This window comes from Anguilla anguilla, chromosome 4 (assembly GCF_013347855.1).
Source record: "Anguilla anguilla isolate fAngAng1 chromosome 4, fAngAng1.pri, whole genome shotgun sequence".
NCBI classification, from domain to species: Eukaryota; Metazoa; Chordata; class Actinopteri; order Anguilliformes; family Anguillidae; genus Anguilla; species Anguilla anguilla.
Genome location: NC_049204.1, coordinates 30,863,306 through 30,985,201, shown reverse-complemented (window position 1 = coordinate 30,985,201; position 121,896 = coordinate 30,863,306). Strand labels below are relative to the sequence as shown.

At 39.6% G+C, this 121,896-nt stretch overlaps 4 protein-coding genes across 6 annotated transcripts; 2 read left to right on the top strand and 2 right to left on the bottom strand.

Annotated features, from left to right (window-relative positions):
* Positions 1-401: 401 nt before the first annotated feature.
* cnn3a (calponin 3, acidic a) lies at positions 402-23,479 on the bottom strand. The gene is made up of 7 exons (XM_035415532.1): positions 23,063-23,479; positions 6,022-6,143; positions 5,481-5,547; positions 4,527-4,664; positions 3,849-3,965; positions 3,536-3,682; positions 402-2,943 (listed from the first exon to the last, which is right to left on the bottom strand). The coding sequence occupies exons 1-7, from the start codon at positions 23,117-23,119 to the stop codon at positions 2,605-2,607; spliced, it is 987 nt and encodes a 328-aa protein (XP_035271423.1). The 5' UTR covers positions 23,120-23,479; the 3' UTR covers positions 402-2,604.
* Positions 23,480-25,685: 2,206 nt separating this feature from the next.
* alg14 (ALG14 UDP-N-acetylglucosaminyltransferase subunit) lies at positions 25,686-38,549 on the bottom strand. 2 transcript variants are annotated; one of them, XM_035412130.1, is made up of 4 exons: positions 38,342-38,549; positions 37,602-37,774; positions 35,682-35,804; positions 25,686-26,768 (listed from the first exon to the last, which is right to left on the bottom strand). In XM_035412130.1, exons 1-4 carry the CDS (start codon positions 38,487-38,489, stop codon positions 26,538-26,540), a joined length of 675 nt encoding a protein of 224 aa, XP_035268021.1. In that variant the 5' UTR covers positions 38,490-38,549; the 3' UTR covers positions 25,686-26,537. The 2 variants fall into 2 exon arrangements, with proteins under 2 accessions (XP_035268021.1, XP_035268022.1); XM_035412131.1 differs by having other exon boundaries at positions 37,623-37,774; positions 38,342-38,545.
* Positions 38,550-41,491: 2,942 nt separating this feature from the next.
* On the top strand, positions 41,492-64,007 carry tlcd4a (TLC domain containing 4a). Its single transcript, XM_035412146.1, has 7 exons — positions 41,492-41,823; positions 49,035-49,204; positions 50,914-51,003; positions 51,163-51,221; positions 51,461-51,555; positions 58,672-58,745; positions 59,582-64,007. Exons 2-7 carry the CDS (start codon positions 49,050-49,052, stop codon positions 59,895-59,897), a joined length of 789 nt encoding a protein of 262 aa, XP_035268037.1. The 5' UTR covers positions 41,492-41,823; positions 49,035-49,049; the 3' UTR covers positions 59,898-64,007.
* A 658-nt stretch (positions 64,008-64,665) lies between these two features.
* Positions 64,666-69,752, top strand: LOC118224600 (cytochrome c-type heme lyase). Of its 2 annotated transcripts, none has more exons than XM_035412144.1 (7): positions 64,666-64,811; positions 65,329-65,481; positions 65,566-65,747; positions 66,032-66,180; positions 66,591-66,710; positions 67,036-67,122; positions 67,902-69,752. In XM_035412144.1, exons 2-7 carry the CDS (start codon positions 65,367-65,369, stop codon positions 68,101-68,103), a joined length of 855 nt encoding a protein of 284 aa, XP_035268035.1. In that variant the 5' UTR covers positions 64,666-64,811; positions 65,329-65,366; the 3' UTR covers positions 68,104-69,752. The 2 variants fall into 2 exon arrangements, with proteins under 2 accessions (XP_035268035.1, XP_035268036.1); XM_035412145.1 differs by having other exon boundaries at positions 67,879-69,752.
* The last annotated feature ends 52,144 nt before the right edge of the window (positions 69,753-121,896 follow it).

Genomic DNA, 121,896 nt, shown 5'->3' with positions numbered 1-121,896 from the left:
GCTTTCCCTAAAGCAAGTATGGCAGTTGCCATGGCACCCAACCTATTTCTTTTTGGACTCTCTATAATTGAGTCTTGCATTTTTTGCCCAAATTCCTCTACAATACAAAGCCTTGATTATTCCCAGGCAGTGGAGTATGCCCCCACCCCCAAAAAAAAGGCTATTGAATGAATGCCATAGTTCCTTTCTCATGAACTCAATTGGACGCTCAGTCACTGTCCTTGAAACTGCATTCTTTGACTGTACTCTCTATGTAGATTCCCTTTGTTTGCTAATCTCATCCCATGGCCCCTCGTTAATGGCTAACATAACACAAATGTGGCACACGTCCATTACACCACTCCTACCGATACTGTGATATAAATCTTTAGTTTCAATCACAGCCATTACAAAAGAGAACGTTGATTTCAAAGGCATTTATTTGAGTTCTACATTCTCAGAATAAATCAGCAGATCTCAAGGATAAAATGCAGTTTATTTGTTACTTGAACCTGTCATTCCAGAAGTAACCGATAAAATGTATTTTATCTGTTACTTGAACCTGTCATTGCAAAATTAACCATGTTCACACTTAGCAGAACTGAGCCATCATAGCAATTGCGAAAGCTGATACAACAGCCTGTTTGTTTACACTTCCCCCTCACGTACATACATTGAGTGGCCCTTAACAAATGCGGACTCCTTAAAACAACTTCCTTCAGTGACTACAATAACCTTAAAAAACCTCCAGAGCTTGGGACTTGACTTTACACACATTACCTTTACTAAACGAACCGTATCCAGCTTACATCAGTGGCTTCAGTGTTCAACCAATCATCCGTCTCCCACAAAGAGCAAGAATGTTATCCCATTCCCACCCACACATTCATCACCCTGCTCAGCCATCTGCAACGTTACTCCCCTCTCCTCAAATCAGTAAAAAAAAGAAAAAAAGAAAAAACTGAACAAAACAACGGGCTTCATTTAGGTTAATGGTTAATTTTGATGTTCCCGTGTTACATCATGCTTTAGAAGCACAAGGAAACTCTTCACACAGGACTTTTCTACATCAGCTCATTTCTACAATCACACGACTGATGAAATTGGTTTCAGCGGCAACATAAATTCGGAGTGAATCATGTTTTCTTATGGGAGGCTCCTCATTGGTTTTGCAGGGATCTATTTTACATTCTCAGATGTCTGTGGCAGATTACAAAAGGTCTATGGAAGCATGACAAAACGCCTCCTGATCAAAAGGCAAAAACTGCAGAGAGATTGCTGGCCTAATGCTTGCTTCTATAAACGTTTCCAGAGACTATGGGACATGGATGGGTGGGCCGTCATCCAGAAAACCTTCTTCTGAGGTCTTGTGAGGCTAGCTTCGGTCACAAGATTTATGGGCTTTTCTTCTCATATGAACAGATTTAGCGCATATTCACAGTCCTCTTCCAAAGATCCCAGCTCTGCATTTAAAAGAGGGTCGTATGTGCCAGTTTATTAAGCAAGTCATCCTGAAGCCGGCTCACAGCGAAGGCCTGCAGCTATCAGTCAGCGTACAGGAAAGAGGAGAGATATTGCCAGTTGTGGATGTGAATCCCAACGGAAAGAACTCTCCCCGAAAGACACTTTATTTACTGTGCCATAAAAGCCACTCTGACTTTCATAAGACGTCAGTTCAGCTGTCAGGTCCCAGTTTCATCAATTACAAATGGAGTTTCATGTGACCAATGTATTAAAGGCTTTATTTATAACATACACCGTATTCATAAAAAGATCCATACAACAGAGGAACAGTTTATATTGAAAAACATGGCAATAAATACAGGGGGATGGGGCTTTTAATGAATGAGGACATTATGGCACAAGGAAGCAACGGCATAAAAGTTGGAAGATAAAACTCGCATTTGCTCGTAACAAATGCATAAACCACTCGGAATACCCACGCTTCACCACAGCAGAAACACACATTCCAGTGATTTCACGTGAAATGAGACTAGAATGCTGCATAATGGTCTCCCATATGTACCCTTATTACACTACAGATCTCAATGCAACCAATTAAATTTTAACACTTATAAAAATGTCCATTTAAATGTCCATTTAAAAGATGTCTTTTGAAGATCTTCTCTGATAGAGATGGGGTGGTGTTGGGGCGGAGTGGGGTGGGGGAGGGGGGTCTGTTAAAGCAAGGCCAGTGGAAACAGTATCCAGGGACTGGCAAGCTTGAGTTTGCAGTATTTCCTTTAAAAGCGATGAACCGCTTGATAAAAAAATTAAGTTAAAAAAGAAGGAAAAAAAATTGTGTATAAAGCCAATGCTGCATAGTTTTTGAATAGGGACTTGTTACTTCACAGTACTTCATACTTCATAAAAGATTAAAGAAGATAAAAAGGAATGTTCTTTTTTTATACGATAACAGAACTCAGCATCATTACAGTTCTACACAAAACTATGACTGATTAAAGAATACTGCCACTCAAATGGATGACAGGAATGCAAATAAGGCAATATTCATCTCTTATGCATCAATAAAAACAAACAAGGAAGACTAGCAAGGATAGCAAAAGACTTGCTCTGTTGATAGAAGGTACTTGTTAATACTGCTCAGACTACAGCCTAGGGTTCCTAATAGTCGATGCCCTGGTCGTCGTAAGGCCCGCTGTACTCGTCGTGATAGTTTCCCTGGTACTCCTCGGGGTACTCGGCCTGATAGTCCGTGTCGCTGATCTCCGAGCCGTTGGTGCCCGTGCCCTGGCTGCCGTTGGTGTGGATGACGGGCTCCGTGGGCGTGGCGCAGTATTTGGGGTCGTACACCTGCCGCCCCAGCCCGTACACGCTCATGCCTTTCTGGGAGGCCACCTTGTTTGTGCCCATCTGCAGGGAGATGGTGGAGGAGTCCACCGGCTGGATTGCCACCTTCTGGTCAAAGATGTCTCTCCTGGTGCCTGGGGCTGCCATGCCAGCCTGGGGGGAGGAATGGTCAGAGTTATAGAAGAGTTGGAGTTCAGAGTTTATAGGGTTACAGAGGAGGCAGAGAAAGAGAGAAATCAAGATTGAATGACAGAGATACATTTCTTGACATAACAGGATAGTCAGGCTGAGCTCCAGAAGAAAATGGCAAAAGCAAAAAGGGTCCCGCAGTTCCGTGAGTATTTCTAGTGCCTCAATTTAACAAATCAAATAACACCAAAAATGCCTGAAAATCTTCAATATCCTTCACAACAAGCCTGAGAACACATTCTCTGAGGAATTAGTAACTGCTAATTAATGACACACACCAGGGAACATGCTGAAATCTTGTTTGTGAAAGTATTCGAATAAATGGTGCGTTCAAAGCTGACAGCAAAGCACATTTCGTCCTAAGGAATCTGAACCTTGGCCTCACGGTCAAAGCAAAAATGTAGTTTTAATTAAACAAGCTTAATCTCTAGATTGCTCCTTAAAAATATGGATTCTTTTAAAGATGGCACCTACTGTATCAACGTGCTATTTTAAAATTGTGCTAAACTAAAAATTGAGCCACTTAGGAACCCACTGCAATTCCTGGTGGGATTACCTGGCTGGCTCCCTTGTTAGTTCCCATCTGAAGGCTGATGGTGGTCTGATCGTAAGGCTTGTCTGCCTGTGCCTTTGGGTCATAGAGATGCCTCCTGGTCCCATAAGCAGTCATTCCAGCCTGACTGGCACACTTGTTGGTCCCCATCTGCAAATTGAAGCATTAAAGAAATGGCCCACAGTAACCATGGAGACTTGGAAATATTTCGCAGCTCACTTGACCATCTAAACTTGAACCAACTACATTAAATTGTGCAGCAGTATAGCTAGCAAGCTAGAAGTATAGCTTGATCCTCATAGTCTACACGACTCACCTGCAGTCCGATAACACACTGGCCAGCCTTCATCTTCTCGTCATCAAAGTGCCTTGCCTGCTTGTCAGAGTATTTCACACCAATGTCAACCTTGCTGTCCATACCTTTAGTCTTTGCCTGTGAGATCAGAAGGAAAGAATAAAAACTTAACTCAAGTTAGTCTAAGGACCTACTGCATATACTGTAAACCGGGGATTCCAGGCTGTTTTCAATCCCAAACCAACATGATGTAATCTAACTGCCAAGGATGCCAAAACATGACCTTACATAGCCAAAATAGAATGCCCTCAACAACACTGACAATGGGAAAGTAAAAAAAGTTTTTAAAACAATGCAATCTTGCTTCTTACTATGAACTTTTTTTTCGGAGGAAACACAAATACGACTCATTCTACACAAGCAGTGAAAGCATTTTGTCATTTAAGTTCAAATTTCCAAAGTTTTGAGATTAAGAAAAGGCTGTACTTTTTCAAATGTGGAATTTTTTTTCCTCGGTCATGCAACGGCAATATGAAAGCAGCAACAATTCATCCTGTTTGGCTTAAAAACCCAGAGACAGAATTGCTACCATAAAAAATGACAGCCGGGACTGCAGGGCTCCATCTTGATAAATGCACAAACACGAGACGAGGGACACAGGAAATCCTCCCTCACTCTTCATGGAAGCTGAACGCTTACCATGCTAGCCAGGGCGAGGAGGGTGGTCTGGACTTGAGTCAGGTTCCCATTTTCAAAGAGGTCATTGGCTTCGAAGATGTCATTGGGCTTCAAGCCATATGCTAGGATGGCTTTGATAAAATTCCCAAGGTTCTCCAGCTGCAGGAAACAAGAACACAGGGTTTTTCAGCAACTTGGTTGGAGAGTAACCCCGTTCAGTAAAGGCCAGGTTGTTGGTGAAGGAGGAAAACATGTAGGCTACAGTAACAATAGAGCCCACGCACACCCATGAGACGACATGTTGCAACTCTTAATATTGTTATTGCAGGAGATGGGAAGTTTATGTTTTCCTTCCTGTGGTCAGACAAAATGTGACCAATCACAAAAGAGCCGCAGAGCCTACTGGCTTTCGTTGTTACTCAGCTCTTGAATAGCACATCAATCGATCAGTTAAAGCAGTTGATTACACAGTTAACTCAGGTTTTTTGGGTCTGAATCAGTCGCTGATCTTAAGGAAAAAACAAAAACCAGCAGAGTCTGTGGCTCTCCAGGACGAGGATTGAGTATCCCCTGCAGTAAAGCGAAAAATTGAAACAATATAAAACATCTAAAGAGGGCAGGTGTGGAGGCACGTTTTTGTTTTAGCCCAGCATTAAGACACCTGACTCTACTTAAATTCTTAAAAATACTCCTGCATGTCCATGGTAGTAAGTACTTTAACTGAATTTAACATGCGAATGTCATTTGTAAACATTGCCGTGCACAATTAGTGGCAATTACTTTATCAACTTAAATTACTGAAGTGGTGCAAATGGGATAATTGTTTGAGCAGTGGCTTGACAAAGAGGATATCACTACCTCTAGCTGGCAGAGGACTGAAGTACCACACGATAAAACTAGGGCAGAAAAACAGGTGCCCCTATTCATGAGACAGACAGTTTAATTAAAAAAGGGCCAATCCAAACTGAGCCTTACCTTGTGCCAGTTCAGCTGTGAGTGGTTGATTTTCTTTATTGAGCCAGGCTGTAGTTTGTTAATCAACCTGGAAAAGAAGCACGTGATTTCACAAAATTGTGTTTCACACAACCCTCACTGCATCAGCTCTGAAGAATGCAAGCTCTCGGAACCCATCTGACTGGAAATACAAGTAAAGGTGTTGTGAAGGACACAAGGACACAGGCTACATAAAAAAACTGTGAAGATGGTTCACCTAGACAGCAGTAAAACATGGCTGACACAAAGGGAATAATAGGCTGTGCGGCTTTGCAAACAGCAGTATTCTGCAGAGAAACAGGCGCAGACAGGCTCTGGCATTGATTTTCCGTAAATCTTAGCAGGCACGTACACAGCACCATTAGCTATGGAGTACAGCAGTGCTGTGGATGCTGAGTGGCCCCGCCTCCCTGCAAAGTCAGACCCGTGTCACAATGTCAGCCCTACTGCAGTCCCCTGGGACAGGACATAGAGATTGCAGCAATATGAGGACACACACACACACACACACACAAACACTCACTCGGAGAGGATAACGCCGTCCTTCAGGCCCTTCTGAAAGTTGTCCCCGATAGGCATGCCCGTCACGTCCTCGATCCAGTAACGAAGCTCCTCCTCCTTCTGTGGGTCATATTTCTGTGCGATCTGACAAGATTGCAAACATAAAAACATCAGCGCCTGTTTGTCCACCAACACCTCTCGACTAGCATCCCATTCCAATACTGCTCTCTTGTCCTTCCGGAAAATAGCTGTCATCCACACCAAATTTACTGCAATTTACACCACAATCTCTTTAAAATAAAACTTGCACTCAAAGCACACACCAAGCTGATGAGATTCATAATAAAGCTTGATTAAGAAGGTACAACCAAACCCTGTTCTTGGGAATAAAAATACAAATAAATGTATTTAATAATTTACTACATGCTTCCTTAATTGGCCTAATTCATTTCAGTATTGCATTAAAATTCAATGTCCATAAATGATTTTTTACTCCCAAATAAATCCCCTTGGTATTTGTGAAGCTGCAAATAAGCTTTCAAGGCACATTCTGATCATAACAAATACATTTAATAATGCTTTTCATCCAATGCCATTAGCACGTTTGAATACTTAAGCTTATCGTGGACCACAAAGCGTTGCATTACACTAAACTCAATGGCCAATTTCTTTCATAAAATAATAGAATAGTTGAAAATAACCGACAAATTCTAGATGTAGACCAATATTCAGCTCAACAGAATGCCATTCCATACATAGCAATGCACAGACATTTTGCATATCAGCCTAAACTGCATAATATTCATACCATTTAATAAAATTTGAACCAGTTCTAAACAATGTTTAGGCTAGGGTCCAAGAAAAGTTTGTGTTGTCGTTTTGAATACATTTCGGTCCTTCACCACCAAGAAGCTGACAGAGCCTCTGTTTCAAACAATTAATTAAGACAATAGTCTTAATTTTTCAATAACCATTTTTAATTAAGCACATGACCATAATGTCAGTAAAATGTTTACGTTTGATGACAAGTGTGAGACTGACTTTTCTTTGTGGAGGTGGAAAATACTGATTTAAGCAACCTGCTTTATAGTGTTAAAAACAATTAGGCTAACAAGCAGTTTTATTCAATAGCACATGCATCAAATCAGGGCCAGCTTTAAATGTGACATATTAAAGTAAAGCAAAAGGTCCAATGCTCTAAACCATAACCACTGTTGATCTACTGACTCTTCCTTCCTGGACTGATACTGCCCATAAGAAGATACACTTCTCAACAGCAAGCTCATAACAAAAGACAAGTAGCGCTTGGCATTCCGTGTTAGCCTGAATGGGGAACTATTTTTTCTATTATACCCCAGAATTCATCCATGGACATTTGGACATTATCTTAAATGTGTAATTTGTTTGTGAATGTGTCACTCATTTGTATTATGGTGTTTTCACTAGGGGTGGAACAATTTACTTGGGTAAACAAGCCCTTGCCTGCAGATTCTATTGTTTTTTGTTTCGCATTTTTTTTTTTTTTTTTTGAGCGCTTGTCAATTGTAATCTTGTCCAAGTCAAATTAAATCTGGTGGCATGCAATGTACCCGTAGGATATGGTTTTCCTCTGTCATTGGGCTTGACACTGTTCATGCAGCTATGCTTCACAGCATTATTTTATTGTCTTGCACCTCATAATTAGTCCATAATTGTACGATAAGTCACATGAGGTGCTGACAGCCAAATGACTGCTGGACCCTGGAATAACTACAGAGACACCAGGAGTATACTGTAACTGCTGAAAGCCCACATGATCACACACTCAAAGATTTCCCCAAGCCCTAATCCAATCCCATTTCATAGGAGATAAAAAGCTCAGGACAGCTTCAGCAATGTAAAGCAAAGCTAACAGCTGTGAGGGTATAGCCACACCAAAGGCTAAACACCCGGGCAGGAATGTGCAGACCGTGTTGTTTGGCGTGTTTGCGGTTGTTGTGGCGGGCTTGGCTCTTGTGTCATGTGTCTGGGAATCAGAGATAAGGCTAGGTGAAGGGTCAGTCGGGCTGAGTCACAGCATTCCAACTTCCTGGTTCCCAAGCCTGGATTAATTCCCCTTCATAGGCCTGTTGAAGTGGATGTCTCATCTTCTACAGCACACAGTACATTCACTCTACCTGAAACTTCACAGCACTTCTTGTACACCTCACACAAGGGCAGCCATTACCCTTTCATCCACATCCATGGAGGACATTATATGCAATCTGTATATTGAATTTACTACCGAATTTAGAAAGAATTTAAATAGGATGGCTAACAAAACAATTTAAAACTTCCAGTAAGATAAGGTACAGTTTAAGTAAATATCAGGCTACTCGTCAACAAAAAAGGAGTTTTAAAACTGCCTTCTCCAGGAAGCAAACACTGCCAGGCAGGAAATGGAGGCATAGGTGCCGCCTCATGACTGTCTATTGTCCATCTACCAACAACCTCTCACTGCGGTCAAGCGAACAGCCAATGAGATAAAGGAAAAATAAATGCATTTCTGCATGCAAGGCTTAGTAAAAAAAAAAAACAGCAAATACATCATTGACTAGGAGGTCACGCTCAAAGCAGCGGTTAATCATGTGCAGAGCAACGAATGGCAATCAATATGCACATCCTCTCCTCGATTGATTTATTTGTTAAAACTGTTCAATAGTTCCTCCTAATTTACTCCCTAGCTGGTGACCCAATTCATTCCAACACTGAATTCAATTTTAAGACGCTCAATGATAATGCTCCGGTTCTGTTTCCAAAGGTCAAACTGAAAATTATGCAGGCAAATTCCAAAATCTCTGAAAATTAGCGGCCTTACATCTGCAGACACGAAAGGGCCCCGAGTACTTTTTACACTATCTGTTGTCACAACACAGGAAACAAGGCGGATATCTGACAGACAGTGTTACTGGAAACCACCAATTCTGTCACTACAGGTAGGCCCTTTGCCAAATGTCCATTTGCCGAATGTCCACTTCCCACAGACAAATGAGTCAAGAGGAAAAGCACAGCGGGTCTGACGTGAATTAAACTGAAGGGTGTTCATATGTTCGAGTTTGTCTTGGAGCGACGCCAACAGCAGCGAATCGCACAGGAAATTGCATGGACGCGTTCCCTCTCTGTGAAGTCCCAGTCTAGGAAGGCTCCACATCTTTCAGGCTCAGTGGTTTCAGGGCCTGAACTAATGCACACGACCAGAAACAACACTACGCGAGGACAGCGGAATAAGGCATGGACGTCACAGAAAGATAACAATCGGCATGTGTTTTCAGGGGGAACTGCTGTGAAAAATAAGCACGTTAAGCCCAGTAGCGGAGCAGGCTTATTACAGCACAGCCCTCACCTGGAGCTGCTAGCCAAGATTGTCATCTGACAGTATTATGCTGTGACACTAGGGTGGTTCTTCTTTTTTAAGTATTTTCATTCCTGCCATTATCCTATGTTTGATAGGACAGCACATGACCTTCAATGCTCTGCCTGCAGGAGTTTGAATGGTCCACAGGAGTTGGTTGCCAAATTTAAATTAAGCCTTTGTTGCTACCAAGCATGACTTATGATGAGCTTTAAAGAGGCAGTTCACCCAAAAAGGAAAATAAGGTAGGCTATGTTACCACATACCCAGAGTAGTAGGCCTATATGTCCATCCAGATACTTTTTCTGAAATACAACAAGTTTTCTAGATATTTGCTGCAGCTCATCCTGATTATCTTCAGAGTCTTCAGTGGGCTAAAAGTGGCATCTTAAATTTGCATTTAAAAAATTCAGCAACAGCGACGTTTTCCTTGCAGCTACTCTCAAACATCCACGGAGATTTCTGCATGGTCTCATCAAACTACTACTTCTAAGTACACCAACTGTGTAGCCTCCGTGAAAAATCTTGCACAGGTGGACTAGTGAAAAACCTGGTTGGCAGAATGCAACTTTTTTCATTTCAATATAGCTACTAGCAGATAACAGTTTCAATGACATAAATTACACCTGTTAATATCTAAACCATGAACTAGTCCACCTGCACAAGACTTTACTTGGATACAGCCCACACAGTTGGTAGTAGTTTGATGAAACCGTGCAGAAATTAAGCTCTGTGGTGTTTGTGAGTAACGGCAGGATCCTATTTTGAAAGGGATTTGCTTTTGAATTTTTTTAAAAGTGAATTGAAGCCACACAAAGATGGACCTGTGAGGTCCGTTTTATCAGAATAAGTTGCAGCGAATATCTAGAAAACTAGTCACATTTCAGCAAAACTATCCGAATGAACAGATAGCCTACTACTCCGGGTAGGCTAAGTGGAAAACAGCTTAATTTTATTTTTTGGTGAACTGCCCCTTTTAAGCTTCCCAGTAAAGACTGAGAAACCATTCCACGCATCTTTTAGTTACAACAGAACAGTGTTTTAAAAATGTAAAATTTCCAATAACCTCACACCCTTCCATTAGTCCAACTAAAATACTTAACCTGAAGAAACATGGAAGGTGAAAGAGGAGAAAAAATATGAACAGGACATGAATCATTCTACCAAGTCTTATTTTATTAAAACTTGTTTTATCCTTGTGATTCTGCTTTAATCTTGATCCTTTTTGGATTTTTAAGTTGACATAACTAGGTTCTATATTATTATCATAAATAAAATTGCTTTATCAATGACAGTGAGGGTTTAAGTACGTCTGTTCCTTTCGTGAGACTGTTTTCAGATAGGGTTGTGAGTTGCATTTCATTCAGCAGCCTGGGGGGAGCAGGCCACAGATTCCTCAGACATAACATCTGCTATTTGTTCTCTGCAGGCTGCTTGTGGCCTTAAATCTCTACAGTTTCTACACAATAGAATTTCCCCCTGCCCAAAGCAGGTAGACTTCTGTGCACTGTAAAATTCACGAAATGACATCCCTTAAAGCTGCAGTAGGCAACTTTTTCATACGGTCACAATGGTGTGAAAACATCTGGGAATCTTAACACCTGTTGGCCCTGCCCACAACGAAACAAACGCCACCCACCCACCCGCTTCTCCACACATGTTGTCATGAATGCCCATCAACATTTCTAGCTAAGACTCCTCAGCAAGCAGGATTGCAGAGTAGCACAACGTTAGCTACACAAAATGTCAGCTAACTGTCAGTTTCAAATCGGTACTCAGCTGGAAGTCATACAACTGCAAACTGCAAGCAGGGTTCTAGCCGGTTAATGTGACCAATCCTACAGGTAACATTGCCTTACCTAGCTAGCCTAGGTAAACTACCTGACTTAACCTACCCCGCAGATAACATAGGAAACATTACATACTTCCAAGAACTAACGTTTTCATTAGCTACCTAGCTTCTTCAGTGGCTAAATTCATTGAAGGTAACTTACTTAATTGGCCGGCAAGCAGAAAGCCCAGGTAAATTAGTGCTAAAATTTAGATTCTGTTCAGAAAAAAACATTGAGAGCTCCATGCCTGTCTTCAACTTCATCCCCTCCTGAAGTTCTCGGCACTTTCTGAATTAGGCTATGTTCCAATGTTCTTCTAGTTTTAGAATTTGATGATAGAAACACAGAACATGGTGCTGGATTTCCCACAGAGCAGCTTGTTCTATGATTGCCACCAATTAAGCACGACCGTTCCCCGATATCTTTTAAAAAACAAGTAATCAACTGCAGCTCTAACTTTGGACTGAAGTGCTCCACACTTGGAGCCCATGAATCTGTAGACAGTCAGACAACCACTCACTTAATCACCAGCCTACACTCCAGGCTGATAGCTGGAAATATGAGAATGTACAGTAGGCTTGACGCACTGTGAAACACTCTCTGTAACTCCGTATCAGCTCAGAAAAAGCGAATTCACACATAATGTCAGCCAGTCTAGGAAAAAGGCAAAGCTGTAGCCATTTTCCAAAATGGCTTCAATGCCAACACTTAGGCCTACACGCCGCACGCTAAAGACTGCTTGTGGCACATAAGGTCAATAAACAGAACTCTGACTTCAATATCCTCAACAGCTAGCCTCGGAGCACATTCAGCGAATAATTAATGACCGCTAATCAGGGGGGCTGCAACATTTAAAGAGACCCACACCAGAGAATACACTGAAGCCCTTCTAAGCCAGAACTGCACAGATTAGAGGGCAGAGCCTCTTTCTCTCCACTTTTTCCAATAGTCACTCTCCAGGAAGACAGCCAAGTCCATAAAGGAAGAGAGAGGGGAGAGAGAGAGAGAGAGAGAGAGAGAGAGAGAGCGGTTGCGTGTGTGTGATAGTAATAAAGAAAGTGAGAGAGAGAGAGAGAGAGTTGGGAGGGAGAAATGGAGATGGGGGAAGGGACACGCATTTCTCCTCACGACAGCAGAATCGTTAAGCCGAGCCTCGGTGGAAGAATGCTGAAAGCTCTGGGCCGATCCCGCAGGAGCCGAACGGCGGCCGCAGAGCGCAGCCCCCTCAGCCCTCTCTGATGACTGTGCGCAGTGAAAGGAACGCACCAGCAGGGCCAGGAGAGAGCGAGAGAGAGAGAGAGAGAGAGAGAGAGAGAGCCACAGGGGCCTCAACGCGAAACCACACATTCATCACAGCTCAGGCTGCAGCTCCGCGCTCACACAACGCACACGTCCGTGGAATCTTTCACGTAGGCTCGCGCACAAAACTGTCTCAAAGCAGATTTGCTGCACAGGCGTCTACCCAACAATTCCTCCGGGTCTGTAGCTTACCCATTACCTGCCACCTGACCAGCTCATTGTAGGCGTGCAGGGCAGTGGTGGAGCATGAAAGCGTAAAAATTCTGGTGGGGCACTGTCAAATATAATGTCAGCGTGAAATAGCCATATTTCTACACACACAACTCAGACATAGGCTAAATACACCCATCAGACCGTTATTACACCACAGATATTGCCCGATGGCTGCAGCATCTCCATGAGTGATGCACTGCTCATTTGCCATAACATGTTAAAATGGAGGACATTTCTTCATCTAATATAAACAGAATAAAGTGAATTTATATTTTGAAATGCATGTTTTGATTACAATTATTCTTTTTGTTGGCAAGTCGTCTTATAAGCGGGATAATGTCTGAGGGGCTGAGCATTACGCAGGTCGAATGTCCTGTGCTGAAGGAAATTGCCAGAGACAAATTTAGGCTACTACCTCAGTCAATTGTAATGAAAAATGCGTTTCAACATATGCGATCCCATTTCAATGGAAACGTTACTCAAGTATTCCAGCAAATATCGCATACCTTATACCAAGCAGCAACAAATGTGTCTTTCTAGTACCTCAACCAGGTTACCTAATATTAAGATTCTGTTTGGTTTTGAATGAAAAGTCTAGCAGCATGTCTGTTATCACGGACAGCTAGCTAGCCAACTACTAAACATTAATAACAAAGGCTAAACTATAATGTAGTCCAGCTATAACTAGACTGGGCACCAAGCCGACACTGTCCCAAGTATGGTATTGCAACTTTGCTTGCTTGCTCTTAGAAATTTCCCACTATATTCATTGAGTCAGACCAATGCACACTGATTTAGAATGGTGATTGAACTTTTTGTAGGCGCTACTTCATAGCCAGATGTGTATTGAAAAAGAAGCCCCAGCCAATCAGAACTGAGTATTCAGCCAAGCCATTGTATAGGCTATACGTTTTGTGGGCACGCAACATTTGTGAGGCGAGAATAAAATTGTTTATTGACACAATAGACTAAGAACCAAGACTTTATTATGATGGAAAAACTTGGGTACTGATGTGCATTGTTATGGGTGCACTTTCTAAACAATGAGTGGTGCCGCCCGGCCAAGATGTTTTATAAAAATAGATTCATCCCCATGCTAGGAACCAATTTGGAATTGATCACATTACGCGATTCCTCGATCTGTAAAAAAAAAAAAATCACCATCGATGCAAACACACAAAACTTCTTATTTTTAAGCTAAATTATGCCATTCAGCACAACACAGTTAAGTATCCTTAACCAAGCTGATTTGGATATACAGCAGTCTCACTGAATGCATTGTAAAATTGTATTGTGCTATGACCAATGCTCCTCAAGGCATCGCTATCCCATATGCATCTCATTTGATGCATCTCACTCAGGAATAGGAAATAAACTGGCCTCACGCAGCTAATCCAGGATACGCTTATTAATAGTTAACCTTCTGTTAGCTCAGGAAAGGTTCCACTGGTCACTGAGCAGGAGCTCATCCATACAGGGCATGTGTACAGGAACTCTATTCAGGGGGGTTTCTGGTGGAAGTACAGGCCTTAAAGCCCATTCTGGAATGTTTGTGAAAATTATACATTGTCTGCAACAAAGCAAATCTTCGTTTTTGTACATGTAGAAAAAACACCAAACATATTTAAAAAAGCATCCACAATTATTTTTTAATCTTCAGAGATTTCCTCATAGAACGTTAGGATAATAAGTCCTGACAGACACAGGGAAGATAAGTACTAGGTTTGGGAGGATGTTTTGTTAAACTGAAATTAAATCCATTTTCATTTGACAAAGCTTGTCTGGCTTGTTTAAATCCTTCCTGCATAATTACAATAGGCATGAATGACTGACAATTAACTTCCATCAGCCTTCCAAAGTTTAGACCCCAGGAAGCATTTAAATTACAATGTTTTTGTTACATATCACAATGAATTCTATGATGTCTTGTACCGGTAGAAGTCCATAAAATGATTTTAGTCATTGTTACAGGGATCTGTTAGTAATTTGTTACAGGGATTTTGCTTCCCCTGAATGCGAATTATTTAGAGCTTTGCATTAAACGTATTACAGTGGCATTTTCTTCCATCAAAACAGTACACCAAATTACCAAAGTATGCTTTAAAAAATAAATCCTTGAAAGAAAGTCGAGATAAACCTGTATCTTTTTTTATAAACCCTGTGACAAAATCCATAAAGATAATGAAGAGAAATGAGTTTTCCAGCTTTTCTGGACTGGCAGTGCAGGGTTAAATGAATGCGCCGTGCTGAACGCACACTGTAAAAACGCCAGCTGATCCCATCCAGGGAAAAGTCGTTCTCAGCACATTGCAGCTAGCGCAGGAGTCACCCTCCCCCCCACTCCATTACAGCATCTGCACTGCGCACTGGCGCCCGCTCACATGAAGCACTCGGGAGGAATTTAGGAGCACGGTGCCACAGCTCCCCGCCACCTCGTCACCACCTCACAAAGGTGGGGCAGCAGAGCAGACCGACAGTGCAGTGTCCTGGGGTCCCGTTTGAGAAATGCATGTACAGGGTGGGGAGAATATTAGTGGGGGTGGGCGAGTTTTCATACTGTAAGTGGCCTGTCCTCCGAACGCTGCCGTGACCACCGCAACTGGTTTCTGCTTAATGTTTCTGGTTTTGAAGTTACCAAGGGTAACCGAAAGCAAAACAAAAGCGGTTCAGAACTCGGCTCAGTGATCAACACGACTTATTTGCTTAGCTCCAGGGCGACTTACATACTAGCTCACATTTTTTGCATGCTATCAATTTATACAGTTAATTTTACTGAAGAAAAACCAGTAAGGTCGCTTTTAAGAGAGTACACAGCCAACTGGAAAACTAAACGAGCAACCTTCTGGCTACAACATCAATTTCTCCCTGACCACACCACTGCCTGCTAATGCTTACGCATGAAAGCAGCATCTGGCAGCCAGAGGTACCCCTTCCTAATGTAAAGGAAGAGAGGCAGCCATTTCCAAAGCAACCATTTAAGCCAAGCAGCAGGTATGGCAGCGAAGCCAAACGCAGCCTTTACCTCAGAGCTCTGAACCCCGAACGCAGCGTCACGCACTGCCGCAATGCCCAGCGCGACGTCCTTCGAAGGGAGCCTGGCAAAGCAAGCTCCCGAGGACGCACACAGTCCTTTCGCCGAAAGGTCGGGAAGGGTACGAGCGCGCACGCAACGTGTCGTGCAAACGGCGACAAAGCAAACGCCTTTTTCCGCGTTTTTGGCGCTGAGGAATTTACGCTCCGGCTGTTTTCGGTGGCCAGCAGGCTGAGGCTCTGTGAGAGTAGCGTGCGCTCAGGCGAGGCTGCGGAGCTAACGGCTCGGCTGCGCGGTTCTCGCCGCAGCCGTGGCGCTAATGCGGCTCCGAATTGGAACGGAGTCCGGGCGCTCTGTCTGCCGCCCGCGCGCGTTCTCTTTCCCCGCGGTCACGGAATCACAAGCCTCTGCACTGTGCGCTCGTGCCAACAATCTGCCCACCCAAAAGCAAATCCCCAAACACAGGGCAATAACAAAGCCAACATGCAAGACCTTATTACTGCTCGCATTATCAGAGAGGAATATCAAAAATACATTTATGAAAGGTTGTGATAACCACGAAAAACAAAGACGTGACAACATGTCCAGCACAACTTTATTATTTATTTTTCAGTGTTTCTTTTATAGCCTATATATGGGATGTGTTCTAACCACTCATTTTTTTACCTCCTTGCTTCCTTTCCTTGCCTCCTTTCCTAGTATGGGAAAAAAAAAAACATGAACATGAAGTTGAAGTCGGGAATCATGTGTTGTCAACATGGGTGCCTTCCAAGCGCTTATTTTATTCGTCATTTGCCACCGAGGCCCTTGATTCACCCAGAAATCGATCAAGGTGCACCATCTTTCAGGAAATTCCAACCCGTTAAATGCTCCTTCAAGAATCTAGGAGCCAGGAGGCTCCCAAAGAATTCTGGAGCAATGAAAAATGAGTGCGTCCTTTGTGGAAGTACTTTTTCGGAACACGTATAACGATCAAGCCATGAATCCACCTCTTTCCATTTGCCATGTCTGTAACTGACGTGACTTCAACCTCACACTTGAAAGAGCAAGGACGTTCCGATTGCCTTATACACGTTTCCTCGATTCCTCCATCCCTGCATTCTAAGCCGACGTTGACAACGCATGATTCCAGACGTTAATTTCACACCTTTTTGACCCGTTTGACCTTCCATACTACAAAAGGAGAAAAGGAGAAAAAAGCAGTTGGAACTCATTCATACTGTGCTTGGTTTGACTTAATGTATAAAAACATTCTATTGGCTCTGAATTTCATTTAGGTTTGTATATTTTGTATTTTTTAGGATGTTAAAATAAAAATAAAAAGTTTGCCGCACCAAGTACTGAAAACAATGGCTATGGTAAAGAAGCTGAAACTTCAATAGATAGGTGGATGTCAATTATTTAAAAGTTGCTTTCATTTATTCAGCACATGCGAAAAAACGAGGAGATGAGACACAGCCAATGTAGCCAACCATGTGATACTTTAGACCGATTGCAGGCAATCTCCGCCTTGATGTTGGTTGCAAACATTTTGGCTCGTTCGGCCCGGAGGGAAAGTACACACTGCGGTGGCCGAAGTCAATGCAGGGTTTTGTTTTCTCCGAAAACGTGTCATTTTACGTTATTTTGTTTGTACAAACTAACTGAAGTTTGTTTCTGTAGCAAGTATACATCCGATTTGAGTATTTGAAATTTCTTTTAACATCATCCGGGAATATTGACGGCACAATCAAGGGGCTGCCCAAACAGCAAGGGGGTCAGCTGGTAAAGATGTTCACCAGTGTGGGGCCTTACGTATAGTTACAAACTCTACCCTGAGCTGTGCCATTAGCCAATTACATCGAGACTCTGGATCCCACCCCTGACTAGGTGTGGGTTCCCTTTTTCCACAGGCTTCTCTGGATTTGTGGCTACCATGGCTTCCCCAGGGACCAGAAAGCCACTAGTGAGGTTCACCTCTGGTCAGAGAGAGCACTACTAAATCATGCTAATTAACGGACAGATTATTATTGCCCTTTGGAACTACGCACTCTGAACCACATTAGGCTCACTTTTTTACTGTAAAGTTCCAATTCACAAAAAAAAAAAAAAAAACAGTGGAGGTTAGTCATCACATGCACAACCCCATTCATGCCCCAGGTTAAGATACTCCAGTTCACTGGACACATCAACCCCTGTAGTTTTAAAACTGTCATGTGACCAATACAACAAGGAAATTGCACATATGGCTGATGATGTGTAGTGTCAATCCTGACCTAATACGAAAATAACCTATGAAATAACAACCATCATGCTTTGCAGCCTCACTGTAAATATGCAAAAGACAGAGTGATGACAAGAGATTCTAGGGTATTCAGTAGCCAGGGCAAACAGGAATTAGCAAAAAGGAGACTTAATTCCAGAAATGGCAAAAGTCATGAAACTTGAAATTATTAATCTTGCCCTCACCATTTTCTTGAGTAATTGACAATGTAAGCAGAAGCACAGTAATGGTGAGTGAGGTCATTTAAAACAGCACGTGCCTCAAGAGTTAAAAACGTGCACGCAGTTGGTGAGGGCTAATCTGGAGTTCCTTTGCTATTGAGTTTGGAGTTCCTTATCAGCTATTGAAACTCAGCCAGAGATAAGATTTCAGGTAAGTAACAGGTGGCAGAGAAAATTTCTTCACGGTGACATAATAGTGAAATTTACGTCAGTTGCCAGACTGCTGTCTGACTGTTGGCACATTCAAAGCTGATGGATGTGTGAGAGGGAAGCGGAGTACTTTTTATAGAATAAAAGCCCCTTTATACAGAGATCAGACAACAGATCTGTGTCTGTGGTTCCTGGTCTTTAGGCTTTAATGTGAAGAAGAAAAAGAATTGATTTACAGTCAAATCCAATGAACTTTGCTTTCCTGTGAATGGATTACGACAGAGCTGAAACCCATTATTTAGTGAAGGAACAGGTCTTTTCTTGGCAAGATGGAACACAGGGAACACATGAATCATCACACAGGAAATTTACAGAAATATGGGGTCATGCAAATCTTGTGCTATTTTTTCCAAAAGATTTTTTCAAACCGCATAATTATCAAGAAGGTACAATGCAAAAAAAGTAATCTCACTATTTAGCCCACACAGCTCCCTGCAGGATGGCACCCTTGAGTCAACCGGAAAAGCTGGATTAAAGTAGCATTTAGGCAGAATTATGGCATTATACAGCATATTATAATCCACACACAAACATGGTTATTCTGTTATCTTTTCACAGGCAGGATTTGGCATTTAGCTATTCTCTGATGCATTTTTTCAATTATTTTAGACTTTGTCATTGCATTTTAATATATTTTTACAATAATTTTAGTAATGCAATGTATCTAAACAAAGTGCTGTCTAACCATTGTTGTCCGGTAATAAAGAAAAGTTTACAGTACCATTCCAATATTTTTAGCCACAAACCCCAATGCTAAAGAGGCCCTTTTAAGGCATGTAAATTTGCTATTCAATTGACCTCCCATAGATGTCCAGAAGGGGCTAGAATTTCATTTTTTATTTACTGCACAACAACCTGAAATCGTTAAGACACCTATCAAGCACTTTACCGACAAACCTGGCAGTTTAACTGCAAGATTTAAGTAACTTTTTTTTTTTTTTTTTTTTTTTTTTTACAACAGGTGGGGCTACAGTTTTATCTTGGTTACTGTCCCTTCTTTTCCATGTACCTTTTGTATAGCAAAGTAGCACCAGAGCACTTCATGTCTTCAGATCACTGCAGTTAAACTGACAAGCACATCACAATTCACAAAGGTCACAGTCCAAAGCTCTGGCCATGTAGGTAATGATAGACATTGTACAGTTAGGTACAAGCAGCAGAAAAGCTGTACGTGGTTTAAAAAAAAGGGGGGGGGGGGGGAATTTACACTTGGAGATAAAAAGGAAGAGTATGGGGAAATACTCTGACAAATGGAGAGATAGTGAAAAGGAGTTTGGGAGAAAGATACTGCAAGTAGAGCTTCAAACGTCTAAGGTCTAGCTCTCAGATCTCTAGTTACATATGCAGGGCTGCTTTCACTCAGCCAAGATCAACATCTGCTTTCTGCACCAAGAAAAAGCAGCCAGCACTCCATTTCTCTCTGTACATTTCCCATTTCTCTATACTGAACAGAACTGTGTCAGCCTCTCTGTGAATACGAGAAGTCAACACTCAAAATTTTAGAGTTCGCACATCGCAGAGTACCCGAACAGAGCTGGATTATATTCACCGTCTCTCATCCACAGTACATTGCCCACCCATTTCAGGATCAATGAGGGCTTGACCAACACAGGCCTACAGGCCAAATACGATCAACTTTGGGCCCAATACCATCACAGCTTCACACCATGCTGGCCAATAACTGCTCAGCCACCCAGCACTTTTTTTTATTTTTATTGTTTTACAAATTATATGAATAAAAATTGGTAAACCTATGGGTCCTATAATTTTGCTATTTTGAGGAAAAAGAAAAAAAATGTTAAACATGTCAAAAGGGATTTAATCAAGTTGAAATAATGCAGGAATGCAAATGATACGAAACTGTCTCGTGTAATGGATCAGAAATAAGATACAGTAATACATTCAGCAGAAGGTAACAACCTACAATACATAATCAAAAAATCTTGTAACTTGAACAATATTTTACCCTTTAAATTTCACATTTGCTATAAAATATTGTAATATAACAACTGTCATGTAATACAAACATCAGTAAAAAAGTAATAACCTAAACTATTGGGCACTAATCTCAAAAAGCTGTTTATTGGCCAATTTGAACCTTTTTTTTTTGTTGAAAGGATACATTGATGAGGTCAGTGTATCAGCACCAGTGTGAATGAAGTTACTTGTTCAAGTGTCTGCTTTCACAAGGACCACCTCAGAAAGTGGGCAAAACAGTTAATCTACTGACTAGGTGATTTTCATCACTAATAATCAAACCTGATGTATAATTACCAAAATATTTGCTTCATTTTAGCTTAACAAGTTCACTTACACAAACACACACGCCTCTTGCCTCAAAATGCAGCACAGTATAAAAAATAATCTAAAGATCACAAGTAGGCTAAATGCAATTAATTCTTCAGTGAACAAGTCACTACCATAAATTCTTTACATAAGCAGGTACTATGAAGTCATGGTTTTCTCATGAACCAATCATTTCAGCTATGGCCCATACTTCAGGGAGCCACAGAAAGTCCTTTAACAATAATTCTTTAAGAGGGTTTGGTCATTATTAACAGTCAAAGGTAATCCCAGGAGGATGTGAAAGGGTTCATTCACAGTTCCACTAAAATCCAGGCTGCTCTCCCTTTTTCCACAAGCTATCAAAAACTGCTAAGTATATCAGTCAGCACTTGAAGAAATGAGATACTTGGCAGCGAAGATGGAAAATATTTCAAATCACGCTGGCCTGAAAGAAAGCTATTATTTTAATTTCATGTCCCATTGCAGACTTTTTCATCTGACTCGGTTCCATGCAAATGAATCAAACAGGTTTTAAGATTAAAAACAAGTAGAATTCAATTTTTTTTTTTTTTACTAAGCGCTAGCAATGTGGTCCACAGAACTGGGCTCAGATGGGCACACTTGCAGCACTAAAGTACCCACATGCTTCTGTCCCACCTCCAGTACAGCTTGAAGCTGAAGACGTACTGTTCCCAGACCTCTGATTGATGACCTGTCATGTCACAGTGCAACTGTGAACAGACAGACCTAGGTGGACTTATCTATAGCCTTGGCAGATGTTAGCTTCCCCTCACTACAGTAGGGAAAAAGGAAACTCACATAACATTTCCACCAGATGGGAGGGTTCACAAACCATCATATTTCAATAAAGTTCTCTATTAAGAATGCCAGTATAGAGTGCTAACATCCCAAAGGAGCCAATAGCTATCCTTTGAGGGCAATACAAAATAAAGGGTTTGAAGTTTGCTAAACAAGCACTGGAACTTTGATTGGAACCAGGTGTTATGGGAGCTTTTGTGGCAAAATGACAATATTCAAATTAAGAAGAATTCAGGGACTAGCATGTGGAAGCCAGTCGGCTTCCTCTGGCCCACTCGCTTCCCATGGAGAACGGATGATGTCATGCTTTAATAATTCCGAACAGGCCAAGGATTACCATCCTACGTTCTTGAGCTTTGACATTAGTCATGCAGAACAAACGAAAAATGATGATGCATTTTGTAAAATGGATATTACATAGAATTTAACTTTAAAGATAGTTTGATATTCGTTTCTATAAAAATAAAATAAATTAAAAAAACAATAAAAATGATTAGTTTTCTTTTTACAGCTGTTGTTGAATACATCACAGTTCTGGATATGTAGGCTACTAAAACTCGATTTAAAAAAACGAACACAGCGAATGTATGTCGCATTGCTTCATTGCTTCGAATAAAATGCCCTGAAAGCACTTATTTAATACAAGTGCCTAGCTGAATACCGCCCCGTTCGAGACTCCGCCCAGCAACTCGAACAATGAATCAGGCATGGATTTCATTCATATGGCATAGCCTACGCGCTGGAAAAAACTGGTAGCCTACCTCTGAAAACTAGGCTATGGAACCAAATTAGCTATTAAAACTTAAATAAGGAAGAAAAGTTTCAAAAAAGTTGCGCGTTAATATGCTATTTGCTATTTTGCTCTGCGAGTGGAGTAAATCTCCACTTCTGATTAGCCTAATCTCTGTTAATTGATCATATAATCAAACAGAAATATAAAACCTATTATAAAATAATAATAAAAACGGTCTAGCTACAGCCTGAACTACTCAATAGGGCATGTGCAGGACATTTCATGGAAACACACCAGGATGAGTTAAATTAAAATCTATCACAATTTCAGAAATAACCTCGAAATAATAAGCATATTCTACATTTCCCAGTTGTTTTGGGAATGTTGTGGGTTCCCGGGGCAGTTTCGTAGCCAGACCACGTAGGCTAACTCATATTGCTGTTGTTTCTGCTATAGTCTACCCTTCAAACGAAGAACATAGTAATAGTAACTTGACTATAAAATTCATGCTCTAACATATAGCCTACACTCACTAAAATCTGCAATGTTCATATCAGCTAAATTCAAAATTGTTACTGCAAATAAATCTTTTAACAGCGTAATTTAGATCGAGCTGCATGTGCAGCTAGCAAGACGTCCCAGAGTCTGTTTTCATCAAATCAAAAACCTTGCGGAATCACACCATATGCGAGACAGCTACCTTTTTCATGAATACAGCGGGGCGAACCGCAAAAATACTAACAACATAAAAGGCTGAACATTAAAGGAGACTGTTCATTTTCTTACCTTGCTTTTGACTTCTGCGGATAACCCGTACGCAGGTCCCTTGTTGAACTGAGTCATTTTTGAAAGTTTTTTAAATGCTGTCAATGTCTACCGTAAAAAATATTTTTGAAGTCCTTTCCAGTCCCTTATTTCGATCAACGAGTTGAATATTTGCTTCGGTACAGATCCAAAGCGATAAATCCCGTGCACTCTCCGAGGACTAGGGAAGTTTTGAAGAGGTTGCCTACCGTAGCCACAGAAAGTTCTCGTTTCACAATAGCTCAGTTTTGTGCTGGAAAAAAATGTCGAACGACGATTGACGGACGCATTCGAACCAATCAGAAGCGTAATTTTTACAGACGGTCTTTCTTTTGTTACATTCTGGACTACAGCCTAGCAAATTACCATTACTACACTTATGACATATCCTATACTAGGCTAGTACAAATGAAAACTGATTGAAGTATGCAATGTGCAAAATGACGCTTGCTTAGTACGTTGTATCATCTGGAGATATCCTACTGTATATATTATATCGAGAAATAATATGTCCAAAGCGCCTACGCGCAGAATCAACCGCTGCCTTGCAGTATCCAGTTTAGAAGCACGCAGTTGCTAATTTGGAATACATTGCATAGGCTACACAACGCTGTCCATTCGTATATTTCCAATAAAGCGGGATACTGTTTGAGTCAGAAGTACAGTCATCAATAATCAAAGAACAGTTACGTAATAACGCCATGGCCCATCGATAGTTATTCTTGGAATTTTACCCACTTTTTCCTGAACATCTGCAGACCATAGGGTTTACAAAAATAATAAATAAATAAATATATAAATGAAAAGGGAGACCAGAAAATCTTTGATACCATCGCTGTGATTTCGCAGGGACATCGTGATATATTTAAAAATGCATATAGATAAATAATCCCATATTTACCGCACACCTGGCAAACACTATGTATTATGTTATGTATTAAATTACACACCCTCTTCTAGCCAGGGTATGTGCATGTACATGACATTTCAGCGGCTACTTGCCAACACATTGAAGGTGATGAGTCTACAGTGGCACTAAGATATGAGTATAATCTTCCTTCAAGGTTGAAGAGAGGACAAGGGCACAAAAACACAATACCACAGGGAATTTCTGTTTGTTCCTTACTTGAAGCCTCAAAGAGGACAGCGTATAGCCTCACAATACTTATTTAATTTCCAAGAAAAAAAGAATTGGCATGGATATTTTATATAAATAAAATGCTGTCCTGTCTACCAGAGATTACAGAACGTATTATTACGACTCATAGACAAGGTCAATTTAGTGGTGCTGAGCATCGTAAATTCTGCATAGTCAAATGGTGGCAGACGTACATACATTCACTGGATTCTGGCATGTACACACCATTTCTTTAAGGTCAATACTCCTTTCAGAGGCCTAGTTGCAGAGAATCTTATCTTTCACACTTAATTTTCAAGTACTTTTGACACATCACCGGAGATCTGTCCACCTTCACAGATTGTCTTCTGGAATGGAAGCATTGTCCATCTTGCCTGTTCAAGATGTGGATATCAGGCTAAAAGTTTTAGGTTGACCGCTTTTGTTTCAAAAAGACGCAGTGATTGTGACAAGCTAGAAACAAAGCCCATGTCCAAACAGGACATTTGGAGTGAGCAACCAAGTTTTGTTAAGTCACGACAGATGAACAAATGCTCTGCGCCTCATTCTGCACTGCCATGTTAATAACATAACCGATTTAAGCACTTGCATAAACTTTAAAATTTTTTAAAGTATGTCTTCAGAACTGCACATGCAGTAAAATTCATGTCTGCCCCACCTCATATATCCCTTGTATATCATTTTACCTTCCCCTTGAAACAATGCCACTGTGAGCTCCATCTCGCTCCTCTTGACTCGATGACTCAAACAAGCTGCCAACACCAATGTTTCATTGGGAGGCTGAACTTGAATTGCTGCCAGTTTCTTCACAACATCCATTTGATTTTACAGTATTCTTGTTAATTGGCAAGATTACATACATTGTACCTCCCCCTGTGTATTGAAGCAGTGGAAGAGATTTATGAAACTTGGTGTAGTTTGAAGACCTCAGATGAAGTCTTCTGTAGTCTGCATTGGAGAATGAGGAAGATCCTGTGAAGTCTTGGACAGTGGGACCCCAGATAAATACAAATAATGTGCTGTTATTTCTCATATTTTCAATTCATCTTCACATTTGGAATCACGGGACTGTTTAAATAAGACTTGACAGGGTCCTGTTTTCCACCATGGTACATATTTTGTTGAATTCAAAAAGGTCATTGTTCAAATTTCAGGAGGAAAAATCCCATTGCTATAACAGAAACAGCAATGCCATACACTACTACGCAGAACCATTTTCTTAGTCTCTCTTGGCTTTACACTTTATTTCAAAGGCAAGCTAAAAATAGTGGGATGCTGAGCTGATCTCATAACGTATTTCCCCCTATTTTTTGTATTGTGCGGAAAATCAAACAACTCAATTATTCTGTTTCCTCTCCTAAGCAGTGCTATCAAGGGACTGTAGTGTTCATAGACATGGACAGGAAACCTTTGACAATGGAAATCTACTGGCAGAAAATACCCATCCTTCAAGGACACAAACAAAATAACTTTCAAAAAATGCTGTAATCTGCACAATAACAGCCTTTGTTTTTTAAATACATAATGTATCTTGCCTTCCATAGCAAAAAAGCTTGAATGCAATCCAAATTTATAAGATAATTTCAATCACCAACAGCAACATCTGATGCCACCCCACAAATATGCCTTAATTTGTATATACGGTTTCTGATGTGTGAAAGAGATGTTTGAAAGAGCCCCCAAGTAAAATCTGTCAAAACTACAGTGCTACAATAAAAAGGGAAATCCCCCTTTCCTTTTACAGGGATCCTTTATAAAAAATCAAACTGTAGAAGAAATTTACAGATTTCTGAATGTCTGAAACAGACAGCAAATTCTCTGTGAAATGACACAGTTTACCACCACTGCTTACAATATTCATGTGGAGTCTTGTCTGCAACATTACGGCATTCTTTCAGAACAAGCTTTCAAAACAGTCACACCTGCAATAGTGCAATACAGGACCACTTTCTCCACTGGTCTGCTTATACAAGGAGCGCAGTCATTTGGACATTTTTGTGCACTCATATAATCAGAAAACCTAGATGACCTCATAACCATATACATTCAATCAGTTAGCATGACTTACTTTTTAATCCATTTTCTTCCTTCTGTGTACAATAATGTCTGGAATATGTAACATTAGTGACACATGTAACAGACTGTACAGTATTCAACTGAAGATTTAACCAAGGTTAAAATGCCTCCTTACACAGGAGTACTGTGTGCTGTAATAACATCATCATTACACAGCTAAGCAGGCAACCCCCAGGAAGCAGATATATAGGGCTTCAGCAGTGAATCGGTAAAAGCCACTGTGGTTTTTTTCCCCCTGGTAGTTCAGACTATTCTTCCAATGTAAACTGATCTGGGATATTTGTCTTTTAGGGTTGACCACTGCACAAAGAAGTAATCTGAGAGATGGTAGAGGATCTTTCCAGAGAGGGAGAGGGTCTCCACTCGGCAAATGCTCTCCACGTAGACGATGAGCACCTTCTTCACTCCCAGAGCCCCCAGGAGCAGTCCCGCCACACAGAGGGGGACACATGTCCCTGGACCGTTGCACAGCACCTGAAACAACACACAGGACCGGGAATAAAAGTGTGTTTGGACAGCATGGAGGTCACTGGGCTCACACATCGCAGAGAGGAGGAGACATGCAGGGCCTCTGCATTGAGAAATGACACACACAGTGCTCTGGCAGGCCCTGGATATTAAAAGAGAAACTCAGTGACTTGAGAAGTGTCGGTCATAAATTATGCTCTCTTTCTGTCTCCCTTTCTCTTGTACTCTATCGCCTCACAAGTGTTAGAGAAATACAGGGCACACAGGAAAACCGGCTATGGCAACAGGCCACGGAGTCTGTTGAATTAATCACGGAAAACTTTTGCCGAAGCCCATCCTTGGCAAGCAATAATAAAAAAATAAAAAAAAATTGTAGGATTGTCTTGACAACTGAGAATCACAATGAGTCTGAAGACTTCCACTGCAGATTAAATGAGTGAGCACTAACATTTTTTGGTGGTGTGTTTTGGACTCAAAAAGTTTTTTTGTGTGCAGTGACTACACAACCAACTAACCAAAAAAATAAAGAAATAAAAATAAAAAGCTGTTTGTTATGAAAAATTAAAAAAAAAAAATTAATACTTTTAAAAATTTTGCTTCAGTGATAATACCAATTATAACTGAACTATTTTATGAACTAGGAAAACCTGCCACATAATAATACATAAAAATAATATAAATATACAACCATTTAAAAAAAGAAAGCATAATTTGAGAAAAAACATGCTTAAAACAGCGAAATTATCTGTTAAGAAAAATGTACTAAGCAAGACATATTTAAACAATGAGGAATATCAAGTTAAGCAAATTAAATGCTAGAAAATTTTTTTAAAGACAAGTGTTATTGCCTGAATTTATGTTTATAATGACCATTAAGATTTTATTTTTGCAGTGTACACTGCAAAAATAAATATTTCTGTACACAGAAATATCTTCTTTTTAAAATCACTTTATCCATTTTGTTTGATTTTATTTCAGCGTCAACACTAGCAGTAACTAATCAAAGCAAGCAGGCAAATATCTATCTGCTGAATTTTGTTGATTGTTCAACAAAACTTTACACTAGCTCACAAATGTCTTTTCAGTTTGATGTTTAAAGTCAAACAGAGCCTTATACCTGCTGTGATCTCTTGATTTTGGGAAGAAAAAACTGCTTTTCCCACCTACTACTTCAAGAATAAAACAACCACATTTCTTTTCGCATAATTTACATTGAGAAAGCCAGTGAACTGATGTAGTAGGAATTTATGACGCACAGGTTATGGGTGGTAAAACGCTGCTATTCCACACCCATTTGTGAAGGTCTACTTTCGGGAAGGGGGTCATATATTGACCAACAGTGAGGTGCTGACTTCATAACAAAAGGTTGTGACTCTGAGCAGATTTAGACAGGACAGCTGCTACATTTGTTCTGACAGAAACCACAAGCAGACTATTGCAAGCCGTCTTCAAGACTGTGCTAATTAGAATCAACACTTTGTGAACCAATCCAAATGAGTCACGCACAAGGGTTGATTATTGCAGGCTTGGTACAGTCTTTCATGTCCTTTACTGAATATTAGAAAATGAAGAGCTATAAAGCTAACACCTTCATGAAATGAGAACCCTTTTCTAGAACTTTACATTATCAACACTATACTTTGCTACACTGTTCCTTAGAAACAGAGGCTTAACTTAATAGAACCATTATTTTTCTTTTTTTTTGGTTTTTCTTCTAAACTGGCAAACAAACAGTTTGGATAGCTTTTGATTGAATTCTGTTAAAGTGTCCTAAATTCTGTCACTCATTGACAAGGAAACACAATGGAAAGTAAACAGATTACCCAATATCTAAACCTGTTACTGTGCTACATATTTTAGGGAAAATGCAATGTCTGAGTTGAAGGATAACTTCCAAAACTCACAGTGGAGAAGGTTACTGCACTGAAATCACAATGCTCCAGCCTCCTGTAAGAATGCTCTTTGTGAGGAAAACCGTATTTTCGTTGAGATATATTGCTAAACCTGACAAGAACATTCTTAGCATACTTTCCCTTTAGTGCCAAGGACCCTGACTATCAGTGCTGGCTGACATTCACACTCCGCTCTGAGTTTGTATAAGCCATGATAACACAGTGATTCAGCTGCAATATACTTATAAGCATTTTACTACCAGACATGCAGATGTCTATAATGAGCAGCTACATGCATACATACTAACACACAAGCACACATGAAAGCACACACAGTCACACAAACACACAGACACACGCAGATGCATGAGTGCGCGTGCACACCCCGCCCCCCCCCCCCCCCCACACACACACACAAAGTTTTCAGCACAGATTCCAACATACACAGTTAAAAGCCACACATGCTCCTCGTCGTCAGAGGGTGATAAGAATGTGCGACTGCATATTTTAGTTTCCGACTCCAAACTCAGAAATACAGCAGACTTCCTTCTGCCTTGTATCACCTCCTGAGTAAAAGGCTTCTCTTACAGGGGGAAAGGATCCAAGCTCATCTCCGGCACTGGTCACCTCTCATTAAGTGGAAAACAGACATACAACAGAGACCAGATGAGGGGAACGGAAATTATAAAGAGAGTAAAAACTGTAGCATGACGCATTATCTTTGCTCCGGGGCTGGTTAGGCAGGCCTTTAGTTTTTCCTCACCGATACGGCGGGGTTAGATGACAAATTGCATAGGTTTTGTGTTGACACGAAAGCCATGTTAGTGCCTGAATGAACCCATATCCCAGTCTTCCATGCCTGAAGCAGCCTGAGGATCAACACCTCCTTACTTTTACTATGTCAGTGAAGACACAGCATGTTCAGAAACCAATAGCATGTCACAGCAAAGCAAGTGTGTGTCAGAGTTTCGAATAGTGATCAAACACTGTCACGTCTGCACCGAGCAGACACACTAACCAAGATGTCATCAACAAGAAGGATCGGCTCTATTCAACAATACAGAGCACGGTGCATTTCATCATATTTAAGACACGACAGGTGACTCATTGTCGTCAGCTTGTGTCACTTCCTGAATTGCTCAGGAACATATTGCAGACGTGTTGAGTCACAGCGAAGGTGTTCAACACTTAACAGTTTCAGCGCAACGCACATTTTTACACGTGGCTTGAATGGCAGTATGATAATAAGGCAACAAAAAATTTGCCAACCGTGTGTCTGATTCTGCCTTTTATTGGGATTTTGTTTCTGGGATTCACAGACAGAATGTCTCCCTCGACGAAAGGCAGCTGGTAATATTATACAAGACGAATGGGCAAGCTTCTAGCTCACTGAACCCGACAAGGGGCCTGGATGAACAGACCTTCTTTCTGCACAGCACGCTCATTCCAAGGGTCAGCGCGATTAAACGTAAGCACAACAGCACTGAGACTATGACCTTATATTCATTACAACTCAAAGAAATAAAGATTAATCAAGCAAACGATTCATAGCCCGGGTCTTCGTGTGCCTGTCTGCCAGACCAAACTCATTATGCGCTCATCACTTTGACATACTGCCGGTTTGTACAGCTGTTTTACGTAGATGTCTGTGAATGCAACTTTTCTATTATTACTTTTTGACAACTGGAGACATTTGGATCCAGAAACCAGAGGAAATATTACCGTGGCACCGTTTAAACAGATGGTGATTAACTGACATCATTAAACCAGTCTGAGAGATTGTTACTATTACAGTATGCCATTAGCTGGTGATAAAATCTCACTGAATTTCACACATGGAGAAAGACACAGACAAGAGGTAGTCAGGACCTTGATATGTTGACATTCTCGCACACTGATCAAGCAGTCTATAAGATTCTTAAGAAATTACAGAGAGGGGAAAAGGCCACAGATGGCAAGGAAAGATCTTTCAGCAATCCATTCCAGTTTGAAACAATTCCCTCAAAAGCTTATACTTATGTACTTTTACTGAAAAACACATGTGCTCATACTGAAAAATGCATACGATAAAGCCTAAAGTCTAGAGGGCTGCAGGCTACAGAAGTTTACTTTGAGTGAAAAACTACATGTCGATGCATGTTGATGCCAAAAACTGGTAAGTCCATTATGTGACTTTAAAGCCATTATAATTTGTTCTGTTCATCACAGGAATGAAGAGTCTACGCACATACGCACAACTTTCCAGACCAGGAAAATTCAAGCCTTTCTGGCATTGCCCAGAACTAGACAAAGCCAAAAAAGAAAAAGAAAAAAGAAATCCCTGGAAATAGATCGTTCTTTGACTATACTTCAGAGTCTACAGCCGGTCCTGGAATTCAATCCGTGACCTGCCAAACGGACAAGAGCAGACATTTTATTAGAAATGCCTAACTAACGATTTGCACGGAGCAAAGCTCTACCGTAGAAGTCTGCTGTCCCTCCCTGCTTCTTCCATCTTCAAGAAAAACATGAATCACATGAATTCTCACCATCTCTCATTTGGACACCACCATTATAGTAAATCTCTAAAAATATTAAATGGAAAAAAAAATGGCTTTATATATTTTTTTTGGAAGATCGGCAAAAAGATACAGAAGGTAAGTATAGAAGGTAATATAATATCATGTAAATGTAAGCATGTGGTACTTTATTTAATTTTAAAAATGATAGAATTTACATAAAATTTAAATTGTGGACAATACTGGCATCATATAAATTTTTCATATAAACCACACCAGATAAATAAAAATTAGCAAATTTTTTTGTCAGTTTTCTCAAAATATATTAGAACCCTGGGACTGTAGATTCATTCTTCTGGGAGAACCATAGTTTTAAAATTGTTATATAACAAGTAATAGTGCACTAAATTCCACTACAGGCCTGTAAAACAAATCCATATGATACCATATCCCTCGATTTTTTCTGCTTCAGAGATGGAAAAGCTTTTAACACTGGCTCCCACTGTGGAGGTACTGTTGGGCTGGCTGGATCACGCTGACGCAAACAATCTGATTCTGAAGGCCAGGGGGCAAGTTCAGGCTCACAGATGTCCTTTTATGGAAAAACACATGTTCGAGACTGTCCAGTTTTCCTCTATTCTCCGCCTGACCTTCATTTTACACTCAAAAACATCCCACATCCCCAGCACATTCGGGCAGAGGCTTGACCATTGCGCACAATTTTGCTAAAACAAATAACTTTTATAAGCTTACGTACGAGCACTCAAACCAAATCAATCATTGACGTAACACTCAAGGCCAAGAGCACACTTAAACCATATTAGGAATAGCACGAGCCTTTCATTAGGCTATACATTTAACAAAACAAATCTAAAGTTCTTTTAAACTAGTCTTAATAGTGTATCTAGGCTTTAAGGGTAAAATGAGACAATTTAGTCCAACTAGAAGCTGATATTATAGTAAGGGGAAGTTAAATCCCTCAAGTAAAACAGGCCTTACGATGTTTGTCCAGATAAAAAAGCAATCTCCCACAGCAAAAATGAAGAATCCCAGTAAACTGTTAACCTGAAAAGAGTCTGGTTTTAATAATTGAGTATAAAATGCCCTTTCATCTTCGCCATGGGAGGAAACAAAAACAAAAGCATTCCTAAAATGAGCACAGCACATAGAGTGCAGGGAGGCAGGGATTTTTTTTTTTTTTTTTGCACCTCAGGAAAAAAGCCATGGGCTTTGCTTCCTCGTTCTCTACTGCTCTGGGTCATGAGCAAAAGCAGCCAATACGGGAAGGACAACACTGGTGAAAATGAAAGGACTGCAGGTGAAGAAAGAGTCACTCGAAGTGTGACCATGACAAAAGCACCATGCTGCTTCCCGTCTCTCTTCTTCTTCTCTCCGAGTGGGAGGACCGGTGCTGCGGAGGGGCTGCTTAGTCATGCTCCGCCCCCGACCGTCTCTCAGGCACTCGTCCCGGGAGACAAAGAAACCTGATGCTGGGTTCTTTTTTTTGCCCCTTAACTCCAAAGCCGAGCCTCACAGCTGGCTGGAGAACCAGTCCGATCCTGCCATATCCTGTGAACAAGGCCTTTCTCTGCTGCCTCTGCTATTATTCCACAGAAACAGAGAAGGAGAAGGAGAGACAGAGGCTCTGTTTGTCTGTTCATTCCTGTAGGAATACTATGAACAATTTTCACTCTCTCTCATTCTCACTCTCTCCTCAGCTAAAGAGGCAAGACTAGTCATTAATGAAGGAGACAACATTTACAATGCCAAAACAATTAAAGGTTATTCTGTCTTGGACTTCAAAATAATCTCTGACTGTGATTCAAATAATAATTTATTTATTTATTCCATAGTGAGTAGTAGAATAATATATACTTGCCAATTGGGATGGCAGGTATGCCATATCGCCAAGTTATGGCTTGGTGGGGCGGCATGCCCCATACCTATACAGCACAGAGAGTTTGGCACTTCTCAGGGTTTCCTGAGAAATAACATTGACCACAGACTCTCAGCCCTTAAAAACTTTAACTTCTGTACCTTCTGGCCTCATGTCAACAGACAGAATTCACAAACAACTTCACACTTTCATACAATAAAGCCCCAAACCTAAAGGATTTTGCATTTTTTCCTCCTCCTTCTGCTTTTTCCTGACGATTACATCATCACAAATGCTCAAGGCCCACAAAAAATACATCTTCCCACTGGACAGCTACATCAGCCAATAAAAACATCAGATACACACACACAAAGTGGCCATATACATAAGTGCACACGTTTGTACAAAAAAAAAAAAAATACATTGCAGGGGTGTTGCTTGTTTGCTCACTGTTAAAGCGTTTGTCTATGGGACCTTCGGATGAGTGAGAGGCTTGGGTTCAAATCACACCTTGAACTCAGGCAAATCTCTAACTCTGGCTTGCTTGATAACTAAACTAGTTTTTTTAATTATTGCTTTTTGAAATTGTATAATCTTTGAGGGAAACACATTTATATTTCTGAAATACATTCTCTATCATATCACATGCAAAACCCACATTTAAGATCAACTAGCTTGCTAACAGTTCAAGCAAGAGCAAGTGTATCACAGTACAACAGACGGCACCAAATTAAGCACCAAAATCTGCGTTGCTATTCGGTCCAGTAGGCAAAGTTGCCGGTCATATGGGAACTGGAGCAAGACGATGACAGCCAATTTCACTGGTCATAGCCATTAGTAAGTGTTTATAACTTTATTCCCTTATGCAGTGATGAGATTAAAATTATATCGCAATGTCCAATTCATATGTTTAGGAAAAGTCACAAAGGGGAAGCCATAGACTATGGTTTTCTTCATGGCAGGGACAGTATATTGATTTTCTTAAAGTGAGAACGGTCAAATTGACCACTGTGCCATTTCTACTGTTAACTACTTTTTAACAAGGCTACTGTAGCTACCCTGCAAATGCCATGTTTCTAAATTGATGTTAGCTAGCCCTATAGGTCCTCTACCGACATGCAAACAATTAGAAGGTCTGTCATGTACACAATGCCCCATTAAAAACACTTACATTTAAAAATATAACAAACACTTTCATTTATTTGTAATTCATGATAAAGGAAAAATGGCTGAATCCATGCCTATGTTTCTTGTATTTGCATTGAATAACCACATTCTCTTCAGATGGTAAGATGAAAAAAACACAGGGCCAAGTTACTTGTAATAATGTAGGAAACACTGGGCAGCACTGCTTTGGAATTTACAGCTTGTTTAATTTGTGTGACCTAAAATTCTTTCTTGTAACTTGGCGTAATTTTGATTTCAGTATTTTAATGGCAGGAATATATTTAGCAAGTTAGAATTAATGAATTATAGACAGTACTGCTTTGTATGTGTGCGTAACTTGGTGTTTTTGTATGAGTTTTTCTTCAAATTAAACAATATAAAATATAGTTTCTGCAATGCAAACATTACTTTATTGATTTACTAATTCCACAGTGAGTAGTGATTCTACAACACCTTTTAAATAATGAACAAAATACTTTTAAAAACAAGTGTGTAAGTACTGCTTAGGTCTAAGAACACGTCATAAGAATGAATAGAAGAGTTTTATCAAATTGACAAATTTTGTTTCTTGACGAAGCAACCTTGCTCAATTAAATTCTATGGTCTTCACCAAATACAATAGTGCTCAGAATATAATTTGAAGAGCAGAAAATTACAGCATCATAAATTGCTGAGAGGATAAAGTTAATTTAAACAAATGCACTTTTTGGGGCAATTTGACAGGAATGTGAAGGCCATTTCCACTAATTACTGATTACTAAATGCCTAGGTTGTGTTAATTAGAGGCAAAAGAAAGTTTTTAAAGGGTTTTCACAAAGTCACAAAAGTCTAGGTAATAGGTCACATAATACCAACCCACAATTATGCAAGGGTAAGACCTAAAGAGACATTGAATAATTCCATGTTTGAAAGAGCACAAGCTTCCGGTTAGTATTAAGCAAAAGTTTCCAGAATATGTATCTGCTGCTAGGACATTTTCTCATTTAAATGACCACATACAGCAGTCTAGTCTATAGTTAACCAAATGCAGCCAGTTAGAGACACTAGACATGGTTGGTTTATAGTATGGGCCATTTCTGCCACTTCGAAAGAATCAAATATGAAATCATGTTCACAGTTAAGACATCTCTCTTGATGTCTGAATGTGTGGCGGTGGCCATAATCGTGTTTACTCATTGGAATGCTGTTTCAAATTTAGTGCAGAACAGGGGGAGAAAACAGGCAGAGAGCAATAACGTTCAGCTGAATGAACTTTTTTTCTTCCAAAAATAGATCAAAACAACTTAAAAGCATACTAATTAATCATATACATTGTCCATAATAATGTATTATGGAAATTCATTTTTATCCAGTCCGCAGAGGATTTATTGACTGCTTTTTGCATTAAAGCCAACAATAAAATATTTAAGAGAATTTGGGGGAAGACATAAAGAGAATGAACTAAACCTTGCAAGTGGCAACAGAAGGCGAAGGCCCCTCAACCTACCATATCGGGCCTGAGCTTGAAGACCAGTGGAACTGAGTACAGGAGAGCATTCAGTGTGGTGAGAACAGAAGAGCTCCAGGACTGACGCACTTCACGACTGCGAGGGATGTGATGAATGGTAAACTGCAGTCAAGAGGATGACAGGGTGGCGGGAGAGCAGTTTCAGATGAGCACACATAGCTTTCAATCACTTTTGGTATCAACCAACTATAAAACATGATCATAACTCAATATTAACTGTGAATAAGTACAGCCCTATTTGCATAGAGTAAGTTTTACCCGAGAAGGTCCTGTAAAGTAAGATCATTTTTACTCATTATATGGGTAATTGCAGCAAAGCTTTCGTACGGGATAAAATAATCCCTGCTTTTTCACCCCAGTCACTGACCTTGTCACAAATGTTAAGGTTGACAACAAATAACACCAAAATTCAAGTGAAAAAATTACATTCATGGAGATTAGAGATTATATATTCATACAGGATTAGAATGTTCTATGGAGCTCCGAGTTCGACTGAAACACAGAAGGTAATTCAGGTGAGAATTTTTACTTTCCTGATTCCCAATAAAAGACATGGACAATTCATATAGAATTAATATCACAGGAGTAACAGGTGATAAATATAATTACAGGACGTCCTGGATTAAAATGAGCCCTGTGTGAACAGGGCTCATGTCAATTATTTATTGCTCATTTCAGAAGTGATTTGTCAATTAGAAATATTACACCTTGAATGTTTCTATCCATTCAGCACGTGAATATGCTTTATTCTGAATGAGCCATAAAGTAGCCTACGATATTTGTATTCTAGAAAAATAAAAGAGAACTACAGAGGAGAACTGCGTGAAAAGAAGAACAGCTCCCCACCTGCTGGTGAATATTAAACTTGCAACTGAGCTCACAGTTCCTATTTATGAATGGGAAATTTCCTGGGTCAACAAGCAGAGTTGTCTATCTAAAATTTGTAGTTTTACAGTTGATATCACAACAATGTATTCATCAAAATGAAAAAAGCAAATATATCACTGGGCAATAACAGAACTTCATTGTTTTCCAAAAATGCTATGCTATGCAAAGCAGCAAGCGATTATTTTTTATTACAAAATGTAGGTTGGTGTACAAGGTTAGTGTTCATAACAACACTACATGGCCAAAAGTATGTTGACACCCAAATATCACACATGGGCATTAATATAGAGTTGATCCCACCTTTGCTGCTATAACAGACTCTACTCTTCTGAGAAGGCTTTCCACTAGATTTTGGAACATGGGATTTGCTTCCATTCAGCTACAAGAGCATTTGTGAGGTCGGACACTGATGTTGGGCGAAAAAGGTCTGGCTCACGGTCGGCATGCCAGTACAGTTGAGTTTGTTGAAGCCTAGTGAAGCATGATTCATCACTCCAGAGAATGTGTTGATAAACAGTTTTTTGTGCTGAGGTTGTTTCCAGAGGTAGTCTGGGACTCTGTAGTGAGTGTTGCAACCAAGGACAGGTGATTTTTACATGCTACAAGCTTCAGCACTCAGAGTGGACCCACTCTGTGAGCTTGTGCGGCCTTCCACTTCGCAGCTGAGGTGTTGTTGTTCCTATATGTTTCCACTTCACAATAACAGCACTTACAGTTGACTGGAGCTGCTCTAGCAGGGCAGAAATTTGACGAACTGACTTGTTGGAAAGGTGGCATCCTATGGCAGTGCCATGCTGAAAGTTACTGACCCACTCTACTGCCAATGTTTGTGTATGGAGTTTGCATGGCTGAACACTTGATTTTATGCACCCGTTAGCACTGGGTGAGACTGAAGTAGCTGAACCCACTAATTAGAAGGGGTGTCCACATACTTTTGTCCATGTAGTGTATGTTTGTCATTGTCAACAAAGGAACCGTTCAGAATGAACGAAGAAAGATCAACGCACATAAATTTGCATTACCGCCATCTACCTTTGGTTGTACATCCATCCCATTTTTCGAAGTTTCCAGCGTTCGGATCTTGTCTTCACTCATTTTATCTGTGTCAGCGATGACGTAATGCCGGGGGCTATATGCAAGAGAGAGACTCTCCACCAAGCGCAGGACTTCTGTCGTGTGACCTCCTGCAATGTATAGGTGCAACAAGGATTGCTGAAAAATATTATCAACTTTGTCGAAACCTCCTGTTAGGCTTATCAACCTTTACAACTAACGACTCGGGTTGTTAAAGAATTAGTTACGCCTTCTAATTCTGGTTCACCAATAATCAATGTCCTCAGAAAAAACCACTTAAATGTAGTCCTTTTTTTATTTCAACAGGCAATGTAGCTACTACTGTGTAGCTAACAATCTTCTGAATCTCCGTTTTTTGAAGTGCTATCATGCGTATCTGTCCGTATAACCCTTTCTGTGCACTGCCTGATCAGGTAACCTTCGTAAAATCGAATGCACTTGCTGTGGTTATGTTTTAAGATTTCTGAAACGGTATATTTAGCAATTCTGTTAGCTAGCTAGCAATTTATTTCACAGATATATATTTCATAATCGTTAACACGATGTTTTCAGTCTGTGCTTTATTTGTAGTGCAATTAGCTACCTTAGATAACTAATGCTAGCTAACTCTAGTTAGTGCTTAGAATCTAACGTTACATAGCTAGCAAGGCTAAGAGGAAGTCACTTGGCTACCTTACCCGATCCTGCGACGACGAGCAAACTGATAGAGCCATTCTTTCCTGGTTTGCATTCAGATCCATTCCTCACAACACTCAATAACCGAATAGCAAAAATGAACACTACAAAAAAAATCCCAGCGATAACTCCCCAAAAAATTCCCATCATAACAAAACCTCAATTACACGAAAGCATGGCGATGTTTGTAACTACGGAAACTACTTGTGGTCAAACATAACGGACAACGCCCTTGTAAAAATTAAAATAGAAAATCTTTTCCCCAATGATCTGGAAACACTCATTTCAACCCCAGCCTGGCCTAAATCCTAAATTTAGGCGCAATTATAATCACAAATTTCCAAGGTTGTCTCAATATTCGTACATATTTAATCTAGAAATTGTTTACAAGTTCAACTGTATTGGGTTTACCTGAGTTACATTAGTCACCGCAGTATTGCTATTTCATGATAACACCTTCCAGCTGAAAATAATAATAATAATCATAATAATAATCATAATAATAAATTTTATTATTTTTTCTACATGTGCAACCATAAAATCTTGAATTTAAGATCACATTGGGGTGGTTGCCAGGTAATACTTCTAAGTTCTACTACTTACAAATAGAATTAATAAATTAATTTATAGAATGAATCAATAGACTTTTCCTGTTGTTGTGATCTCCCACGATGCTGGACTACACTACTGATTGTCCTACCTAACCTAACCATCATTTTTCTCCTCACCTGCGTTGGATACCTATTGTATGGAACTGAAAGCATGTCACCAAGAAGGTCAACTTCATCTTATCCCACACTTCCTTGTTCTCCCACAGTTTCAAGTTCTCAGTGAGACGTGGACAACATTTCTACTTCTGCAACTCTGCTGTTCTATATGCTATACCCCCCCCCCCTCTTTTTTCTTTTGTATTTCAAGCTGTTACTGTCACAAAAGCTACAACAAGCTATGTTAACTGAACTTTCCTGGCACACTTCCCTAAGACAGCCCTCCATGCTATCTTGGTAGATTATTTCCCTTTTCACAAAAATATTAATATCCCATTTATAGTTGTGGGCCCTATAACAATCTCCACCTACACACAAGGTTGGTAGGTAACATCACTGTGGTGTTTTTAACCTATCAGTGAGCTCTTGTAATCTACATTACTGAACTGCTTCAGGCTTTTTCTCTGTGGTCTTGTTTTCTCTCAACTTCAATGGCTCCTCTTCCAATTTCTCTTAGAACTCTGCACCAACTGTCATGTTCACAATGTTGTTTACCCTGACACTCTCTGACCTGTCTCTTCTGGTTCAGCACCAACATCCCCCATTAACCCATGGATGGCTGTGATATTGTGCACTAACAGTGCCGAGCTGTAATCAGCAAAAAGAAGTTGCCAGGAATCCAAAAATATTACTAACCCGACTACCACCTAATCCACAATCACACCGGCTGTAGCATCTTTTATCAGGAAAAAATGCAAGCTGCAACCAGTAATCCACACAAACTCTGGCCTCACTCCTCCTCCCTTCTCATTACAGATGACTTTGCAGTGTTCTTAGAGGACAAAGATGCTGACATCTGTAGGCTTTCAAGTTCCCAGCTGCATAGCCCTCCACCCTCACTGCACCTCAACATCTTTCACTTATTTTCCATCTTCTCTCCCAAAACTGTCTGCAGTGTCTTGCAGCTTCAGCAACGCAGCAAATATACTACCCGCCCTCTGCGGATCCTATTCTTTCACTGCTCTCAAGCAATCTCCCTTGATTGGCTTTCTTTTATACCATCCCTCTTCAATAACTTTTCTTTTAGTTGTTTTCCTACTGTCAAAGTTTAACCAGGCATACACACTTCATTGAAAAACCCACTTTCAGCCCTTCTGTTAACTATCACCTTGTACATTTTATACCCTTCCTCTTCACAACATATAAATGCCCTACAATTAAAACTCCTCAGCATCTCCACAGCTGGATTGCTGTACAATGGTTCTCAGTCAGGCTTGCAAGCATCTCAGTCTGACTCAGTGACAAACAACATTTACAGAAGGCATCCCATTAGTGTCCCTGTATGGCAGATTCCTCCTCAACAACATACACACACTTAATCTGTTGTACACAACCTAGCCTGGGCAGTTCCCCATCCAAGCCATTGTACTATCCCATATGGACTATTAACTGTTAGCTGCTCTCTTTGCCACAGCCACCAGATTGCTCCAGCTTATTTAGTGTATGGCTTCTTGGTTGATGTTCATCCTCACTATATATTGATGTGTCTTTCCTCTCAATGTTTTACATTCCAACTTTCCTCTGGTAATATAGTAGGTAACCTTGGGTGTGTAGTGTAGGGGTAGGGTAGGACACTGCCGTTGTACAAGGTACTTAACGTGCATTGCTTTAGTATCCAGCTATATAAATGGATACAATGTAAATGCTATCCATTTATACAGCTGAATGTAACTCATTGGCAATATATGGCAATACTATGCAAATGAGATAAGAGCGTCTGCTAATTGTAATGTTACCACCCAGTGGTGTGTACCATCCAAATGGTGTGTACTCTACAATTCTAAAAACTGTAGACATTACAAACGTCCAATGTATTCCATGTCCCACTTAAAAAGGAAAGTCCTTCTTAGATCATTGTTACACATTATGTTTTGAAAGATGAGCATTTAACCCCATGCCTACATTGAAGTATACTATTGAATGCTTCCTATGGGGTGTTCTATGCTTCATAATCATATAATGATTCGTCTTAGATGGCACTTTGGATAAGACAAATGAACAAATATATAATTTTGTCTGACAATTACTGAAACAACACTTGCTGAGCCATGCATATAGTACATCTATAAAGTATTGTAGGATTTATAAGAGATGCTGTATTGTGTACTGCACCTATGCAATTAATGAACCAGCTGTTTGGCTGTACCCAATGAAGGTAAATGCAGCTGGTTTGACATTGGCACATATTCCAACCCAAATCATGTCGGACCTTTCACAAATTAATTGGCTCTTGGAGGTTCCCACTTCGTCAGTGGAAACTGCTAGCATAATACATATTCAAAACGAATTTCGCAACCAAAAAACACCGGTTGTGCATAATAAAATGTTCACTCATGTGCATGCATGTTAATATCTCTTTAAGAATTTAGCTGTAATTTGATACTCACAGGAAAAGCGCCTTGCCCTGCAGTAACCTCCCCCATCACTGCCATAAGCGAGCATCAGTTTAACGACACATCTCTCAGTGAAGGCAACATGCTTTTCGTTGCATTAAATAAATAGTCTGCGTCTAGGTTTTGTATTGCATCAGAGACTGTAGTCGTCATAAAAACACAGCCATCTAATTTTAGAATGGCACTGCGATGAGGAAGATTTAGGCTACCTGTAATTATGGCTGAACATATTTTCTCAGCCCATATTTTAAAACATTACTAGATTTGGTCATTAAACCAGTTCACTGCGGAGCACAGATTTTTCTTCTTAATGAGAGGCAAAAGGTAAGTTTAATTTTTTCTGTAGCCTATTTTGATTTTTTCAGCTCGCGTAATATTTTAAGGCAATGCGACGTGAGCTGGCCTAACGGTACACAATACAGCGAGTGCACACAGTTGTTCAATGTTAATTATGTATTCCGACATTTATTTTCGTTAGTGAATGTCGCGGAATTGTGTTTTCACTGGTGAATTACAAGTTGCTATAATCATAATCGTATAGCCTACAACATTTTAGTTGACGAACATGCTCAACGGTGATAAATAATCCAAGCTGTTGCTTTCATTCTGTTTACTTTCGTATGTGACCGTTTTATGGTTGGCATACAAGGTAACCACTGCAGTGACATATGATACTAAATCGTGGTTATCACAGATTCCATATAGCCGCATGTCCTGCCACTCACAGTAGCCTACCGTAATCTGTGCAAGCGAGAACTCAACCATTTCATGGAGGACTGTAGCTTGTTTGATAATTGTATTTCAGTGTGATTAAGATTGTGGCGTTTTGACGGTGTACAAAGGATGCATTTCCTAATGGCCTTTTTTTTTTCATCGAGCGTATCTAGTTAACGAGAAAAGCTCTAGGAGAGTGACCCGAAGCTTTCATTTGAGCTAGCTATGGTAGCCTACTAGCTAGCCAATTAAACGTACTGCAGTGGAACAACGGCTACCATTTCCTTAGAAGTTAAGGCATTGAGTCATGCCGCACGTGTAGCGGGATGTGTGATACATCCGACTTCCTCAGAAGTGCAAAAATGATTGAAAGGGGTCGATCAATGGTTCCGAATCCGGTTCAGACGCTACTCATTTAGTACTGACATCGCTTGACAGATGGGTGCTGTGAATCCTTTTGTCCTGAATTTGGTGAGTGTGTGAAATATTTTAATATAATTTTTTTGAGTTTTTTGCTTCAGTTAGCAATTCTAGCATTCTTCTTAATTTGTTAGACTGAAATTATTGTTCAATGAAACATTGTTTACAACCAAGTTTAATTAAAACAGTTGTTTTGGCTCTGTTTAGAACTGCGTTAATACAAATGCATATGACTTTCTTTAATCACATCTCTTAGCCTAAGAACACCCCTGTCGACACATTACTGGCTTCAGGTATTAAAAATAGACAACTAGAATTGTGAAACCCACACCAGTCTTTAATCAACAGCTTCATCAAAAGTATTTTGAGGTGGTTGGAGCAAAAATGAGTTTACACAATGTTCTTCCAGGATCTGGGATGGGACACTGGGAGAACTAGTTATCGATATGTGTCTGAACACTTATGCAGGTACAATCTGTAATACAATATGTTATTTAATTGGTTTTACACTTGTAATCCAGCATGTTGCAGTATTTTGCACCAGATTACACTTTCTCAGTATCAAAGAGTATCGTTTCAGTATTTTGCATTGTACTGTTTGTATAGCCTGATCTTATTCTGTATATTTTCCTCAGCTCTTGTAAACATGGACTTACAAATACTGCAGGTTATTTTACAGTCAGCCACCTAGACTTACAAAGTTATATTGCAAAAGATTAACTAATTGTATAGGTAAACATGTTCACTGAGCTCTGAATGTGCTTGTCTAGCTCTTTGAGTGTGATACATACTGTGGAGGATTTGATTGATCACAGTGCACCTTTATTAAGGTTAATTAAAATGATCAGCATTCTTATTATTCATCATTAACACAGCTGATTAAATGTATCATGTCACTGTGTCTCAATTGTTCATGAATAATTTGGTTAAAATCTAAAAACATTAACTTAAACCATGACCTTGCATCCCATTATAGACAACTCACTTGGGCCTCAGCCAACAGAAATGACCATTTAACTAAGTTTGTGTATTTTCTCATGTCCAGTTAATTTGTGACTGAAACCATGTATGTACTTGGTGCCCACTGCTGTTTTATGTGAAAGGCTCAGCTTTGGTGTTTCCAGTGCATTTCATAACTTTGGCAGGGCTATCATTTGCATTAGCACCACAGTATTTTGGCTTATTGCTGCCATCCAATTAGACTGCTTTTTAAAATAAAAAATGGCGCCCAACATGGGGCTGAACATGTCCATTCCCCACCCTAATTTAAGATATTCATTTAACTGTTTGTAGCCATATTCAAGTGCGATCACCACTGCTGATTCGGAAGAGTGAAGACTATCCTCCGAAACATGCCATGTCATCAGCCTTCTTTTCACACAGGTCATGTAGAACTGAGTCACGTAGATCAGAGTCGGAGGAAGACATTTAATTTGTGACTTTTGGCACGCTGTCAACAGGCGCCTGATCGACCAGCGGAGGTGAAATACGGACTCTTGACTGACTGAAGATCCTCTACTGGCAGCGCACTTGCCATGAGCTACAGGCCACAGTCAATACTGGCACAGTCTAGATTTGACCCAGGGGGCTTATACATGCACCACTGTGTAGTGCTGGTGCCTTAACCAAATGACCCACCAATCAGCCCAGTTAAACTATTTTAATTGTTATCAGTTCTTACAGTCAATTGACCAGAAGTCTGTGTATACAAATACTGAAGGCTCAGATACTGTGACTGGGTTTGAGTGTGGCAAATTTAAAACTAGACCAGTGTGTTTCATTAATGAGACTTGTTGCTTCATCACAATAAATATGTTCTGATTATCCACTTGTCTTGGAAATAGAATTTACAGCCTGAATATATTCACAAATGTGTATCTTTGTGCTTTATGTAGAGTAGCTTTTGTAAGCTTGTCAGTATCTATAGCCTATGCTAAAGGATTTCCTGTTTGGTATGGTTTTTACATTGGAAACTACTTTAGGCAAGATCTTCAAGAGAAGATCTTTCAGGGGTGGCTTAGGAGCAGAGTACAAATTGGATCATGACATGAGTCAGAAAAGTAACTTGGAGCAGTTTTAGAATGTGAAGAGGGACAGACGGAAGGCATGATCCGCAGTTAGTTTGGCTGTCCTCCATTGGGCAATGCAGCAGAGTCTGGCAATATTCAAATCCTCTGTTGCACTAGCCAGCTTCTCCGGGATTGGCATTGAGATATTGCAGTAGTGGGTGTTGTCGACTTTCTCAGGTCAGATCTATGTTTGTCTGCTTGTATGGAAACTATGGCCATTGCTTCTAGTGCTTCAACAAACAATACAGTTTGTGCCACAGCAGTACACTGGGATCCTATGTATAAAATATATACATACCTTTATAGAAATATGTTAATTCACATCTTTTTTTGAGACAACAGTCCTTTCATCTTTGTAAAGCAATGTTTTGCTAAATCTGCTAAACCTAAAATGATCGAATACTGCTCAACACTTGGCAGTCTTAGCAGCTTCATCAGATCGCTCCATGCTTCAGTGTTTCGCATGTTTCTGTCAATGAAATGGTAAAGGCTTTTTGAAACTCACTTTTCCAAGTTGGTTGCCTTGGAATTTCAGGATTTATTTTCCATTAACAGATGGAAATTCTTTTTAGCAGTAATCGGCATTTTACTGTATATTTTCTTTGTCATCATTTCATCATGACTTGTTCCGGTGCACACCATTATTGTGTCGATCATTCGAACAACATTCCTGGATATCTTGCTCTTCAAAAATTAAACAGTCTTGAGCTGTGTAGAATGATGTACCACAGGACATGTTTGTACAATCTTTCCGTTATGTACATATTTTTCCTGATTGATTTTTCAATGCCCAGTAGCAGCATGTTAGTTTAACAAGAATACACATACCTGACAGGGTTGAAGTCGATGTCCTTTCAATTCAGTCGTTCAGGTAATTTATTGAAATTAAGTTCAAAAACTAAAAAAATGGCTATAATGTTATGATTTTTTATGATGAATTAACTGAATTTTAATTTATTTCATGAATTGAAATGAATGATGGCTGATAGAAATTTATCTCCAGTTTTTTTGTCTGTATGTGGTGCCATTTCCTCTTAGTGCTATACAGGAAACTGATTTTCAGAACAGAATAGGTGTTTGAATATTGCTGAAGGGCTTCTTTTCCATTTCGCTACTGAGTCTCTGTGGAGTTACAGGTAGGTACACTCCTTTCTCTCCCTGTTTACAGTCTGTGTGATTCAAAAGCACTCAGATACTCCTTATTTGGAACTTGCTGTCGAAAAGTACAGTTAGGCTACATACATAGTGCTGAGATCGGGTGATTGATGGGAATATCTGGTCTCCTGCAATACCTGGAGAGGCTGTCTTCATGGTTGGCACTTCTGAATTTTAGCTGCTGGCTTATGGTTCAGTGTAGGTGTGTCACACTACTTTGATATGATGTGCCACATCAGGTACATTTGGCCATTGGTACACAACAAAGGGTTATTCATCTGGTCATACAGTTCTCCTTATGTGTTAAGTTTTATCTCATAGGAATAGGATGCATTTAATATAAAATGACTGCATGAAGTACAAAAATTTTCATAAATAAATTGTGGATTTAAATATGACAAAAATTTTATAATTTGGTAGAAAATGTTAATTACCCGCCTATTAGCCTAATTGTGTCACTTTATATGTTGATTCTTGGAGCCTTAAGGCTATTGATGCATATTTATTCATTTTAAGGTATTGACAAAAATGGTATAAATAATACTTTCATGTTTAGCCTACAAGTAAGTGAATAGGATTTGTCAACCAGAATTTTTTTTTTTTGCTTTTAAGTTATCATGAGTAAATAAATAGCTTACTCCTGGGTGGTGCATCCTGCCAACAGATTAGTGGTCAGTGAAGTTTTGCACTTCCAGTTGCACAGTGAATCTGAACCATGCAAGTGATTAAGGCCAGAGAGCTGTTGCTGTCGGTGAAGTAAAAATGTCATGCTAAAAAAAGTAGCCTAATGACAGTCATCTGAAATTCTGTTTATGCTTATAATTAAACTCAAGGCAAACCTATGCAGAGACTCAGTAGCTCTCTTGACTCATGCTATCTGCTTAAGTAAACAAGTGAAAATATTTTGTTATATAAACATAATTTGTTACATTCTATGAACGTGTAAACTTGTCCAACTTGTAATCATCTGGAACCAAGATACTAAAGCAGAAAGTCGAAGAGTCACAAAAATATCACATGAGCCTTCATTTACAGAGATGACTAGCTATATTATCTTATTGTTGTATACATTTTTTTCAAAGGCCTTTTTTCTACATTTGATTTTACCTCGTCTCAGTTGAGACACCAGAAACTAGTACTTTTCTAGAAAACATGGGATAAAAAGTAATCATGATAAATGCCTATGTTAAAGGAAGATGTCTGGTTTTTAGCAAAACTACATAGCTAGTGAAACTATACTTTGTCAAATTCTGCACATTTTGAAAGCTGAACTTAATTTGGAAGTTAGTCACAGGAAGCTTGTAGATTGAATCAGATTGTATACCAGTTTCACAGGTTGGGACGGCGTGTGGTAGAAGGACACTGGAGCACACCACAGGATTAGCTGTACTCAGTTTTAAGTAGCGATGGGGTCTCCTTGGATGGCACTGGAGCTGGGTCATGCCCAACTTGCACTTGGAAAGGACTGGGCCCAGGGCTTATCTTTATGAATCACTGCTTCCTGGTTCTGTTGACTGCAGGAAGGCAGGTCGCAGCCCTGCCCTCTACACGAGAAAAGCTGTTAACAGTTTGTATTTCAAGTTTTTGTAGAGGATTGCATCTTTATCCAAAATCCATTTCAGCCCATAAACTGGAGTGCATATGTGCAGGTTTTTGGAATGCTAATTGTCTGCTTTAGCAGGGGAAAATGTGAATGTGAAGTCCTTTATTTTAAATAGCATGGCTCCTTGTTTCTAGGCAGAAAGGGCCAGTGTTAACCTTGGCATTTGTGGTTTTGCTGTGTAGGGACTTTGCCATAAGTAAACATTTTTTGTTAGACTGCTGCTAATCATTTTTTCCATCTGCAAAAGTCAATAGTTTCCATACGATAAGCAATTCTGATCGTGGACACGACGACAGTGTGCAGCCTGTATTCATTTTATGGGCAATTGCATGCTTTCTTCGAAGCAGTCAGACTTGCAGTCATAATTATCCTACACTGTGCACATAAATTATATTTTTATTATTATTTTCTTTCATGAATGTTGAGGTCAGTCTTTTCTTGGTGTACTGCCAGGGAAATTTGTGTGGAGAGTGATTTACTTGATTGACAATTCAAAGGAAATTCACATGAAGTGTTTTAAAAATAAATGTTCTGGAAAAACTATGTAGCTTAAGAATAGCTTGTTTGAGGTTGGGACTGCTTTGATCCAATGCTATGTACAATGTCCTTCAGAATTATTGGCTCCCTCAATTAATATTTAAAAAAAAAAATCTAGATAAAATTAATTTATTGTTTATCAAATGATTTCTATGCTCAGCAGTTTGAGAAAGTGATGTAGTGTAATCGTATTATGATACCATTATCCAGCAGACTTAGATTTCAATTTCAAAAGCTTGATTCTGTGGTCATTGTTCATTTTAGTGGATTTTGAGGAATGCTTTGGATGGTTCGGGTCATTGCTTGCAGTAAGGTCCAACTACGACCCAGTTTTAGTCAGAGGCAGCCAAGTTTTGTTCTAAAATCTCCTGGTACTTGATGGAGTTTATGATGCCATGTATTCTAATAAAAGGTTCCAGGGCCTTTGGGAGTACAACAGCTTCATAAAATCAGATGTCCACCATACTTTAGTATGAGGTTTTTTGCATGACCATCCCTCCTTATCAAACTTCCAATGTTGCTTAGCAAACTCCAGGTGCTTACATTTGTGGTTGGGTGACAATCAAGGCTTCTTCTTTCTCCTTCTCATATGCCTTCTTCTATATCTCCTTTGCAATCTCAGAGGCTGTGGTTTAAGTTGACCAATCACTTCTCCTCTGCAGGTGTTGAGTTTCCACACACATTTAAGATTCAGGCCATCGCACATGGAAATGTACTTTGGATGTTTGTTGTTCCAGGATTTACTAGGCCAGAAGGATAATGTGGGTGGATAAGCTGTTCTTTATATTATAATAATGTTCTTATTATTACTTGCGTTTCTCTGCGTGGATAGTACAAAGCAGTCTGTTATATCTGACGATGGTAATGATAGACAGTGTTGTTGGTTGACAGGCTTGTGTTTACTGGTGGTCACTCAGTAGAGGATTCTGCTATTCGGTCAGTTATTAGCCAGCATGCAAATGCAGCTTGTAGCCCAGTTGGGTTGCAGTCTCACTCTCACTACTTTTTTCGTTTGTATTTCTTGTTCTTCCTCCTAGCGGGGGCGAGCAGCCATGGATCCCTTCAGCCAGCTGATTCTCGCCATCTCAGTGACCAGCTTCTTCACTTTCCAGTGGCTGTTCCACAGCGCCAGCCCGTGGGTGTCGACTCGCGTAAGCGCAGGCTTCCTGCGGCTCAACCACAAACAGAGGATAGAGTGGAACTCCAGGTACTGTCGTCTGCAGAGCTGTTTCATGCACAGGGTAGATACACTCGCCCCGCTGAAACTCGGGTCTGATACATGGAAAAGCAGGGCTCATAAGATAAATTTGGTCGAGTCATCCACTGATAACAAGTCGCTGATATTAGATACTTGTGTGCACATTAATCTGTACATATAAACCAAGTGTGCACAACAGAAGAACAATTTACTGTCAGTCAAAAATCACAATATGTTGAATAAATTATGTACAAAAAATTTGAAGCTGTCACAATTTTGTTTAGTTTAATCTATGCCCACAGGATGTGATCAGCATGCTTTAAGTGTACTGGAAAGATCTGTTACTAGAGCATCGTGGTAAGTATGCTATAAATGCAGCAGTAGTAGCACCTGTAAACCAACAATAGAGTAGCGAAAAATCCCTCACCCTTTAACTCCCTGTAAATGTGTGTGTGTGTGTGTGTGTGTGACCTGTAGTCTTGCTCATATTTTCTTCAGTCTCTTCGCAGACATCAGATTGTATTAACCTGTGTGTGACTGAAAGATGAGGCCGTAAAGTTACGTGTGTTTATTTTGGAAAGGAGAGCAGCGGCATTGTTTGTAATTTCTCCCCGTTAGCGCACCTGGCTTTGCATAACAAATGAGAGCGTTTTGGCAGCCGTACTCCAGGGAAACGCGCGCTGGGGAGAAAAGTGTGTTACAAAGTGCGACATTGGCACAGGGAAGATAAAAGCTCACACCTGGCCGAGCTTCCCGGTCGCCATGGGAGTGGAGGATCACGTGACTCCCCGGTTACGGCGGTGATCCCCACCTCGCGGTTTATCGCATTCATTAGTGCGCCGCAAATCCACTGGGCATCGGTAGGCTGGCCTATCACACCTTTCGTTGGAATCGCGGCTACAGACAGATGCATCCTGGATTTGTATCAGTCGGCATGACTACCGCTGAGTGATATCAGCGCACGGCGTATTGGGCGCTACAGTCTTGGGCGGAGCTGACCTTTCAAATGTAGCTTTTCCTGTAAAGTGAAAAAGTCCCTCTGGGTACTTTTTCTGGGTAGTAGTCTGGGTAGTTCCCTGGGAGCACTATTGTTCTCTAGCTGGCTTTGGGCCCGCGGACTACGAGCACTTTTTGGCCACCAATCTACTCCCTGAGCCAACCGGAGGAGGATGGGTTTCCCCCTGGAACCTGGTTCTTTCCGAGGTTCTTTCCCATCTGCCACTGGGAGTTTTTCCTTGCCACTGTTGCTTTAGGCTTGCTCCTATGGGGGTTTAGGCCAGGGTTGTCTGTGAAGCGTATTGTGACTATTGCCGTGGAATACGCTATATAAATAAAATTTGATTGATTGATTGATTGATTGATTGATAGTGCTGCAGTCTCGCGCTTTCACTGACGGCGGGATGAAGGAAGATTAATGGGGCTCCGAGGACCAGGCGGAGCCGATCGCGAGACTGACGGGGCGATCCGCACACACCACTCCACGCCTCGCTTTATTGCTTGTCAGCCAGGCTTGCCGCGTTGCGATGTGTCGAAGCAGATTTAGTACAGCGTTCAGTCAATAACCAAAACACAGTCATCTAGATTTTCATTCTATTTGATTTTATAAGGTATTACGAATATTTGTGTGTTGATCGATTTGTGTTTGCGACTGTATTTTGTGCGAGAATGTGAGGGCCGATAAGGTGTGTCTGAAACGTCAGTACGTTTCTTTGTTTTAGGACAGTGTCCACATTTCACGCCCTGGTGGTGGGACTCTTCTGTCTCTACATCTTGCTCTTCGATGACGCTGTCAATGAAGATCCAGTCTGGTAAGATCTGAAGTGTTATTGGCATTATTGCATTATTGGAATTGTGTAATGAGGTCTCCAAAGAAGGGTTAACATTATTTTCCTGTTGTAATGGCCATATGATGATCTTTTTCTTGGAAGTAACTCTACTATTATTATTGTTTGTGTCTGTGACAATAGGGGAGATCCTACACTGGTGAAAATAAATGTGGGCATAACAACAGGCTACCTCATTTCTGGTGAGAGTTTTCTGACACGTTCTCTTTCATGTTCATCTGCAAATGTTGTCTTTACACTGTGTCTTCTTACTAGTTGTGGCTGACGTTGTTAAGGATAACCTATAGACAGGATGCAATTTCATTGGGATACGTACAGCACAAAAAATCCTTTGTAGATGGAAAAAGTATTTTGAAATAATAGATTTGTAATAAACTTGACCTTAGTATTCTTCTGTATTTTGTCCTGTCTTTTTTTTCAGATCTGCTGCTCATATTTTACTATTGGAAGGCTATAGGGGACAAGTTTTTTGTAATCCATCACCTGGCAGCGTTGTATGCTTACTACTATGTACTGGTGAGTTCCCTATTGTCCAATAGCAGAACGTGCAGGCAAGATGGGAAAGAGACAACCAAGTGTGAACAGCTGTGCAGTGTTTGCTATTAACAGGAGGGCTGTGAAGTAGGTGTTTACACATCACTGTCCCCATTTGATCTGACCCTATTAACTATATGTAAGAGCACGGGCAATTAACCAGGTGCACGTTTCTCTTAAACTTGACTGCGGAAGAGCATGCTGTCATCTATGAACTATTTTGGTGACCAATTGGTGAAGTTAAGTGACGTATCTGAAGACATTCCATCACATATTTTTGATTTGTAGCATGTGAGAAGATGTGCTACACTACTTTTGCACAACTACCTCCCAGTTCACTACTGAGACTTTTAATCTGTTAACATGGCAAATAAATGGGTTCCAACATGCATGTAGCGATAAATGTAGCTGTATTTTGAAATTAAGGGGACATTTTTTATCTCCTTCCTTTGATTCGGTTCATTACTTTCAATAAAAAATGACTTTAGTCCAGTTTCATCCCTTTAATCTGGAAATGGTGTATTAATAGACAGCAGGCCTGCCAGCCCTTGTCTAGCTTTTGTCTTGGGTAGGTGATTTATGTTAGAAGGGCCACTGCTGTTCACTCTTGGTTCTGTGCGTCTGTAACCCTCTAGGTCGCCAGGTTCTGTAGCTGATGATGATGATGATGATGATGATGATGATGGTGGTATTTTTTGCATGGAATGCTCAATGGCAGTAACAGCAGAAGCCCCCTTCCCTCCTCCCCCTGCCTCCCCCCCCCCCCTGCCTCCCTCCCTCCCTCCCCAAAGCCCTGCTTCTCTCTCACTGGCCCCTCTGTAAACTCCTGAAGCGTAGCCAGCTCCTTGAAGCCAGCTGTACTGTGTGCATGCCTCCGCTGCTCGGCATCGGGTGGAGGGTGTCTGTGTGCATGCCGTAACCGCCTCTGCTGCTTCGTGCCAGAGCTGCATTCTGCTGCCCCTCTGCCTTCCTCCGGCACCGTTACCCTCCGCTCTCTGGTCGCTCTCGACACGGGGAGCGCTGCAAATACGATTGTACGATTCATATTAGGCTAGCAGAAGCCAGCTCTTTTGACAACTGAAGTGAGCTAAAAAAGAAATCAGCAACTCTGATGGCATGTGTGGTACCACCTTATTGCAATGCAGAAATCTGGGAGGCACAGGTTTACATTGGTAAGAGGCTGTGTTGTTCCAGGTTGCCTTAAAGCTAATGTGTCTGACCAGCATACTAGCAGGCTACCTCTATTAGTAAATACAGAAAACAATACAGGTCGTATCAGTAACAGCAACATGACCACATGTATGTTTTTGCTTGTAATGATTGGGTATTATGATTATACTCGATGTGACTGACAGTTCAATTTTTTTTTTTTTTGAGGCACACTCAGCTCTGTGCCACAATGTATTTGCCTTTTAACAATCTGCTTAGGGAATTGTGGGTAAACGTAGAGGGATGCGTTGGGTGCTGCTGATGAAAGACCAAAATAAACAAACTAAGCAAGCAATTGACCACACTACTGTTTAATGCATCATCTTTTGTTAATACCAGCATACTTCTATTGTTAAATCACCTTATGATATGCAGACCTAATGAATTCAGTCAGATTCGGAATTGAATTTTAAAAAGTTGCTGGGCGCAAATGAATATTAAGCCACAGAAGAGCAGGGCATTCTATCAATGCACTTTTTGGTCATCATTGCTGACGCAGGCCTTCCCCTTGGTTCGAAAAATTTGAACAGGTAAAATTACTCTCAAAGTACTACTGAATGAAATATGCTTTAGTTTTGCATTAGTTTGAGACAAATTGTCAGATATTTTCATTTTTAAATGATAAAATCCCTATTTTGATCATATTTCACCTAGTAGTTGATAAAGACATTTTTGTAGTGCGTATATGTCATTGTAAGAATTAGGACAAGTTATGATTACGATGATGATGATGAATATCTTTCTGTTTTCCAAAGTAATAATTGCATAAAGCCGGTAGTTTTATAACGATATTATTTCATTTAATATGTGTTAATTTAGAACAGAACCATCATGGCATTACTTTTGAAAGTATCTGGATGCTGAATTAATGGAATGCCATTTGTACCATACTGACACAATATTAATGTGGATATTTTGCACTGTAATTTGTTTGCATAAGTTTTAAATATTTTTTCTTTGCTACTATATGCTATGCATCAAGGGATGGGTCACATATTATTAAGCCACTAAGATGCAATTAAGACACTCTCTGACAAAACCCCATGTTGACTGTGGTTTTATAAAAATGTATCTTTACAGTGAACAGAAAAAAACAGCTTGCCAGCTATTCATAACATATTCTCAAAAAAACTAACAAAAAAAAAACAAACTCATATTAGCTAGCAAGCTAAGTAAAAAAAAAAAAAAATCTAACACATCAGTATGAGTTGAAGAGAAACAAGCCATCTCGATTCAGTTGGTAATTTCATGGTGAACACCTTCTTTTCAAAACACCCTTATAGCGGCTAGCTGGGAATAGCTTTGACTTTTCATGCATGCAGATACATACTGTGCATACATTCACTCACTGGGCATCTTATGCCCTCAACTACTGACACACGATAATGAGTACAATACTGATGGCAGCCATTATATTTTAAAAAAGCAAGCAAGCAAAAGCAACCACTAATCCACAGGTAATGCTTGGGGCCAATGTCTGATGTACAATTGAGGCCAACAGTTTGCATACACCTAGGATAAAGGCATTCAAACTCAATTTTTTGCAACTCCACACATTTCATGTTACCATAAATTCCCTGCGTTAAGTCAATTAGGGTATCTACATTATTTCCATAAGAGGTCATTTCAAAATAATAGCTAAGAGACATTTTTTCAGATTTTATATACTATATCAGATTTTCAGTGGGTCAAATGTTTACATATACTTTGTTAGTATTTGGTGACATTGCCTTTTAATTGCTTAACTTGAATCAAACGCTTGGGGTAGCCTTCCACAAGCTTCTCACAATACTTTGCTGGAATTTTTGCTCATTCCTTCTGACAGAACTGGTGTAACTCACACACGTTTGTGGGCCTCCTTGCTCGGTAGATGATGCCTCCAACTCCTTCACCAGTTCCTTTGTTGTTGTCTTGGGATTCAGTCGAACCTTTCGGACCAAAGTTCGCTCAGCCCTGGGAGTTAATTTGTGCCTTCTTCCTGAAGGATGCAGTGTCTGTGGTCCCGAGATATTTATATTTGCATATAATTGCTTGTACAGATGCGCATGGTATCTTCAGTTGCTTGTAAATTGCTCCTAAGGAGGAACCGGACTTTGTGGCGGTCCACAATTTTTTTTTTTCTGAGATGTTAGCTGTGTTGCTTGGATTTTCCCATAGTGTCAAGGGCAAAAAGGTAGTGGCTCTAAAGGTCGGCCCTTAAATACAACCACAGGTGCCAATTAATTATGACAATTGGCCAATCAGAAGCTTCTAAAAAGTCATTACATCAATTTCTGGAATCTTCCAGATGGTTTAAAGAGACAGTCAACTTGGTGTATGTAAATTTTGACCCACTGGAATTATGATATTATGATATAGTGAATTAAAGCTGAAATAAATCTGTTGCTAATCGATTGTTTTAAAATTACCTCTGATGTGAACAAAGTAGATGCCATAATTAACTTGCCAAAAAAAATGTATGGTATGAAATGTGCAGAGTTGTGAAAAACTAAGTTTGAATGTCTTTAACCTAGGTGTATGTAAACTTTTTGCCTCAACTGTACCGATTCTAGCGTGCTCCCTACAAATAAGCTTTAAGCTTAATGCCATTTTAACCTAATTCACCCACAATGCTTTTCCAGCTATTTCCATATTTCTATATTTTTTATATGAATACATTTCCGACAAACATTTCTCTGACAATCCAGTTAAATCATACACTCTTGCCAGAAAATGTAGAAAACATTGAATGCAGCTGTAGAAACCTTAAGATACCTATAGACCCACTGGATACTTGTCAAGCAGTAGCATCCAGCTTGATCTTGATTATCTGATTTTCTGTGTAGTCTTCAGTGCATGGTAAATGTCTTCTACAGTGTTGGTGTTGCTGCTTTTCTGCTGCCGGTTGTAGTTGCACTACACAATCTTTTGCTCTTTGTCTCTTTCTCTGTCTTCACTTAACTTGTCTTATTGATTAACTCCGTCCCACTTCTCTTACCAGCCAATCCTACATGCAAAAACTACCAAAACAAAGTTAGTCTTAATTTAATGAAAGGCCAGACTTGACTGACCTAGATGGACTCCCTTCCTGTCTTGTCTGCAGTTAGTGCTGTTGGTGGTACACTGGGCACTGTTATGTTGCTCAGAAACAACAGTATGGACTTACCAGTATGTAGAGGTACTAGCTTACAATGCTGGAAAGTTCATATCCTCTGCTTTTAAGTGGAATCAGGTGTATATGGTCTGTTTCCAAAGTCCAGTAAGTATAATGTTTAATCTTCCTTGCAGTTGCGCAGGTAAGTTTGTGTTTTCTGTACCGAGCTCCTTTAAACACCACTGTTCCTCTCAGCCCCCTCATATACTTCATGCTGTAAAATTGCTCGTTTTGTGGATGAAATCGGTTTACTAAATTGTTACATAATTGACGCTATAGAAGTACCCATTTTGCAGATGGAGAGGGGGTGTGTGGTGTTCAGGGTGATGCTCCGGGCTCAGTAAGGAGTTTGAAATGTCCAGTTTGGGCAGTGGCGGAGGAGAGCTTTGTTTGGCATGGCTAATTATTGCTCTTTTGATTCGTGGCTGTATAATCTACTTTTATTATTCCTATGCATTCATGCATACTGTAGTGCTTGACTTGTTTGCTTCCCATTCACTTTTAATTCGAGGGTAAGAACTTTGGTGTAACAATGCCATATTGTCTGGATAGTGGGATGTTTTAAAAAATGACTCCGGTGTTCTCTGCCTGGCTCTCAGCTTGAGAGGAACTCTGAATGGAAAGACATCCTGGTCATTTAAGTTTGTGTTTAAATAAGGTGACTGTGGTGGGCTCATTAGATTCTCACTTTGGTTCCACAGATTTTTTTTTTGTCTAATGAATTACAACTTTGTGATTCATCATTTAACCAACTGCTGTGGATGTAACAGTACATTGTACAATCTGAATACATATTTGACTTTCAGCTTCCAGGCCCAGGGCTGGTAACATTAATTTGACATGGGCTACATCTAAATTTCTCCATTATAATGTGTTGCTCAGGGACCAAATGAAGTGTTTTGCATTTCTGTAAGGTTATTGCTCACGTTGCTCCAAGGCACTCACTGCATGGTTGTTCTGTAGACACACCAAGTATTTATCTTCCTGTTAGGGCCATACATTTGGTATGTGGCTATTGAATCATCAACCATTTGTTTGTCTGATTTTTCCTTTTCAAATATGTAGATGTACAGTACTGTGAAAAAGTCTTAGGCACCTGTGAAAAAAATGCTGTACAGCTAAGATGCTTTCAAAAATAATGAAATGAAAGGTTATAAATATCGAAAAAATAATATAAAGAGCAGTAAATAGTTAAAAACTAAATAAAATAAATGTTTGGTGTGACCACCCTTTGCCTTTAAAACTACATCAGTTCTCTTAGATACACTGTCCTGCAGTTTTATAAGAAAACTGGCTGGTAGGTTGTTCCAAGCATTTTGGAGAACTTGCCACAGTTCTTCTGCAGATTTTGGCTGTTTCACTTACTTCTGGCTCTCCAGGTAATCCCAGAGACCCTTGATCAAGTTTTTATCTGAAAAGTAGTCTATTACTTAAAATATTACTTTATTTAACAAAATACAAAAATATATCTGTAAAATTTCATTTTTTGGAAAATTCATGTTTGGAAATCTCAAATTTGCTCTTTTCTACTTACACACTAATGAAGACAACAAAAAATAAAAATCTAAGACCAAATATGTACTATATATTATATTTTAAAATCTAGGGTGCCTAAGACTTTTGCACAGTACTGTATATACACACTATGCAATAGACCTTGAATCTGTTAAAGTAGCCCTATCTACCACTGAGTGTGTACCATTATATCACAATCAGTTGTGTAAACAGACGTAAACAGTTTTGAAGTTTATTTTAATTTCCACATGTTTACTTTACTGGCGGTGTATCGATCAGAGATGGAAAGTTCAGGGGTCAGAAAGTAAAACTCCCTCAGTGTGTTTCTTCCACCCATGTAGCCAGCCAGCTGAATTGTTGAATTTTTACTACAGTGTTTTTGTACTATAATGTTTCAGTTTTTCCTACTGTAATTTATTTTTTCATATTAACTTGTCTTGCATCATCTTTATTGTCTTATTTTTGAATTGTCTGTCAGCAAACATGTTATATGTGCTGCCTTGGCACAAGACACTCTTGAAAAAGAGATGTTTAATCTCAATGAGGTTTTCCTGGTTAATTAAAGGTTTTTTTTTTTAATGCATTAATTAATTCTACCTCCTGGCTGCAGAATTGTGCTAATGAGCAAATCTAGGTGATTGGAACAGAATACTGGGGAGGACTTTTACTTTCTGAGCCTGGATTTCCACCTCTTTTGTCAGTGAAAAGGAATTTAGCATTTGCAGAAATTTGGAAAAGAACAGTGTGCTGTTTTGTCAGCATCATGGGGTGAATAAAACTGCTATGAAGAATACCACTGAACTGTCACTTGTACTATATTTATGCTTTAAAATTATACTAGTGGCATTTCATGAATTCTGGTATACATGACATTTTCTAAATATATATTTCGGCTTTGGTTAATATGTCACACAAGTAGTGAAAAATATCTTCAGAGAATAGGTTATGAAAGGTTTAGTTTGACTAAATCTATGGGGGGAAAATATAGGGTATAAAGCACATTTACTCTTGAGTGTAATTGTGCAGTAATTGATCATTTTAGCTTTGACCAAAATACTATTTTTCTCCACTTTTTTTGTTCAATTCCAGTCTTACTAATGCAGACAAACTGTATGGATGATGAAACTTCACAAGGTTTCTAAAGCTAAAGCCATGCCATTTTAACCTATGTGTGTGTGTGTATGTATGTGTACTTGATTCATTTCCTAGTTCATTATTTCTTTTGTACCTTGTTCTTCTAGGGCCAAGGAATGTTGCCTTATTTTGCTAACTTCCGTCTGCTTGCAGAGTTCTCCACCCCCTGTGTAAACCAGCGGTAGGTACTCATCGAGGTGTTTGTGGTTGCCAAGAGCACTGCTGAGTCCGTGCTCTGACAGACACAACAGTCAAGAGTCCTGTAGTGAGCAGTACTGTAGAGCCTTGAAGGCTTTTCTTTTCTGAGACAAACATAAAATTTGGTTGAGTATTGCTTTGTCAAATTACCTCCAGGTGTTTTGTGTCAAAATGTTCATTTTAATTTAGAATATTTTATCAATTTATTGTGTTTATTTCCAGATCATAATAATACATGTCTATTGATATGTACCCTAGACTAGGTATCCTGTAAGGGGAATAAAATAAAATGCTTTGAAATTATAGTTGCATAATTGTTCACTTTTTTTAGACATTTTAACATGTTCACATGATGTACAGGATGTCTAAAACATAATAAGTGTGTATTTTTGATTACCTTTTTTACCTGGATCTCAGTGAGTTTGGTATGACTGGTTTGGCATTTATGAACTTCTTATGAACAACTCTTGTTCTTCTTCAAACATATAAGACTGCCTGCAACTGAAACTCCAAACTTAGTCTACACCGTTAAAGGGGTAAAACACACAATATGCATTAAAAATATATTTATTTCAAGTTTTGTAACTTCATTTTGCTTTATTTTGGTAATTTGGTTAATTCAGTTCAGTTCAGTTAGCTGCCAGATAACGGGTTAAATACACATGGTACAGTTAGAAGATCTACACAAATAATATATATCAAAATAAGCATCACTCCTCGGGACTCGCAATCTGAACTCCAGCATGAAATATCTTGCATCAGATACAATGTACAGGGAATCAGAAAATGTATAATATTATTATCATCACTGTTTTTCAGCTGGTTCTTTGAAGTGTTAGGTTACCCAAAATCGTCCAAACCCAACATTGCCAATGGAGTGATGATGGCAGCCATATTCTTCCTGGTGAGGATTGCGGTCATGCCGGTGTACTACAGCCGCATGTACACCGTCTACGGCACGGAGGCCTTCTACAGGGTGTCCTGGGGCGGGCGCAGTGCCTGGATCTTCTCCAGCTTCTGCCTGGACATCATGAACGTCATGTGGATGCACAAGATCGCCCGCGGATGCTACAAGGTCCTGCGTTCGGGCAGACGGCGTAAAGCGGACGCGCAGGAGAACGGGAAGACGGAGTAAGCACAGGGCCGAGAGTGGCGGGACGGGCCGTTGAGAGACGCACCTCACACGCGCGGGGATTATCCTGCCCACAGCCTTGCCTGTGAGTATCGACTGTCTCCCGCGAGTCACGGGCCCGGAAGAGATGCACAATAACAGACTATCCCAGATTCTGCATTTCCTTTTTAAACCTGAACTACACCTGAAATGCAGGCACTATGGGACTATCGGGTGCAGCTGTCGTGTGCATGGCCAATTTTCTTTCTTTTTTTAATGTAAAAAGTTTATTTACATTTGGCACTGCAGTTTGTGATTAGGTCCAAATTGATGTTTTAAGTTTTGTACTTAAATGGATCAGCATTTTCACATACTCACATACTGCCCATGCTCCCATCCAATGCCCCCCGTGGACCACGTTTTGATTTAATTGTCACTGAAGAGCTGGGCTGATGAACACTGGAAGATGAACCATACATATTTGGAGAAGGTGATTCAGGGTAGGAGACTGGTATGCTGAACTGTACGGTAAAGCAAACCAGTCATTCTGAACTATACAGTACAACATACCAGTCATTCTGAACTGTATAGTGCAGCAAACCCATCATTCTGAATTGTACAGTACAGCATACCAGTCATTCTGAATTGTACAGCACAACATACAAGTCATTCTGAATTGTACAGCACAACATACCAGTCATTCTGTATTGTACAGTACGGCATACAAGTCATTCTGAACTATACAGTACAGCATATCGGTCATTCTGAATTGTACAGTACAGCATACCAGTCATTCTGAACTATACAGTACAGCATACCTGTTATTCTGGACTCTACAGTACAGCATACCAGTCATTCTGAACTGTATAGAGCCAGTCCACTGAACTGATGTGTCAGGTGCAATATAACAAAGGAAAGTGAACTAAATGGAACTGAAGAGGATTTTCTGGGCTTGTCTTATGGTCCATTACTTGAGCAGTCACTGTGATTAAGAGCCAATATTCTTACAGAAGAGAGCAAGGTGCACTGTCAGCTGGAGAAGTCATGCCAACGCCTCTGTAGATTGGATAAATGAAAAAGCTGAGATAAGCTACTCAGAATGTGTTTAAGTAGTGATTACACACCAGTACATTCTGTTCCAGAATTTAAAGTACAATAGAATGCATTTATTTTTTAAAAATTTTTTTAACATAAGAGGGGATTAAAGTGCACTTATGTCTGTCTGACATACCATAGGATATCTCACATAGTTTGCCTCTTAAACTTGACCAGTGAGGCAGAGAGAGCTGATAAAATGTGCCGACTTGAAGGATTTTTACTGTTGTGCATCATGTGAGATTGAGACAGGATTCTGACACATTTATTACAAATATTGTGTTCAGTCAGATGGAGTATAAAATACATTTGAAAACCGTTATGATTTGTACATTACATTTTCAAACAGCTGGGAGGTAAATGCCATATTCTGTACTCGTGAAACAAAATTAGGCGGTAGGGTTCAACATGGTGAGAGTTTTAAGTTTTTATCTTTGAGATGTCCACAATATTAACATTTTCTTCTTTGTACAGTGAGCTGGTGCATGCCACAGTCTTGTTCTCCAAATGTTTTCATATTAAATGTAGAGATGTAATCGAGCGTTATTTGACAAGTAATTTGATGTACTGCATTCAATCAATACTGAATTTGAGTTGAATAGCATTAGAATCCGTTTGAAAGAAAAGCGCAATGCCATAAAATTATGTCTATTGTACAATGACTAATGTACCCTGTGGACAACGACAATTGCACGTCTGGGACCTTGCACTTTGATGGCAGGACCTTTTCTACATCATATCTAATTTATGGCAAAACCAGTGAATTACTGGACCAGCACGTCTATGTTTGTACTTGCATATTTATTATATTAATGGAACTGTATGACATATGGCTTATAAATGGTGTTTGTGACATTTCTACTGTAGATATAAAAGGAAGAACTCACCGAGCAGTGACACATTAGTTATAATCTATTGAGGGTGCATCTGCTTTCACTATGCTATTAGCACTTTAGTATAGAATGCACATTTTTTGCCATGTACACTTGTACATCAAAGGGAAATCCAACTTCTCTGCCAGTGATTGTCTCCTGTGTTTCAGAGTTGGACTGATGGCATAAGCACTGAAAATGAAACTGATAGGAATGGAACTTGGTGTAATGGCAAAGTGCCACTCGTTTCACCCTCTCGCACCTCCGTTTAAGGCTTTTCTTTCTATTTGTACTTGAAATATTTATGTTTTTTTTTTATTTTTATTTTTTAACTTTTTTTGCTGGGCACTGAGGCAGGTTTAAATGGAGTTCTCGTCTGTGGAAATCCAGAGAAAGCAAGCTTTATCAACAGCCTTAATGTGTTCTGTAGTGGTCATTTGTGCAAGTTGCCTTTTTAAAAACATTTTACTTAAGATACTGTATCTTAAATAAAAACCACATGTTCCTAAGTGATACTTTGTAACCATTATAGCATGCACTATTTTCATGTATAATTTATTTAAAACAAAGTTAAGAGTAAGCAAGCGGTATATTCTTGCTTGCCAACATCAGTTTGTGGTTATTTGGTGAGGACAGGCCTACCATACTTTTATGTACATGTATTGCCATCAGTAGAGTATTGCTGTGGCACATTTCTTGGTATTACATTAGTCCTGTGGGCTTGCATTTAGTATTGCATTTAAATGTTCTTCATTGCTTCACAGAAGATCTTTCCTTCAGTCCCATGCAATTTCGATTTTCAATTATGTTATGAAGTAAGCCATCAATATCACAAACTTGAATTTCAAGGGAGGCTTGTATGTCTGTCCGGGGGAAAGGGATACCAGGGGTTGAAATGAATGTGACCTTCAGTTAGTGAACTGCATATTTTGAAATTTAATGAAGTTGTAACAATTATTGAGTGTCCATTCGTACGTTACTTGTAATGTCCCAGCTAAAGAACTGATTTGCCGATTTTATTTTTTTCCGTAAGAGGGGGCTCATATGTGCAATATGTCAACATTTGTTTGCTACTGTATTAACAGTGTACAGGCCATTGGTCATTCCTTTGTCAGGGCACTGCTTAAGACCAATAGGCACTGAATTAGGCTACAACAAGTAACAATGTGGAATGGTTGTTCAGGGATGTTGGTTGAGAGGAGATAAGGGGCACTGCTGTTGTGTCTCAGCAAGGTATTTGCCTCTGCTGACTTGGTAAATATGCAGTGTAAACTAGGTATATTTGAGTCTACTCTTCAGCAAATCATGTAACAAACAGCATATACTGTATGAGAATATAAATGTAGTGTGGAGAATATTCTTACTTTAACTCAAAACGCATGCATTTTTCTAGGAGCTCAAGGAATTCATGTGCTTTCATATTTAGCTTTTTCTCTGTGTTTTATACTGTAAATCATCTGCATTGGGAACCATGGCATATGTTGATCTTTGGCTGGGATATAGAATTAATTCACAATACTGACAATATAGAGATCTTATTCAAAGAATGTATATAATACATGGAGAATGAATGTCCATGATGCCCTCCATTTTATTATTTCATATTCTTTTGATTTGTATAAATCATGTTTTTTTCTGACGATTTCCAATTATTTTAAAATTATTGTAAAGGTTACTTTTCTTTCTGTCAAATTGTGAGGTTGCCGGACTGTTTCTGAGATGAACAGTACTTGAGATAAACACTGAGATTTCACCCATATGCTGGAGATTGGTGGGATATTGTAGGAATCTCTGTGATTAAGAGTCAACAGAAGATGTTGCGTCCAAAGATGTTTGTAAAAAGGTTATTTTAAATTCAGATGCATTTGGAACTGTGTAGACATAGAAGTCTGTGATCATGTTTACAGAAGAGAACCTGTAGAGGTTGAAGTGTAATTCTGCAAGTAGTGAGTGACATCAGTGTTTTCTGATTTTAAGTGCTCATGGAAAAGGTATGTTTATGTGAATGAAGGGGCCAGGTCCTTATTTTCTAAAGGTTTTATTCATTCATAATTCAAAACTTTCTAGTGTCATGATTTTACTCTGAAAATGTAAGCCATTATTTTTTGCCTGAATAAAGCAATACATTCATTAGAATATATAATGTCAATAAACTATTCAGATTGAAGTCACTGGTCTTGTGTTTTTTCCTTTTTGTATGTCTTTAGTTGAATTTGCTTGCATGTAAAAAATTACCAGATCATTTTATCAGTGTAAAACAAACTTGAACAAGTGAACACACTACTAACACAGAATGTCTGGTTACAAAGGTAACCTATGTTCTGAGAATGTATGAATGTAAAAGTGAACTGAACGGGAGTATATGGGAATTGAATTTCATCCAATGACCAACTGAAGAAAAGCTTATTCTTGCACAGCTGTAATTTCTTATATTATCGATTCATTTTTTTAAATAAAATTGTGATATATTGCCACCTGCAGATACATAACGACGTTACACTGGTAGTTTTGGTGTGGCATCCCAATTACTGTACTCGCGGTAATATCTACAAACCTCGGTGTGCTAACGTTAAGCAATACATTGAATATTTCTTAATGGAATATTCCTTTCCTTTAGAAAAAAAGAATGTTGCACCCGAAACGGTGACGTATTAACAACAGGAACTTACGTTTCAAAAGCGTGCCCTATACTCTATTACTTGTATACGTCTGGTACTGATGACTGTCTCTACAAGCACTGATCCTGAATTAGTGTCCACGTTCTTTAAAAAGTCGCTTGAGACGCTGGATAGCGGCGAGACAACTGATTCTGAATAGGTTATTGGTGGCCGAAAATAACCAGAGCAACTTTCCGAAGGCGTGTACTTCCTCCATCGAGATGACTTCCTCTCATGACTGCTTTCGCGTTGTATTCTGGGTACCCTCCATCGGTGTCCAGTTTGACTTTGGTTTGGTGAAGGGGGTTTGCGAGGTGAGTAGATGTGTTGACCAAACGTTAAGTATACTCGCTTGTTACACTATTTAGTAAAAGCTAACAGCATACAAATATTAAGGAATCTTAGAAGTTGATTTAAGTTCATTCGAAACCGGTATCGGGTTTGTGATGAGAGGTCTACTGACTGTTTTCCACGCGATCCTTAACTTAACTAGCTAGCTAGCTACATTTGTTGTACTAATCACGTGTTTCTTGGGAAGTTGGTTGTGAGCTAGCTATTTGTAAAAAATCAGCTGAGTAAACCGATTCCGAGCTAGCTTCTTCGACGTGTGACTATAAGGTAACATGTACTGCTTCTTCGTTAACTTTGGCTGTATAGATAGCCTAACATAGTAGCCAGCTGTTTTCATCGGTGCAGCAACACTAGTTTATCTTTAGCTAGCTAACGTAAGGTGAACGGTCTAACTAGATTGACAGCGTAACTGGCCAGTGATGTAATTTAATGTAGGATTCTGTTAAACAGTGTTGACAGATTAACTCTTTTTGCGTTCAGTGTGACGGTCTGAGCTACTGCTAATCTAGTCAGTCAGCATGGGTGCGACCATGATCAGTCCCGCAGCGACAGTTAAGGCTGAAGCAGTGATGGTCCCCCAGTTTGGCGTTTCTCCACCCCAGGGCTGTCCAATGCACCAAGAACCAAAACAAGGTAAGAAAAAAATTAATGGTTGCCTTAAAAATATGTTTGTTTGTGAACAGAAGCGTACAAATTAATCTTTTTACTTGTTGTCAGCGGCTCCACCACCAGAATGTCCCATGCATCAGGCGACCACTTCTAGTCCTACCCCTGCTGAAATGACAACTCCCAATCCTGGTCCGGCACATCAGGAGAGAGCCTACGAGTTTGTTGAGTGCCCAATGAAGGCAACATCTGGACCCCGCCAAGGACTCGGTGACATTGACCCTACCAACATGGTACCTGGAGCACTTAGGAGTTCCCTCTAAATTTCATTAAACCATTGAGTGCCACGAAGAGATATTTTACTTGGTTGACCTGTTCTCATTTAAACTAAATGTAACAAATAGGCATGTGACGTGACCTCATGTGCCTTCATTTGTGGTGAGCTGGAGAATAGGTAGCATTTGTCTATGTGTTTTTGGATTAGAAATGAATGCATATGTTAAATGTCTTCTTTGTCTTTGCTGACTTGCTGAATCGGTTATACAGTGGTGACTTAGAAAAATCATGTGTCTGCTAGATGCCCCCACCAAACCAGAAACCAGCACCAGATCAGCCTTTCCCTCTGAACGTTGTCAGGGAGGAGTCCAACATCCCTCGAGCCGGGAGCGGCAAGAACTGGGTCTACCCCTCTGAGCAGATGTTCTGGAATGCCATGCTGAGGAAAGGGTGGGTAAAGATGTTTTAAAACTACAATCTCTGAAATGCTCCCTGCACTCACACTGAAAGCTGTACGGTTTCATTTTCAAACTGAGAGTACTGTAATGGGGACACCTTAGTCTGTTGTAATTTGGAAAGTGCAACTCCATGGCAGGAGTAGGAAGGATGGCTGTCTGTGATGTACCTTTGGTGGTAAACCAGGGCCAACAGCATGTCTGCACACCCTGTTCTTCAATGAGAACCTTTTTTAATATATTTTTTAAGCTGAAGCAGTGTTCCCTCACTGCGCCATTTTGTACTGTAAACGTGTGCATGGTTCTGTGCATTTGGTTAAGCACTAAACCGACTTTGAACAGTATCCTGATGTCACCAGGCTTCTTAGAAGCATGGCAGGTGTGCTAATGAAATCTCTCCTGCAGATGGCGCTGGAAGGACGATGAACTCGCTCCCCAGGACATGAGCAACATCATTAAGATCCACAATCAAAACAATGAGCAGGCATGGCAGGAGATTCTGAAGTGGGAAGCGCTGCATGCAAAGTGAGTGAGTGTATGGATGAGCAAGCCAGACAGACTGGTACCGAGTAACTAGTGAGTGAGTGCATGGAGTGCTGTCCTCTGACAAAATGGCTGCTTGGATCATCTGGTGGCCTGGAGTGAAAAGACACAGCTGCTGGCAGTAAAAGTGTGTGTTCTTGTATTGACGTGTTCAACCTGCCCTTAGAATTGGCCAGGGCAAATTGGGAGCCAAAAGGAAAAAATTGAGGATCACATTTTAGTCTGTTATGCATCTAATTTAACAGTGAATATGTAATTAATTTAATAAGTCTTGATTTGGTTCAACTCACCATTAACCACTTTATAGGGAATGCCCTTGCGGACCCTCTCTGGTTCGCTTCGGAGGAAAAGCCAAAGAGTTCTCTCCGAGGGCACGCTTTCGCCACTGGATGGGGTGAGTTTGAATATAATATTTGAACGTCAATGCACTTATGAGGCCTTGCACTCTTGTCCGACAAAGGTGTTCTAATACTAAGAAGTTAAATTGGAAGTCATTTCTGAGATTCAACTGTATGAATGCATTAAATCTGTCAATAGACAAGTTATTGCAGCAATTCCTTTTCTGTTGCACTGATTACATATAAGTTGTCACACAGTGCTTCACTATGGACACTGCAAAAAGAATTAAAAAAAGCAAAAAAATCTATCCAATTTATGAAAAACTTGCAATGCAGAGGCCCAGTTGACCCCAAATTACTGTGGCCATGGGCAACTGTGTACAGCTCTCTAAACAAATACTGCTGTCTGCTGGTGTGTTTCCCAGTATTTCTCCAGCTTATAAAGCATCTGGAAACTTCTTGGTGCCATTCCAATCCATTGCATTACAAAAGGTTGTGAAATTAAGCTTTAGTGTTCAGACAGAATGGCCTGACGGTCATACAGAGATTCAGTAGTCTTGCATGAGTACTCTTGCTGGACACAGATATGAAGAAAGTTTTGGTCTGGTAGATGATAGTGGATGGTAGAGTAAAGACTATTGGCAGTAACTGGAGCTTTCTCTAGGCTGTAGAGGTACGCTGTCCTGTTCCACTCAGATAAGCCCCTTTGGATGGATGCTGTGTACGACAAATTCAAGTTCCAACTTGTTTCTCTGCCATATCTGTTTGGTGTCCTTATCAAAGTATTTTTACAAGTAGTGACCTCAGCGTAGTCCTTGCATCTGCATCTGCGCAGGTACGAGTTGCCTTTCGACAGACACGACTGGATTGTCAACCGCTGCGGACAAGAAGTGCGATACGTGATCGACTATTACGACGGGGGCGAGGTGGACAAGGAGACCTATCAGTTCACCATCCTGGACGTCCGCCCGGCCTTTGACACTCTCGGCGCCGTGTGGGACCGCATGAGGGTGGCGTGGTGGCGCTGGACCTCCTAAGTGTAGATCGAAGTAAGCTCTCTGCTGTCCAATCTTGAGATGTGAAAGCCGATATTGAACCCCCCCAACAGGACATGAATCTAAAGGGTCGGCGATGGTCGTTTCCAGGCAAACACACTGGTGGCTTTAATTCTCGATCCTAGGAAAATGCAACTGGACGCAAAGACATTTTTCAACCTGCCTATACCACTGGAAGGGGATGAGAAGGTGCAGATTTTATTCTCATCTTCTGTCCCTCTGTTATGGAGTCATGTCTGCACTGTGTGCTGTGTTAAAATGGGAAGGTGTAGCATTCATTTCCACTTCATTTATGTAGGTTCATTTAAAGGGCTCTGGTTGAGATCAGTAATGGCAGATTTTTTCCTTTTTGTCACCAATAGATGGTTCAAATGGAGTTCTCAGATCATATTAGACATGGCTAGTGTATTTGTTAAAAGCTGACGTGTCATCAAATAGCTAATTGAAAGAAATATGCTTTGCTTAGTCACAGACTTTTATAGTATTAAGCTTCTAATGTTATTGTCATAATAAGAGAAATCTTCCCAATGGCTGTTATTTATTGCTTGCTACAACATGTAATTTTTAATGAAAATGTTTGAACTGTAGCAGGTGTCATTCAGTTCAGAAATTAACAGTGAGTTTCAGGTGAAACATCTATCAGTTGGTTAATGGTTTATTCTGAAATAAGTAGTGAATAAATGTGCATTTTTGAATGTTTTTGGGCCCAATAAATGTTACTATAATTGGAAAAGAGCAGTAAGGGGTCTCGCACACTGCACTTATAAAGTGGCGGTATGTGTAGCGCTGATTGACTGTTTTTCGAGTCCAATAAAAGTCTTTTCTTCTTTTGTAGAATTATTGTGTCTTTTAGTTTTTTTTGCCCGTTAGACATAGCAGTAGGGAAACTTGAAATTAATGCCCTTGTAGTATTTTGCGTAGCATTTAATAGATGGGAAGACCATCTTGCGCACATGATTTGTGCAGTTAAATTTTTCTTAATCTTGGTATGCATGGCACTTTCCACAAGTTGGCCTAATAGATATCCATATCAGTGACGGCACCATGCCAGTGTGAAATTTAAAATAAAAAATGTATACCTGCAGTAGAATATTTAATATCCGTATTTACGTCTAGTAATGACATTTTCAAGCAAAGAGTGAGCATGAAAACTGCACCTTCCTCAATGCCTGTCATCGCACACAGTTACTTTGATTTCAAAAAGCATCTGGCCTTCATAAAAATATTTTTCCTGGGATGTTCACTGACAGTAGTAACTGCTTCACATGCTTGCATTACCAATTCTGGCACGTTCAGTTCCCTGATGCACCAATTGGCCTCTTCAGTTGAAGTACACCCAACTGATACTGGCGTTCCGGTGCAACTTGTTTCAACTAAAATGTGGGAAATGGCTCATAATGTGCAGGAGCATAGTAAAGCCTCATGTTGAGATTAAGCATCGGTCTTTGCAGGGTAATTATTTGTGTACTTTGAGCCTCTGGCGGTGAATGTTTCAGTGTTGAAGCACTTCCGATATCTTGTAACTTATTGTATGGAGAAACAGCCCTGCCTGCTGGACATTTTAGGTAGGTGATCGTTAAAAAGGATTTTCTTGGTGAAGGTTCAAAATAAAAAGAAACCATGAAGTCAAACACATTTGCATGCGGCTATGCTTTTCAGTGACTAATTATTTATTGCTAAATGAGGCACCCAAAGCTGTTACCTGACGTTCTCAATAAGAGGTGGTTGCTGCTGTTAAATGGTTTGCTTGCCTTTAGAAGCAAAAATCAAAACACTCCATACTTGCCATATAAATATTCTGAATGAATTAATATAAAGTAAAGTATTTGACTTAATTGTACAGATGTAAAGCAAATGTCCACATTAAACTGCCAGCTCTTGATGTGCCTGGCAAATAAATATCAAAGAGCTGGTATGTTTGATGGTTATAATTTCCTTCATTTTTTTCCTCTGGCACATGCAGAAAAACTAACATAAGCCATGTGTATTTCTGTGTCGGACTCCATACCATTGTGACACTGCTTAAGCGTTATGTGAATGTTATGTTTAATCTTTGGTTGAGGTGATTATGTGAATCATGTAGTCTAAGGAACAGCAGATGGCTCTCTTACTCCACATACAATCCATGAAAACACAAGAATATGTTGCAGTAATTCTATTTTTATACATTTAATTGGATTCCTGAGGCCTATTTGACATCAGAATATACATTTGTAGCATAAAATATATTAAAACTATAAATCTTTTATATTAACACAAAATGTACTGTAGTAAATTACTACATTAAGTGTAATTTACACCCACAAATAGAACCAATTAAAAATAAAATGTTGTCTGTCCTTACAAATATATATATTTTTAAAATTCATTCAGATGGGGAAAGCAGAGATGGTGACAGATAGAAAAGGGATCAGTGCAAAAAGTGCTGCAGCAAAGCGATTGAACCTCACACTGTGGGGAATGGGGGGGGGGGTGTTCGTATATGACTTCAGACAGCCTACAGACTGCACCACCCCTCTCACCTTGTATTGGGTTTATTTTTATTTTTATTTTCAGATTATTTCTCTTCTCCCAATTTGGAGTGCCCAGTTGTATTTATCACTGCAGTGTCCTCCATCAATCCTGCATCTCTGATGTATGGTATTGACAGCTGAAATGTATCTATCTGCATCCCTAGAGCTGATGGCCCAGTTGAGCTGCTATCATTTAGGCCGCTTTGACAGGTCCATCATCCACGATAGGTCAAGCTACCCGCCTTAGCATATGTGGCGTTAGCTGACCATTTATACTTTAAAGAGAGCTCAGCCTTTCCCAAGGGCTGGAAAAAATAAAACAAATGGCCATTCTGGCTAAAGATCCTCTCGGTATGATAGGAAAAAAAGACAGATTGATGAGTTGTTGAGGGAGGGAGTGGACAGAAAACAAATGAGCATTTACTCTCTCTTCTCCCTCTGAGGAGTGGGTGTGGGAAAATGATTAGAAATCACAGGATTGAGCACAGATTCCTGAGTGCTTTGGCTCATTTCTCAACTGGCCCCTGCAAACATTCTGCTGTTGCCGGTTTGTTTTGTGCTGACTCTCCCACCCACCTTAAGCAAAACCACCAAAGGCAGATTATAGCTTTTGACTTGGGGGTCTCTTTTGGGCCGAAGCTCCACCCAATCAGTGTGATTTACTGCACTATTAAGCTCTGGCGGATAGAATCTTTTGCTGCAGTCTTTCTCGGTCAGTCCATTAAGTCAGGGAAAATAGGTAATTTTAGAAAGAACCTTAAATAAATCAAACAGCAATCTCTGACTCCATCGAAGATATGTATTTTGTCAAGATTATAGATTTCACTGTAAAGGGTCTAAATGTCCTCAAACTGTATGCCTATTTGACTTTAGGATTTGTTAGACAACTGTGGCATGGAACAAATATTTACTGTATGAATTCTTTATGCTGATCAAGATCTGTTATCTTCATGGTACTCATTGGATGAAATGATCGAGCAAGTTGGTTAATGATATGTAAGGATTAGCTGCAGAATTATGCTGCTTCTAATCAAAACCATTTGCTCAATGACAAATTTACAAATGTGAACCTATAATAAACAATACTGTTATGTTTAATCTGATTTCTATGTAGTATGTGGAGGTTTAAGTTAAAATCAGGAACATGAGAGAGCAAACAATTTTTAAAATAAACTGGAAATATATGATTGACTTTTTGAATTCCTCTTACCTAAAAAATTGTGTTCAAACACCACACGTTGAACACCCAATGTGAATATGAGTACACTATGAAAATAATCCCACTTATAAAATGAAAGCAGAAGGTGATATTATGCTATTTCAAGTCACATATTTTGCTTTCACGTGAAAATTGTAGTGAAAACTTGAAAATGAAAATGCAAATTTCCCAAGACTTCATGATTTTAAGGGGCTAGAAATAACATGGGCCTACATGATATTTTTCAACTATATTTTGTCCACTGGACTCAAGAGGCTTATACATCCGAATGTTGTCACACTGCTTTTCACAAAAATTGCCATTTTAATAAAACACATAGAAGGATAAATTTGTATGCTGGCTGGGGTCTGAAGACAACATTTTAGTAATACAAAAATTCTCTAGTTAGAGATAGCAAGTTGGTAATGTCAAAATCCTGAAATTGGAAAAAAATAATAAAAAGATTTTGATGACCTCAGTGGACTTCTGTAGCATTTTCAGAGGACCATTCAGATAATACACATAGCCCCACACAGTAATTTCATGAATGACCTGGTTTGTCATTCCAACAGCACAGTTACAATACTTTCTGGTAAATTGTCTTGTACCTCCTACCAGTCTGACATCTGTGAGTACAGTCTGAGGTCAAGGAGCAGGCTAATTCAGGTCAAAGTGATTCATTTGCATGTGAAAAATACACTTGTATTCCAAGGGAATGTGCACAAAAAATGAAAGAAGCAAAAATGATACAATTGTCCGTGGCTACAACAATAATTTCACTGAAAATTCTATAGTTATAATAAAGAATAAAAAACATGTAATAATAACAATACAGGAAACCAGGACTGTTGATAGATTTGTATAGTAGAGTGTAAATCTACGTTTAGTACTTGAAATGTGCTTTGAAGTTTTCAAATGTTTGTTTTTCATAATGGTGAAATTAATCTGAATCTGACTTTTGTTCCTTGCAGAACAAACAGTCCTTTCTTTAAATATCACAAACTCTGTTTACTGCCAGGGCCTGTGCATGACAGCATTTTGCCATAAGAGACAGGCCATCTGTAGAACCAAGTCATCGGCATACATTAGCAGTTTTGTTTCTGAATAAAGTGCAGTGGCTCTAGCAGTTCAGATGGTGGGCTGTAGTATGGGAAATAAGTGGTCAGTGATGGAGCATGTTTATGGATTGTCGTGCTAGTGTATAAATTCCTGAATTGATAGGTGATTAATCTATAGTTGGTGATTCGGAATTTCAAAAGTGAAGGGTTGACCTACAGGATGTCAAGCAGTAGTAATTTTTTATTTATTCAAAATGTATTTCAGCTTCAGCAATATTGGCTTGTTCTGGTTTCTTTTGTTGCGGGATGATCTTAGGTTATGCCACAGTCGTTAAAGACAAACTCTTTTTGTGGATTTTTGTTTTTCCATTTGCAGCAATTGGCTTTCTTGAGTCATAATTAGGTTACCTTTGCCACTTGTGGTGATGGTGATCTTTATAGCATTGTTTATGAGTGATAAAAATGTTTTCAGTGGCAGTGGAAAACATTTAATCTCATTTTTTATTATTTTATTCTTCAAATTAATACATTTGATTTCCCAGCTTTTATGCTCCCTTCACACACACATTTTAGAAATCACCATGGTGGTTTATGGGCACATGTAATAAAATAACAAAATATAAATGAACAGTCCCTAATACTGATCATAATACATGTTTATGTGTGCATGCATGCACTTTTTGAAGTCATTTTAAACATTTCTTGCAATTTTCTTCAACCACTTCAGTAATACCAACTGAAGAGACTGATTTTTAGGCCATTGACTTTGATCACTTCAGGAATTCATTCTACCTGTAGTTTTGTATCTCTCATTGACTTCAAAGTGAACTTTGCTATGCAGAAGGAGAAGAACATGACAATGCAGCGGAAATCTTCAAATACATAGCCAAGAATAGTAAAAGAACAAGCAATGCAGTCAGGGTCAAGCCCTCTACTTAAGTGACTGTATAACAGTGTGATACTTTATTGGTTTGATCGCATTAAAAACATAATATCCAGGTAACATGGCTACCCATTTCGTGCTGTCTAATTTCAGCTGACAATCATTCAATATTCTCATTAGACATTCTGTCCAGTCTATTGAATTAATGAGACAAGGTGTATGCAAGTGTCAGCAGCTCCCTTTGTGCTTTTCCTAAACCTGTTAGTTACAATTCAGCCTCTCACCTTTGGCTTTCATGATGAGAGTCAGATCTGTTGCAAAATTGTCAGTTATAATATCATTTATCACACAACCCCTTCCGCTCATGCACGGTCCCCCCACAACATAGACTCATGAGGGACAGAAAAAAACTATTATAATGAATAAATTATAAGAAAATCATTTCAAGGAATTTACAATTAAAGTTACGGTTCTGTGGTACTTCCTGAAAATTGATTTATTAAAGACGTGGATGACTCATGTAGAAATAATTGTAATAATTTCTGGTTTTTGCCGTTGCACCCAGCCCTATTAGTTGCTGAAAAACTTGCCCACCACTACCATGGGCACCCCAACCACCACTCACAAATGTCAGGAAAGGCAGTTGAGAATATCCTGGTGTAAAAATGTCCTTCCATATCAAAATCCACAGAATTAATACTAGTATACAAATGGCCAGTGTGGATCAGAAGCTTATGATCATAGTTCACATCAACATATAAATGTGCGTTAATACTAAAATAGATACAAACAATAAATCAATGGATGAACCCTTTATGCATACTACACACCTGCAAGAAACAGCGCTTGGCATTATTTCAAATCTTTCCTGGACAGCACGGACAAATGAACAGCCCGTTGCATTCGCTCTAAAATTCATGAGCTGTGCCCACCCCCTTTCCCTGTCAGTGTGTTAACATACCAAAGGATGCCGTTCTGTGTTCCGTACAGTAATAGGTCTTAGTCTGCCTGTCAGTACAGTGGTATCATTAATGCAGAGTTGACTCCATTGTTTCATGTCCTGTCTCCTTTTTGCCTCACCTCCCTCAGAGCTCTGAACACTTCGAATGCCAACAGCGATTGTTATTCTTTACGGAGGCTCCCTAAATGAGCTCATTTGAATGTTGGACAGTGTTTTATAGTTTTATTGATTTTGACTTAAAACAGCGCACATTGTGAGATTGATGGCTTCTGTGCTCTCTCAGGTTAATCTCAGTGATTGCTGGATTTTGTTTTCTGACCCGAGCTCATATAACTCAATCATTGGGAAAATCAAATGCAAAACTGGCTTGATGCGGAGGTTATTCAGTCCTAACACTCGTCTCTATGGGGTATAAACATCATAATATCTCAATTCTGCTGCTAACTCAAGCCATAGATAAAGGGTGACACATTAGGTTGTTACATGTGTATCTGTATCTGAAAAATATATCTACACCATAGAAGAACAAAGGACAGCTTTAAACAAAGAAATGTTCTAAAAAGTTAAGAAAGTACAAACTACAGCAAATTGTGGTAAAGGATACGTCTGCATTTGATCTGAACATTTAAATTTTCTAATCATGTAAAGATAATCATAGTGGTAATTTTATAGACAGGATTGTATACCTTTTAAGGGGAACTAGTGTAATGTGCTTGGTTTTACAATAAGTAATTACCTTCCCTGTAAAGGAGAATCACCAAAAACATTACAGTGTCCTGAAGAAGTATTTGCCTGATTTTCTCTATTTTTGCATATTTGTCGCACTGAAAGGTTTCAATCTTTAGACAAAATGTAATATGAGACACAGGGAACCTGTGTAAACGCAAAACACATTTTTAAAATTATTTAATTAGGCTAATTAATGAAAAAACTTATCAATCACCCATATAAATTGCCCCCTTAAGCTTAATAACTGGTTGCACCACCTTTAGCTGTAAGAACTGCAACTAAACACTTCCTATAAATTGATATCAGTCTTTCAAATCACTGTGGAGGAATTTTAGCCAAACTGCTTTAATTCAGACAAATTGGAAGATCTTTGAGAATATACTACTCATTTCAGCTCCTGCCATAGCATCACTATTAGGTTCATGTCAGACCACTGCAGAACTTTTAATTTAGCTTCTTTTCAGCCATTCACATGTGGACTTCCTTTTGTGTTTTGGATCATTGTCTTGCATAACCCAGTTATGCTTCAGTTTCAGCTCACGGACTGATGACCAGATATTCTCCTTAATAATTTTCTGGTATAGAGCACAATTCATGGTTACTTCGATAATGGCAAGTCATCCAGGTCCTGGGGCAGCAAAGCATCCCCACGGCATCATGCTACCACCACCATTTTTGAATCTTGGTATGATGTTCTTACTATGAAATGCTATATTTCCTTTATGCCAGACATAATGGGACCCATGCTGTCAAAAAAGTTCTACTTTTGACTCATCTTTCCATGGAACATAATTCCAAAAGGGGATAATCCCTGGTGCTTTTTTTGCTAATGAGAGCAAACATTGATGTTTATATTGGTTTGCAGTGATTTCTGCCTTGCTACTCTCCCATGAATCACATTTTTACCCAGTTGCTTTCTTATTGAGTCATGAACACTGACCTTAGCTGAGGCTAGAGAGACCTACAGTATTTGGATGTTCTTCTGGGATCTTTTGTGACTTCCTGGATGAGTTTGGATAAATTTTGGCAGGCCAGCCATGCCTGAGAACATTTACCACTGTTCGAAGTGTTTTCTATTTGGAGATAATTGTTCTCACTGTGGTTTGGTGGTGTCCCACAGCCTTGGCTTTGTAATCCTTTCCAGACTTATGTATTTCTCCAGCTTTTTTTCTCATCTCTTCTGGAATGCTTGTAGAAGCTTCCTGGTGACTACTTCACTCCGAGGGTAAGGATCACAGCTGACTGCAATACAATCTGGCTGTGTTCAACCAGCTGATTCTAACTATCAATTAAAATAGGTTAATTCAATAACTAAGGGGGCAATTCACATGGGTGATATGAATATGAATTTTCACATGGGTGATATGAATGTTTGCTAATTTTTAAAATGTGTTTTGTGTTTGCTCAGTTTCCCTTATAATTTATTTCCTTAATATATTTTGACAAAAGATGTGAAATCATTCAGTGTGACAAATATGCAACGATAGAGAAAAACAAGAAGTGGGCAAATCATTTTTTTATGGCACTGTAGATGAGGCAGTTTTCTGGTGAACAACACAAACAACAATGAAAGGAGAAGGGAGTGAGTGCAAGTTTGGAGAGGGTTTGGCAAGACTTCACTTCAGAGTGAAGAACCCAAAGCGGAATGAACCAGGAAACTGCCCCCTATTGCTGAAGTCATCGAGGCCTCTCGCACAGTGACTGAAGCTCGCAGATAGCTCTTTGTCTCTCCACAGTTCAGCAAATGGGATTTTGAAAATGGAAGTGAATGGTGCAGATCTGTCTGGAGAGGCTGCAGGTGAGATTACAGTCACTTTCAGAAACGAAGACAGATTGCACCCTTGGTAATGACTAACAGGACAATTTTTAAAGTTAATAATTTTAGCGTATTGCATGTCAGACCCTTGTAGTGTAAATATAGCTTATCTAGATCTGTCAGCGGTGCTTGTAAAAATGATGTAAAAAGCATTTAGCATGATGTAGCTTGGTGGTGTTGGTATTTTCTGTTCAAATTGTGTTCTAGTCAGTTTTTCTCTAGGCACAATTGTCCATTGGAGGCACACCACAATATTTTCTGTTTTTCTTCTTTGAAGTGCTATGCCTGCATCTTTATTTATAAATGAGAACAAGAACATGACTGAACTCTCTTGTTGTTTTTAGTATGCATTTCACAAATGAAGATGCAGTTAATGTTTACCAGTTTGGGAAAAGTCTATGCCTGAGCAGGCCAATATAAGAATATACGGCTATTATTTCATTATGCAACTTCAATGTACTTGCTAATTGTGTTTCTCCGGTTCAGAAATGACATCTGTTGGAGGGGAAGGTTAAGAAATAATAATTACAGAAAAGCCAGACTCTGCCCATAGTCTATGTCTGGGAAAGCTTGTATGCATCTCAGCCTGTGGAAATAAGCTTTTGTTAAAGCAAGACAAATGAAAGTCTCTCCGTAGCCTTTCCATGCTAGTAACGGCACCGTCTCTCAGCAATAAAGCCACCTCTTCTGGCCTTTTGTTAGACACACATCAGTGTGGATACCGCTTAAATGTCACTCAATCAGTCCATCAGTGGGTGACATTTGATAGTTACAAACAGGAACATGAGCTGACCGCAGAGCCAAGATAACCGGATGCAGAAAGTTAGTGTTGTGTTGTGCTCATTGTTGTAGTGTCACTCAGAACGAATATGTTGAAAAGTTTGATCACTTTTGTGTTGTAATTATGACCTACTTGTAGCAATAATTAAACAAAGCAGTGGATGCTGATTATTATCTCAATATTCCACGGTGGAATCTCTTCATTTGAAAAGTGATTGCTCTACTTTATTTGCCCAAATGTACGGATGTGACAGTCTGATATGGCACAATGAAATTCAGAAGGGTAGAAATATACTGAGATATATCTGGAACAGGAACCAGAGAGGATGTACAGCAATTTGCCCAAAATGTCAGAGAGCTTCCAGTTCCGCTTGTGTACAGGGCCCATCCCTGAAAAGGCACCCTGAGGAGGAGTGTCACCTGAAGGTCCACCAGCTGTCATAACCTTTGCAGTGGGTCTGGCCCCTGGGTCACTTGACTTCTCAAAGACCCTGCCTGTGAGTGACACCCAGCGTGATTGGTCTCTCCCTCCGGTTCTGGCTCGAGGGCAGGTTTGTTGCCCTCTGCAGGCAACAGGGGGTTATTAAGCTTTTAATTCTCCCTGGTTGAACGTGACACATCTCTATTGATTACGGGATGTGTGGCCGAAGTGAATTATCATCGCTGTTTGATATTACCATGGGGTATTCAGTTTTCTAGTTGGTGCTGTGTTTAAACCTTCTGTGAAAGGGCACGGGGTGCGTTCCCACAGGGCTGGTATCTAGGCATGCTGTCAAGTGCACAGAGCCGCGCTAACGAATCGTAGCTCACACCTCTGTCCTTGCTATCGTAACAAGCCTTGCTTTACCTCCCACTGAACCAAAGAACACATTCTAAAAAAGGAAAATCTATGAACAAGCTCACGAAACGTGATTCCAAGCGCATTCAAGGTAATTGTGAAGAGTTCAGCTATTTTTTTTTTCATTTTAGAAATGTGATAATCATCAGCAGCGAGACTTGCACAAAACTCCTTTGATGGTGACATTAAGCAAGTGATTGTGTTCCCTCAAGTCAATTTATTTATGCAGTCTCTAAATTGCTGGAGGGCTTTTAAATAAATTCGAGATGTGCTTGGACTTGCTGTCATGCTGTTGGAAGGGCTTATTTCTTTGCGGATCGTGTTTGGGAGGACCTCCACATCTGTCATAGGCATGAGTGCTTGTGGTACACTGTTGAAAGACATTGAAACTCTGCAGAATTGCCACCAATTTACAGGATTTTATACACTTGGTACCGAGGAAATAGCTTGGAATGCGAAACAGCAATTAAACTTCACCTTAACAGAATATAATACTCAGCAGAATTGCATTTCAGATGGACCTCCATCCCCAAAAGAAAAAAATAACCTACTACATGTCCCAGCATACACTGCTGTAGACAATATGAACATTAGACTTGTATTTTGTGTCATAGTGACAGAATTCACCGTTTTAACACCAGTTGTAACAATACTCAACACCCTGCAGACTTAGTTTGAATTACCTCATTTTTGTATTTGATTATTTTGCAGTTTCATCTTCTGTTGCTGGATTTTGGCATACAATACAAAGGGCAGTGAAGCACAATGTCTGCACCCCATGTCATGCTCCCAACAATGTTAATTTCAAACATCTGAAAGGAAATACAACATTTCAATCCTGTGGGGATCTTCAACAGGTAAAAGAAATGCTTTTGCTTCACCACATATATAGGCATGCTTATTGGTGAGGCACAGACAGTGCACTTACCATTTAAAGGCCAACATTAAAATTTTCTGTTACAAAAAATACATTCACAAAGCTAAATATTCTCAAAAGGTCATATTTACCTACTCATTATACAAATAATGATATCTTATCAGGATGGAAGCCCCAGAATTCCTTTCCATCCATTTTCTCTCAGTGTGAAAAGAATAGCAATCTTTCACAGGGCAGACCCTGACACACAAACACACACAGGCACGCCCCGAGGCAATAAGATGACAGCTCCACCCGCTTTTCCACCATGCCTCCCAGCAACCCTGCATATAACCCAAAAATACCAGTTCATGCGATGTCTTTGTGTGCGGTGCACTGACAGAAACCTGGAGTTTTGAAGTCTTAACTTCCTTTCATCTTCCTTTCATTCCGTTCCCGGTACAGGGTTGTTTTTGGGAACATTGTGTTCCCTTTGTTTTAAGGGTGAGTGTGTCTGACGCAAAGCCCCTTGGCAGGACGTTGAGGAGAACGCGCAGGGAAGACTTTGTGCGTGGAGGTGAAGGTTTCATGTCTGGGATGAGAGGTCCCTCGTAATCAAACCAGTTTCAATTTGAGCATTCCGCTTATCGCACAACCGGGAGCAATGAAGTCCAACTATTACGCTGTAGTCGACTAGCAAACAGCGAGGATTATCAGGCAGAGAGCAGGAATGATTGTTTTGATGGTATGATACTTTTAATGAGATCTGAGGAGGATGTCATACAAAAGCGATAAGGAAGGAGCATACGTACATGGCTGTAATTATTTCTGCTTTCATCCCACTTCCGTCTGTTCAGCTGGATGGATACCCCTCACAATCTCGTGAAATTGTGTTTTAATCTCATTATATCCTTTTACATATTTTTTTTTTTCCAGTGGAGGAAAGATGAGAAAATGCAGGTATATTCTCAGTCTTGGAAGAGGGCAGGCGACCAGCTAAGATCGTTTTAACGGAGCTTTTCAGCTCCTGCCTACGGCGCTGTCTTGGCCTCTTAAGTGGCGTGGCAGTGTTGTTGAAATTACTTAGTGCGGTGATCCCATTTGCTGTCCTTCCCTGTATTGTGGAATATTTCAAAGTAAACATGCTCCATCCCCTTGAATCTGCACATTATAATTGCTGAACTGGAAACCACTTGCCACACACAGTTATAATCATTTTTTTCTATATTAGCAGTCAAAGTAATTATAAGAAATGGGACAGGAGATGTGTAATAAATCCCGCTCTTGGCTTTATGCTTCTTACGTGTGTGACTGAGCATTCGCTGTTAATACCAGTAGAAGCCATGGCGCATCATAAACATCTGATTTGTTGAAGTGGTCTCAAGACCCGTGGCCCTCGTGACTTGAGCTGGCTACAATAGTAATCAGTGTTTGCATTCAGATGAGAGTGTTCGTCTATTAACCTGTCTGACTGCTGTAAAACCTCTCCACCAGCAGCTCCCAGCCAGGTAAATTATCTTTACTTTTGCCACAGTGGGCTTCAAATTCAGAGGAACTGACACCTCAGTCAAAGCTGCCCTCATATTTAAATAAGCAGTGAACGATGGGCACAGTATGGTCTTTACAGGAGGCTTTTTTTGGCTGAAGGGTTTTTACAACTCTCCCTTTCTTAATCATATTGCACACATGTACACATAATTGTCTTCTGTTAAAACATGTGAACGGCAAATCCGTTTTTGACCTACACCTGGTGACTTTTGCTGTCCACCAAAACGCATACTGTGTTTTTTTTATTTATTTAAAAAGTGAATGTGTTGCTTTTCTTTGTGTGTCTATTGTCATGATTGGCTCAGAACTATCATGTCTGAATCACCAGAGTGCAAACTGTGAAAGCAAAACATGCCCATTGTGACCAAGTGGAACCTCAGATTTAATGAATTAAAGCATTCAAATACTGTAAAAAAAATAGTTTTCAACATCAGGCATATGATTATAATAAATCTAATTAAAATATTTCTATTTTATTCTAATCTACAGTACACAGAGACATGAATTCTGCAATACCTCAAAGAATAATAATGTTTACGGAATACTATATGTGAATTTCAGAATGCAGTAACAATGACAATATTATTCTGAACCAGACTAGAGTTTGCTGATGAGAACAGCCAATTCAGTCCATCAAGGCTCATCATTTTAATCTTACAGCATGTATATTTGAGGTATTTTAATATGGAACAGCCACGCTTTTATGTTACAGTTATTTCATGGTATTGCATTGCAGTACCTCTTCTTGAAAGTGACCAAAAAAAAACAAAACTAATATCCCTCAAAGCACAGTCAAATTGCATCATGTCATCTCCCATTTCCAGCTCTTGTAATCAAAACAACACATTTTGTGCTTGTTTTCTTGTTAATTTACAAACAGAGACACATCCTATGAATTGGTATATGCATTTATCCTCTTCAGGGTAGTTGTAACTGTAGTATGTTTCAGTATCTGTACATTAATTGTTGCAGTAGAAGATGCATGAATGTTAATCAGAAATATAGAATGAAAATGAGCCATGCTGTCAACTTAATTTATTCACTGATGGAAAAAAATTGATTTGTGGAGTCTCAGACAGACTATTACTGCATTCGGTAGTTAAAAATCAATTGTAGGACTTTCTGTAGAATCTTTAAGAAAAAAGATTTTCCACTGCTTTAACTGTTGGCTTCTTTCTATATATCTAAATCTGTTGTAAATATTGAGGAAGGGATTTTTTTTCAGTTTGAAAACTCAATAAGTTCTCTTCAGGTTTGCTTTTGAATTGCGCCATAAATCTAATCACACACATTATTGCTTGCTTCGCACAAAATGTTTCAGTGGTAATTAATTTTTAATGTTGAACTAAAGAATTTTCTTTGGAAGTGCACGTAGCTTAATTATCTGCCATCAGATTGGAAAATCTCGCCCATAATTCTAATTTGATTTAATTCCATTAGAACCTCTGATGATTATCTTTCGGTGACACGCAAGGCCTCTCTGCATTAGTGGCTAAAGCTGGATTGATAATTTTGATGAAGCCATTCATAACAGATCGAGCAATGCTGTTCCGTCAGGACTGGAGGTGGCTTCTGCATGAGCTAATCCAAGACACTGATGTAACATGTGGTGTGGGATGAGAGAACCAACACCGTGATGGCTGAGAGATTGAGACGGATAGATTGATATTGGGGCACTTGAAGAGCCGCTCTGCAAGAAAGCACTGACTCACAGTGGTTCCCTGAACACACAAACATTTTTCACTTGGGCTGTCATCATCACCACAGGTCACTAATAACAGTGTGCATCTGTGACGTGTGTGTGTGTGTGTGCGCGCGCATATGTGTGTGCGTGCGTGTGTGTACGTGTGTGTGTGTGTGTGTGTGTGTGTGCGTGCGCGTGCATGTGCATGTGTGTGTGCGCGCGTGTGTGCGTGTGTTTGTGTGCAAATGATGGCAATCACAGTTAGATAAATGGATGTTTTTCCACACAGCTGAAGCCATATGAATGGCATGCTGCAAACAAGTAGATATCAAAACTGGAGAAGATGATGAAGTCTCTGTCATTGTCAGTTTTATTGACAAGGGAATACACTCCACAAGAAAAGTCTTATGAAAAACAGTGTCCTCACCATCTACTGCCATCTAAACAAAAGGCAAGAAAAAAAAAGAAAGAAAGAAATTCTGAGCTTGGCAACTGGAATTTGACAGACCCTTCAGGTTTGTGGATATTCTGTTAGCCTCCCTGTCCTTCAATATTGATGACACTCATTCTCAACAAGGTTCTGCCTTAGGAGGTAGATATGTAATCTTGCAAGGGTGGGGGCACATTAGAATTGACTTACAGTGTTTCTGCCTGGTCGTACACTATTGGATAATAACACTGAGCTATTCAAGTGTAGGATCACCCCACTATAGCTGCGATTATATTAGAGGCATCGTTAGCCATTGTCGGGAAGATGACCTCTATGCTGATTGTAGAGTTTTAGGGTCACCCCGACGTGGGTATGACAAATAAACGCACTGACCGCTATGTGTTTGTATGGAGTGACAAGAGTAATTACACTCCTCCCTCCTGCAGCGAGTCACCTCTAAACAAGCTGTTAAACAAAGCATCAAACAACCCATTTACAGAAAGCCTCTCTCTGCTCCACAGCTGCATGCTATTTTCCAAAAGCGAACACACAAAATGAAAGAGGGCATTTTCTTCTCTTATCCCCCCAGCTTTTATTTATGTACATTTTTATTGACTGGCTGCTAGTCAATATTAAACTCCGCTGAGCAGATAATCAAGTTGGCACTATTTTTTCGACGGAAAAGCATTTGGTATTGGAATTATTTGTTGGTTCCATGAAGTAGCGCTGTTAATATGCACAGAATTTATGTGTTTTCAGAGCAAAGACTTTTTCTGTAAATATGCCTAAAATAAAAAAGTAATTCTGCAGTTGGTTTACAGAAAGCAGCCAGAAATGTGCATAGTTATACATACTCATTGCTAACATTGGGCAAAGACTGTATTTAGAAACGGATGCAGTCAATTGTATGCCATTGAATTGACTGTTTGCAGAAATCTGTAAAAGCGTAATAAATTCCAGCAATACCTCCATGCACATTGTTCTAATTTCATACTAAATATTCCCTCAAAGACAAGAGAATGATGTATAATAGGAGATACAGTATGTTATGGGTCGGGCGGTAGAATATTGAAATAAATTGAGCATTATCAGTGGAGATGATATGTTTCTTTTATAAAATAGACTTAGACATTGTCTCAGAAGTATAATGGGGTGTGTTGCATCAGCAGAGTTCTGTTTTCAGAATTATGGTTCACATTCTTTTCCTTTTTCAAAGGTTTTCTGGTTTATTTGCACAATGTAGGTGCACGGCTTACTTTAGGACCAAACAAAAAGGATTTTTGTTTAGATCACAATATTATAAAATGTCTTCCAAAGCACAGAGATGTGTTTGTCTTTCAATCTTGTTTTATATGACACTTAACCCTGCATTTGCTGTAATATTTTAATAGTTATAATGACCTGCTGTTCCAAGCAGTGGCAGGCAAAGCCACCCGCTTCAATTACCTTGGCACTAGCACTTCATTTTCCATTATTGAGCCTGGACTTTTAATTAGAATAACAGCAAGAACACATCAGCTTATTAGTATGCATGCACACACCTCAGAATAATATATTGGAAGAACGCTACCTTTTTAAATTAGAGGCGTTGGTTTTAAGGTGACAAATTATCATACTTTAGTACTGCAATTTTTAAAAAATGGGAGATAAATAAAAAATGAGAAATTTCTTCTCAGTTAAAAGTGGATCATTGAAAGAACAGATGATGCCAAATTGGAATTTTGTAAATGTATCACAGCTGAGGGAAATCCATTAAAATACAAGGTTTCTGGTATGGGGCACTGAGGAGAGACTCAAATGTTAGGTGCAGTACAGTGTGCTAACATACACCTGCTTATTGTTTTCAGTGATTAATCCTCAATCAGACTTGGACTTTCCTATAACTAAGAAGTTTTGAAGTGCATAAAGCTAAAGCCAAAATGTTACAGAACAGAATGGGATGTAGAACACTGTTAGGATACACTGTTAACTGCAAACACTGGGGACAGTTCTCTCTATGGGCACTCCAAGTTCTGACTCAAACACGAATGTCCAAATGCCACATAAGTGTACATAAAATAATTTGAAAACATACATGTACAGTAAACAAACAAACTCAATATTATGCACCCCTAAATTATACAAGCAAGGCTTCAGACTTTCTGTGAAGGTTCCGTTTAGTTACAGAAAGTACGGATGGATTTGTGAAACACTTGAAGAGGTTAAGCCAACACAACAATTATTTTGCAGGCATTACTCAGTAGATAGTAAATCACCTACTGGCTTGCCTGTTGACTGCAAAATGTGTAACAATAAACATGGGAGACAAAATAACATATTGCTCAATGAACACCAGAGAGCGCTGTTGCACTGTTAAAAACCAGTGGCTAAGAAGCCTTTATCTGGACCAATGCTAATTTCATTCATATATAAATACAACTTAATGAAACTGGAAAGACAGATGATGTTTAAATTATGTTTAATTTGACTCCTTTAAATAACACTAAGGCGTGCTTTTGGGAGAAAATGGCCATTATGCCACTCCACACTAGTAACAAGGCAAAGGGGATTTTGCTGCACAGTGCAAGCACTTCTTTTATTCTAAAAGGCTTGATAACTTTTAGTTTATGTTTTAAGAATATCATGTCACAATATAAACGACAGAATGTGCTTTATTACAAATGCAGCTGTCTGCATGGTTATGTATAAGTGTGACAAGAGCCATATGGATTTTTGTCGCAAATGTTTATTTTTGTCCAGTAATTTCAACTGATTATAGTGTGCAGCTTTTTCGAGTTTTAATGTTATCTAGCACTGGTAATGGGAAATGTGGGTTGTCTGAGAAAGTTATAAGATTCGTGCATCTCTCAGAGCCCACTACAATTCTCTGCTCGCACGGGGCCAAAGAGTCCTTCCCTGGCCTGATACCTGTAGGGCACAGGGGTCTCCGGGTGTTCACATCACCCTCGAGCCCCCCCCCTTCTCTCCGACTCCTCAGCTCTGACGGACAAGCTTCCCTGTTTCCTGAAGGTGGGGGCGGGGGAAGTGGCAACGGGGGGCGTCTACAAACACAGAATGCAGATTTTTGAAAATGCACGGCGAAGAATGAAGAGAATGAGAGCAGAACGGAGACAGTGGATTCTATCTCACAAGCATCAGAGTGCAAAACCTTTGTTTTTCTTCCGAGATACATGCAAAGAATTCATTACTACGAGGCGAAACTGTGGTGTGTATTAAATATCACATACATTGTGATGAAAGCATACCGAGTTGTCCAAATGTCATCTCCAAGAAAAAAAAAAGCAAAAAGATTATTCTGGTAAACAGTATGGCACCTGTCTTTATGAAAGATCTATTCTTAGCATTTTGAATATCAAGGCTCAGCAGTAATGAATATTAGAACACAACGGTGCACATGGCTGCTCAATAGAACATTCACAGAGATTAATATGCGAATCCCCTGGCCTTTGCTCATTACCAGTGACAGATGATCATTGTCCGAGAGGTCAGAACCATTCCCACCATGCGTCAGAGACAGAACAGCCGCCCGTTGAAACGATCAATGACAATCCAATTAGGGCTGCTTCATTTTACTATCTCTCTGCACGGTTGTTCTCTTGCATTCACGGCCTAATAAAAGCCAATGGTCATAAACCTCCTTTGGACTTCCAACTTTATATAACTCACTGTGCGGGGTTCTATATATTAGACATGTTGAATGCATATACATATATATATATATATATATATATATATATATACAGTATATATATGTATATATGCATATATGCATGTATGTGTAAGTCTGTGCAAGTACAACAGATGAACGCACTTCAGACAATAATTTCTTGTTGTCAAGAAATAAAGCAAATGTTGTGTTCTCTTCTACTGGCTTCAACCGACAAGTTATTTACTTCTTGTTTGAAATTCATTGCTTTTTCCCATTCCCACTTTGAATTGCAGTTTCACCTAAATAAATCTCACCCCCCTTTCTTCCCAAAGTGTGTCTGCCTTTATAACAAAAGTTATTTTATTGTTGAGCATGCCCTCAGCTCTCTGAGCATTGTGTGCCCAACGCTTGCTCAGTCTTTGCACTAACACTGCTGATCTTGATTAGTGCGCCACCAGATTGCAAGAGCTCCCATTAGCCACAGTTCATGCTGCAAGGATGGGAACTTGGCTATTTTATTTCCTGGGCTCTACATTATCTGGCTTAACAAGCTTATTCTTAATAACAGATCATTAATTCCAGCCTGAATAACGTCTCTACTTTGACTGCTTTCACTGGCTGGTGTTTGTCATTAGTTTGCAGAGACTTGTTTGACTTTTTCAAAGCGTCAAGGAAAAAAAATTACATTTCCTGTACCCTGTCTGCTGATGAAATCTCCAAACATGTAAGACTTTCATCAATGTGTAAGATGTATATCAGATGTAATTTGAAAATGTGTTATTTAGAGCATCCAGCATAATCTACTGTTACATTACCAGAAGCCAGGCTCCATTTATCTAGTAAATGCACAAACGGACTCAATCATCTGCAACCACAGCCGTGTTAATGTTGAGAACCTCACTGCCAATTTGAGTGTAGGCATCCACGGTTCTCCTCCGAAACACGCGGTGTAGTAAGTTGCTTCCTTACATGCCGCAGTCTACAGTTAAGCTTGTATAGAATGGAGTCGGAGGAAGACCTTTCATATGTGGTTTTTGGCTGAAATTTATGGGCGCCCGATCGACCAACAGGGGTTGCTAGATAGTGATGAACACGGCGCACTATCTGACTGAACCCTCTCATCCCTAGGAGACGCAATCGGCAATTGCATGTCACCCTATGGAGTTACTGGCCACAGTCCTACTGGCACATTCTGGTTTCAATCACAAGCCGTAAGGCTCGTGGATGCACCACAGTGTGGTCCCTTACCCGATTGAGCCATCCAGCAGCCCACAAAATGTATCTTGAACCTCTGATGAAAGCCCAGGGGTGGGGGGGGGGTGTTTGGGATGGAGTAAGAAGCTTATCCTTTTTTGTGGTATAAAGTAGCCAGAGGTACGACTATAGACAACAAGCTAGACCATCATAGTGGGTCATTACCCCAATCAATCTAATTCATGAGTCGCTCCTAACAGTGAGCTAATGGGGAGCCTTTTTAAGTTCTCTGGTTTGAATTGTGTAGGCGTTGAACCCTCTATCCACTATTGCCCAGGCAGACTTTCAAGCCATGATGTCACTCCTCCCGCAAATTAGGCACCAGTTTAATTCACTGTCCCAGACGTTTTGTTCCGGAGCATATCAACAGAACTCAGAGGGTAAGATTACACCTTTGAAATATGGGCAGACTTTCTCTCATCTCTTGTTTCGTCTAGCCATGCCCGGTGGCTAAACCTGTGACCCCAAGCTCATGAAAGGCTATGGCCAAATGCCAGGTGTATTCTTTGTTTCGAATTCTATGTTCCATAGTCTGGCCTGCGAGGAGATGTCCAGACAGCTGATGATGATCGAATAAAGTTTTTGTTACGCAAATGGCTGCATGGCGCAGGCGTATGGATTTAGTAGTGTACCTTTAAAAGGTAATGTGTTTCATTGCTGGGAAAAGACTAATGAACAACCCGCTAGTTTAATGGCACATTGTCATATGTCACCTCACCTCTTTCAGTCACACAGATAGATGAGTCATTGACTAACATTGCCGAAAGCCACGATGTACCACCTTGCACAAAGTTTTTAGAATGAACAAGTATAGGAATATCCTAAAACAATACTAACACAGATACAGGATGTTGTCTGCTGCCTCATGTAGCTTGGACGTTTGCCATAATGGACGCCCCATATCTCCCTTGTAACCTGTCCTGTTATCATGTCCGGCAGGGGAATTGTGAGAATGCTGTGCTTTTGGAACACATACCCCACACTGTTGTTAAAGAATCCCCTCCAGGCAGAATGTCCTTATTTTGATAGAGGAACCCCTAAGAGCTGCTCTAACACAGTTTATATCAATGTAAAGTTCTCCTGGTGTTCCTCTATGGTTACAAGAATGTTATGAGGCATATTAATAGTTAGATTTACTTAAGAGTTGCCTGGCAACAAGCAAGCCACCAATGCTTAGGCAAACTGGGCTTTAAATAAAAAAGAAAAATGTAATTCAATATTCTTGACATACATGATAATAATGAATTCTTTTTCATAAAGGCTAAGGTGAGAAATATCCATTACATTATCAGTTACAGATTATTATTAGCAGCCTTAATGTATGCAGAATTTACTCACAGAAGATCAAAATGAAAACCTCGTTTTTTAAAAAACTTGGATGCGTAGCTTCGGGGGTATAAAAAAGTAAAGGCTAATAGAAGTGTTTGCCCCCACATGAGAATTGCTCCCCGGACCCGGTGTGCCCTCTCTCTCCTCTCCTCCGGCTACAATCAGTGTTGGGTCATGGTGGGGGGCAGCAGCCTAAGAGGTCACTCACAGAGACCCTTTCTAATCTGAGGGACTTCACGCTACCCGCAAGAATACAGTAATTATTCTGAGATGGAGCCCCACATGCTGGCTAGACGGAGGCCCCTGGCGCACACAATCAGAGAGTGCTCTTGGACCTGCGGGTAGCGCTGGGGCAAGGCTCCCACCTTTGAAAGGAAAACCAGCAACATTACAATGCCATGTCTGCAGGGAGGATTTCAGTCTTGTTTAGATATTAATTCCCCAAAGCTGATTATTATGTGAGGCTGAGTAGAATTCTGAGTGCGCACTGGAAATAGCTGAGCCAGTGTGTGTGAACAAGTGTGTTGTTTATTGTGTGTGTGTATGTGTGTGTGTGTGTGTGTTTAATTGAAATCACTGATATGGTTACTCTCTGGAAAAAGGACCCCATACTTGTCCCGCTATATAAGAACAGAAACAGAGGGGCAACAGCTACAATAGTACAGTGCACTGCCTGCCTGAGTTCTCAAACAAATGACCTTTCATTCGTCGCTCCAAATGAGCCCCCTTCGGCTTTCTGCATGCTCCGGCAAATGGAAGCAGGAAGTCATCTCCAGTTGTCACAAAGCCAACAAAAGATATCACATCTTTTGGAGCTAGAGTTGATGGGATGGGCATGCAATTGTGATGGGATTCGCTTGAAAGGTTCCTCCTTCCGTAAACAGCCATGAGTTTGTCTGAATATTCATGGACATACATTTCATCCATGCAACTGGAAATTTTTTAATCTTTTGATAATTACAGTAGTTTAGACAATGACAAATGCATGAAATGTTCCCTTAGTGAGCAGAATTCTGAACAGTACGAAGGCACACAATAACATCACAAATGAAAAATACGCCCAATTTAGCTCCCTAAGTTAAATGTTACTGACTAGAAATTCAACTGTGTTCTGGTATCTCCATTATTGAAGCTGATGTTGGTCTGCTACTTCTGAACTTCCATATAAGAAAAAGAACGCAAATCAAGCATACACATAATGCATAACAAAAGGTTTCCCAACTCTACTCTGGTGGTAGCCAAACCCTGGAATGGCTCAAATTAGAATTGTGTTCCTCTACCTCGCAGGAATAGCCATGCATCACCTGTGAGTGACTTATTAGAGGATAAGAGGGAGGGAGAGAGAGAAAAAAAAAAGTCAGTGGGCCACCAAACACAGCCCAACGTCATTAGGGTGAAGAATGTGCTGCATGAATAAAGTGTGATGGTTTGGAAAAATGAGCTGTTTGAATTCTTAACAAATGCAATCTGTCAGCATTTAATGTGGCAGGTGGGGGAAGTGATAGCACGCGCGCTCGCTGAGCCTCATCACAGAGTCGGACTAAATAGGTACATCCACACGGATTAGCGTTAAACTGCAGCCCTGGGTCTGGGAGCCGGAGCTGGAGCTGGAGCCGGTGCCGGTGCTCGGCACAAGCCATGCGGCAGGCTGCCCTGGGTGGGGCTTTGAATCCGCTCTGCTTATTACTGACATTGCCAAACGGGGTGTCTTTCTGCTCCCTTTCACTCTCGGACCCAGGTGGCCTGCATTTTCATTTTTTTTTTTTTTTTTTTGCACCTAAGCGGGCATCTGGTGGAGAGATCTCTGAAGCAGTTTGAGACTTCCATAGTTAATGGCTGGGGGATTAGTCCTGAGTATAATCCTTTTCTTCACAGGGGGATTACAGCACTTTTTCAATTTCCTACTTGAAGCATCATAAGCTATTTCTGAAAGCACACGGGCCATTTCTGAAAGCAGGCTTTTGGGAGCATGCTATGTCAAACTGAATAACAATCAGAGAGGCCTCCCACTTCCTGCTGCTGCATTAAAACTTCCAGTGGTTCCCACTAGTGACTCATTGGCACAAACAGGCTCATGTCAATATGCTCTGTTCTTCAGCTATACTTGAGACATTACCCTGTCAGCTCTTACCATTGCAAAACATCCAGGGCCACTGTGAAAAACCTAAACCCAGGATAGATAACAAAGGTACTCAGGAAAGGTTGTCCATAAAAGGAATGGCTAGCCCACATCGGATTTTAATGGCAAGACACTCATAGCTTGTTTGGAAGGATTTAAAACTTGAATATACTGATGCACCTGTGGTTAAAACTGGGTTTCACAGTGACCCAAGGAAATAATATTTTAAGATGAATATCTTTGGCAAAGAAATTCAGCTGGTTCAAGATATGTGAAGTTAAATTATATTTTTAACAAATGCTCTTATCCAGAGTGATTTACAATATAGGAGAATACTTATGAGTATGTAAGTGCATACACCAGATTAATCTGAGCACTAGTGCCAGACCTGTATAACAACATTCAGGGGGAAGGAAGTAGGCAATATATTTATCAATTAAAACTACATTACCTTATTGATTAATGTTAACCATGTATCAGCTTTACTAGCAGTGTTCCTGTTAGTAAAGTTGAGGTCAAATTTTACAGGTGAAATATTAGGTTTAAGCAGTAATCTGTGTTTCTTTATCATTGCTTTTCCATATTTTTTCTGCTGTTAATATACACCACTGCGACTGGTTTTGATATTAGTATTTATCTCTGATATCATACTTCTACTTGAAATCAGTTCATTTTTGTTTTGAATCATCTCTAAAATATTGGAATATATTGCCTACGTCATGTGGTTTTGAAATGAAAATATTGTGTAGGCCTATTTGTTTGGCGGTTGACTGATCACCGCAAAACACAAACATAATATTAAAATAGAATTAACCAAAAATAACATCCGTTAATGAGCAAGTATCAGCAGGTAGGCTACGTTATAAGAAATGGGGTTTTGTTAATTCTGCGTAAACCGAGGGCGTATATATATATATATATATGTGTATACATATATATATATATATATATATATATATATATATATATAGCTTTCTCTGCTGTGGGCACATTGTTGATGACAAAAGATAATTATTCTGGCGATTTCATCTTCCTGGATGCGTGCGAGGTTGCAGGAGCCCGCGTGTCAACGCTGCCCCTGTCAGCAAGAATTTCACTGCACCTATCAGGAGGGGACTACCCTTGACCTGGAATGACAACAGAGAGATGAAAACAGAAAAGACAAGACAAACTTACTGATTTTCCTTTCCACCCAGAGACCTCCCGTAACCCTCCATCTGGAAAAAAAAGCGGCAGTTGACATTTGAAATTTAGCGATGAAGGCAGCTCTTTAAAGACGCGTGGTCTCAGCTCTATGTCGAGTCGCATGTGGTTTTCCTGGGGGTGAGCGCAAAGAGGAAAGGCATCAGGGATCACAATCAAAGCGTGCCCTCGGCGCTGCGTGCTCACCTAATCACGGAACTTTGCGAAGAGCTCGGGAAATGGCAGAGCAAATAATAAGCCTGCGCAAAAAAAATAATCGAAAACAAATTGTCTGTTATTTGGAAATGTCAAAGAGATGTTCAGTGATTAGCTGAGAGCACTCACAAACTGAAGTGATGCATCTTTATTTCTGCACCTAAAATGTATGTCCATCACTTAGTGTTTGTTGCATAGTTCTGCTTCTATTATTATTATTATTATTATTATTATTATTAGTATTATTATTTACACTTTCCTTGCAAATGAGTGGTCCAACATTTGAGTTGACAGGAGTTTGTAAACTATTCGAATTGATGTTTTTGTAGAGCAAACATAGGCGTATTGATATACTCACAGAGCGTGTTTCCTTTAAAACCAACATTATTAGATAATGAGACTCCCCATCTCAGGCTTGTATTTGAATAATTCAGAAATCAATAGTATTCACAAAGAAAGTACACGGTTTGTAAGTTTGCGTGGCTTATTGACAAACCAGTTTTCTTTCTCATAGGTATCTTGATTTGTTTTTAATTGCATAGCCCAGAAGCAAAATATAAAAAAGCAACAGTCTTTCATAAAACATTAGTGTTTTAAAAACGTCTGTGTAGAATGCTCCTAGCCCTGACTCAAATTGCACTTTACACCGATAATCCCAGATTACACTACCAGCCTTAACTGCCCTTTAGCCCCTTGGGGGCTGTTAATCTTGTGCAGTGTCATATATCACACGCATGTATAGGCCTAGTTCTCTGTTTTGTAGCATGTTATTAGCAGATGGGGTTTGCCTTTTTATTTTTAATGGCTGCATTTACTGCTGTTCTACTGACAACTGTTGTAGGCAGGCACTTCATACCTTGCCGGAAGCGCACTCAATTATATTTCAGAAATCCACTTAAACAAATCTTTACTCCAACCTTTAAATGCCTACCCTAAGGTTAAGTAAGCACAACCCCTTGTAGTTCAAATGACCTGGAAAAATAAAAAAGTCTAAAAAGGATACAGTGTATGAGGAAGGGTGACAGAAGGCCTCCATTAAGCTTTATAGAGGGCTCTAATGGCAGCACTTGATCCCTACCGGAGAGAAACGGACGTTCCCGCTGCACGCCTCATCTGCATACGGCAGAGGGGTCAGGTTATGAGGACAGCGCGGTAATATGCCGAAGCGCATCACAGCTACTTTATTCTTCGAATACAGGAAAACAAACAGACACGCACACATGCACCCACCCACCCACCCGTCGACAACATATGCGTGTATTTGCGTTCACACAGGCTCAGGCACAACAGACCTTTCAGATAATTTAATGCATATATATTCACAAAAGACCTTTCAGATATATTGTCTCTTGAACAATCTGTTGAAAGATCTAATGTATGCACTGGAGCACATATCATAAGTATATAACTTAAAATTGTAACAGTTTATTTAAATGAAAAACAGATTCATTACAAATGGAGTGACAATTAAGTGACAATGGATAATAAAAATAGTTTTAGAAGATTTTAGGTCCCATTCCAACCACAACATAACTGATAATTTGAAGAAACTTGACATTTTTTTCTCGGGTTTGAAATTGTGAATTGTGACTTTTGTCATTGCTGCACCACATGAACACACGTAAAATGCTGCAACTGAAACATGAGCTGCCCTACAGTGACTATGCTAGTACTGATCCAAGGCATATCCATAATTGGAAACAACCTACTGCCTATGGGTGCCTGGCACATCTTTGGAAGGAACTAGGCTAATGCAGTAGTGACCAGCAGAAACACAAAATAACAGTTTTAATGAATGAGGTCCAATATATTTTAGTGCAACATTCTTGAAGAACGATGTCCTTTAAATGAACTTGACACAAATTGTTTAGAAACATATTTTAATAAGGCCATTGTGCATAGCCTGGTGCTGAATTATCACCAATCAGTCTGGAAGTGCAACTGTCTTTGAGGATGGCCACCTGACTAGAGATCTTCCTTTTTGATGTCCAATTTTGTCTTTATTAGGGTCCAGTCAGACATGTAATTGTTTCAAGAAAGAAAACAATGAATTTCACTCTGCTTCGGTTTTAATTACACCAGACCTGTTTGAAACTATGCCAGCTTTAACAGGTGCAGAGCTTAAAAATATGTAAATGGTTGTTTGTTTTTTGACTCCTGTTATTCTTTTCTTAAACTTGCAAAATAATTTTGAGCTTATACCAATACACATTAGCTGTAGGATTGCCACATTGTACCTTTTGGCTTTCCCTGCCTGCTGCCTCCTTTAATTGATACACAGAAAGGGAACTTGTGTTGTATGCCTTTGAAGGCAACAGGCATCACAAATGAAAGGAAACACTGCATGAGAAAATCCATCTAGCTTTCTCCCAAAATGGGCTCCTTTCCTCTCAAAAAGATTGGCTTTTAAATACTTGCGAATGAAATTGTCTCTTTCAACCCCCGCGCTCACTGAACATAAAGTAATATTTGTATTACTCTGACAAGAGGGAATATGTCAAGGACAGTCCTTTCCTAGGCCTAATAGAAAAGAATTGCACGGCGAATGGAGGAGAAGATGCCGGAATGATGATTCGAGCTAATCAATTTTAGTGGGACAATGACCTATTATTGGCGCATTCGGTCTTATTCAGACTGCCAGGGAGGCATTGGTGAAGGGAGCCCTCATTCCCCTCAGCGGAGAGATCGCCCAGTGTAGAGCAGGGGGGAAGGCTTGCAGGGAACAGACTGATAGCACAGATTGCATGGCCCATTCCCAAGACCAATTAATCCCCAGTTAAATCTGACACATCTTAACCTGCACTGGATCCTATTCAGCACTCTACAGCAAAACCCATATGGCGGAGAGACACTTGCAGGCAGCAATTTGCTGCTGGCTTCCCGGGGACTGGCAGGGAGCCAAATTCCACACACTGCACACCTCCTGCTAATAGACATGTTTGTTCTGTGGTTCTAGCCTGCATATATACAAACTGTCTCCTCGCTTTTAATGAGGAGCAGTCCTGACATCACCTTGCCACACGGTGTTAAAGTATACAACTTCTTTCTGGTTGTAGCAGAAGTCCTCAGTCTTGTTCTGTTGTGAGAGGATGATCTGTTTTTACCACACACAGGTGTTTAATGGTACCATGCCATCAAATCTTTGCACAAAAAAAACTGAACTTTCTCTAAGTGTTGTTGCTCGAAGGAAAAATCCCCTGACATGTCTGGGAGAAATCTTGACCCTAAACTCAAAATTTTAAAATGAACAAATGGTGTTATATTTACCTTCATAAATACACCACCAAATGTTTATCAAAATTCAAAATGATTGTGATAAAAATACACAATTAAATGAGTTGTAATTTATTAGTCTAGCTGTTGAGCTTACAGACAATTTCCAGCTACCCAATCAACAGTAAAGTCATTAGAGCAATGATATCTGTCAAAACCATACATCTGTTTTGACAGATAAGCATATGAGGCATACTTCTCTCAGGCACACATTGTATGTGATTGAAAGTGGCAAGAGATGTGTGGGTAAGACCACATTACGCTGTTGTTTTCCAGGTTCCCTTAACCAGCAAGCTATTTCTGGAGGTGTGTTTGTTACACTCAATACTGTTCACAACTGAAAATAGCATCTTCTCATTGCTTGCTTCCTTGAATGGGTGCGATGCAATTTCCTGCCATTAAGGTGCCCAGGTGAGCTGGGGCCAGACATGGCGGCCCTGTGCTGGTTGCTGAGACGAGAGAACAGAGTGTGAACCTGGCTGCAGGTGACCCTGGGTAAAGTGGAAAATGGACTTTGTCAGCAGCTTTGGCGTGATTTAAAATTTTAATGACTTCAAATGAACGCTGTGGTCCAAATTGGATCCCATTTCGAATGGTGTTGATTGTTATGCCAAAATATGGGCACTATTCATTAAACTGAAGAAAAAGACTGATCCAGACATAATGCAGGTTTAATCTTCAGGTCTCTGGATGTGTTTATTTTCCACAGCCTTAAGACAAAACCTCTTGTTATCAGAGGAAATTCAGTTCTCACTAAGTGCCTTGCTGCCAGGGAATAAGAATGATAGGTTTATACTAAAGTACTTCCATTTGTTTCTTTAACTGATTGCATATAACATATTCATTTTAATGCATATTTTTATTTCAAATATTTGTACTGGCTAACAGAAAATATTTGGTTCCTGGCACAAAAATGTGGAATATAGTGATTATGCATTTGCTGAGGCAGTCTGTGGTGTGATGTACTTACTGAGGGGCAGATGGGAGTCTTATTGTCCCGACCACTAAATTGTGACCTAACGTCCCATTATTACACCTTTGACTCTATATATGCAAGGGATAATGTGCAGTGAGGGGGTCGATTGTTTCAAAATACCCCTGACAGGAAAATGTGACCACAACGTGGGTCTTAATCACTCTAATTGCACTTTTACTGTGGCTACTTGCCAATGAAATCATGTTTATGCTGAATTTATTTTACATTTGAAACTGAAATCTAGCTTTTCCCACAAAAATAGTTCTATACAAAATAAAATGAGTACAAATACACACACACACACTGATGTCTATGGGTCACAGACTTCACATAGTCACCAAATGAAAATGATTTGCAACCAATTCCTAAATATGATGACTAAATATTTATTTCAGATCATGTCCATTTATCCCATTACTTCCGCTCTTAAAAAATGGGACGACTATGTATAGAAAGAGCTATAATTCCTACATGGATTACACAGATGACCCAATATGGATGTAACTACCTTCAAATAAAAGCTGACAGTTTGCACTTCAACCTCTTATTCATTTTCCTTATTTGATTTCAAATCCAATGTGCTGGAGTATGGAGCCAAAATAACAAAAATTCTGTCACATACATGCATCACACACACACACACACACAACACATACACACACACACATATATAGTATGTATACACACAAACACTGTTAAATGCAAAAGTGTATATTCATTTAGTTATTTGATGTGATTGTACACCGCTATGGTGATTAAATCTGTGAGATTTAAGGCACACCTAGCACCTGGAAGATTTCATTCAGGTTTGTACTCTTTGCTTTTTATAAAACATTGAAATATGTTTTCATTTGGTGAAGCTCCAGATTGTCGATAAAGATTATTACATACAAATGGATATAAGTAATGTGATTACTCCAATAGCCACATTTCCATGATTCTTTTCCATAATCCATAATCATTATATATGCACAACACACACGGCAACCATGGTTGTTTTTATCCAGGATCTTTGACTTCTGTGTGACGTGCACAAATCAAAAAGCCCATAGAAATCGGATTTAGACATCTACATGCACCAAAAATGGAAAGACTGGATAAAAATACAGGTGTCTTAATTGGATTTTGAATATGCAGATTATGGCCATATGACAATAAAGAGAGTCAGTAAAAAGGATTTACGTAACCATTTATACAGCCATAATTGCTGGAAGGATCAGAGTATTACTGTGCATGTAACCACACCCAGTATGTGCTTTGCCTTTGAGCTTGTTGGAATTATGTGACTATTTGTCTATTTGAAAGATATTTACTAAAAGTGAACATTTAAAGGCTGCTACAAATTAATGTCAGCGCTGAGAATGCAAAATGTGCAGCGAATATATTTTCATTAAGATTAAACTGAGAAATTCAGTGTCTCCCACTTTTATTACATTTCATGTATGCTAACTAAGGCAGTTTAATACATATGGACAGGCACTATAAAGTGCGTGATTATGAATTTCTTTCTTTATTCTAAAGTTTGTACTGCAAAATCAAACAGTACGAATGCAGCAACCTACCTATGGACTTGTTGGCATTCTTTTGAAAAAATCGTTACGGAACTGTGGGATCCTCTTGTAATGATTGATTAAACGGAGATTGGAAACAATTGTGAAATGACAAAACATGTACCCGTCTGCAAAAAGCCCAATGTCCTGGATGTGTGGCTTGATCACTTTCTGCCAGCTTCTTGTTGAATGTGTCATCTTTAATCCCTTAATGGCCTAAAAGACACTTGCCTTCAGGGAAGATTTAGTTCCCAGTGATTGAAAATTTTTCACCCCAAAAACTCTGAGAAGATATCAGTTTAAACGGAGCAAGAAAAGATATCAGCTCAATTTTACCTGAGTAATTGTAACATTTTAGATTTGGGTCACAAAGATAGTGATGGGGAATTGGGCTTGTAACCTTAAGGTTGCAGGTTTGATTCCCCAGCAGGACACTGCCATTGCACCCTTGCGCATGGTGCTTAGCCTGAATTGCTTCAGTTTATACCCAGCTGTAGCTTTGTAAAAATGCAAAAGCTGTTCAAGTTATTTTGGATAAGAGCATCAGATAAATGCCTGTAATATTATGTAATGTAATGGTTAAGATTGCAAATAAAACTTGCCACTGTATTCAATGTTAGTGGCTAATGGCTAAAGCAACTTTATAGTGAGGGTATTAAATGTACATAGGTATGCACAGGGATTTAATTAAAGTGCACACTGATTTATACATGTGTTGAATGTATTTCCATGTTTAACTGACATAGCCATTTTTCGAAACTATCTTTTTTTTTTTTAAACAAGGGAAAATATATGTTTTTGTAACAAATTATTAAAATACTGTAGCACATGGTGTCAGTCTGAAGAATGCTGGCGCCCAGGTAACAAGAACTTCTTTTCTTCTTTTTATGGTTTGTTCATACTTAGAGTGACAGAACAACCACATGTAAGCAGCACCATGTTACATTTTCTCATATACAAAAGATGACTAAATAAACAATGAACAAAGGAAATGCCGCATAAGACATTTTAATGAAACAATGTGAATTATGACAGAGAGTACTTAAAATGAAGAGCAATGATATTTTGGAAGCAGAAAGTAAATCAGTGATGGTACTGGAAGCAATGAAATATCAACTAGGCTCTGTAATAGAGATGTCCTTTCCAGTTACAAATAGTAAGGAAGTAAGGAACCATGTAAGTGATTTGCACTAGACAAAAATGCCTGCACAAATTGAAGACATCTGCAAAATAGAGAACTCCAGAGGTAGAGATACAAAGTGTCACTGTTATTGAATAACCTGCACACCATCTGTGACTGCACAGTATTTGCACTTTATTGAACACACAGGTGATGCATGTTCATACTTTATTTGCGAACAGCTACGTCCTGCAACATCGGCCTTGATTATACGGGCCCAGACGCTCATTTCCAAATCCTATTACTTAGTACGTAACATCAGAATAAATTTATTTGGAAGTACGTTTGAGTGGAGTGCACCTTTTCATGAATGCTTGGCGACATATGTGCTCAGAGCCTTGACTCTTATTCATAAATAACATGGCACACATCACCAGTATATTCCACATAAATTAAGCTGTTTCTTTCTGATTTAGATGAAAAAATAAAAGAATAAAATAAAAACACCATAAACATTGTGTTGTTGCTTCTGACAATTTTATAATAGAATATAAAGACACTGTGCTAACTTTCATATTTCACATCTCACCCACCACCCCCCAAAAAAAAACAAAACAAAAAAAAACACACACACACACACACACAAAAATTTATAAATACATAAATAAATAAATAAATAACACTGCTGACCCACACAGGAAGCAATGGTAAATGCTGACTAAGGGACCAATGACCACTTCTTGCAAGAATGTCTTTTACAAATGCAGGGCAGCTCAGAGGGTTTCAATTATGAGGTTCCTCGCTGCGGTATAAACAAAATATCTGATTTGTTGAGGAAATATAATTCCATATTTTTGACTGCTGTCCATCCTGGTAGTTGTTTCATGGTGCCGGGTTTTAGTATTCTATCTGAGAACACAAAGCCTTTCTCTCCTGCCTCAGACCCATATTAAGCCAGACACTGTTACGACTTATTTTCATGCAGCACAACATCAAAAGGAAAAAACAACAAATGCTAGTGGCTTATTGAAAAGCCGAGCCTAGTTTGCATGATTATCAGCATATATTTTTCTTATACCCAGTCTATTGTCTGAGAATGAGTCACTCATTGTGCTCTGTGAAATATAATGTTGCCAAATGGGAGCTGATGGATGCAGACATGCAGTCAGTGGACATTAACCCAGGTGATGTCTGGTAATATGAAACGGCTCCCTTTGGAGCACTCCACCATTTGGAGAAATTATAATGATAATGAGCATCTGGAAGTCGGGAGAGACAGACACATAACATCAAATTCATCAGACTACCAGGGGCCTGCTGCAAGTCAAATTACAACAATGGAATCCAGTGGATGGTTTTGAAATATCTATAGCTGTCTACAAGCAATGACACTGATTTTCCCAGTGGTGCTCATCAAGGAATCAAGGTGTGGTTTGCAGAGATGGCACATGAAAGGGCACCCCATTGCACACACACAAAAACACACATACACAGTACACACAACAAAATATGTCTGTGCTCTTATGGTGTTCACTTACTATTTATCATCATACATACAGTATATTACCTGGTTCCCTCATTTTCCTATTTCATTTAATATCTCTCAAATTTTCAGTAAATAGTAGATATTTGATGGATAAAATACATGTCATAACTTGTGCTGTACCTATACATGTGCTGTACCTATTACACTATCATTTCTAGTGGACCCACTGTGTAACCCAAACAATCCATTACTGACAGAAATGATTTGTTTATGCTTTGGAATTAATACTGAGTGGTATATAATTTTAGTACATTCTCCTAACAATGGATACAAAACATATTTCAAAACTCATCCGAAGCCAATTAATCATTTTCAACTGAAAAGTTTTATGAGTTATTTTTAACCATTGGCTGATCGAGTCACATATGTTTTAATATGCCTGATAGGTACATATTTATATATGCGTCTCACATTCACTGAAACTATGTCTGTCTTCTCACTTGTAAATAATTAAAGTTTCCATAAGACAGATTTAATTCTTCTTGGAAAATGATATGAAAATGTAATAACATTTGCATAATTACACATCTATTATACATTCAGTCCTTCTTAATGAGTTAATCAGACTTTTTTTTTTTTTTTTTTTTTACTGCAGACACTATCCATTCCATGGAAAATAAAGCACCATCTTATATTTATTAAATTATTCATTTATTAAATTTTCCAGATTAGAGACCAGGGTGTCTGGAAGATAAACAGATACTTTAGCTTACTAAAGCCTCTTCAGACAAGATGATTAACCCTCCTAATCTGTCTTGGTAACAAATGGTCCTCAGAAATTATAAATTAAAACAGCAGGATTTTGTTTCTTCATTGGATAAATCAACAATTTACACAACAGTTTATGGCAATCACAGTGATTTCTAAACTAAAAATGTTGAGCAGTCACAAAAATGTATCCCAAACCAGTCAAAACTGTGGAAGGAATGAAAGGCTTCATACAATAACTAAGCATACTGGTCACGTGCACCAACAATTATCCCAAATAAATACAATTCTAAAACAGACACTCTTCCATATTAATAGTTTCCAGGATGACATTGATTGTGTTTTTCTCTTTTTCTTAGAAAACTCCACTGGCTATTGCAATCCATCTGAGCTATATTTGCAAAGCAACATCCATCCTTAACCAGATTATTGTTGAAGGACAAATGTGGTGCCCTGACAGAGTCTGTGTGAAGGATGAGAAAACAGGCAGACTTACACACAACACCAACACAACATCACTGTTTAAATTAGTTAATTATTTTATAACTTATTATTTTTTCAGAATACAGCATAAGTGATCCATGATTGCCTGACCCCTATGGAAATGCTTTATATGCAAGGCTAGTATTATTTAGAACTTATTGAAATCAATGCTTCATATGTGTAGATCACAGCTGACAGCCTTTATCCAATCAAACATGGTATTGTAAATGTCATTTGCTGTATAAAACTAATTATGCATACTTGCAATTGTAGACCAAAGATCTTGTGGCGGTATGAAATAAGAAGTAAGTAATGGTACGCATATGGGAAAAATAAAAAAATACTGGTGAGTACCGGCTCAATTCAAGCACTGGTTTTAGAATCAAGGGTTGCAATGTAGGTCGATAATTATGCAGCTTTACATGATTGCCATGGCGACTTGTTTTATGTTGTTGTTCTGTGATAACGCCACTCCACACGGTGGAAGAGGACAGCTCTGATGAATGATTGAAGATGGCATGGTTGAAAAGCAATGAAAACTTTGACGCCACTGGTTGATTATGTGCGTGTTTATTATTTCAGTGCATGGATGCTGTATTAATGTGCGGAAATCTGTTCCTGATGTGGTACAGTGCTAAATTTGATGCATCTTGTGTCTGTGTTAAGACCGATTCTGCACGCAATCACAACTGTGGGATGAAATGGGGGTTTCCCTGGAAGTGGTGGTGGTGGTGGTGGGGGGGGGGGGCGGGCACAGGGGCGCACGAAGATGATTTTGTCCCTGGCCTGATTGTATACTCCTTCGCTCGCTGCACCGGTTAACACAAAGCCCAATCTTCAATGAAGTGGCAAGTTATAGTCACATAAGACTCAGTAGTTACCCCTGTCCACACATAGATGGTCATCACAACATTGTCGGGCTTGGATAGAATGGCAGCCTACAGAGAGAGGCCGCTGTTTCAATGCATTTAAGTGGAGCTGTGATGATTTTGCATAACAGTAGATCACACAGGAGTATATTCAAGCTCAACTAATGCCAGGAGGTCCCAAAACCCTTTGCCCTATACCATGCTTATGGGGAGCATATCATTTTAATAATTCAATCTGTTGTGGTTTCAGCTGGACAGCTGTCATCCATCCATCCATCCATCCATTATCTATACCTGCTTATTCCTGGTCAGGGTTGTGGGGGGTGCTGGAGCCTATCCCAGCATGCATTTGGCAAGGGGCAGGAATACACCCTGGACAGGTCACCAATCTCTCACAGGGCACACTCATAACTATGGGCAATTTAGAGTCTCCAATAACCTACCTGCATGGACTATGGGAGGAAACCAGAGTACCCAGAGGAAACCCTTGACATGAGGAGAACCCTCAACACGAGGAAAACTCCACATGGAAAGGCCGAGGCTAAGATTCGGACCTAAAAACTATTTGCTGTGAGGTGACAGTGCTACCCACTGCACCATCATGCCGCCCTACTGATGAAGTCTCAAATGCTTGTTTGCTTAGATCCTGTGGCCTTGGTTTTGTCCTGTGGATGTTTGGTTTTTAGCTGGGTTAACATCATGTATGTTGACATGTGGTATGTGAATTTGGCAGCACATATTTTGCACTGAACAGTGTTTTCACTGAGCTTTTCAAAATCATTCCACGCAGCACTTTCGCATGCTTGCCATCTTTTCAACTAGCTAAGCTGCCCCCTTTATTATTCATTTAGAGCAGTAGCCTACTTAAGATTTGGTGATATTTTATTTTTAATGGTTTGAGAATTAAAAATATATATTTTCGATTATTTAATTTAATATTTGATGTGCATAATTGACAATCGACAAATTGCTCACATTACTATTTACAGTACCCAACCACTCCTAAAATGTATTTTGGTTTCCTGCAATTGCTATTCAGCTGATTTGTTGCAGTGAATCTCTTGACAGCACCAAGCACTCACTGGCAAAATATTGAATTTGGACTAATGAACCTGACAAATGACTGACATTGCAATTGACAGTTTTGGAAATTATGGAAAATATATTTGTCTAGTTTACTAGAGATATAACTGAACGCAAACAAAATTTAAATGTACGATGCACGGTAGCCTAAGATTTCAATAGCTACTAAATTTCCATTTCACTGTAAATATAATGTAATTTAATTTCAATTGCTACTGGCCTAGCTATCAAGTTAGTTAGCAAGGAAGCTACAGAGCTAGCTATCAACCTAGTTAGGAACTCACCGTGCAATGAAGCTAGTTAGCAAGGAAGCTCCTTGCCTAGCTATTGAACTAGTTAGCAAGGAAGCAACTTGTGTAGCCTTAAAGCTAGTTTGCAAAAAACCGTGGACTTCAATGCAAATCCTTCAGTGAAGTTCATTATAAACAAATAATTTATGCTGAAGAACAACACAACAGCATGCATGCACAGTACCACACTTAAGAAAATTATGGTCATATTATTTTGGCAGATGCAGGCCCTATGGGTTTTTTATCACTTCAAACCGGTGAATCTTTACACCCCTTACGTTGAGTAATTTGAACATATTAGCATAACAGCAACTTTAGCCAAATCACAAATTAATACTTTGTTTACTCTAAGTGTTAGAGTAAATGTAAATTATTTTGATCTCAGAACATTCTGTGACATTTTGCTTAATTTGACTTAATATACCTAATGTATGCCTGATTATTATTTCTGAAAATAGTCATAAGCAGCAGGCAAAGCACTTCTCCTCTTATTACTTTTTGAAAATGATGCACATTTGGAGAGATCTGACAAAAAAATGTGTGGTGTCATAAAACCTGTGTGTTGTGTGGATGCGAAACACCATGGGAACCGATGTACAGTTTGTGACTTGTAAGCCTTCTTCAATAATTCATATAGCACAAATATGTACATCTTTCACGGGTCCCATTGTGGAGTACTGTAAAATATCTATTGCCTCTGGCTGCCCTCTTTAGTCGGAGCCCATGGAGGCAAACTCAGAGTGGTAATTACAATCATACTTTCCCGAAAGAGCTTTTTCTTCACCACGGCTGCCTTCATACTCCACCATTTGTAACATTGTTCATTAAATGCTACCTACCGCAGTTTCCCAGGAGCTTTTGAAAGGCCTTTCTGGGAACTATCAAATGGAAACCCATGGATAATGACATTGTCAGATGTGACTGGGGTGATAATCAGTTAACATGACCCCTCACATTGCTGTGTATAATATCGAGGAGAGGTTCATATAAAAGCATATTATTATTAAAAGTGTCAATTTTAAATGAGCTGGAATGGAATTAGAACTCAAAAAAGTTTACTACGTTACAGTAAGTTACATTACAATCAGCTCAGTGGTATTGAGTCTTGCCTTTAAGATTGACTGCTAATTTATCAATTTAACTCACTGTGAATCGAGTAGTTGCACTCCCCCCTATATTTCAGAAAGTCCTCAGTTTACATCTAAAATTTGTAAAATTTATGTAATAAATACAGACAATGCGAAAACTGCATTGTCTGTATTGTGACTATCTGTGATAAGGCCACCGTATGCTTTGTTGGTCTTCTGGGGGGTCTCTTCCTTTTCCTCACTCATTTAGAAATAATCACACTGAATGGAATCTGGGGACTTCAGTTCCATCATTGTTGTCTCAATGTTACTTTTGATATTGAGATAATAAAAGTAGTATTATCTATGCCCGCTTATTCCTGGTTAGGGTCGCGGGAGGTGCTGGAGCCTATCCCAGCATGCATTGGGTGAGAGGCAGGAATACACCCTGGACAGTTCGCCAGTCCATTACAGGGTGCAGTATGATTGTATCTGTGGTATTTTACTTCATGCTCACTGGCAATTTACTGGTTCCTTTTTCAGAACTGATTTGAGTAAGAATTGCTGTTATTAGAAAATGATGAAAACATCGAAGGTAATACAAATCTCTAACATCTAACAACACGATAGGGTTAAACTTGCATCCCTCTATCACCAGATCGGTCTAGCAATATTATATCTATAAACATATTTATTTCCCTTGCCGTCCCTGTGAACAGTGCAATATCGCTAAGCTGTTCTTCAAACTTCCTGTGATCCCCTCAAACCTGCCAGAAACTCAATGAATCAATGTCAGCCATCAGATGGATGCAATGATTGTTTACGCAGGATTACAACCGGCAGAGTGTTTGCAAGGAGAGGGGATAAGCCCGGCACTTGATGGGCATCTTGGAGGACGGCGGTGCATCTCCCTTATCGGCACCTCGCACCATGGACGGAGGTCTTCGGGAGCCCGCGGTCAGGCGGGAAATGTGATTACATCAGCCTAACTCTTAATCATCCCCAAGATTCCAACTCTGTGATGAAGACCCACTGCAATTACCAGAAAACATCTAGAACACCCTCTCCAGATCTCCGATCTGACCCCATGACAATCTAATATCAGCTGACATTGCAGCAATTACCTGTGGCCCGAACCTGCACAAACAAACAATTCAAATTTTCCTTCACTGTAGATAATTCATGTTAAAAAAGAAGGGGAAACAAGTTTAAGGGGAAATGTTAATTATCGAAGGTTTCAAAACAGAGAGAGAATATGAAAAATATGTGCATTAATCATATTGAGCATAGAGAGAGAGAGATGTTTTCATGAGAATGTCTGAATAAAAACTACTTGTGTGACCTTAAAAATCGTTTTAAAGTTGGAAAGCTTACATCACATACTTTTGAAAAAAAAAAAAGATAAAAAAATACTGTTATAAAAAATACTAACCTGACTGTTAATTGCTCTCTGCTGCCTTAATAAAGGGTTTCTTCTATTCTTTTAAAGTGTGAGTCTGACTCCTTATTAGCTGGTGAAAGAATTTTCTGCTATTTGGTGTTTGGCTTTCCGTGTTTAATTGTAGCCCATGACCACTGACCCTCTGGATGGCTTGCTCATCTGTCATGACCATGCTATTAGAATACATGACTGTTGGCTCTTCCTGATGAGCCGAGACTCCAAATGTGAACTGGTCTTTATTTTATATGACAAGGAAATTAGAAAAATGAAAAAAACCATCAGTCCTGCACATGAATGCAGCTATTCAAGATTGACAGAGGTGCATTAGACTAATTAATCCAAGAAAAAATAATTCATATGTGCACTACATGGCCAAAAGTATGTGGACACCTGACATCTAACATTTCATCCAAACTTATGGGCATTAATATGGAGTTGGTCCACCCTTTGCTACTATAACAACCTCCACTCTTCTGGGAAGGCTTTATGCTAGATGTTGGAGGTTTGCTGTAGGGATTCGCTTCCATTCAGCCAGTAGAGCATTAGTGAGGTCGGGCACTGATTACACGATTAGGCCTGTCTTAAAGTTGGCTTTCCAGTTCATCCCAAAGGTGTTGGATGGGGTTGAGGCAGAGACTGTAAAAAATATGGACAAAGCTACTGTGACGTCACCCATTGCCTCTCCGTGGGTCTGTAAAACACGTTTTGAAGCTCAATGGCGGGCGCGGCCATGTTCTCGATTTGGAGCCAAAACCATAGAGTTAAGCTGTGATTTTTATATTGTGATTGACAGTCCGGTGCGGAAAAGCCCATCAACCTGAACGAACTTGAGGCTAGCTGACTGTCTGCCGTTATGTTTTAAAATATATGATCAAATGTTTACGGAGTTTAATTTCCATCCGGGACTGTACTGTGTCATGTAATCACGTTATATGCATGACATTAATAATACAATTATGTTCAGTTATCTTCAATTTATGTTTCTCGGCAAAACAAATATGTTTAGCTAGCATATCAGCTTGCCAGTGAGCTAGGTAAGCTATCCGTGGTTAGCTCACGCATTAGCAATATAAACTACAGGGGAAGAACATCGACTGCACTGATGGTCAGTCAATCAGAGATGTGTAGACTACTGCCGGTGATTTGACTAGGGTAATTTTCATATAACTGTCTGGTAGACCTGCTGTTAACCAAGCAAGTTATCGTCGTAGGTTTTCGCCACAGTAGTTAATGAGCCATTAACTGCTACTACTCCATCGCCGTTTGTGGTGTTTACTTGCTGGGTGACGCTAGCTGACTGATCGTTCGCAAGTCACTTTTTACCGAATAGAAATTAACACTGTCAGCGGTGATTAACAAATCTACCAAGTATTTTAATAACTGATCTACAGGCGTGTAAATATGACAACGCACTTTGAAGAGCAAGTTTTCCACCTGTTGCATGAAGACAAAAATAATGTACATTGAATTTCTAATTATTATTATTTTCTTGCTAGCTTCTAGCTTTGTCACATTCGTGCAGCATAGCCCAGGTAGACATTTACGGAATGTACACGACTGACAAGCCGTCAAACACGTTTGACAGATGGAATATTTGCGGGTTAGGGTTAGCTAGCTAGTCAAATGGCTTGGTAGCCGAAGTTGCGAACTGTTTTAGCATAGGCTACTGGACTACCACATATAGCAAATAAGCGTTAGCTGATTACGCTTTCTGCCAACTAATTATTTGGTTAAGTGGGCTAAAGGAAATAGTAAAAATGACTTGGCTACCGCAAAACTTCAAAGGAGGATTATTTTATGGTCGTCTAGTGCAGCTGTAAATAGCACACGCTATAATGAAACCACTACAAAATGGGATGCCTGTATTTTCTGACTTCGCACAGGTGGACCGTGGTCGGAGCCGCAATGTCAAGGCCAAGAGACGGCACCGCCCACCCCAGTGACCACAGATTGTAGCCCCTACTGTAGCTCAGTCCTCAGCAGTAATCCGGAAGTGACGCAAGCTGTACCTCATTGGTCCAGAACAAATATTGGCACTGTGCCAAAATGACGCAATAAATCATGAAATCGACCCATGGACAGTCATAAGACGAATAAAATACACCTATTATGACTATTTGTTCTTGTGATAAAAAATTATTGTCTTTGTATTTTGATCGCATTTGTACCGTAGACTTACATGGAAACCGGATATGAAAACACCTATACTGGAGCCATCCGTAGTGGCGCTAGTGAGCAACCAGGAACTACAACACCAGGAAATGAGCTTCAAAAACGAAGTCTGGTTTTGGCCGCTTGGGTTGAGGTCAGGACTCTGTGCAGACCAGTCAAGTTCTTCCACACCGATCTTAATTCTATATGGACCTCACTGTGTGCCCAGGGGTATTGTCATGGTGAAACAGAAAAGGCCTTCCCAAACTCGCCACAAAGTTTAAAGCACAGAATCATTTAGAATGTCATTTCATTAAGATTTTCCTTCACTGGAACTAAGGGAACTAGCCCAAAATATTAAAAACAGCGCCAGACCAAGGGGTGTCCTCATACTTTTGGTCGTATAATGTATTTCCTGTGTATTTTCAGTGTGTGGTCTATGGTAGTTTGATAGGTGAAATAAAACCTACTTTGATTATTACACTATGTCAAAGGATTGATCGTTTTTCATTTCCCTTTTATTAAGTAATATAACTTACTGTACACAGTATAAAATGCAGGATTCGGGGTGCACATGTTAGAGCTTGATTCCATGTGGCAGAGCTGTGATTTAAATAGATATTCAGATCTCAGGAGGGCAATGTGAAAACCCTGACTGTGTGAAGTAAAGACAAAAAAAGAAATAAATACTGACTCTACCTTTGAATAAAATGAAAAAATAAATATCAATAAAGACAAAAAAAACAAAACTTTTATGTGTGTGAGAGGTGTAAATGTTTCGGTCCATATTGAATTTCATTCTTTTGAATAACAAATATGAATGTGAAAAAAATGAATTTGAATAAACATTTAACTCAATATTTAATAAGAATATATACACCATGAGGGATTCAGATGAGCACAGTCAAGAATGTAGCCAATCGAGAGCAAGGGGCAATGCTTGATACGAACGGTTTTGTCTTTGCATCTTGTGAAAAACAACGAAACCTAACAATAAATAAATAAATAAATAAATACCAAGCCTCCACCCTCACATCATTAACTGTCCCCTGGATCATTATCTCGTGGCTCACATACATGACTTTTCTTCACACTCAGTACAATTTATTTACACTGGAGACCAATTTATTTTACTGCCTCTGAGCTAACTATTTGCATTGACAACCAAGTCTGATGTGTACAAGCAATTATGACAAATATCCTATTGAACTGTAACTACACAGTGTCTGGCTCTAAACTCTGGCTTGATCCAATTATGAGCAGCCTAGTCTTCGGCTGGCCCTCCTCCTTATTGCTGGTTGCTAAAGTGATAAACTCAGATTGTTGGGTTTTATGTTCTTATGTGCTGGATTATGTTCTTGTCATGTTGGCAAATTGATCCTTCTAAATTTCCACACTTGCAATATGTACAGCCATCTTAAAATGTTAGGATGAGGTCCATAGAATGCCATTTACCAAATAGATATCACATGATAGTATCACTGAAGTGCATCTTCTTTCTACCTGCTGTAACTCTCTCTTAAAAACAATATACTGTAACAGGCTATGTGTCGAACTTAGTATAAAATTGAAGACCTGATCGATAGCTATTTTGTGGGAAACAGTTACAGAATATTATGACCAATATTATGCGGATGTTCAATGGCAAAACAAATTATGCTGTACAATGTAAGAGAACATTGAGCAGGGGTACATAAATTCATAACCTTTTTCTTACGATCAATAACCATCATTCCATCCGTAGGCCAATGCTGGGCTGGAAATGTGGTCAACAAGGGTCAGTAGCTTTTTTAGTGCAAGGCATTCATTCTCTAAATAGACTTAAAAAAAGAATGCAGAGCAAACACTCTGCCCTTCTAATGTCGTTTTTTTGGGGGCAAGCAGACAGGGTTACAAACAGTATGGGATCACAGTACAGAGAGTTCCATGGTTGGGAATCGAACATCTGCCCACACGAGGAATTTGTGTATGGGTTGAGAGTTCACTGCCCTACAGATTGTCAATAAATTATACCTGAATCAATAGAGATGTTCTGAACTCTTTTCACTGAAAGTACAATTAAGAAACTATGGCAACTGGATATTTTCACATTCATGACATTCTCTTTACCTTGCAGTTTAGGGCTATAATTATTTATTACAAACTCTTCAATCTGACTGTTTTTTGGCATGTCTTTGAACTTCCTGTTGCTTTTATTTCAAATCAATAGGCTATATATGGCAGTGAAAACACTCGGTGGACCCCATTTCTTTCCTGGCTAGGGAAGAACATAGAAAAGGACACAACAGATAATGAAATGGTGCATTGAGAGGGGCCATCTCATAAAGTCTACAGACAACTTTATTGGCATTGGAGGAGGCTATACACTCAGTGGCTCAAGCACGCTAGTATGCAGTCATCCTGGAGGGGATCAGCCTGGCTTGAGGCTGATCCTGACTCATGACAAAATCCCTCATGTGCACTGGAAATACTCTACCCCAGCCCTAACGCGCAGGAACGAGCCGAGATGGACTGTCCCGAACCATACACTGGCGCACATAACATTTATAATATTACTACTATACTGTTGGAGGGGAGATAAAGAAAGAGCTGTAATGCAGTGTGTGAGTGTGTGTGTGCATGTGTCATTTATGAGTGTGTGCTACTCTCTTTCTCTCTTTTTCTCTCTCTCAGTGTTATTCAAAACTGTCTGTCACAGGAATCTGTCACCAAAGCCAGCAGCCTTTAAGCTGAACTGTAACACCAGGTCACTGGTATTGTGTCCAGCGACGCATGCAGCCAATAGCTGAGGAAGATAAAGGCAATGGAGCAGTCTGGGTTTATACACAGACTGAAAGAGTCAGCCCAGGAGGACACATCGATTGGAAGCTCGGGGTACGCTGGGGTTGAGGAATATGATGCACAGATAAGGCATGTTGAAGGATTTTAGCCTGACAATGATTTATTTTTTACCTGCTTTTAGGGAGGGTGACCATTTTCAAAGTTTCCCATCTAAAAAAAAAAAAAAAACATTTCATATTACATCAAATTTTGAACAGGCACCTGTAAGGAAATAGACTTGCAATAACAAAAGACTAATTATATGTACAACTTACATTTGAAAATTCAACAGCAACTTCTCTTTGAAAATATCATTCTGTGATTACCTACTAACATCCACAGAGCTTAATTTCTGGACAGTTTCATCTAACTACCTCTTCTATTGATGTATGCCAACTGTGCAGCCTATTTTTGTGCAAAGCCTCATGCAGGTGGACTAGTATGAAACTTGAGTGGTGGCAATGTGACGGTACCTTAATCCAACCTTATGCAGTTTTAATATTGCAACTTTTTAGCAACTTACTTTATTAAAGCACATAAGAGCTTCAAAATTCATGGTTGTGATATTAACGGCATAACGGGTATAATTTCTATGACATAAATGTTGTCTGTTTTGTTCGGTTGAGCTGCAGTGAATATTTATATACTACCTGGATAAGAGGAAGCACAACTTAATTTCATTTATGGGTGAACAGCCCCTTTAATGATGTCTAAATACACTGTAAAGGTAGGCCTTCCATATTCATTTGCCATTGGCTACCATTGTTGGCTTTGATCCTATTCCCTCCAAGATACAATTTGCCCGGACACTCCACATTCTCACTGGTTTATTAAAATGTGTCTGATCTCCACGTTCTATTACTTTAAGTGCCATTGCAGCACTGAGAGCTAGACAGTCCCTGCTATAAATTATAAGGCTTGATGTCAGATCCAAATCAGTGTAAATTGGCCAACACACTTTTTATGTTCAATAGGAGGGTCTGGTCTCTCTAAGGCACAAAAAAATGAAGATAAATAATTTAGTACATTGATAGTAATACACTCTGTACAAAGTATATTATGACTCAATTTGATCCCAGATAGTGGTATTCAATTATACATAAGCACTTTATCTAATCACAATAAGCACTGGATAAAATGTCATTTTCACATAATTTTCTATGATTACTTTTTTATACATTTGTGGTGAGACTTATTTTCCATAAACTATTTGAGTTTCAAATAGCATTTCTATGAATTATTGTTGACAAGCAGCATGCAGTACACTGTGATACACTAATCTCCATGATTACCTTAAAAGGCACTAAAAGGATTACAGCAGCCTGAACCATGCAGTTTGCAGGAACTGCCATGGAGACGCATCCCTTTTCCATGTATGTTTCAGTATCAGGCCTTTTTTTTGTTGTGACATCAACAGCCCCGGCTCCCCCCCCCCCCCCCCTTTTTTTTTTGCACCTGACAGAAATGTGAATAAATGTCTGCGGCCCGAGCGCGCTCATTGTGGGGGAAAGTGGCGGTTTTCACATGGCCAGACCAGCCGCTGCCCCATTAAAGGGCTTGCTCGATATCTCTTCCCTGCAGCCTGGGCGTTGCCTTCGTAACCCTGATCTACGCGGGCCAAATGCACTATTTCATCCTTGTTGAGCCTTTCCATATGCCGGGATTTAATGCCGCTGCCTCCAACGCTGACCCAGCACGTTACGGTGCAACTCCCAGCGATGCCTCCGCTTGCCCCCTAGCTTTTCTCCCGTCAAGCCACGGTGGTATTTAGCAGGTGTAGCCGAACTGCAGCGCGGTGGAAAGTCTCAGCGTAAGCTTCGGAAAAAAAAATGAATGTCAAGTCTATTAATCATAAAGAAATATATTCACTTGGCCCGGGATGTTGGCCGGGGATTAGCCATCGCCCATGCATTAGGGGAAGAAAGAAGCTCTATCGAAGCATGCGAGTGAATAGGTCAACATGGCCTTTCGTTCAGGAATCTCTAACAGGAATTGGCAGTGTCAGAAATAATCCTCCAACTACATTAAGAAACACTGGGAGATAGAGAAGCGTGTGTGTCAGTGAGTTCCCCTGTGAGTATTTTAATAGCTGTTCACCAAGATCGCCCAAGATCAATCCTAATAAAGGTTTTATTTTAGCTGCGGCACATCAGGCAACACCAGTTTAGGATGGAACAGTCCTATGTTCAGGTTGTGATATAATGCATGTGTAAATTTAAATAAAAATACTTTCTTTTATAACTAAATTAGCACTTAACCATAAGGTGTTGTTTCATATCTAATGTAAAATGCTGGCTTCATTCCCAGTTTTGAAAGCAGAAGACACTATTAAACAATGAAAGCACGCATAGATTTTCTCCAGGTCCAAAAATTGATTAAATTAGCTACTATCACTTTGTGGAAAACATGCTCATTAATTAAAGCTTCATCACATTTCCAGCATATTTCCACAATGAGTGGATATTTCCTAATGCTATATTTGGGTCTTACCATATGTTATTTTAGAACACTCATGTTTATTGCACAGTTAAAGCAGCCATACAATGCTGATGAAATATAGACAGCAAGAAAGGGAAATAAATCACTATGAATGGGATGGTGTATGTGTATATGTATGTATGCATGTACACTCACCGGCCACTTCATTAGGTGACAGGAGTGGCACCCGGTGTGGTCTTCTGCTGCTGTAGCCCATCTGCTTCATGGTTTGACGTGGTGTGCGTTCAGAGATGCTCTTCTGCATACCTCGGTTGTAACGAGTGGTTATTTGAGTTACTGTTGCCTTTCTATCAGCTCGAACCAGTCTGGCCATTCTCCTCTGACCTCTGCCATCAACAAGGCATTTTCGCCCAGAGAACTGCCGCTCACTGGATATTTTCTCTTTTTCGGACCGTTCTCAGTAAACCCTAGAGATGGTTGTACGTGAAAATCCCAGTAGATCAGCAGATTCTGAAATACTCAAACCAGCCGGTCTGGCACCAACAACCATGCCACGTTCAAAGTCACTTAAATCACCTTTCTTCCCCATTATGGTGCTTGGTTTGAACTTCAGCAGATCGTCTTGACCATGTATACATGCCTAAATGCATTTAATTGCTGCCACATGATTGGCTGATTAGATATTTATGTTAACGGGTGCAGTTTCCAGTTGAACAGGTGGACCTAATGAAATGGCCGGTGAGTGTATATTGCATATGTGTCCTAAATCAATCATTAAGATATTTTTTTGTTTATCAAGAAAATAAAAAAAGCCTACATTCTATGGCATTATAGTGTAATGATCTGAAAGGGTACAAAAGGTTAAGTCAAGCTAACAACAGTTATGTTTAAGAGTTTATGTCAAGGCCCCAATATCAGGGTTATTTTTAATGAGGAATATCCAATATAGATCAGTCTGCAGACATGCATTAATCCAGCACATTCAACACCTTGTCAACTCTAAAGACACACCGAGCTAAATTTGGTTAGTATAGCCTGTCATCCACCAGGACTGTTAATTGACGTACCCTGCTCCAACCCATGTTCATATTATGCGCAATGTCAAAACCGAACCCTGATAGAGTCAAACTCCTCATTCAGCACAAACGCCCTCCTGTCTGTTTCCTATTCCCTCCCACCCACTACTCTGTTTTGTTCTCCTCACAGTGACTGCACTAAGTATTCCAGGTGTCATTGATCTTCCAGTGTTGTGCACATCTAAACGCTGTGACTGCTGATGTGGTATGGGAATTTGTCATAAGCTCTTTAGAGAGAAGCTGAATGTAAGACACGCATGTTGTCGCGGAAAACCTTCAGATCCTTCACTTATTCACCTGTTAGAGATTCAGAGGGGGTGTTATGTCTTGATGTTTGTGAAAAGCTAGCAGAGCGGTGCAGAAATTCATTGCCATGTGTGGCAATGAAGGAAAGCAGACAACTCAGCAAACTGGAATAATGGTAGCACACAGTCTTTTTAAAACAAAAAATACTCAGTCATTAATTTTCAAAAAACAATATTGGTTACCAATGTATGAAACTCAAATTCTTAAGCATGATCATGTGCTGCAATTGAAACATTTATCCTGCTACATTTCTTTGTTGATTAATCTTTTGTTGTCCCTTGACAAACTGCTATGTAAAAACATTTATGTGCAAATATTGAAATATATTTCCACATACACAGGCATAACCCTAACCCATATAGCCCTGGTAAAGCACATAGCAAATGGAAGGGAATCCTTTCCACTAAAATAGTTTTGTTCTGTGTAAATAGTGACTTTAACAAATCTCACTGATACCTGCTTGGTAAATAACACTGTAAAACCTGACTGTAGTTTCTACAGTAAATCATTGTAAAATGCCCAGTAAAATACTATAGTAAATTACAGCTGGGCGAGGCATGCCCCTACTTATTGCTCATTGTTTTCAGTTTCTATTTTTCAAAAAAAAAAAAAAAAAGAGTTTATCTGTGTTTATTTTGAGAATTAAAAAAATGGTTGAAGATCGGTCAAAAAATTACAATGAAATGAACATGGTGAAAATTTGATTTTACTTCCAAACTTTGAATACTTACTGCTTTTCATCACATAATAGCAGCTTGTTTGCACTTTCTCCTCATTTTTCTCTCCAATTTCTATTTCTGGAAGCTTGTTCTGTGCCATCCTGCAGCTAGCTGAATGACCAATTAGAGCGCTCCTGTACATGGCAATTGTTGCTATCCCCTACAGACTTCGTCAAACTTTTGTTTGAAATCATTATTTTCTATGAGGATTGCAACAAAAATGAGGAGTTGCATCCTATCTGCACATCAAAACTAAAATAAAAAATGGTGAAATGGTGTGCACAATGAGCAAACATTACCATATGATTTTTTCATGTCACACAGATTAGGTAAAGTATAAAAATAAAAATTATGTTCAATGAAATTTTTCGTTGGTTAGCCTGCCCAGCAATGCACGCACAGTTCTGCCCAGTTATGACAGTGCCGCTCAATTCCACTGAGAGCAAATGAAGCTTCTCCCATTTACACTGAGAATGATAACATCATTTTTCCTTATTATTTATTACATCATTAATATAACTCTGGCTGCATATGGAGTCCCTGCTGTCTACATCTGGATTAGATAAGAATTCCTTGGCTTCAAAAGTAGTCATTAAAGGTATACTATGTAGGATTTTGCGGCCCTTGTAGTGTGTTCGTAAAAAAATAAAAAATAAAAATAAAATAAATAGAAGTATGCTACTTAGTCCTCAACCCCACCAGCACCTCCATTGAGGACACACCCTCAAGTGCTACAAGCAAAATCAACCAGGCTTGTGTCCCCTTTTTCACTGTAATAAAAAAACCACCCATTTGTTAAACTGAAATGCTTTATACCACACTGTAGGCAAGATGACGGTGACTTAACCTCCAGGAAACATGTACACTGGCAGCAGGTTAGCTGGCTGTTGCATACTATTCTAGCTGTTGGGGATACACAATCCAGAAGGTGGCACATGTCTCATTTTCACTGTAATAACAAAAAACACCCATTCATAAAACTAAAATGCTTTACACCAGTGAAGGAGAGGGGAAGTAGGGAGACCAAATGCGACTGAGCAGGGAACTTTAAGTTAACCACCTGGGGCGGAATAACCACTAAGTCTCGTTAGAGACAAAAGGATAGGGAAAAAAATAAACGAAAAGAAAACCAATACTCCTAGGGGAGACTATCCCAAAGAAAAAGCTTTAATGCCCCGAGTACAAGGTGAAGAACTAAGGCTTAAGGAGTATTGAGTCTACTAAAACAAAACACTCTGAAAAGAATGGTGAACGTGAGAACTTTAAGAAAACAGGCCTCGCACAGAGGACTGTCAGAAGAACCACGGGAGAGTAGGAGAAATGAGTAAAGATAGTGATGCTAACTTAGTAGCCCACAATCCAATAACCTCAAAAATTCAGTTCCGCAGTAACTCTTCGCGTAAGTCAAAAGACACAGAAGAGGAACTGATCTAGTACTAAACAAGTAACTAAACCTCTTACCAAAACAGACCAAGTTACCGGATTTCGTGTAACGCAAGTTGACACTAAAGCAAAGCTTATCGGTTTGCTTGGGGTTTAAATAGAACGCCAACAGGTGCAAATCGTAAACAGATTTGCGCGCATATAATTCAATCAAGAAAACAATCAATCAATCAAGGGTATAATTCAATCAAGGACATCAATCAAGGAAACTAAAAGGCCATAATAACTGAAGAAAACGCGCAGGAAAAATCAGATAGCCATTAAAATTGAAAGAATGACGCAGGATGGAAAAGAAATGGTGATAACACCCAAAACCATGACAACACCACACTGTAGACATGATCGTGGCGAAAATATATATGTAAAAATATTGTTGTTTAATCTTAGCTTTTGGGTTTAGGTTTAGCTGTCTAGCCATGTCAGAAAACATTCTGTAGAGTCTCTTTCCCGACATAACTGACGAAATCGGAATTGAACAATCAGGATGATGCCAATGAAGGGGTTGGCTACAATTTAAATAACATTTCATTTCTCTAATACAAAATCCCTTCTGGGGTTATTTTGAATAAGATAGTGAATGGTGTTTTTTTTTTTTTTTTGGTGCCATTTTGCTTCTGAAATGGCTGTAGAGTTTATAGTCTCTCAGGATGCTGGCAGTTGTAACATGTAAATACAAATATATGAACATATGAAGACATAATAACCAATTAACATCTGAAACATTTCACAATTAGTTTTTCTTGTGATAAAATATATACGTAATAATGCCTTCATTGTGGTCATTGTGGATTTTTTCTAATGACCCCACTGATTTTGGTGAGGTGTTAAGTGGTGGCACAAATGCTCATAAACATTTAGCGTAATAATTTCTAAATTAAGAAGTAACATTGATAAACTGTCAGTGCACTTTTGAAACAATGTGATAGCTATATCTACTCTATTTAGTATATTAAATGACCCGTTAAAGTAAGCCCAGATGCCAATTTTGTTTTTATGTTTGTGTGTGGAACGACCATTGTGATTACACTGCAGGAAGAACATTCAACCTCCCTAGCAATAGACAAGAACTTTGGCATATTATCATCAAATCAGATTGAAAGAATCTACACACCACCAAGTCGTCAAAGTGGAGGCAATGGTTGATGGAAGTGTGGTAAGATATTGAATTTGATACTGAATTTGAGGAATAGATTTTATTTTGATAGCTCTTAATGTGGTGCTAATGAAATAGAATTCTGAACATTTACCCTTAATGAATATCCAGTAACTGTCCCCAGTCAATATTCCTTTCTAATAATTTGTCATTTGTAATAATTGAACAGTCACTTTCAATAAATTGCATTGCATCATTTCAAACATTTGGCACAAAAGCCTATAAGTGGATTAACAGAGGACCATGTGATGTTTACACAAACATATTTGATCAGACACTGAATGTAGAGTGGTGGCAGGTGTGTAGAAGTCAGATTCATTCGTGACACATCTTCTTGACTGTAATTCAATTTGTACATTACGTGCATTTATTTGACAGATGCTTCAATCCAAAGCAATGTACAAGTGCATACCGAAGGTCATTGGAACAACTACAAAACACAGGTCCGATAAGGTACAAAACTCATTATGTACACATTAAGTCCAGTTCACACAGTAAGCATTGGCTAATTCAGAAAGGTGTGGTACGTCAAATTAGGAGGCATGACGTTGGGCTACAACATCAAGATAATGATACAAGTGCGATTTAAGTGCTGGACAGAGATACATGTGTAACATGAAAGTGCTATTTAGTAGCAGCTACAGGAACAAATTAGAAGAATTCAAGTGATAAGAGCGATTCTAGATTGAGAGTGCCCTGTAGAGTAGTGATAGTTAATCCAGGTATAGTCTGAAGCAATGCGTCTTCAGCCCATGGCAGAAGATGGGCAATGACCCAGTTGTTTGTAGAGGAATGGGGAGTTATTTCTTCCATTGGGCAGCTATGGTGGGAAAGCTCAATGTTAGGGATGAGCGAGAACCATTCACCAGGATGGCAGGGAGTGTAAGTCGCCCTGCTGCAGCAGAGTGGAGTGGTTGAGCTGACGTTTAGGGTTGAATCACGTCCTGTATGTAGGCAGGGGCTGTCCTGTTGGCTGCAGTGTAGGCCAGGGTCAGAGCTTTGAACCTGTTCCTGGCGGCGATCAGTAGCCAGTGGAGTGACCTCAGCAGGGCGAGTGAGATGTGAGAATTTAGGTTGAAGACCAGCTGGACAGCAGCATTCTGGATCATCTGTAGTGGCTGCATTGCACGGGCTGGCAGGCTTGCAAGGAAGGAGTTGCAGTGATGTAGACCAGAGATTACCATTGCCTGGATGAGAAGCTGGGTGGAGTATGTGGTTAGGTATGGTTGAATCCTCCTGATGTTGTACTGGAGGAAACTAGGAGTCAGCAGTAGAGCTGGTAGTCTTGAAAATGAAATTAATTAAAATAAATAATGAAAGAATATATATCACACTTGAAAAATAGAGACTGGATTTTAAACCTGTTTGTTGAAATGAATCAATGTTTTCGCATCTTTCTAATAAGCAGTGATTGAAAAATCTGTATGTCTCCCATGTCCTTTCTATTAGTAGCCTGTTGCATCTTCAGTTGAATTGCACTGCTTTTACCCAGTAGCCTGCTGTGAGTCAAGTTGAAGTGCAGGTTACTGCTTCCTATAGGTAGCCTGCTGGGAGTTGAGCTCATGCAGATACCAGGATAAATGCATTATGACACATGACTGCACATTAGTTCACTGCACTTATCACTTGATTTTGGAGCATGGTCCAAGTTAATTTGTGTGCATAATTGTATCCATTCCATCCGTAATTATGGTCTATTTGGCTGGCTTATTTCAGGCCGAGGCCGAGTAGGAGGAGCAGAGAAGATCTGTTCATGTCTAAGCAGCTCTCTCCCTTGGATTGAATTGTGGCAGTTCGATACACTCGAGTTGCTGAATCGATACTTACAGCACACCAAAAAGATTTGTTCCAAAAGAACGAATCATTCACATACTGCACATCACTAATTGACGATATGGATTGCCAATGTTCAATATAATTCAGTGAGACATCCTCCAACCCTGTTTGCTGGCAACAGGCAACAGGGGTGTGAGAATGCTGAACTGGATACATAAAGACTGTTTACCAGCAAAAAGCTTTTAGGCTGCAGTGCTTGAATGTAAAGGACTGCTGCAGTTATTCAGGAATGGAGCACATTGTGAAAATGCCAGAACAAAAGAATAGTTGTAACAACCTTTCATCTCTCCCTTTATCTTCATTTTTGGAAAATATAACCCAGAAAATCAAAGAGTTACATTTTCTTTTGAGAGTAATCACATCTTCATTCTGTTTCTCTCCCA

Excerpts from the sequence above, each read along its gene's own strand:
- tlcd4a (XM_035412146.1), top strand. The coding sequence starts at position 49,050 with ATGGATCCCTTCAGCCAGCTGATTCTCGCCATCTCAGTGACCAGCTTC. Across the intron at positions 51,222-51,460 it reads AACAGGCTACCTCATTTCTG|ATCTGCTGCTCATATTTTAC; the intron begins GTGAGAGTTTTC and ends CTTTTTTTTCAG. Across the intron at positions 51,556-58,671 it reads ATGCTTACTACTATGTACTG|GGCCAAGGAATGTTGCCTTA; the intron begins GTGAGTTCCCTA and ends TTGTTCTTCTAG.
- alg14 (XM_035412130.1), bottom strand. The coding sequence starts at position 38,489 with ATGATGGGAATTTTTTGGGGAGTTATCGCTGGGATTTTTTTTGTAGTG. Across the intron at positions 35,805-37,601 it reads TAGATGGCGGTAATGCAAAT|TTTACCATTCATCACATCCC; the intron begins TTATGTGCGTTG and ends TCTTGACTGCAG. Across the intron at positions 26,769-35,681 it reads TCAAGCTCAGGCCCGATATG|GTGCTGTGCAACGGTCCAGG; the intron begins GTAGGTTGAGGG and ends GTGTTGTTTCAG.
- cnn3a (XM_035415532.1), bottom strand. The coding sequence starts at position 23,119 with ATGACTCAGTTCAACAAGGGACCTGCGTACGGGTTATCCGCAGAAGTC. Across the intron at positions 5,548-6,021 it reads GACGGCGTTATCCTCTCCGA|GTTGATTAACAAACTACAGC; the intron begins GTGAGTGTTTGT and ends CTTCTTTTCCAG. Across the intron at positions 4,665-5,480 it reads CACAGCTGAACTGGCACAAG|CTGGAGAACCTTGGGAATTT; the intron begins GTAAGGCTCAGT and ends TGTTTCCTGCAG.
- LOC118224600 (XM_035412144.1), top strand. The coding sequence starts at position 65,367 with ATGGGTGCGACCATGATCAGTCCCGCAGCGACAGTTAAGGCTGAAGCA. Across the intron at positions 66,711-67,035 it reads TGGGAAGCGCTGCATGCAAA|GGAATGCCCTTGCGGACCCT; the intron begins GTGAGTGAGTGT and ends ACCACTTTATAG. Across the intron at positions 67,123-67,901 it reads CGCTTTCGCCACTGGATGGG|GTACGAGTTGCCTTTCGACA; the intron begins GTGAGTTTGAAT and ends GCATCTGCGCAG.